At 38.9% G+C, this 132,320-nt stretch overlaps 2 pseudogenes; one reads left to right on the top strand and one right to left on the bottom strand.

Annotated features, from left to right (window-relative positions):
* Nucleotides 1-11,075: 11,075 nt before the first annotated feature.
* On the bottom strand, nt 11,076-25,830 carry LOC127637102 (F-box only protein 21-like; annotated as a pseudogene).
* A 4,990-nt stretch (nt 25,831-30,820) lies between these two features.
* Nucleotides 30,821-68,817, top strand: LOC127637092 (merlin-like; annotated as a pseudogene).
* Nucleotides 68,818-132,320: the final 63,503 nt, after the last annotated feature.

Raw genomic sequence — 132,320 nt, 5'->3', positions numbered from 1 at the left:
ACTCCAATCAAGTTTTTTTTTTTGTCAAAGCAAAATTACATTTTGTCAATTATCTTTTGGATAGCGCTAGCATGGAGTCATCTTTTGGCTGCCTTTGGAACCATTAAATAGGACAGATGGATTGGTGCTCCTTTGGGCCTCTAAAACTAATTTCTTTTACTGGCCACTAATGCCAATCCTGTTAGGGGAATAAAGCTGTCATATCTCTGACAAATTTGTCTTGCATAGGCAGAATTTCGACATAAAATCTGGTCCACTTTGCTGCTTATTCTGGCCAAGAACCATCCAATTAGACAGGAAGAGACAATTTGACTTACATTTTAAGTGATCAAACAAAGTTTTTTTTTATGTGCTGTTTAAGGGTGGGTTTATCTGAAATAGATGATATCACAATCCTTGACTGGCGTGGAAAACTCTAATTCAAGAAAAATTATAATGAAAACTTCTATCTGTCCATAAGTAATAACAACCAATGGTATTCAATAATTTAATTTGTTTTTAGAGTTAGAGGGTTTGATTTGCATACTGGCTCCTCAGTGGTCTGCTTATACGCCCTACACCCTTGAATGGAATACAGTCTATTTCATTCAACTTAATCATGCAGGGGCTGTCAAGCTCATAAATGTATCAGAAAAATATTGTAAATGCACCATAAAAGTGGTTCATATGACTAATGCACCATATTCCAAGTATTCTGAAGCCATATGATAGCTTTGTGTGAGGAATAGACACGTTTTTATTAGCTGATAATCTTTCCTCAGGTGTAAATCTCTTTGGCACTTATGTACACAACCGTTCAAAAGTTTTAGAACACTAATGCATTTTGGTTTTTAAAAGAAATTGATACGTCCGTCCATCAAGGATGCATTAAAATGATCGAGAATTACTGTAAAGACATTTCTAATGTTTCCAATTACACATAAAAAAAAAAAAATCTTTCTGTTAATTCAAGAATCCCATTCTTGCAGTATTGGAAGTGTTTGGCATGTGCTGGTCATTGAAGCTGCCAGTTAAGGAATTGTGAGGGATCCATTTCTCAAACTAGAAACTCTTATGTACTTGTCTTCTTGTTACTGTGCGTCTGGGCCAATCCCATCCCTCTCTATCCTGGTTACATCCAGTTTGATTTCTTCTTTCAAGACAGTAGTGCATGGAATAGCCTTCATCTCTCAAAGAGCAATAGACCAAATGAATTGCAAGATATCATACCACACTTCATTAAGAAGCTCAAACATTCTCACAGCTTTGGAATCATGGGGAAAAAAGTGCAATTTTAAAATAAATAAAAATATTAAAATCTTATTTCAGACAGTAATTATAAGGCAGAGGCCATTTGCATAGCGTAAATAGCAACAAAAAGCATCTTATTTACACTAAGTGCAAATAGTGGCAAATACTATTTGCACCCCTAATTACGTAAATACTGACATGCAGTATAGGGGAATCACTACAGCATGTTTATTGTGTTTAAAGTGTCCCCCAGACACTCTACACCAACGCTACACCTAAGGTGAATTGCAATAGTTTGTGAAGTGTTTCAAACCTGGTAAGGATGCCCCTGGGCACCTGCCAAGGGAGGTGTTTCAGGCACGTCCAGCTGGGAGGAGGCCTCAGGGAAGACCTAGGACTAGGTGGAGAGATTACATCTCCACACTGGCCTGGGAACGCCTCAGGGTCCCCCAGTCAGAGCTGGTTAATGTGGCTCAGGATAGGGACGTTTGGGGCACCCTGCTTGAGCTTGTACAGAAATCTGTTCTTTTTTCGATCTGCTTGTCAAGTTGTTCTCATCCATTAAGGGCAAAGGGCAGACCAGCTGAAAGGTGCTTTGCGCCACCCATCGTACTGGAGTAAAATTGACTGTTGATTAACGCCACCTATTGTAAATGCTTGAATGTGTTAAACATTTACCTCATTTTCAAGGTGAACGTGCCATTCGTCAGCTATTTGTTTCGCATTATCACATCTCCTCTGGTGTGCAAAGACTTCACCGTAAGAAAATAAATAATTTGCTTTGTTGGTGTGCAGTTCGGCTTAAATCTTCGCAATAGGTGTGAATGGTTTGTTAGAAATCCATTGTTTCGATTCAAAATGTCAACCACTGTGAGAAATTGCACTGAAGATTCTGGGGGAATCGAACCGGGGGAATCGAACCCGGGTCATCCGTTTGAGAAAAGCACATCCACAACATTGTTACACATCACACCTCTGCAACAGCACTAATGGTGCAGTTTGTCTTTAATTTCTTTTTCCACCCGACTTTTGGAGTACAAATAGCTGTGCAGTGTCTCTCCGTAATAGTAAATTGCATCATTACTACCGTTTTTGACAGTATTTCTGATCAATGTTGCGCCAGGATTGACGTCAGTAAAGCCAAATGCCATTGGTTCTTGCATTTTCATTTCTCTGTGAACAAATCCTTTAATATAATTTATATATTTTGTATTGTACAGTATTTGATCTAAAGGTTAAAGGGATAGTTTACCCAAATATGAAAATTATATAATAATTTACTCACTCCCAAATGTGTATGGCTTTCTTTCTTCAGCAAAACAAAGATTTTTAGAAACATATCTCACCACAGTAGGGCCATACAATGCAAGTCAATAGTGATCAGACATCTGTAGCTCCAAAAATCACATAAAGGAAACATAAAATTAATCCATATGACTCCATTGTTTAAATCCATATCTTCAGAAACAATATAATATGGGTGGGTGAGAAACAGAACAATATTTAATTCCTTTTATAATCTAAATCTCCACTTTAACTTTCTTTTTCAGATGTGAAAGTGAAACTAAACAGGCACCACATGTGAATTTCAGATGTGAAAGTAGAGATTTAGAGCTAAAAATGTCTGATCACCATTCACTAGCATGTTATGGACGTACAGATTTTCTTCTTAAAATCTGTAAATGATAAGAGAATTTTCCTTTTTGGGTGAACTATCCCTTAAATTGCTGTACCACATAGGGTTTGACTGGGTAATCTATTTGCATTGTGAGTAATTGATTGATGCCAGATATGGTTTTCATACATCTGTAAGAGCAGAGCTGCCTAGATAACACAAAACTGTTGCTTGTACAGGCACACTGTTTGCCACATACACTTCAACAGCAGCACACTAGTGACTGCCAACATCCCAGAAGAACCCTTGCAGAGGTTTTATCCCAGACGATGACCTCACTGCAGGTAACCACGACTGTGTTATATTATGTTGCATTACCTTCAATATTTTATTCCCACCCATTTATACTGTACTATTATGTCCTTCAGATACAGAGGGCTGATCTGTCACTATGATTTCTCCATGGACTCATCTACACAAGTCTTCTTCCCATCTGCAGGTCCAACTACACAGAATCCTCCGGTTACAGCTATAACATTGGCTTGGCTATGCCTTATGACATTTTTACTGTGCCATGCTGATCTGGGATCAACTTCCATTGAAAAAAATATTATTGTAATTTGTGTATGAGAACCTGGATGGATAATTACAAACCATAAAATGTATAGTTCTCTCATCATTTACTCACCCTTATGCTGTCTTTTTATAAAAAATATATACAACAGTTAGTTCCAGTCCTCGAATCTGATTGGATGAAACATTCCATAAGTACTGATGTCTCAGAACATCATCACTCGGACAATTCATTGTTTGTATCACTCTGCTTCTGTTCCTGCCATTCTAAACTAAAGTGTAAGAGCAGTGCAGATGTGTAAAAAGTTAGATGTGTCTCTTTATATATATTTTGGTGACATTGCAGATTTTAGCCAGTAGGTGGAGACAAAAGACCATTTTTGTGTGTAAATGATTCAGCTGAGATGACGTGTGTTTAGTTAGCGCTGTCAGTATTTTCAATTATCGGCACGCCATGATTTCTCAGATTACTACTACACTATTAAAGCTGGGAAATAGCTTTAAACAGCTTTAAACTAACAACTTCAGCATTGAGGCTCATCACAGCTGAGAGACAACAGACTGGTTAATTACACAAACTCAAGGCGCTTACCTCTTACCAGAATTTCCACATTGGAGAGGACATACTGTTCAAAATGGTGGAGGAGATTGCGGTTTCTAAAGTGAATGACGCTTGCGCACCAGCTACCGCGAAATAGGAATACCCCAGCTTGGGTTTTTGCATTTGAGGATGCATTAGACAAATGATATACACCATTTCTCAAATAACTTGTTAGAAACAGCCCAAGTCATGATACTAGTTCTAAAGTGACTGTGAGGTTTTTCCACTAAGGAAGACACGGGAAACAGCGTCGGCTTCAAAGGTAAGATTCTTTTTAATATTAATTACTATGTACAAGTCAGTATACAGTGTGTATCTCTTTCTTTTGTGTTGGCGTCGGGTTCTCTCTCAGGCTCTGTTGCTGCTGCTTTTTATGCCGCTCCCCTCATGCTACTGCAATTAGACACAGGTGTTAGACATAATTTAGCTCAGGTGTGAGCGCCCTTACTGCTTTTCTCTCCCGGACGGGCGCTTGACCACGCCCCCGCTGCCACATACCCCCACCGCCCGACTCAGGCCGGGGCGTCATCTGGCCTGCCTACCACTCCCCCCCCCATTTCTGGAGAGAAAGTCAGCGGCAGCCATCTGCACCCCCAGTCTGTGGACCACCTTGAACTTAAAAGGCTGGAGTGCCAGATACCAACGGGTGATCCGGGCGTTAGTATCTTTCATGCGGTGGAGCCACTGCAGTGGGGCATGATCCGAGCAGAGGGTGAAGGCCCGCCCTAGCAGGTAGTATCGGAGGGTGAGGACCGCCCACTTGATGGCCAGACACTCCTTCTCTATGGTGCTGTACTTAGTCTCCCTCAAGGAGAGCTTCCGGCTAATGTACAGCACCACCTGCGAGAGTACGGCCCCCAGCCCTCTGTCTGAAGCGTCCGTCTGCAAAACAAAAGGGAGAGAGAAGTTAGGTGCATGTAAAAGCGGCCCCCCACAAAGTGCAGCTTTAATCTGTGTAAACGCCTGTTGGTACTGCTCCGACCATTGGACCGGATCTGGAGCCCCCTTTTTAGTGAGGTCAGTCAGCGGGCTGGTGACATCCGAATAATTAGGCACAAATCTTCTGTAATAGCCAGCCAGCCCCAGGAACTGCCTCACCCCCTTTTTGGTCTTGGGTCTAGGGCAATTCGCAATCGCCACGGTCTTGTCAATTTGGGGACGCATCTGGCCATGGCCCAAGTGGAACCCCAGATACCGTACCTCCACACGCCCAACCGCGCACTTCTTAGGATTTGCTGTGAGCCCCGCCCGCCGCAGCGATCTCAGGACGGCCCTCAGATGTTGCATGTGCCGCTGGCAGTCATTGCTATAAATGATTATATCATTTAAATAGGCAGCGGCATAAGCCGTATGCGGTCTGAGGATCCTATCCATGAGACACTGAAACGTGGCTGGTGCCCCGAACAAACCGAAAGGAAGTGTCACGAATTGGTGTAATCCGAATGGCGTGGTGAAGGCCGTTTTTTCACGGGATATTGGTGTCAAGGGGATCTGCCAATAACCCTTCGTTAGATCCAAGGTCGAATAAAATCGAGCCGTACCTAACCGATCGAGCAGTTCATCAACACCGGGCATTGGGTACGCGTCAAATTTAGACACCGCGTTGACTTTTCTATAATCCACACAGAAACTGTCACGGGCAATCAGAGGCAAAGCGCGCACACGCCCAGAGTATCCACAGTCACTTCCAGGACAGCGGTGACACGCGGCGCATGTGGCAGGGCATCCAGGCCATCACCAACTACAGGACAACATCAGTTGCCTGTGACAAAGATGCCTCCCTTCCAGATGCGCTGAACGACTTCTATGCTCGGTTTGAAGTGCAGAACGACGTGATGGCGAGGAAGTCCACCCCTCCTCCCAACGACCAGGTGCTCTGTCTTACCACGGCAGATGTGAGGAAAACTCTATGTAGAGTCAACCCACGGAAGGCTGCTGGACCAGACAACATTCCTGGCAGAGTGCTCAGAGGATGTGCAGACCAGCTAGCAGATGTTCTTACCGACATCTTCAACATCTCTCTGAGCAGCGCCGTTGTTCCAATGTGCTTCAAGGCCACCACCATCATCCCCATGCCAAAGAAGTCTTCAGTGTCCTGCCTCAACGACTACCGTCCCCTTGCACTTACACCCATCATCATGAAGTGCTTCGAGAGGCTCGTCATGAGGCAGATTAAGACCCAGCTGCCCCCTCACTAGACCCACTGCAGTTTGCGTGATCGCTCAAACCGCTCAACGGACGATGCCATCACCACAACCCTCCATCTGGCCCTCACCCACCTAGACAATAAGGACTCATACGTTCGAATGCTGTTAATAGATTTCAGCTCAGCATTCAACACAATCAATCCCCAGCACCTGATTGGAAAGCTGAACCTGCTGGGCCTGGACACCTCCCTCTGCAACTGGATCCTGGACTTCCTGACTGGGAGACCTCAGTCAGTCCGGATCGGGAACAGCATCTCCACCACCACCACACTGAGCACTGGGGCCCCCAGGGCTGTGTGCTCAGTCCACTGCTGTTCACTCTGCTGACTCACGACTGTGCAGCAATGCACAGCTCGAATCACATCATCAAGTTCACCGATGACACGACCGTGGTGGGTCTCATCAGCAAGAACAACGAGTCAGCATACAGAGAGGAGGTGCAGCGGCTGACTAACTGGTGTAGAGCCAACAACCTGTCCCTGAATGTCGACAAAACAAAAGAGATGGTTGTTGACTTTAGGAGAGCACAAGGTGAACACACTCCGCTGAACATCGACGGCTCCTCTGTGGAGATCGTCAAAGCACCAAATTCCTTGGTGTTCACTTGGCGGAGAACCTCACCTGGTCCCTCAACACCAGCTCTATCACCAAGAAAGCCCAGCAGCATCTCTACTTTCTTCGAAGGCTGAGGAAAGCACATCTCCCAACCCCCATCCTCACTACATTCTATAGAGGGACTATTGAGAGCATCCTGAGCAGCTGCATCACTGCCTGGTTTGGGACTTGCACCGTTTCGGACCGCAAAGCCCTGCAGAGGATAGTGAGGACAGCTGAGAAGATCATTGGGGTCTCTCTTCCCTCCATCAAAGACATTTACCAAAAACACTGTTTCCGCACTGTTCTGGAAAACCATTTCCCGGCGGCTCCGTGGAATCAATAATTGTGTCACTTCCTCCTTTGTTTGAGCGTCCTGCGTCACTCTGTACAACCGATCTTTAATAAGCGAATAATATGGATATGAAACGGCGACACCCGGCCGGAGTTGTTGACCATCGATTACTCTCACTTGGTCAAAAGCGTGCTTAAGGGTTTCATCCCGCGACTGCTCCAAGGGGAAGTCCCCCTCCGGGAATTCTCTGAGAGGAGGGGCGACAACCTCGCCCCTTCCCTCGTCATTCGGAGCAGCCGAGGACGGCCCCGGCTCCGCCTCCCCTGCCAAAGCATCGCACATCACACATCTCTTCACTTCCATGCAGGACCCATCCGCACAAACTCCCTCCAATAAATTTCTAAAATTCGGCCAATCAGTTCCCAAAATTAGCGGATGGGTGAGGCGGGAACTAACCGCTGCCTCCACACTATGTTTTTCACCCTGGAATTTGATCGCCAAAGTCACCATGGGATACTTGTGAACATCCCCATGCACACACCTCACCCTCACCCGTTTAGCTGTGCTCAAAACCCCGGGTTGAACCAAGCGTTGGTGGATGGTGGTCTGGTTACAGCCGGTATTCAACAATGCTTGGTATGTACCCCCCTGGATCCTTACTGGAATACGGTACGCTCCAGCCCGATCGGGGGCAGCCTGCGGGACATCGGAGACCCGCACCACCATCCCTATTTCCATCAGCGGACACTGATCCCGGAAGTGGTCCGGGTCTCCGCACCTCCAGCAGACCGGCCCAGGCGCCACGGCTGCACCCGTGCTGGCGGGCGCCCCCACCTGAGGAGGAGAGCGGCTGAAGGATGGGGAAGGGGTAGGCGGGTTCTCCCACAGCCGGGAAGTTGGTCTCATGAATCCTCCGCGCCTACGGGGGGCAGGAACGGACCCTGGGGAGAGAGCAGAGCGAGAGGGAAGAGGGGAGGGGAGAAAAACAGGGGAAGACACAGGGGAAGGGGGAGAGAGAGAGAGGGCTCATCCGCCCTTGGAATCGCCGCCATGTGGTCCTCCGCGTGTCGTACGGCTTCCTCCAGCGACGCCGGGCGGTGGCACTGGACCCACTCCGCCGTTCTCCGGGGCAAGCGCTGGACAAACTGCTCCAGTACCACCTGATCGACGAGCTCCTCGACGTCGCAGTCCCCCGCAAGCAGCCACCTCAGACAGACATCACGGAGCCGCTGGGCGAACGCAAACGGACGGTCGGACTTATCCAGTTTCAAGGCTCGGACGAGCTGGCGACTTTCATCCGGGCTCCGACCAACCCGTTGCAGGATGGCTCTCCTCAAGTCGGTATAAGCCAGGAGGCTTGTTGCCGGAAGTTGTTGTGCCGCGAGCTGTGCTTCCCCGGACAAGAGAGGGACGAGGCGGGCTGCCCACTGGTCACGCGGCCAACCCCAAATTTCTGCCGTGTGCTCAAAGAGGTCCAGGAACGCCTCCGGATCATCTGCCGGCCCCATCTTCTGTAGCGCGGGTGTGGGCAGTGTGGCGCGGGTGTCCGTGGTTGCGGCTGCGTCTGGAGCGGCCTCCTGGCTGAGGAGGCTCCGGATAACAAGCCGGTCCTCTGCTTGAGCCCGCATTATCTCAAAGAACCGACGATCCTGGTCCTGTCGGAGCTCAAGCAGAGACTGTTGGTGGCTCTGATGGAGAGTAGCGAGGGACTGGAGGACTTCCGCCAGCTGGGAGGACTCTATGGGGCGACTCTGTTCCATCATTTGCAGAAAATTTTCAGCTAATTCCCGGGTTTTCGGCACCAGTGTGAGGTTTTTCCACTAAGGAAGACACGGGAAACAGCGTCGGCTTCAAAGGTAAGATTCTTTTTAATTTTAATTACTATGTACAAGTCAGTATACAGTGTGTATCTCTTTCTTTTGTGTTGGCGTCGGGTTCTCTCTCAGGCTCTGTTGCTGCTGCTTTTTATGCCGCTCCCCTCATTCTACTGCAATTAGACACAGGTGTTAGACATAATTTAGCTCAGGTGTGAGCGCCCTTACCGCTTTTCTCTCCCGGACGGGCGCTTGACCACGACCACATTTGTGCATGGAACTACTTTCTTACGCCATCACGTAAGAAAGTAGCTCCATGCACAAATGTGTTTTTTGTGACCATACTCTTAAAATGCACTTGTTCATTGAACTGTTGTATATAAGCAATTTCACACATGAAATTGTGCTATATGGCCCTAAATCAGCAATGCTGTGATTACCTTCGACACTCGGATGTAGGGCCATTTTGCACTCTTGCTTGTTTGATATGTATAATATTATATATATATATATATATATATATATATATATATATATATATATGCATTCAGAAAGTATTCAGACCCCTTTTTTCACATCTTGTTGTTGCAGCCTTATGCTAAAATGCTTTATTTTTTTCACATCAAATCAACTCCATACACCATAATGACAAAACAAAAAAACTGATTTATGATAATGTTGCAAATTTATTAAAAAGAAAACGCTGAAATATCACACTGACATAAGTATTCAGACCCTCAACTCAGTCCTTAGTAATCAGCGATTACAGCCTCAAGTCTTTTTGGGTATGATGAAACAAGCTTTGCACAACTGGATTTGAGGATTTTCTACCATTCTTTTCTGCAAATCTTCACAAGCCCTGTCAGGTTGGATGGGTACCGTCAGTGGACAGTCATTTTCAGGTCTCTCCAGAGATGCTTGATTGGGTCCCTAAGCCACTCTTGTGTTGTCTTGGCTGTGTTCTTAGGGTTATTGTCCTCTTGGAATGTAAACCTTCAGCCCAGTTTGAGGTCCTGATAGCTCTGAACCATATTTTTATTAAGGATATATCTGTATTTTGCTGTGTTCAGCTTTCCTTCAACCTTGACCAGTCCCCCAGTCCTTGCCGCTGAAAATACCCCCACAGCATTATGCTACCACCATCATTCGTCACTGTTGGGAGGGTATTGCAGAGGCAATGAGGGGTGCCAGCTTTCCTCCAGACAAGTTAAGTTAAAGTTCTAAGTTAAAGATTGGATATCACAAAGTTTAAGGAAGACACATTTTGGTAGATATATCAGATTAATCACTTTTTAAATGTGCTTCATTTCTTCTGAGAGAAATTAGGTTAAAAGGTGCAGACTTATCCTTAAAGACATTACATACCTAATTAAACTTATAAACAGACAAGTAATGAACAAATAAATTGACAAAAACGTCAAGCTTCTCCTTTTATTGGGATCCATTCTCTTATCATCTTAATACTTTTGTATTTACAACCATGAGCCCAGGTTTCCTTGAGACCTTCTTTTTTTTTTGTAAAACTTGGAAATAAACATTACAAAATTATTTAAAGTGACAGTTTCAATATATTTTCTCGTCATGTCAAGTACGTTTTTGAACTATTAAAGGATGACATGAGTAAGTGCATTACTTTAAAGAGAAATGTAAGACTATAGAATGAATGATTTTTCTTTTTTGTGGCAAACAGACCTGAAGTTGATCGCCACTTACTGTATACAGATCCACTTTAATGTAAATTCTATTATATATTTTAATTTATACATATTATTATAAGTACATTTTGCAAATATCCACACAAATACTGTTATTTCATCACATTGTTACAGCTCTGGGTCAAAGTTGCTGTTGAATCTGATCTTGGACCAAGATGTTGTACAAATGAATATACTTTAAAGGAAAGGTTCATCCATAAATTAAAACTGTCATCATTCACTTGTCATCAGTTGTTATAAGGATAAAAATTGATCTAGCCTTTGCCTTTACTAGATCAGTTTTTCCAGCTGAATTATAACTATCAGAACTGGTCCCATATCAGTTGTCTTCAACAACTTCCTTTAACAGTTCATGAGCAAGTGCCTATGTAACTTGTGACTATAAGCATTTTTGATGGGAAGGGAGAGGGAAAGGGTCGTGGTGTTCTATTCTATGGATCTAATCAATCGTGATCCTGGAAATTGGCAGTGGGCTCCGGTGGTTGCCCTGGTTTGGGGTTGAGACTGTGGTAAAGCTCTTCTACAGTCTTACTGGTCTTCCACATGTCCTCCGGGTAACACGTTTGAAGCTCCTCATTAGCGACGTAATGCGTGTCAGAGAACTCGGTGAAGTAGCGGCCGACCTCAGGGTGAGCAATTTCCAGCGGGGTAGAGTGAGGTTCCAGATTCTCTGCAAATAGAAAGAGAATGAGTTTTGTGACCATTATAATAATGAAATAAAAAGAATTACTCAATTAACAACAGGTCCATTTGCACCTCCAAGAAAATATTTACTGATGCTGATGAAATTGAACACAGTCCTCATCTGTGCTCATCGTTGTCGAATGCGCCTGCCGTTGACTGACCTAAAAAGTATCATAAAGCAGTCGTAATGCACAAGTGACAATCGCGTTTATATTTGCTTGCAGCCAAAAGATTATACCTTAATGCCAGGGTAAACCAGATCGGATCGTGACCGGTGGACCGCATAGCCTTTCAAAGTATACTCTTTTGACCATAAGCTAATACGAACGTGTTCATGGCATGCGCACTACGACTGCTATGTGAAAGTCTTTTAGAACAGTCAACAGTAGGTGCATGCGCTAACAATGCACACATACGAGGACTGTCCACATCTTGAGAAAATGTACAGTCTGGTTAGTATGCATGATGTAAATTTTCTCAGCACAGTATGTGGACATTCCGATCAGCAATGTGGACATCTGAAGTACACTTTGGCATTTAAGGCCATATCCGTGCAACATTTACACCTCGCTTTCACACTAGAATGCAGTTTTCCTTCATTTGAAAACACTTTCCATAACCACATTGGAAAAGGATGACGTTAGCATAACAAAATGAATCAAGATTGCTTTCATTATTCCCTAAATACCACTAGGCACTGTATGGTTGCCAAGTTCACGGTTTCCTCGTGGAATCAGGCAACTTTTTAACGATTAATTTTTTGTTTCCGCAGTTTGACATATTGATAAATTTGATTTAAATCGATTTTTCTGACCAACCGACAGCCAATCATTTGCAAGTCAAAACAAGTAAGATGGACACTACTTTTTATGGAAAGACTGCAGTTATGATTGCAACACAGTGAATTTACATGTGAAATCGTATTTCAGCAGAAACAAAGGAACAACACACAATAGGCCTTGCAACATTGCAAGGTATGGATTTATATTATTCAAGCAACCCCGTAAGCATGTCCTGTAATGTATTGCATTTTGTTACTTTGTAAATCTTTTTTGTGAACTTGACATTTTATAACAGAGTGACTATTTGTACTAGTTGTAACTGCACCATTAGTGTTGCTAAAATAGTGTGTGGGAGTAACAACGGTATGGATGTGCTTTTATCATATGGATATCGCATCTTGTTTCCTGTCTCCACTTTTAATATTTCCTTTAATAATAAATACAAATTTACATAAAGGTTGATTTCCTCTCAGTGATTTGGTCACGGCTAAGGTCGGAAGTTGAGAGAAAGGTTTGATCCAGGTAAAATGAACCATGGTTTTACTATAGTAATACTGTAGTAACCATGTTTTTGGCAGAAGCCATAGTTTTAATGCAATTAACCATGGTGTTATTGCAGTAATATGGTGTTAATATAGTGACCATGTTTAATATCGTGGTTACTATGGTTTTTCTACATAATACCATGGTGACACTATGGTAATTGTAGTAAAACCATGGTTAATTGTACATTTTAAGGGAAGGTTAGGATTAGAGGTTGGTGTAGTGTGTCTGTGGTTCTCTAAATAAACATAATACAGTGATGCCCCTATACTGTATGCTAGTATTCAATTAGGAGTGCAAATAGTATACAACACTATTTGCACTAACTTTGACCTGCGATATTGGATGACGAAAAGACGTGTGACCAATAGAGGATCGAAACATCACAGTCACACACTGTCCTCTTAGCTCAATACAAAGAATACATATTTTGTTTTTACTGTTGCAGGATTACAATTATGTTTTTTTGTCTGATGTAGTCTCCAAAATAATTTTGCATGCTCAAAGGCTAGTGTGACAGCAGCCTAATGCTGCTACTTACACTACATACATACATAGGAGTGGTGGTGGCGTAGGGGGCTAAAGCACATAGCTGGTAATCAGAAGGTTGCTGGTTCGATCCCCACAGCCACCACCATTGTGTCCTTGAGCAAGGCACTTAACTCAAGGTTGTTCCGGGAGGATTGTCCCTGTAATAAGGGCTCTGTAAGTCGCTTTGGATAAAAGCGTCTGCCAAATGCATAAATGTAAATGTAAAATACATTGTAGTAGACCTACAAATGAAAACGCATAATATGGACTTGTTTTTGGGCTGGTTGTGGCCTAGATATGTCTTTATCGCACAGACCTATCAGCCCAGATCCACAGATCAGTTTGATCACTAAGAAATAAAAAGAAAAGGACTGAGAGAACTCACCCTGTGCAGCGTATCGACAGGTCCCATCCTGCACTAGGACGTTGTAGAAGGGCTGATCGTCCCCTTAGACAGCTGATGGACCCTCATAGTGTTAATCCACTTCTGACTCATCGTGCATTTTGGGTCCCATCCGTAGATAACACAGTTATAGCCTGACCTACGAGAAAAATAGACAGTTTGAGAATTCTTGCAACAAAATATACCTAATGTAAATGAGCAGTTCTCATACTTTATTACTCTAACCTGTACGTTTCTTCATCATCTATTTAGACATCTTACAGAGACAACAGACAGAACACATTCTTGCTTTAAATAAAGCTACAAGCGCATTGCAACAAATGGATCAGAATACAGGTGTCCCGAGACACCCAATATCTTTTAAACTGACATAGCATCTTATAAAGCTCAGACACTGAAAAAGCTGCAAGGTGTAGGGCAATGGTCAAAGACAACCGTGAAGATGGATGCAAAAGCATGTTCTGTGTGAACAGCCCCTTTGGGAGTTCTTCTTTGCTACTGTTGCCTTTTGCTTGCTCAATTGGTGGGTTGTATGGCAAAAGAAAACCATTTTGAGTTTTATGCAATAATGCAAAACAGGAAATCAATCAACATTAAATGATTATATCTTTGCAACGATTTGAAACAAAATCATTATATTATTAGATTGCTTGTGAAAAACTGAAAATGTCTTTCTGGGTCAAATGGACTCAAAATGATGGGAACAGAGGTATACAAATAAACTGAACCTTGGTAAAATGTTATTTAATTATTACCTATAAAATGCACCATACTTTTTTCTTTGCTTTTTATTTGCAGGACACAATCATATTAATCAAGTGAATAACAAACGGAGTAATTCTCAAAAGAGAAGTTTGTGTTCCCCTTGCTACTATCAAATTTCTCAGTAAACTGGCAATTCTTTGTTAATCTACTGTGACAAATGACTTGACATTTTATTAAACCATGTTCAATATGGTTCATGAGTTTCATATCACACACAAACAAACATGAATGCACCTTTTGTGTTTCATGACAAGGCCCAAGGAGTACTGCACGTCTCTGTGATCAGGAGCGTTGCATCTCTTCACCTCTGGTTCTACAGCATGCCTCTTATGCTGGATGTGTTCTAGTGTGTGCTGGACCAGATACCTCACAGCACTGTGCTGAGATGGGTCCAAAGCCTCAATATGCTGCAGAATATCCAAAACCTGATATTTATAAAGAGATATTTTCAGCCTTGATTATAACAGAACATACAGTTAGCATTTTGTGTTTTAACCGTATTTGAAAGGTCTTAGCATATGACTTGTATCAAGCACTGCAAATGTATTAGTTCAGCATTGTTAATTAGAGGTATTTTTAGAGGTATCAGTTTTACCAATTATTCTGTGCCAATAGTTGCATTTTGCAATTTTCAGTTTTCTTCAAAAATGTTTTACTCCTCCATGTTCCACAGTAATGGTTCTACAGAAACATTCTTTCATTTTTATCCTCACTTGAATGCTTATTTTGTTATTTGGATAAGATTAGCAAGTATTCTGAATTGAAGCGAGGGTATGCAAAAAAATTATAATTTGATTATACGAAAACGTGCCCCCCAGCACATACAGCGTATATATACAGTTGGAGTCAGAAGTTTACATACACCTTAGCCAAATACATTTAAACTCAGTTTTTCACAATTCCTGACATTTAATCGTAGAAAACATTCCCTGTCTTAGGTCAGTTAGGATCACTGCTTTATTTTAAGAATGTAAAATGTCAGTATAAAAGAAGAGAGAATTATTTATTTCAGCTTTTATATCTTTCATCACATTCCCAGTGGGTCAGAAGTTTATATACACTTTGTTAGTATTTGGTAGCATTGCCTTTAAATTGTTTAACTTGGGTCAAACATTTTTGGAAGCCTTTCACAAGTTTCTCACAATAAGTTGCTGGAATTTTGGCCAATTCCTCCAGACAGAACAGGTGTTACTGAGTCAGGTTTGTAGGCCTCCTTGCTTGCATATGCTTTTTCATTTCATCGGATTGCAATATCTTGACTTTTTTGTCCTTAAGCCATTTTGCCACAACTTTGGAGGTATGCTTGGGGTCACTGTCCATTTGGAAAACCCATTTGAGAACGAGCTTTAACTTCCTGGCTGATGTCTTGATATGTTGCTTCAATATATCCACATCATTTTCCTTCTTCATGATGCCATCTATTTTGTGAAGTGCACCAGTCCTGCAGCACCATGCTGGTGTTCTTCGGCTTGCAAGCCTCACCCTTTTTCCTCCAAACATAACGATGGTCATAATCTCCAAACAGTTACATTTTTGTTTCATCAGACCAAGTTCTTTGTCCCCAAAGAAAATCTTTGTGCACTTGCAAACTGTAGTCTGGCTTTTTTATGGCGGTGGCTTCTTCCTTGCTGAGCAGCCTTTCAGGTTATGTCGATATAGGACTTGTTTTACTGTGGATATAGATACTTGTCTACCTGTTTCCTCCAGCATCTTCACAAGGTCCTTTGCTGTTGTGTTCTGGGATTGATTTGTACTTTTCGCACCAAACTACGTTCATCCCTTGGAGATAGAATGAGTCTCCTTCCTGAGATGTATGATGGCTGCGTGGTCCTATGGTGTTTATACTTGCATAATATTGTTTGTACAAATGAACAAGGTACCTTTAGGCATTTGGGAATTGCTCCCAAAAATGAACCAGAATTGTGGAGGTCAGAACCAGAAAGAGTGAAAACCATTTACATGCGCGTGTTCCACGAGACTGCACGCCTTCGAACAAACATACATGTGCATTTCTTTTATCTGTTCTTAATATAATAAAGTGTGTTTCTTCAAGCAAGTGTCTGTGTGTCTACGGGCAAATTATTTGTAATATTAATTTGATGATAATAATAATAGCCTAATAATAATCTTGCGATCAAAATAATATTGCCGATCACTCTGACCATAGTCAATCCCTGAGATCATCGTCTGTCGGCACAACCCTAATGTGCATTTCTCTCTATATATTAACAAAATGTTCAGACAGTCTCCGGTTTTTCCGACAAATTCCGAATCATTAACGCTTTTGCCGGTGTCACTGTGGCTTGCTCCATTCGTGCGCTTGTAAAATGTATATTTTAAAGGCTCATTATTACGGTTTAGTATCTCTCTGTAATGTAGAACAGTGTTAGCAATGTTACTTATGACATTTTTCTCAGCCCTGGAACTCAAACCATTTTCTGATGCCACCCAATATATATATATATATATATATATAAGTAATTAAATTAATATCATTAACATGCGACTAGTCGATTAATGGCTTAAATTAACGCCTATTAGTCGACTAGGGAAATCTTTGGTCGGGGGCAGCCCTAGAAGGTTCATACAATGTAAATGAAAGGTGACCAAAACTTTGAAGCTCCAAAATACATAATAAGGCAGCATAAAAGTAATCAATACGACTCCAGTGGTTGAACGTCAAATCATGGTACTGCCAAGAGACTGCAACGGTGAGATGTTCAGTAATCAACATTTTGATCTGTTCTCACCCAAAAACAATTGGATCACTTCAGAAGACATGGATTTAACAAGTGGATTCGTATGGAATTCTTTTATACTGTCTTTATGTGCTTTTTGGAGTTTCAAAGTTTTGGCCACCATTCACTTGGATTGTAGAAAGAGATAGCATGAGGGTGAGTAAATGAGGAGATCATTTTCAGTTTTGGGTGAACTATTCCTTTAAGGGCACAATGGTGATGGCTCATGGATCACTCTTTGCAGGGCTCAAACCAAACTTGTCTTTTTAACAACTATGCCACATTACCTCAAATTATCACCTCAAACATCAAATTTGCACTTTCTTTATGGGCCTCTTTGGTTAAAAAAACATCAAGACATGCAAAACTGATGTTTGTGATGAGATGTATGTAAAAACACGCGCTAACCACTGTAAAATGGCTTGAAACGGTTTACGTGTTTTGAACTACCCTCAAGCAAACAAGATTTCTCAAGAGAACTATTACTAACATCTTTGAGACTGGACTTACTTTCTCTGGCCAGATTCCGAGGTGGAAGTAGAGACGAGCCTGCAGCAGAAGATACTGCACGTTATCAGGGTTAATCATGAGGTAGAGATCCAGAGAGTCCCGCAGGAGCTGATAAGATTTCTCATTCCCTTCCCTTGACAAAATACAAATGCAAACACATCGTGTATCAAACACAACATTGACAACTTCACAAGTTTAGCTGGCAGCTGAGAAAACCAATTTAATTTATGTAAAACACTATCTGCAATGACAGAATTCCCCAACGTGTTTACTAACGAGTATACATGCAGCATACAATAGCACTGAAGTTTTTAAAACCTATTATCAGCAAAACTGAGAGTGTGAAAATGTAAATGCACATAAAAGATAGTTTTGATTATAAATTACCCACACGTGTCTAAAATAAAAAAAAAAAAAATTAATCAGCAAAAGCAGACAACAATAAGAATATCAAAGCACTTTCATTGTATGGAAAATAGCAAATTGGATGATAATAATTAAAAGAAGAAATCCAAGCACAATTCTTACCCTCTCTTTCCGATGTTAAGCAGGTTCCCCACCATTCGCAGTAGCAGCTCGCTGGTGCTTATAGCGCTGTAGTAATCTGCTGTCACCTGGTGTCTGATCAGATACTCGCACTCTTTAGCAGCCAGCTGCTTGCCATTTCCAAATGCATCAATGTATATATAGTCGTAGATGTCACCACTTCGGTGAAACAAGCTCACATTAGTCATGATGGACCAATACTGTCATTATATTTGTAATACTTGAACAAGTAAATAAAACAGAGAACATATTCACATATTACAACAAATGATATCAGCTGACTCAAATCCAAGTTAAATATTATTAACGACAGAAATACTAAAAGTAATACATTTCTTCTGCCACTGAATTCTGTTTGCATTTACATTTATTGATTTATCAGACTCTTTATTCAAAAGCCACCTACAAATGAGGAATACATTGAGAAGTGCTTCAATACAAAGTTAAAATTTTGCTCTGTGAAGTTCAAGCATGCTATATAATTGCATAGTAACAGATAATAACTGGAATGTGGGAAACGCCCACCTCTTTTGGTTTTGGCACCAGCGGAGCAGGAAGTGGTTTGGGAAGTTGACAGGCTCCAGTGGGACTCTTAACTTCCTGGCTAGAGTCAGGTAGAGCACTGAGAGGCTGATGGGAATGCCTGTCCGACGGAGCAGCACCTAACCAGAAGGGGGTGCTATAGATCTCATTATGTTCTTTAAATGAATGCAATACAATAATTTAATGCACACATTGTACTTTTTTTTTTCTTTTTTATACCTCCAGCACAAATAGATTGCTGCTCTGTTCCAAAATGTAGTACATTTTAAGGGGCCGTTCACAGTGTTTTTGCGCCAGTCTGCTGCGTTTTTAACAGCTTTTTTTTTATGTAAACATACATTAGACAGATGTCTTTGATGATGTGTGCCAAGTTTAAAGATCTTCATATTTTAAAAACATGTCTTGAGACCAGGGACAGGAATTAAGGGGCAAAAATGCCACTGAAAGTGACAAAAATGCCCCTGAAATTCAAGGAGCAAAAAAATGCCCCATAATGAATTACTTTATTGTACATTATACATATACATTATTGTATACAGTTTGATGATGTTGTTTACATTTTATGGGTAAGAGTTTATAAATTCTCAATATAGTTATTCACATTTGTGTTAATCAATAACTGATTACATTTCAGTATTTGACATAAAAGGATAAAACCTTTTCATTTTTATTTGGTTAGGGAAAAATGCACAATAAAAGGTATAAAATGCCTCTGAAAATCAAATACAGGGGTAAAATATTGCCCCTTAATGAAAAGGTTAATCTCTGACCCTAATAAAGACCATCCTTTGTGCTACTATAAGCTTTTCTAAGCATAAAAACACATTCGATCTGAAAGGCCTCTAAAGCAGTAATGGATGAAATATATTTATTATTGGTCAAAGTCGATAATGGACTTTGCCAATATGAGAACTAATGCCTCCTACACACTACACAACTTTCAAAGACGTCGGATCATGGTACCGTTCATATTACACAACTGTCTGTCTTGTCATGGAAGTCGTAGGGTTTTCAAATTTCACGAGAAATCGGCGACAGGTGTGAACACATAACAAAACATTTCACTAGTGATGAATCCCACGACTCTGTCTGGACTCCAAATTACGTTTCCCAAAAGAGTACATGCGAGAAGTGATACGAGATAGGAAAACAAATGCATGATCATATGTTATGAATTTCAGAATATGATGTGTATGTTTTTAATCATATATTTTATTGGTTACAATATGAAAAAGTACCTCCTTCAGAAAAATCTACCTATTTGCTTACCTGACTGTCCAAGAGAATTGGCAATTTCTCTCCCACTCTTCTCTTTCTCCACCCGGTTGTGGCACAGTTCAGAGGAACCATCAAATAGGTGCTCGTGCTCCTGCCAATGTTCCACAAATTTTTCCACCATTTCATCCGTCCAATGAGACTTTCTTGATACCGCAGACATGCTATTTGATGTTCTGTTGCAGGTACATCAGGACTCCTCCCACTGAAACTTCCCGTGTCCCGATTCTTGCTTTCTCTTCGCTGTAGATCAACGCTGCTGTTGTATTCAGTCAAAACATATTTCACATTGCGCTATTTGGAATCGCAGATGTCCAGATATTTAACATTCTAGATATCTCACTGATATCGGCGATGTGTCACCGATTCTCTCAGATCACGTCTTTGATAATTCACACATTGTGTTCGTTTCTCACGGGAGCTAGCCTATGATTTCCGGCTTTTGTGATCTCCACAAAACTTCCGGCGAGTGAAAATCGGGCCTAAAATCGTGTAGTGTAAACTCGGTGTAAGGAGGTGGAAAAGGCAGATAACAGATTAATCAGCCGATAGTTTTTTAAATCAATATATAAAATGTCAAAAACGTAGTCTTTCCTTACTATGTAGTGCAAAGTAGAGTTCAAAATGAACAAAATTCCTATTTATTCACAAGATGAAAGATATTGTATATGTTTCACCAGAAGAGGTTTTTAATTATTATTCTCAAGATTTAGAAGAATTTTGAGACACAATGTATGTCCTGACAGGGCATGTTTCAATATTATCATATTTGTTTAATATAATTGCGTTCCCTCAATTGAATTTATAAAAAAAAATAAAACACCAACCACTGGCAACTATCGGCATAGATTTTTGCTGATAACCAATAGTTCCATAAACCATCTATCGGCATTGATTAATCAGGAAAACCGATATATCGGTCTACCTCTAATATTTAAAATAAATATTTAACTTAACTCCATCCGAGCTTGTTTCAGTGCATTCTGGCATTGCTTTATCAGTCAATAACACATGCAATGCCACCTTACAATCTGACACAAATTAGGTATTTTATAAAGCAGCGTCATTTGGAACAACCTTTGCGCTAGAAGCACACCTATGATGCCTTAAAACGCTACCTAGGTAGGCAACTAGGTTTTGGAAAAGATCTTGTGAATGTTTGAGATTATCCATGGGGAAATAGATGTCTAACTTGATTATTTCAGATATGAGACGGCAGTTATGTTCACATACCTGATGTATGTATGAGTTTAGTGGATTGTAGTAGTCTCACTCATTGCCCTTGTACTGAAGCTGGTCATACAGCACCACGTTGAGAGCACAAATGACTTGACTTTGAAACTCTAAGTCTTCCAGAACAAAGCAGTCACCTAGAAAAAATGGTGAAGACAGACTTAGGGTGGATGTTACAACTACAGAGCTTGACTGTTAGTGGAAAATGCAGATATGATAACTAAGGAAGTGGAAATGCCGATTACTAATTAATTGGCAGATTATTTTTTAAAACAGTTCCATAAAAATCATAGCCTTTCCTTACTATGATGGGAACTGACTTAGAAGCTACAGTACAAGAGTCCAAAATGAATAAAATCTCAGATGCTTTATTTTTTTTTTACCAAAAACCCAATAATAAAATGGGACTTTTAAATTGAAATAAGCCCAAAACTCACAATGGACACTTATTTTGAAATGATGGAGACTTTGCTCTGTTAAAATGCTCTATGTTTAAGTACGTTGCAGATTAGCTTTTTATAGCCTACTGTATATATTCAAGAAATGACGGGTTTTGTGTATATACAGTATCTATCTATCTATCTATACACAAACCGATCAGCCACAACATTTAAACCACCTGTCTAATATTGTGCCCCATCGTGCCACCAAAACAGCGCCAACCCGCATCTCAGAATAGCATTCTGAGATTATATTCTTCTCACCACGATTGTACAGAGCGGTTATTTGAGTTACTGTAGACATTGTCATTTCGAAACAGTCTGGCCCCTCTGTGTACCTCTCTCATCAACAAGTCTCACTGGATGTTTTTTGTTTTCGGCACTATTTGGAGTATATTCTAGAGACTGTTATGCGTGAAAATCTTCAAATACTCAAACCAGCCCATCTGGCACCAAAAACATGCAGATAAGGGTCAAGAGCTTCAGTTAATGTTCACATCAACCATCAGAATGGGGAAAATGTGATCTCAGTGATTTGGAGCGTGATGTTGGTGCCAGGTGGGCTGGTTTGAGTATTTCAAGTTATACATTTTTTTTCACCAGATGAGATTTAAGGTATAAGGTTTATTATTTGCCAGATATGAAGTTTTGATGAAGGGGCATGTTCCATAATAGTCACATGTTTCTTTGAATACCCTTGCTTCAATTTAGAACATGTGATTATCTAATAAAAATAACAAAATATGCACTGAAGTGAGGATAATAATAATGATGAATATTGTGATATATGATGAAAGATTTAGATACAGCAAATATAGAGCTGTATCTGTAGATTGTATAATAATTGTTGTATTTCACCACTAGTGGCCACTGTTACATTGTAGAACCAAGCCATCTGAAGTCTAGAATTGTTCAGCATCAGCCACAGAGGAACACAGAGAAACAAAAAAATAAAAAATAAAATAGGCCACTGTTGGCATAGATTTTTGCCGATAGCCTATAATTCCAAAAAGCATCTGCTGGCACCAATTAATCTGTAAAACCGACATACTGTAGCTACAACTTTAATGGGATACTTGACCCCAAAATTAAAATTCCATCAGGGTTTACTCACCCTCTCGTTGTTCCAAATCCATATCCTGGCTGTATTTCTTTTGTGAAACACAACAGGAGAAGCTAGTCTCTAGAAGGAGAGCCTCATTCACAATTCACATTCATTGCATCTCTTTTCCATACAATGAAAAGTGAAAGGTGACTGAGGCTGTCATGCTACTGATAATTTCCTTTTGTGTTCCACAGAAGAAAGAACGTCAGTCAGGTTTGGAACAACATGAGGTCGAGTAAATTCTCAAAAGGTAAAACAACAATTCAATTTTGGTTGCCCAATGCAGTCCAAAGTAGATTAAACATGTTGAAAATTAACTAAAGCGACCTCTTGAGACATTTATTTTATTGATATCAAGCTGAGAGCTTTTGTTAGACAACAGAGAATACTGTCAAAGTCTTTTTAGCAAGTCAGTACACTCGGCAGCCACCTTTAGAATCTCTCGGGCAGCAATTTGTCTAACAAGTGGCACACAAGTGCATCTCCCATCTACTTATCCTACCCTATCTACTACAATGTGGAAAGACCAAAATCTCCAAAACGGTTGGTAAAGATTACGATCAAAGACCATATTTCAAATCAGCATTAAAATCTGACAACACTGGTATCAGAAATTGGTCTTTACCTAAGATCACGCTAAAAACACAATTTTCTGGCTCATGCAGCTAATGCACAGCCGGTTCTCGAGTTGATTGCCAGGAATGTCTGTATCTAAAAGGTGATTGGCTCTTTTACCTGTAAGGCGGGACTTTCTTTTTTACATCCAGTTGGGCGTTCCAATTTCTCCCATTCATTTAGAAGTGACACATCTCTGCTAAATAGTCTCTGATACTGTACATATGAGGTCATAATCTGTCTAACGCACCTCAGCAAATTTAATTTCTGTATTTCTCTTTGTTGACTGACCTTGGCCGGCTCGTAGACTCGGGTGTGTGGCATTTTTACTCGCAGATATTTCTTAACCTTGTCTGTGATTTCTTCTATCTGGGCAGATATACTCTCAAGAGTGACATCAGTCAGAGGGTTGCAATACTGGTCCACCAAAACAGCCCCTGGAAACAAGGATAAATTAGGAAGGAATGTGTTTTTCCAATTAAATCTGTGATGTCTCCTAAAAGTTCAAGCTTAAGCGTGTAATTTCTGCACCGCTAGCATGACCAAACGGAATTGTAAAAATAATCACTGTTTCAAAACAGATTCCAGAAAAGAAAGAGTTGAGCCATTATTGCTGTTTTGGGCTGTACGGGGCCCGGGAAGTCACCTGTTGGGGAAAAAAAAACAATCCGTGGCGACGGTTTTGCAATCCATCCGCTCAGTTTATAAACTGTACTCACGAATTCTCAAACTGTTCCCTCGGTTTAACAAATCGTGCTCACGGATTAATAAACCGTACCCACGAGTTCCTAATCCGCGCTCTCAGATTTGTAAACCGTGCATTCAGTTTTTGCAATCTGTACCCACAAATTCATAAACCGTGCCCACGCTTTCGCAATCCGTTCCCACGGGTTTGTAAACTGTACTCTCGGATTTGTGGCTCCTCCCCAGTCTGTGCCGGCAGATTCAACCAGGCCATCTGTTACGGTGCGGGATATATAGTACGGTGTTTATAAACTATATTTTCTAAAAAGATTTCTCAAATCTCAATTAGCGCGTATGGGGTGGAATATACGATTTAATATGAATGACGTGTATCAAAATCTTTTGTTTATTTGTGATAATCTTAGCACTTTATTATTATTGTCTAACCTGTATTATGACTGATATGACGAATTGCTTTGTTCCTTTTTTGTAAGTTTTGGACAAAAGCGTCTTCTAAATAGCCTATGTAGCCTAAAATTTAATAATGATTATTATTATTAGAGTTTATAACTATAAATGAGCTCACTTAGTAATACAGTAATATGTTTGTCATAAAATAATTTATCAATGCTTTATTTTTATAGGCTATAACCTAACCTTTACGGGTTTGGATAAAATAGGCCTACATTTATTTTTGCTTAAAAATAAAGCATTCATAAATTATTTTATGATAAACATATTACTGTGTTAAGTGAACTCATTTATAGTTATAAACTAATAATAATAATAATTATTATTATTATTAGCCTACATTTTAGGCTACATATTTAGAAGACGCTTTTGTCCAAAACGTACAAAAAAGGAACAAAGCAATTCGTCAAATATCAGTCATAATACAGATGAGACAATAATAATAAAGTGCTAAGATTATCACAAATAAACAAAAGATTTTTATGCACGTCATTCATATTAAATCGTATATTCCACCCCATACCCGCTACAATTGAGAATCACTTGAAGCATGCAGACGCAGTTAAGACAATTTTATGTAGGCCTATTACACTTAATACACATATAAAACAATATACAATAAGATTCGTTAACAACGAACGTTAAAAGCTTGTTCTTCGAAAATGAGGGCGAGCCACAAATATGAGAGTACAGTTTACAAACCCGTGGGAACGGATTGCGAAAGCGTGGGCACGGTTTATGAATTTGTGGGTACAGATTGCAAAAACTGAAGGCACGGTTTACAAATCTGAGAGCGCGGATTAGGAACTCGTGGGTACGGTTTATTAATCCGTGAGCACGATTTGTTAAACCGAGGGAACAGTTTGAGAATTCGTGAGTACAGTTTATAAACTGAGCGGACGGATTGCAAAACCGTCGCCACGGATTGTTTTTTTTTCCCAACAGGTGACTTCCCGGGCTCCGTAGGGCTGGAAGGGCCACTCAAAAAAACAGAGGAATGTTTTAATAGCATCACAGAGTCACAGTGTTACAATGAGATGAAATCAACCCACAAATAGTTTAATTATGGTTGTCTCTGCATATTAAGCTAGGATATGAAAAAGAATTTGAACACTGAAAACATCACACGCGTCAGCTTTAAAGGAATAGTTCACCCAAAAAAAAATAATTCTCTCATCATTTACTCACCGTTTAGAACGGGAAAGCACAATATATGCTCTAACAATTCAGCGGGTAAATCGGTAAACTGCTTCGCGAAACTCTCAAAAATAACCGGATTCGTCCCTCGAATTAGATCCCCTGTGTATGGCGTCGCCATCTTTTCTGTTTACTCCAATGACCTCATCGCCAAAAGCCCGCCCAGTTGTGCACCTAAACCACGCCCCTTACTAGTGCAAATGGCTGAAATGTGAAAGCATTTTACATACAGTAGTCCTACTTTGCAAAAGTTTTAGGCACTTGTGAAAAATGTTGCAAGGTGAGGATTTCTTAAAAAATAGTGCCATAATTAGTTTTCATTTTTCAATGAACATCATCCAAAGTCTATTAAACATAAAAAATAAAGCTAAATCAATATTTGATGTGACCAACTTTGCCTTAAAAACAGCACCAATTCTCATAGGGACACCTGGACACAGTTTTTCTTGGTTGTTGACAGATATGATGGACCAAGCTTCTTGGAGAATTCCTCACAGTTCTTCTATTCTTCTGAAGTTCTTCCTCTTCAGTCTCAATTGCTTCTGTCTCTTAATGTAATCTCAGATTGACATGATGTTCAGTGGAGGTCTCTCTGGGGCCATGCCATCTGTTGCAGGGCTATGTTCTTCTATTCTATTGTATTATATTCTATTTGCAGAAGGAATATTTGGGAGTGTAAAATGTATATTAAATATTGGCACACTACAAATCTGTGTTGTTGTTGTTGTTTTTTATTTCCATTCATTCATTTATTTACCTTTTCTATATGGTATCGCTTATCATCGTATTTCATTAGATTACTCAAGGCCAGTATTCTAAATACTTTGGATTACTTCTTCATTACTGGTAGATTTTTTTCAATTGTTTTGACTATAAAAACTCTGCCAGTACAGTAAAAATACATTCTCTGTACAATCTTATGCAGTGTTGTTTCTAAAACAAGATCAATCAAACATTGTAGGGTGGTTGTGTACTCACACTGTCGACTCACATTTATGTACAAACACCATGTAAAAGTTAATTTAGCATAATAGTTCCCCTTTTAAATAAATGAGACATAGTTAAGATTCTAATCTGTAAGTCACTAATGCAATTAGTAATTTGGTGACACTGACCATGTTAACATGATGATGGGTCAGCTTTTCTTGTTTCCATTCAAGTACCATAGATGTTCTTTATAAACATTCTTAAATCATGTTAGCAAGATAACATGAATCATCTGGTTTCACATAAACGTTTGGCATCGATGCCAGCTCGAATGCATGCTGAAATGCATGTTCTTTTTTTCAATTCAACTTTTCAATTAAATATATTGTATGCTGAAAATATTATTTGTTATTAAAACAATATATTCAGAAAAATGCAAAATAGAAGCATTTTCACATGTGCACTCGAGTGGCTCTGAGTAAATGCATTGCATTTTTAGGGTGTAAGTGACACTTTGATTTGTGAAGTAATGACGTTTCAGCTATCGGCTGCCTCTGTAGGTATATTTTGGCAGTAAATTTATTGTAGCCTAGAGCACAACCTGTTCTGGCAGTGATCAATGCTTTACATCAGTATGTACAGTTAATGTATGTAACTTAACTTGTATGTAAGCTTAACTTGGAGAAAGTGGTTTAATGTCAGTGTTCCACTCTCGGCTCACTGTTGTTGTACCCTTGAGCAAGGCACTCGGCTTGACCTGTTTCTCCAGAGGAGCTTCATCAAGGCATCACTGTCTCCTCTAGCAGCTCTACAGAAGAATAGAGACAGTTTAGTAGGCTTAAGGCATTAGTTCACCTAAAATGATTTCTGCAGGCAGACAGATGACTCCTCTATGAAGCTACACTTCATTTGCACATAACATCCCCTGAGTGCCATGAAAGATGATGCCCTATTTATACACAGAAACCATCACTGGGTATGTATGTGAATTGAGGGGATACAGATAAGAGAACAGTGACTTAGACTCAGCACCATCAGTTAATATCCCTTAGGACAGGGTCATCCCTGTACACAAGACCCTCTCTACTGTCTGTCTGCTTCTCTATCACATCTAGTCCTCTCTCACTCGGTTTTGATCTTTCACACTCATTAACAGTAATTCCTTTGGTGCCAATGGGAATTTGAACATGTCGTTCAGGTCTGAGAGATCATGGTTCTGTGGTCATACAATACTTCAGGTGTCATTTGTTTTACAGAACGGCAGTGGAGAGGAGAGATAATCCAAATGTTTGGTTTCAGTTGTTCTGTTTGATTTTTTGACGACACTGTCATGTTGCATTGATTTTTTGTGACATTGATCTTTAATAAATATTGAAGGTTTGTTCCAGTTTCAAAATAAGTTAAGCTTTATTGACACATCTGTGGCACATTGTCAATACTTTAGTCTTATCCTTCTTTTATTGGTTTATTTATAAACAAAGATGTGTTTTAATTTAAAGTAATGCCCTTTCAATGAAAGTCTTTTATAAGCAGAAATGTGAAGTTTGTACTTTTTTTGTTGAAGTTTTTAATAATTCCGTACATAAATGTGTGATTTTATCTGTGAAGTTGTCTAAATCATCCTGGTGTTTCTTGTTACATTTATCCAGGTGCAATGCCTTGCTCCATTGACTTCAATTGTAAGTGCATTACTGTAAAGATTAAGTTGTAATTAACCCAGAACATTCCTTTAAAGGTCAGAAGAGTGTAAAAGCTGTCATAGTTTATCACAAACAATCATTCTGCACTGACATCTTAGCACCACATTTTTTATATATATTATTTTATATTATGCAGGAGAGTTTAGAAACCTTATGGGCTTATTTGAATACCTCAGTTTTTCAATAACAAAGATTTAACTCTGTAAAAAACAAAAACAAACAAACAAAAAAAAAATATATATATATACACACACACACACACACACACACACACACACACACACACACACACACACACACACACACACACACACACACACACACACAACAGTTAACCAGTTAGTTTTGGCCCTCAAATCTGATTGGACAAGAGACATTCCATGAGTACTGATGGTCTCACATAATCAGCACTTGGACGCTTCACTGTTTGTATCACTCTGCTGGTCTTCATAACATTCTAAACTAAAGTGTAAGAGTAGTGCAGATGTGTTAAGAGCTATCTGTATCTTTACATTTAATTTTGTGTCATTACATATTTTAGCCAGCAGGTGGAGGCAAAATACAATTTTGTTTAATATGAGCCAGTTGGTGACCTGAAGTGAGTCCGCATCACTCAGTGTTTACATTCAACACCACTTCATAATAGCTAGTAAATAGCTTTTGTGACAGGTTTGTGATTTCTGGGAAATGGAGGTGTCAGGAGGCAGCAAACTATCAACTTGAGTATTTTATTTACTCCTTCAGAGTCAAACAAAACTTTAACAAAAAAGTGCTCTTAGTGACCAAACACACACAAACAAGTCTTGAGGTTTCTCTCTAAAATATGATGCGCACATGCTGCTAATTCTTTCTGCTGTCTCTCTTTGCCTTTCTGATGCCTTCTTTTTCAGGTCTCCCTCCACCATCACTGTAACAAGAAACTGGTGTTAGAGATAATAAAAATCCAGGTGACAAGCCTCATCGCTCTCTCTGCCGCAGACAGATACACGACCATGCCCCCATCCCCACAGCTTTAAACGGCTTTAAACAAACAACTTCAGCATTACAGTTCATCACAGCTGAGATACAACACAACATACTGATTAATGACACAATCTTAAGGCTTTTACCTCTTACCGGAGTTTCCACATTGGAGAGGACGTACTGTTCAAAATGTCGGAGAAGATTGTGGTTTCTATAGTGAACGATACTTGCGCAACCGCAAAATAGGTAGGAATACCCAAGCTTGGATGGCTATTTTTCCACTGAGAAAATTTGATGAATTTCACCAAAATGACATTAACTTCAGAAAGCTGACTAACAGACTACAGCATAATCAACAGGTGATTGCACATGATCAATCTCTCTCTCTCTCTCTCTCTCTCTCTCTCTCTCTCTCTCTCTCACTCACTCACTCAATTTCAATTTCATTTGCTTTATTGGCATGACTGTATGTTACAATGATGTCAAAGCACAAGTTATAATAAACACACACACACACACATGTTGTGTTTCCATGTTTTATGGGGACTTTCCATAGACATAATGGTTTTTATACTGTACAAACTGTATATTATATCCCCTAAACCCAACCCTACCCCTAAACCTAACCCTCACAGAAAACTTTCTGCATTTTTACATTTTCAAAAAACATAATTTAGTATGATTTATAAGCTGCTTTCCTCATGGGGACCGACAAAATGTCCCCACAAGGTCAAAAATTTCGTGTTTTACTATCCTTATGGAGACATTTGGTCCCCACAAAGTGATAAATACACACACACGCACACACACACAACACACAGACACACACCCTTGTTTCTCCAATAACATGTTAGAAGCAGCCCAAGCCTTGTTTTTGTTTTTGAGAGGCTTGGACACATCATTTGTTTTGAACCATCAATGGCAGATTCTGATCTGTTTCATAAGAATGTATTTCTGTGCACAAATGCATTTTTTATGACAGTGCTCAGTTTTTCCAAATTTTTTTTAAATATACTTGTTCATTGAATGTTGTATGTAAGCATTATGACACTCGCAATCATGCAATATGGCCCTAAATCAGCACTGTCCTAAGGCTGATGAGTGTGATATTGCTTATATATATATATATATATATATATATATATATATATATATATATATATATATATATATATATATATATATATAGCCACAACATTAAAACCACCTGCCTAATATTGTGTAGGTCCCACTCATTTTTGCAATATGGAATTATATATTCCAAATGAATGAACCTCAAATTAAAGCAAATTAATTTGAGAAATCTGGACCATTGTTATCAATATTATAAGATATCAGTTGCACTTTATTTTACTGTTATGTTATGCCACTTCATCTTTCCTAAACACCACTTGGTGGCAGCATGGATTTAGAAAACAGATCCTTATATTCTCTCTCTCTCTCTCTCTCTCTCTCTCTCTCTCTCTCTCTCTCTCTCTCTCTCACACACAATCTTTTTTCTCTCTCTGCACACATGTCGAGATGATGTTGCTCTCCCCTGATAGCTGGTAATAGTCCAACGCTGAAGTCATCAAGCTTAACCACAATTCATATTTTTTCTAGTCTGTTTTAAAACCCTTGTGTATAGAGTGATGTCATTTAAAAATGACAGAAAATGGTCCCCAAACAGTTGCTTAACAAAACTAAGACCTAACTGAGTTCTGATTCTACAGGACGAAACATGAATACTGTTACATTTTAATATATCCATGACCATCCTCAAAATATCAGTTTGACATGATGTATATATATATAAAAAAAGAGGTCTAGGTATCAACTTCCCCATTAGTTTCTGATCCACAAGCTCTCAATTTGGTTAGATTTGATTTGATTGCAGTTAAATTAGGTATATTTTTGCGTTTTATTTGATATTTTATGTCAATTTTGCTTTTATATGAAAGACACAGATCTAATGTGTGTAAAAAGTAATTATTCAAGACAAGTAGAAAGTCAGTGATCAAGAAAGAACAAAGTAACATGTTACAAGCAATAGAACAAAGATACAAATAAAAACAAAACTGTTCTTTTAACTCGTTTAAAAGCAGCATCAAGTCATACAATCACACAAGTAAACATTCAGAAATTCCAGAAAGTAACAAAACTAACCTACTATAATGACTTCACAGTATGATTATTAATGCATTACTTTTTGTTTTCTTGTTGTTTGATTAAAACTGATGACATATTAGACAGAATGGTTTATTAGGCTGCATTTGAACATTAAGTTTGATATATTGATACGTTACTTTTATCAAATTATGAAGTGTGTTTTAGCATTAAGACACGTAGTTGCATTACCACAACTCCATGAGCACTCTCAGAGCACATGTGCACGTTTAAAGCACTCTCACAGAGAGTGAAAAGTGATCTTTAAGGTTTTTGTTATTTTAGTTTTTCCTTGTCTTTCTTTTTAGCCTGTTAACAAGATCAATCAGTGTTGCGATTGACTGGTCGTTCTTGTGATTTAAGAATCAATATCTGGATTGTTCAAATGAAGATTGCAATTAATCGGAACGTCTTTATTTGTAATTTTTTTCACCAGCTCTAAACACTAATAAGAGTGGCACAGCTCTCTTTTGTACTTGGAACAAAAATACAGATTCAAAGGACTGCATCTGTGTTTTTGTTTTTTTACTTTACTAACTTTAGGTTAATATCTAGTTTAAACCATATCTCTGTGAAAAGACTGTTAGGCGTAGTGCTGCATTGACTTTTAAAAATGACCACTTCTAATCTCACTCTATAACAAGAACGCCTTTGCTGTAGCTAAGTCAATACAATCTGATTTGGGGTAAAAGCATGCAGCACAATAGTGCTAAAGAGAGAGTTTGACTTTGAGGTAACCTTTTTACATTTATTTATCATGCTGACATGGCTCTTGAACTTTTCAGTATGGATTTTTCTTTTCATACCTAGAGTCACAGCTGCCAGCTGAATATTTAGAAAAGTTTTCACTTACTCTTCTACACATAAACACAGCCCAGTCACTCTGCAAGTGCTTGTACCAGGCTGACAGTCCTCCTTGAAGGCAGCCCATCAGCAGCCTGGAGGGGACGCATCAGCATATTTAATTTGTTGGACTCTGGATGGTGGCATATTGTCATATGTTCTCATACATAAACATTAGGAAATATTTAAATATTTAAATATTGCTTTCGACAGCATCTGTCCCTGTTATGCTTATAATGTTATGCAATATTGATGATGTTTGCAATACTCTGTGGAAGTTGTCAGTACTTATCACAGGTTCAAGTTTGTTCTACTTTTGAATAAACTTGAATAATGCAGGATGACATAAGGCAAATATATTGTTGATGAGACAACATCTAGCATGGCTGGGTCCAGATTGATGCCTATTATACTTGAGGAAACCCTATTAACGACAAGCCAAATGGCGCGCAGATGCTTACACAAGGGAGTCGTCCTCAATAGATGAGTTTTCTAATTGTTATTCCACTGATCTACTCCTGCAGATTGCATTCGGTTTTTGCGTTATGTTTTAAAAATGTGCCATTAAAAGGACAGCTCTTTTCAATATCTGAAATTAATTTGGCCATGTTTCCAGTTTATCGTTTGCCAATAAATGTTACAGTTGCAACAGCTTAATTTTTTATGTATAATACAGTTGATTATTACAAAAAAGTTATTTGACTTATTCTATGAGCAGCTCTGTCGTTTCAACGTGCTTCAAGGCCACCACCATCGTCCCCATGCCAAAGAAGTCTTCAGTGTCCTGCCTCAATGACTACCGTCCCGTCGCACTCATACCCATCATCATGAAGTGCTTCGAGAGGCTCGTCTGGAGGCACATTAAGACCCAGCTGCCCCCCTCACTAGACCCACTGCAGTTTGCGTATCGTCCCAACCGTTCAAAAGACGACGCCATCGCCACCACCCTCCATCTGGCCCTCTCCCACCTAGATAAAAGAGAGAAGGTGACATCATCAATGCACTTGCTGATGTAGCTGATCACTGATGCTGTGTATTCCTCCAAGTTGGTAGAGTCACCATACGTTACAGCCTCCCTGAACATGTGCCAGTCAGTACACTCGAAACAGTCCTGAAGAGCAGAGATGGCTCCTGCTGGCCAGGTTTTCACCTGCTTCTGGAGCGACTGATGAGCGGTCTGTATGCTGGAATAAGCATAACAGAGATGTGGTCTGAGTAGCCGAGGTGGGGGTGGGGCTCTGCCCGGTACGCGCCTGGGATGTTTGTGTTAACAAGATGAAGCATGTTCGCCCCTCTCATTGCAAAGTCCACATACTGATGAAATTTAGGGAGCACTGTCTTGAGATTCGCATGGTTGAAATCGCCGGTGACAATAAACAGTCTGTCAGGGTGAGCGTTCTGCAGTTCACTAATAGCCCCATACAGTTCCCGAGCGCTTCCTTAGCATTAGGGGGAATGTAAACTCAGTGTTGAATTCCCATGGTAAATAAAAAGTTCTGCATCTAACAGTCACAAGCTCCACCAGCAATGAGCAGTAACTAGAGACTAGCATAGAGTTATTGCACCATTCCGTGTTGATGTAAACACACAAGCCACCACTACCAGTCTTACCACACAGAGCTGCATTTACATTTACATTTATGCATTTGGCAGACGCTTTTATCCAAAGCGACTTACAGTGCAATTATTACAGGGACAATCCCCCCAGAGCAACCTGGAGTTAAGTGCCTTGCTCAAGGACACAATGGTGGTGGCCGTGGGGTTAGAACCAGCGACCATCTGATTAACAGCCCTGTGCTTTAGCCACTACGCCACCACCATTTCTGTCGGCACGAAACGAGCCTGTCTAGCTGAATGGCTGCTTCCGGAACTCTGTCACTTTTGAAAACAAAGACTTAGCCGTCTCTAAGCTCACGCTGCGTAGTCTGCTGGAGTAAGATGTAGTCCAGTTTATTGTCCAGGGAGCAAACATTTGAGAGTAGGACAGACGGGAGAGCCGGCCGGCTAGGGTTTGTTTTTAGCCTAGCATGGACCCCCGCTCTCTTGCCGTGCTTTCGCTTCCTCGCACACCACTTACGACGTCCCCTCCCCCGGTCACCGGCATCAGGCGACGCCGAGGACAAGAGGCCGGGTCTCCGCAGCAAGCAGAGTTCACGTAGCTTCTACTGCAGATCATCATGCAGCTTGGTTGTTGCATGAATCTTATATTTTAGCAGTGTCTGGAGATGGTAGACACGAACACCGCTTTCTCCGATGTCCATATGCTGTAAAAGTCGGGCTAAGTGACAAAAATAGCACCATTTTGGATCCGGAGTGGCTGCTGCGTGCTACCGAGCTACCATCTTGGATACATTTTTGTGATGCCATATCAATTTTTGTTGTATAAAAATTATGTAATGTCAGAAAATCCCTGACCATTTAAGCATGCATGTTTAAACTTTAAACTGCAGGAGTCTCTTTTGGTACTACAAGATACAGTGGGGTCCACTAGTGAACATTCTTCTATTTCATCTTCTATTCTTTGTATTACTAAGCTAATACAAAAAGTGTCAATACAAAATACATTATCAGCATCAAATAATGAAGGAAAAGTTAAATTCAGCAATTAATATTCTGATTTTCTAAGTATTTGGCTCAAATTAATTACATTTATTTCATGACTTGAACACTGCAGAATCCTTAAGGATAGTATTCCTCATATGGATAGTAAAACCTGAAATTTTTGACGTTGTGGGGACATTTTATCGGTCTCCATGAGGAAAACAGAGGAATTTATAAATCATACTAAATTATGATTTTTGATAATGTAAAAATGCAGAACGTTTTCTGTGAGCATTAGGTTTAGGGGTAGGGTTAGGGGATAGAATATAAAGTTAGTACAGTATAAAAACCTTTATGTCCATGGAAAGTCCCCATAAAACATGGAAACCCAATGTGTGTGTGTGTGTGTGTGTGTGTGTGTGTGTGTGTGTGTGTGTGTGTGTGTGTGTGGTACATTTTTGATGATTCCAAAACTTTTGGAATATTTTCTGGTTGAAATTTGATTTTGAATCCCAGATTTTCCATTAGATTTATGGAACCCACTGTACATTTTTCTTGTTCTGTTGCCGCATTATTCATTCTGTTCAAATGCACAGTATATATGCATTATGCACAAGACAGTTAAAGTAATTTTAATGAGAAATAAGCCACTGATATGCTTGCGTGCTCAGCCCTTCAGAAATTGAATATGCAAATTCATTTTATCCTTCTGTTGTGAGTTGGGCTGATAAAAGATGGAATGATATGTCCAAAATTGAGTGAATGTGCTTGCTGACATCGGTGACATTGTAATGATGCTTAGTCCTTTCTATCCCTTTTGTCCTCATAGTCTGGCCACATTCAGAGAACATTGTTGTTCATTATACTGGGGCTGTTAATTTTCATGGTCAAGGCCCAGGTATAGGCCTACTTCACTTTTTGCGTTCCATTCCATCTCGAGCACAGTTGTATCCGCACAGCTTTGAATGTATACCTCACAGTGATGAACGCGAATGGACGCGTTCGAAACATGCGCAGTAGAATTGGTTTGTTATATGCCACCAGACGTTCGAGAGCAGCACCGAGTCGTGTCATTTAAGGGACATCCATTCAGAAGGATAAAGAAGAAAAACTGAGGAAGCAAGAACAACTACAACCAAACGATGGAGAAGGATATGTTCCTCTAATACTCTTGTGGACTCTTCTAGCTTAACAGTCAACCTTGCGCATGCGCATTTGTCTGCGTACTGTCCGCTGGACTTAAAAATCTGGCTGCAAGCGGACACTGTACACGTACATTCGCGGACACTCCCGATGACGAAAATTACGTCACGAGGACTGTGCGCGGACTTTTGGCTTTAGAGAGTTATTTAGTTGCTTCCCTAAAATTGTTTGAAAGTTCACACATCCAGCCTGCAGCTTAACATGTACTTTTTAAACAATGTTACTAACCTTTTTGCTTTTTCATCTCATTTGGGCAGCTGAAGTGGAAAGGGAAGGATCTGTTTGAATTGGTTAGCAGGACACGGGCACTCAGAGAGACCTGGTTCTTTGGTCTACGTTATGACCTCAAAGACACAGTGGCATGGCTGAAAATGGATGAGGGTATTTTCACTTATCATAAACTTTATTGCTTTTGAAGATAGTCGGGGGCATTTAAAAACATTTGTAATTGCTTTAACCAAAATGTAATGATTATATATATTAAAACAAACCTCAGAGAAAATAATTGTGGTTGAATCATGGTACAGTTATAGTTTCAGGTGGTAATAATATGGTACTACTGAATGATTTCCCTAAATAGTATGTACCCTAATGTTCATTACATGTTACTCTAAGGTACTTCCAAGAATACCATTGTGTGTATGACCAATGTCCAAATACATGGTATTACCATTTTAAATGTCCTAAAAAAAACCTTGTTGTACCATGGTACCTTTTTAGTCCTGTTTTTTTAAAGTGTATAAAATAATATTAAAAAATAGCAATTTACATTAATTGAAATGTACTGCACAGCTGTTGCTGTTTAATAGGTTTTGGATCATGATATGCTCAAAGAAGAGCCTATTGTGTTTCATTTTCTGGCCAAGATTTACCTAGAGAATGCTGAGGAGGAGTTGGTACATAACGTCGTAACCTGTTCTTCCAACAGGTGAGTCCAGAGCTGGCGCTATCTAACGGCAGAGTTTGCAATGGCCACCGTATTTTGAGTGGAGGGGGCCTCTAAATCCCAAAAACGGCTGGTGGATGGCTGGAGGGGGGAATGCTTGCCTAGGGCCATGAAAATCATAACACCGGCCCTGGGTGAGTCACTGGCTTTGGTGGGTTTAGCTGGACTTAACTCAATGATTTGGCATTTGGCCACTTTTACTGAAAGGAGAGTAGAGAAGGGGTCAGGAAAGGATGGGGAGAAGAGGTCCAACTCAAGAGTCTAACATGTGCACTGTGCACAGACAGTCTTAACCATCTTGTCTTAATCAAGTACAACAAAGCAATCTTTATATGGCCAAAATTATGTAATTAAAAAGCAAACATTAGAGAGTTATAGTGAGCTGCCTCTAGGAGAAGCATTTTAAGGCTTCATAGGTGCACTCCTGTCCTGATGAGAAGGCTGCTCCAGAAGAATAGGTGCCTTGAATACGCTGCCTCCCCTATCTCAGAATGCACTGTGATGAGCTTGGTGAAAACAAAACCAAGATGGTGGACGAAGTGGGAAAATTGGTTATTAATATAATTTTATTTCAGTTAGGATGCTGCCATAGAAGGCAACTGCCTGTGTAGGCAGAGAGGCATTGTAACAGACCCATAGTGTATGCTGCAATAACTCCATTGTAAGAAATCAAACAGGATGTCCTGTCCCAAACTCACCCCATTGGCAGATCAGTTTTCTGATTTGCTAACATGCAGGGGCTGTGGTCAGATTCGTTTTTGCCGTTTACAGCGCAGAGGGCTGTTACAAATATACGTGGAATTTCTGAGGACACCCATTTCAGTGATATCAGGTTGAAGAGAGAATTTGTTTGTATGCCAAAAATAAAAATCACTTACAGCAGCTTCACTTATAGGGACTGTCTTTTTGAAAAACCCAATGTCTTACTCAAGAAGCCAATGATGATAGACTATCTCAGTAGCTCTGCCTATAATTGAACCTGTTACCTTTGTCTTATCAGTCTAAACGCCAAAGTATTTTGGTTTTCCGCATGTCTTGTGCACATGGGGCAAATTTCAACATCAGCATAGTATGTGTGGACTGTCCATGTGCAGCCCAGGTTTTCTAGACCTTGTCGGTGTATGCCTCTGCCATTGACTGTGCAAATAGAGTATCACAAAACAGTTTTTGTGGGCATGCGTCAAACGCATCCGTACTGGCTTTCAATATACATTGAAAGGCTGAGTATTCAACTGTGTGAGACATAATGGCACACATGAAAACAGAGTAGACCCTAACCTTAAAGGGAAAGTTCACCCAAAAACAACAATTTTCTTATTCCCTCACTCTCATGATATCCCAGATGTGTATGACTTTCTTTCTTCAGCAGAACATATTTGAAGAAAAATAGAAAAATACAGTATCTCTGCTCAGTAGGTCCTTAAAATGCAAGTGGATGGTGATCAGACTTTTGAAGCTCAAATTCACAGACAGTCAGCATAAACGTCATCCATACGACTCCAGCTGTAAAATGAATGTTTTCTAAAGCAATACAATCGCTTTTAGTGTGAAAAAGATAAATATTTAACTACTTTTTAACTATAAACCATGTCTTCAGGTAAGCTACATGAGAGCGCTGAGTTCACGCGGCTTCTGGTGTGACGAATTCTTATTGACATGTTTCGGACGTAATCTCACGTTCTCTTCTCGGTTGAGACATCCAGGATAAGCACACAAATGCACCATTGTGAATAAAGAAACCGATAAAAATACAGATCTATACCAAAACCAATAAAGCTTCTGTACTGCGTTCCTTCTATTCACTAGTAAACAACGCTGCTCTCCCGTGTGCTACACACATGCATCAGTTCTCATGAGTCTCACGTGCCTGTACCACTGCTGACCGGAAATGATCATTTAGAGTTTAAAAAGTACTTTAATATTTATATTTTTTGCCGTATTAGTCGTATGGATGACGTTTACGCTGACTATCTGTTCTTTTTGAAGCTTCAAACGTCAGATCACCATCCACTTGCATTTTAAGGACCTACTGAGCTAAGATATTTTCTATTTTTTTATTATGTTTTTTTTTAAGTTTTCTGGTAAAAAAGAAAAAAATTCATACACACCTGGTAAATGATGAGAGAATTTTTTTTTTTGGGGTGAACTAACCATTTATCTCTTTAAATACGGCTACCACCTTCCTTTTAAGGATACAATAACTCATTGATACATAGAAAATATTTTTGTTGGTCATTTCATTTCTAAAAAAATTTTTTGTTTAATGAATCTAGTTGGACTGTAAGTATTGTTCGTTCACAACAGCAGGCGACTATGTGTTGTTGACCCGAACTTAAAGCCGTTTCATTTTAATGGAGTTGGCAGCAGAATTGAGGCCCATGTACTCGGTTTCTCCGTGCCGTCTTTTATCAGACTGGGTCTGTGGGCTGTGCTGTCTGCAGGTTCAGCGCTCTCATCCATTGTTCAGTGTGATTGTGTTTAGCCATGTGGAATCAGTGTGCTCCATATCAAGTTCTATAAGCCCAGGGAAATACCTACCTCTGTTAAACAGCTTCCTGCCATGATGCATTCTTTCTCAGCAATAAGAACTTGTCAAGGTATAAACACCTTGATTATGAACACATTTTTTATCATTTAATCATTGAGCAGATAAGTGGCTTAGCATTTAGTGGTAAATAAGCACCCGTTTTAAACAAATTAAAGGTATGATTCCCTCAAATGCAAATTAATTAATTATTTTTTCACTCTCATATTGTTCAAAATCTTTATAGTGATATTGAGCAGAACAGTACCCACCACATTTTTTTTTTTAGCTCTCTTGGTTCCTAAAGTCTTTTTTCCCATTTGTTTTTTTCCCCATAGGGATTTCATTAGAGTTCTAAGACATTAACTAAACCAACCAGCTTTGAGGTGAATCACACTACTACAAACTTTGAGATGAAGCAAAACATTATTTTAAAACCCGGACAAAAAAGACTTTCATGAGGACCAAAACAACACTCCCATGAAACATAATAGTCATTAAAAAATATTTAAAACGGTGAAAACAAAATTAAAATATTGATTTAAATTGAATTATAAGCATATAAACAAGATGTTTTATGCCTTTAATGCAGTTCTGGATTTGCTCAACTTACCTTTAACTTTTTGGTTTGAAACTTCATGACATGATATGATGCTATAAAAATAGTAACAAAGAAAGTCATATAAAGACTTTTGCAAAAGCTGTACTTTGCTAGAGAACTTGAATTTTTAAATTGTAATGCAGTGTCAAAACATTATACAAATGCCTCCATAGCCTAGAACTGTTTGAATAAAATAGAAACCAATATCAGTATGATATATCGACCATGATGGGAACAAATGTGTTTGTGTGTGTGTGTGTGTGTGTTTGTGTGGGGCTGTACCGGACCCACACTCACCCAAAGCAAACACATGCAAATAAATCCACATTCATATGTAAATTGTCACAATATTATAGCTCAATATAAAAAACGTTCGGAGTCCATGGAAACAAATGGGGGAAATGGGAAAGTGTGTGTGTGTGTGTGTTAGGGGTGTGACAATTCAATCTGACAATGATTAGATTATGATTCTGACAATTGCAATGCATCGTGAAATCGGAAATCAGAAACCAGTAATTACAGATGAAATGTCATGTGCAGGCAGATGCGATCCAGGTTTTAATCGAGCAGGGTCATAGAATGAAAAACTGCGTATTAGTAACATGTAAAGGCGATGACAAGGGATGTGGTAAATGTGAGTTCCCTATTCATTTTAGGATAGGGAGAGTGGCGCAGGTGGCTAGTCAAGCCCGTACATGAGAAATACCTTGTTTTAGCCAAATTCCATGGTAACATCATATGTATCCTTCACCAGTAGGTTAATCCTTAGAGTAAACTCTCTTTATTTTAAAGTGCTCTTTCATTCTCTTTAATCTCATGTCCACTGCTCCGTGTCTGTTGCGAGAAATTTCGTGTAATATGAGACAGACACATTGGGAATTAATATATAATGATAATCTATTCTTAAATTTAGTAATCGATGCATCGAATTTTCTTTGATAGATCAATGAACCACAATGCATTTTCCCGCCCCTAGTGTGTGTGTGTGTGTGTGTGTGTGTGTGTGTGTGTGTGTGTGTGTGGTTCAAGGAAAACCTGACCCACACACTCCCACTCCCATAATCCATTTATCCATCCATCCATTTATCCATCCATCCATCCACCCACCCATCCATCCATTCATTCATCCATCAATTTTTGTGAGCAGTGGTGGCTCAGCGGTTAAGGCTCTGGGTTACTGACCAGAAGGTCAGGGGTTCAAGCCCCAACACCACCAAGACACCAGTGTTGGGCCCGTGAGCAAGGCCCTTGAACCTATCTGCTCCAGGGGCGCTGTATCATGGCTGACACTGCACTCTGACCCCAGCTTAGCTGGGATATGTGAAAAATAAATAATTTCACCATGTATATGCAGAAATGTATGTATAATGTGTGACAATTGATACATTTTTTTCACTAATCACTAAATTAGTGACATGTTGGTTATTGATGATAAAACAGTTGTTGTGGGGAAAATATGCATATTGTGACTGTTGATGTCCTGGTATGTGCAGCCACATACGTGATTCAGTATTTTTTTTATATATACATAATTGCAATTAATATTTAAGATATGTAGTTGCAATTTATGTTTGTGATGAATACAAGTTATTTTCGATCATCCGAGCATCTAGAAACTTCTGAATTAAATTCAATTTGCTGTGAAATTAAACTGACTTACATGAAACACCTTATTTCTATGGGGATAATTATATATTCATGAGTAAACCACTGTACTGATTTGGGACTGTGCTTCCATAGTAAAAAATTATAATTTTATGAAATTATGAACCATAACAGATATTGTTTTCCTTTTATCAGACACTTAATGATTTGGGAATCATTGTGATTCTTGGAAAATCTGAAGGCTAACCAGTCCAGTTTGTTTCATAATCTCAAACATCATTAGGACAGGAAATTGATCAAAATATTTCACATTACTTTTTTCATAATTTTATAAAGGTCCAGACTTTTATTCTACAATCAGTTGCCCTAATGTTTACCTTATGTTATCGTTTAACAGATGCATTTGTAATGCCATAATTACAGGTAAGAACATGGATGGCTCTTCATTACAGTGGTAGGTAGTTAGTCTTATGAAAAGTCTTTAGTTAGTCTTTTTGTTATGAAAAGATAATAGCCTAAAAACAGAGTAAAAACCACAGTTGAAATGAAACATTCTGTTACAGTTTACACAGTGATTATTAAGGGTGTTGATGTTTAGATGTGAAAAGTGAATTAAATTGCTCAATGGCATTTTAAAACAGAAAATTCTCATGTAGAGTTCAAATGGGTCTCATAAGGTTTGTTATGCGGGATGATATCGAAGGAAGCCCAGTTTAATCGCACATGTCATCCACTCCCCGGAAGTCTCATATCAAGGGAATCCCTGTTGATGCACCTGCAAAATCAATTGATTGGACATGATTTGGAAAGGCACACACCTGCCTAAGGTCAAAAACCAAGCCTTGAGGTAAAAGGAACTGCCTGCAGAGCTCAGAATCAGGATTGTGTCATATCACAGATCTGGGGAAGGCTACAAAAACATTTCAGCTGCATTGAAGGTTCCCAAGAACACAGTGGCCTCCATAATTTTTAAATTGAAGAAGTTTGGGACAACCAGGACTCTTCCTAGAGCTGGCCCCCCTGCAATTGGGGGGAGCACTCTTGTTGAGTTCCAGAGTTCATGTGTGAAGATGGGAGAAACTTGCAGAAGGACAACCATCACTGCAACGCTCCACCGATCTGAGCTTTATGGCAGAGTGGCCAGACGGAAGCCTCTCCTCAGTGTAAGACACATGAAAGCCTGCTTGGAATCTGCAAAAAAGCACCAAAAGGAGAAACAAGATTATCTGGTCTGATGAAACGAAGATTGAACTGTCTAGCCTCAATTCCAAGCATCATGTTTGAGTGGTGGTGGTGTAGTGGGCTGAAGCGCATAACTGTTAATCAGAAGGTCACTGGTTCGGTCCCCACAGCCACCACCATTGTGTCCTTGAGCAAGGCACATAACTCCAGGTTGCTCCGGGGGATTGTCCCTGTAATAAGTGCACTGTAAGTCGCTTTGGATAAAAGCGTCTGCCAAATGCATAAATGTAAATGTAAATCATGTCTGGAGGAAACAAGGCACTGCTCATCACCTGCACAATACCATCCCAACAGTGAAGCATGGTGGTGGTAGCATAATGCTGTGGTGGTGTTTTTCAGTGGCAGGAACTGGGGGACTGGTCAGGGTTAATATACAGAGAACATACAGACACATACAGAGATATACTTAATGAAAACCTGGTCCAGAGCGCTAAGGACCTCAGACTGGGCTGAAGGTTGACCTTCCAACAGGACAATTACCCTAAGCATACAGCCAAGACAATGCAAGAGTGGCTTAGGGATAACTGTGAATGTCCTTAAGTGGCCCAGCCTGGACTTGAACTTAATCAAACATCTCTGGAGAGACCTGGAAATGGCTCTCCACTGACGGTCCCCATCCAACCTGAGCTTGATAGGATCTGCTGAGAAGAATGGCAAAAAAACTAAACAAAAATTACAAATCTTGGTGTGCAAATATTGTTGCATCATACCCAAAAATATTTGAGGCTGTATTCACTGCCAAAGGTGCTTCAACTAAGTAATGCGTTAAGGGTCTGAATACTTATGTCACTGTGGTTGTGATGAGGAGGAGGGAGGGGCCGGGCTGTGACTAGGCACAGCCAGCCCCCAATCGGGCTAATCAGCTGAGGAGAGGGATAAAGGCAGCCAGTTGCGGCAGTTCAAGAGAGAGAGAGAGACAGATAGCCACATGCAGTTTCCGTGTATGTATTTGTGTCTTTTTGTTTAAACTAAATGTTACCTTGACTGTTCAGCCGGTTCCCGCCACCTCCTTGCCCATTTTAAACCCTGTTACAGTGGTATTTCAGTTTTTTCTTTTTGATAAATCTGGTTTTTGCTTTGTGATTATGGGGTATGGAATGTAGATTTATGTGAAATAATTTGAAGCATTTTAGCATAAGGCTGCAACATAACAAAATGTGAAAAAATTAAGAGGTCTGAATACTTTATGAGTGCATTGTACAAAGGTATAAATAGTTTGCATCAATGACGGTCTCTGCAGAGCTGTTTTGGTGTGCTCCGTTTCTTTGATGATTCTCATAGTTAATTGGCACACATTCCAATATTAAATGCAATTATTTGATACCACACCTCTCCAGGTGTTGAAATAACACAGACTGCTGGCTTCAACAGAAACATATACCTTCAATTAACAACCTCAGATCTTGTGGTTATTTTTCTTGAAAATCAACATTGTCATTGGAATTTTTTTTTCTCCTGGAACCAGGCTAGTGTTCTATTTCTTAAATGAAATATGAAAGGAGATTTTATAAGAATCGTAATCTTTTCCATAACACGATAGTTCATAGTGACTCTTTGTAAAGCCCCACAAAAAAACACCCATAACAACAACTCTTTTCAGCTCAGTTTCACTGACTGTTCCTATATGACTTAAGAATTGTGGCCACAATATGTTACTTAATGTTACATTGTGGCTATTTGCCCTTTTAATTTACAGTTCTTGTATTATCTGACGTCTTTAATGCATTGCAGAGGGCATGCAATGAAGATACAAATTCCCTGAGAAATGTAAGTAGCTTATCTTGCACGTAATGGGAGGTAGACCCACAAGCTGCTGCTTCAGAATGGCAATGCGCTCTGCAATAGAATGTAATGAACTCTCGAAAGATGCTAATGAAGTCTTGGGAGAGATTGGAGGGTTGTGAGTCTGTTCTCTCTTACCTCTGCCCTCCATTTATCTGTAGGTTGGGATAGAGCCATATGTTTGGGCGTGCAGATACTGTTAAAACTTCTCTCCTGGATGAGGTCTTATCAGGAACCGCCACCCTTCCCAAGCTGTGCTTTTAAAGTGCTGTGACATTTGTAAAGCAGACTGAAAAAGCTGGCTGTAATAGCCTGCACCTCTTTGACCAGTCACTGACACAATGCTTGTCAGATTTTTTTGTGTGAAGATTTTCAGGCTGATAATAAAATGTAAAGTAAAACTTCAAGGGATAGTTCACCCAAAACAAAAATATTCCTGGCATCATTTTCTCTCCGAACCATAACGGAGGTGAACTTTAGCCTTAGTCACCATTCATTTTATTTGTACGAAACAAAATGCAATGAAATTGAATGTTGACTGAGGAAACATCATCTTTTGTGCTCCATAGAAGAAAGTCATTCAGGTTTGGAACAGAGTCAATATGTTAACTTTAAAGAGGGACAATTGATTGTTTCTAATTGTTTTTTCATGCGTTCAACCTTGCGGTACTTGTGGCCTTGTCATTAAACGTTTTACTGTTTATTGTCGTTAAGTTTACTGGCATTCATTTTCTTAACTTGCATTAGCATACACATAGCTTTTAGCTACTACTCATTTGGCTAAGGTTCAATATTTCATCATCGTAATTTGACACAGGAACATGACTGGCAATTGAATACTTCACCTTTTAATGTTAATGCAAATATGCATTTATGAGTTGTATACACAAACAGCTTTTTGTGTTACCCAAAGAATAATTATTTTGTTCATCAAGTTCAGGGGTCTACTTTGAACTCAGGGTTTGATTTAATTTTATGGATTCATTCATTAGTGTATCAATTGCAGCATGTAGGCCTACTTACCAGACATTTTGGTGAATTGCTTGGATTGTATTTTTGTACCGTCATACTGGGTAGCCCCATTCACAGTGTATTCTCATTGATCCAAAATACTGCTCCACATTAGGGCTGCACTATTAATCAAATCAAATATTGATATTACAATTACAGCGGCCTCAACTAACAAATCATAAAAAGTGTCAATTATAGAATTCCATTTAGTTCTACTCCCATGGTGTTCATTGTAACCTATCAAATATACGCTCACTTTTTGTGACTAATTGATAAAAAGTTTTAATGGATTTGTTTTTCATTCTGCTAAAATGTTCAATGCAAATGCTACTCTTTACGCACTGTCGTGATTTTACTAACACATAAAACTATTTCAGTAACACATATGTTTTTGGATGTATAGCCGATATAAACATGACACACATTAAAAAGTATTTGAATATAAATACTATTAATCAAAATAAATTGCAATTATAATATCAAGGACAATAATCAATAATTATGTTTTTTGTTGTGCAGCCCTTCTCTGCATAGCTGTATGTTAGCCTTCACATTTGTGGTGTTGTGGTTCTGGGCATACACGTATGGAGCTAGGAGGGCAGCGAATAACCCCCACGTGGTAACAGGAGAATTGCAGTTTTGGTAAATGGTCTGCACTTAAATAGCACCTTTTTAACCTTAACAGTATTCAAAGCGCTTTACACTGTGACACATTCACCCATTCACTACACACATTCAGAGCTAGCCTGCCATTGGGAGCAACTTGGGGTTCAGTGTCTTGCCCAAGGACACTTTGGCATGTGGAGTCATGTGGGCTGGGATTCAAACCACCAATCCTGCGATTAGTGGCCAACCCACTCTACCAACTGAGCCACAGCTGCCCCGGCAACAATTGATCCTTGCGTAATATAGATTAAATAGATCCTAAATCAAGAACAAGCTGCAAACACATTGACAATAGACTTACAATTGTTTGACAGTCTGGAACTACAAAGAGCACTGAATAACAGGACAGATGAAGATAACTAAATGCAAAGCTGTTATACGTGATGTGGTGCTGGGGATAGAGGAGTGTGTTAAGTGCAGATTGCATCCATACAATAGAAAGGTAGCTGTGAGAGTAAATGAAGGGAGGGCCACTTTGATTGGAGCCTGAATTGGTAGACAACATGATCAGCTGATTGGAAGCTTGGCCAATGTGACCTGCCTGCACTAACGCTATGCTTGATTTTTAATTAGAGTGAAGTTTTTACAATTAATTCAGCTCAAACCACGTCAAGTGTAAACTCCATTTAAACTTTGTTTTGCAGATCATTTTAGCCTTACATTTCTATATAAACTACACTTTAAAATGTGAAAATCTTTCTTGGATTTGATAGCAATTCAAAACACACAGCGATGATGTCATTGACATTTTCATACTGAAGTGCAGTTGGTCTTGCATTTGTTTGCATGCTGAAATGTGATTGGTCTTTTTTTCCCCATCTATTTAAACCTCAATTGCTGCCTTTATATTGCCAAGCAGTTCTGGTGTGCTACATGCATGGTCATTTAACCAAAGCCTAAACCTTAAAAGAGTCATATTAAAATAAGAATAAAATTAAGATAAACTTGTTGCCTTACAGGCAGTAGAATTTACAGGAAATGCAAATCTAGTTTAATTTATTCATTCTTTCAGTCTAGATTATGGACACAAGAATTACATTGTTACAAACAGTTATGTAATGATTTCAGCCAGATTTAATAGTCTACGCTAGGATTCTGAGCAGAAGTTTTCAGGTCACCTGTTTTCCCCCACATCCCCATTTAGGATTCAACTCAACAACCCTCCGGCAACTAATGTGTTTCCTCAAACTCTGAGCCATCTGCTGTTTCATAAGTTCTTTAAAATGAAATGTTCTGCCTTTCATTTCTATCTTCAGTCACAAATGATGTCTGGGCTTTGCAGTCCATAGAGCTGGAAGGATACAAGCTCTGCAGGTTAACTAATGGCTAGTTGTGACCAAGATAGCTTTAATAAAAGCAATGCTCAGTCCATATATTCAAAATGTATCTGCCATAGTTAGTACTCTATGAAGTATTAAAGGTTGTAGGATTGAAAGTTAATTTGTTGCTGATCTGTTTTGCTATGTCAGAAAGAGGTCCTTATAGTGGGATTCTTAGACCATGTCCACACTAAAACGTTTTTGGTGAAAAATGTGTTGATTTTGCACTTTGATATTGCATTGAGGTTTACATCTCTCATTCACACTCAAACTGTGTTTTGCTCCATTAAAAAGAGACTTTTGAAAACACTCTGAAGTAATGAGTTTTCAACCAAATACGGATTAGTATGGACATGGCTTTAGTGATATTTTGAATCCCAGTTCACTAATATTACATCTTTCGCTGGTGGTGGAAACCTTCATTATTTTAATTATGTAGGAAGACAAGGGGGGCCTGGGTAGCTCAGTTACATTTTACATTTACATTTATGCATTTGGCAGACGCTTTTATCCAAAGTGACTTACAGTGCAGTTATTACAGGGACAATCCCCCCGGAGCAACCTGGAGTTAAGTGCCTTGCTCAAGGACAAGGTGGTGACTGTGGGGATCGAACCAGCAACCTTCTGATTACCAGTTTACCAGTTATGTGCATTAGACCACTACACCACCACCACCCCACAGTTAAAGATGCTGGAGTCGCGAGTTCAAATACAGGGCATGCTGAGTTACTCTAGCCAGGTTTCTTAAGCAACCAAATTGGCCCAGTTGCTATGGAGGGTAGAGTCACATGGGGGAACCTCCTCATGGTCCCTATAATTCAAGGTAGCCTGGAGAGGTGAGGTTACCAAGCCACATCAACTACTTACTAGGGTACCTCAGGGATCAGTGCTTGCGCCACTTCTCTTCTCTATATTCACTACATCACTGGGACCCATCATTCAGGCACATGGTTTCTCATACCACTTCTACGCCAATGACACACAACTCTACTTGTCTTTCCAGCCCAACGACACCACCGTGACTGCTTAAATTTTGCCTGCCTGGCAGACATCTCAGCCTGGATGAAGGAACACCACTTGCAAATCAATCCAGCCAAAACTAAACTCCTGGTCTTTCCAGTCAACCCTGCTGTTGAACACAACATCACCGTGCAGCTGGGTTCGACTAGAGTAAAGCCTTTAAAAACGGTCAGAAATCTAGGGGTAACCATTGATAACAAACTACATTTCATGGACCACATCTCAAAGACCGCAAGATCATGTAGATTTACACTCTACAACATCAGGAAGATAAGACCCTTCCTATCTGAACATGCCAAACAACTGCTTGTTCAGTCACTTGTCATAGCTGGACTGGACTACTGTAACACTCTCATTGCAGGCCTCTCTGCATGTACAATTAGCCCTCTGCAAATGATCCAGAATGCATCAGCACATCTGGTCTTTAATGAATCAAAGAGAGCACATGTTACACCACTCCTTGTCTCTCTTCACTGGCTGCCAGTTGATGCACGTATCAAATTCAAGGCTCTGATGCTGGCATACAGAACATTCACTGGGTCTGCTCCAACATGCCTAACATGCCCAACATAAAGTGGCACCAAAACACTTTCTCTTTCACTTTCAGCTTCATCATAATGTTGGTGGAATGACCATCCCAACTCCATCCGTGAAGCAGACTCACTCTCTGTCTTCAAAAAAACGACTTAAAACGTATCTTTTCCAAGAGCAATAACAAAAAATTATAATAATTTGCACTGGTATATGTCTTGAATACTATTCTGATCCTAGTGAAACTTTGTAATATGGCACTTTTGTACCACTGTCTCCTTAAGATGATTTGCTTAATGTTTTCCTCTTTTGAAAGTCGCTTTGGATAAAAGCGTCTTCCAAACGAATAAATGTAAATGTAAATAATGTGGTTTTAGCTCTCGGTGGGGCACGTGGTGAGATGTGCGTGGATGCTGTGGAGAATAGCATGAAGCCTCCACATGCACTATGTCTCTATTAACGCGCTCAACAAGCCACGTGATAAAATGCGTGGATGGACTGTCTCAGACGCGAGGCAACTGAGATTCTTCCACCGCCACCCGAATTGAGGTGAGTCACTACACTACCATGAGGACTTAGAGAGCATTGGGAATTCTAAATTGGGAGAAAAAGTATTATGTAGGAAGACAGTATGGGACATACAACCACATCATAAGATTGCTTATTGATTCCACAGAGCCCTTTGTCACATACTGTTTTCATTTCCATTTAAGTCTTCGCATCTGCGCAGGGTTTAACTGTTATGGAAAATAGCTGGATCGTGTCATGGATCGTGACTTTTCCAAGCCTTGAATCTTAAAAGTCATCTTAAAAGTCTAAAGTGATAATACTTTTTTTGTCATTATGCTGTGCTCTAAAATATTGACCAAATATTGCTCTTGTATAGAGCTTGTTTTTTGCAAGCCACATTGATGTTCGGTTTATGAACCGATTGCTCTTTTGCATAAATCGGTCAAATGTTTCTCAATTGTGATTCATTAGCAAATCGGTCTAAATCAAAATTATTTTACAAATTCTTACCTAGTATTCACAAATAATTGGAAAAGTCATTGTTTGTAAAAATTCGGTAACCTGCATCTGGCTATATTCATTACCTCAAAATTAGTGGTTGACCGATGTGGTATTTTCAATTGCCACTGCAGATGCTGATATCTAGAGAGCAGGATGGCTAATGGCCAATATAAATGGAGATAAACATTATTCAACTTAACAACAGCAAAATAGATGTTCACAAAATTTCTGAAGTGAAACAAATGAAGGAGGAGAGCTACTGTCCTCCTGAGGTTTCGGTGCTGTTAGCCTCGTAATCCGTCCATTCCAAGGTCAGCACACTATTTGACACACATGTTTTTTCTTTAAATCCGTTTCATTTTGATAGACACGCAGATGTCAGAGCATCACCTTAGTCTCCTGTGGATGTCCTTTCAAGGTCGGCATCTATCCCATTAAACTCTCAGCTCAGCCAGAGGTGCATTTTATTAAGGTGTCAGCTTGACTGACAGCTCAGGGGCAGCAAGAACATGCGATTTATCCAAAATCCTTGGCTAACCGCTCACACCTCAAATTGTGCGAATTTCAAATTGTGCAAATCCTTCTGTGTTTCTCTCTTGCTCTCTCTCTCATGTCAGACACAGAGGGAACACTAGATGGCTTTAAGTGCTTGACGGCAATCAGCTGAAGCTTTTGTTTGCTTTGTTAAAGCTATTTGTAAGCTTCACATGGTGAGACAGTTTGTTTAGCTGTTCGATGAGCGTTGTGCTGGTGTGCTTAAGGTCTGTGATTGTTTCTGAAGGCTTTTCCCTTAATTTGTACTTTGAAAATCCACAGCAAATAGTACACATCCAATGACCTTTGACATACTATTTTCAAAATACTATGATTATGTTTTTTGTCAGTTTGTTAAATATTGGCCGATGCCAATTCTGTAATCTAGAGAGCTGGGTTGTCAGTATGAAATTAATATTTAGATTATGTAATATCATTTAATTATAGCAAATTAGACTTGTACTGAAGTTAAATGAACATTTATTTTTTATACTGTTTGTTCAAAATTTCCCCCTAAAAACAGTTAATTATTTATAGTATTTTATAATATTTTTGAACTGTCATGAATTGCATTTCTGTTAATCGGCCAAGCAAATATGATTATTGCCTGATACAGTAATCTCAAAATGTCAAAATACCAGTCTATATTTGATTTGAGTCTGTCACTAATTATAAGCAAGAAGTCATAAGAGGCTGTGTTACACTGATTTTACCATAGTTAATGGAAGTTGTTAGCTACAATGCTAAGCGTTATCCTCTTAAAGAAATATTTTGGGTTCAATACAAGCTTAATTTACAGCATTTAAAATACACATCGTTTATAAATATAGCCACAAGACATACACATTATACACGTTAACATGATTTTAGCAAGATATAATTGCACAGTTTTTACCGGCGTTACACCAAAATGGAAATGAAGTTGTAATATTGAATATAACTTTACACTGATTTGATTAATAAGTAATTTCATCACATGAAAGTTATACGTCTTGTATATAATGTTTACGTCTTGTGGCTATACTTTTGAAACAGTGTGTATTTTAATGTTTATGGACTGGCTCCTGTTCACTTCCATTGCCTTACTGTAACTGCATTTTTTTTTAATAAGCGAAGGACAAGTCAAGTATTTTTTGTGGTAATAAACATTATTTTAAAAATGCTGTCGATTAAGCTGACAGAAACAGTAATATGAGAAATATATTTGTAATAAGTACAATAATTAATATGTACTTAATGGGGAATTCTTCCCCCAAGTAATATAGTTCATTAGCCAAACTTTTGGTAAAATTGTAGATATATAGAGCCAACACATTATTATACAATTCAATTGACTTGTGATCATAAGCGCGTCGATATTGGCTTTGAACGTAACCCATCCAGTTAGATCTTAGAACCAAAATGATCTGTTTAACAAATGTGTATAACTGTATAACTTGTATGATTTCTGTCCCCATATTAAACCACCAGTTGCAGGTTTGGTGTTATTCAAAGAGGCAGGAAGTTGAGGAAGGAAAGAGCAGAGAGAAAGAGGTGTAAAGAGACCGGGAGGAAGAATCAAAGGGCAGAAAAAAATGTCATAAGCAGAGACATACTTTTAAAAAGAAGGTTGATGAGATGGAAACTGAAAAAGATACCATATTATGACTGGCAAAGAGTTTTGATGGGCATGCACCACTGCAGAAAATGTGAAAATCTAGTCTTCGCAATGGTATCGCTTTCATCCAAAGCGACTTACAGTGCACATGTTACAGGGGCAATCCCCCCCGGAGAAACCTGGATTGAGTGTCTTGCTCAAGGACACAATGGTGGTGGCTGTGGGGGTCGAACCAGTGACCTTCTGATTACCAGTTATGTGCTTTAGCCCACTACGCCACCACAACTCCATAGTTGAGTACAATGTGTAAATGTGGATTTACAGATATCTCTCCAACATCCCTCTCTACTTATCCTATGCATTATGCCTCTTAAAAACACAGAGCTGTATATAATCTCCTTTTTATTTGAAAGCGTTTTAATGTGTTAGGCAACTATGTATTACCAAATTCAGTATAAGTGAAAGCCAATGGATATAATTGCTTCTTTTTACTCTGGACTCTGAGTCCATTATTCCCATTCTATGTTCCAAAATTGAATCGTAATTGGGCTCATTTTGTATTAATTTTGGTTCCACAGTATGGAGATTACAACCCTAATGTCCACAAGCTGGGCTTCCTGTCCCAGGAGGAGCTGCTACCAAAGAGAGTAAGTGTGATGTTGAGATGAGGGTCTCTCCCCACTAATTATATTCATAGACCTATAATGAGCCTGTACAGTTTCAATGGGCCTCCCGTAGGGCGTTAGATGTAGTGAAAGCTCTCTGCTGGAAGATTCCACTCACATGACCGTAAGTGCTGAGAAACAGTTTTTGTTTACACCACTGGCATTCAAAGTCATCTGGAGGATTTACATATTCTTACTTAACTAGATTAACTAGACTTAACTTCAGCTCAATTAATCATGTCTGTTTACTGTATTTTAGACAGTTTTAACACTTGGTCTGAATCTTACTTTGATTCAACTTGTATTATATGGCCCGAAACATGATTTATTTGGAAAGTTGTTTACCATCTCTAGACTGACTCATGAGTCACTTTTATGGTTTAATGCCAGCACCTAATATGAGAAAAAGGGTTATTATATTAGTCTGTCTGCTGTGGATGCATTGCAAAATAGCAATGCAACATGCTTCCCCAAGGGGTCGTTCAGACGGAACGTTTTCTTGCACTAAAAAAGCTACACACAACAAATATAACCGAATGCAGGTGTCTTATAAATGTCTATATAAAATCGAAGTTATTTTTTACTTAACACTGTGTCCAAAAGCACTTCTGCGTGAGAAGCATAAGCTAGTCCGGTTAGTCTTTGACATTGTTGACAACTGACCTTCACTCTCTGTGTGTGCGTCTTTCTATTTTTGTAGGTTATTAATCTGTACCGGATGACTGCATAGATGTGGGAGGAGAGAATAACGAAAGGAAGACTGCTGGACCAGACAACATTCCTGGCAGGGTGCTCAGAGGATGTGCAGACCAGCAGGCAGATTTTCTTACAGACATCTTCAACATCTCTTCAAGGCCACCACTGTCGTCCCCATGCCAAAGAAGTCTTCAGTGTCCTGCCTCAAGGACTACCATCCCGTCGCACTCACACCCATCATCATGAAGTGCTGGGAGACGCTCGTCATGAGGCACATTAAGACCCAGCTGCCCCCCTCAATATACCCACTGCAGTTTGCATATCGTCCCAACCATTCAACAGATGACGCCATCTGGCCCTCACCCACCTAGATAAAAAAGACTCACACGTTCGAATGCTGTTCATAGACTTCAGCTCAGCATTCAACACAATCATTCCTCAGCACCTGTTTGGAAACCTGCTGGTCCTGGACACCTCACTCTACAACTGGATCCTGGACATCCTGACTGGGAGACTCCAGCAGCATCTCCACCACCACCACCACACTGAGCACTGGGCCCCCCAGGGCTGTGTGCTCAGTCCACTGCTATTCACTCTGCTGACTCACGACTGTGCAGTAATGCACAGCTCGAACCACATCATTCAGTTCATCAGTGACACGAATGTGGTGGGTCTCATCAGCAAGAATGACGAGTCAGCATACAGAGAGGAAGTGCAGCGTCTAACGGACTGGTGTAGAGCCAACAAACTGTCTCAGAATGTGGACAAAACAAAAGATGGTTGTTGACTTTTGGAGAGAACAGAGTGACTGCTCTCCACTGAACTTCGACGGCTCCTCTGTGAAGATCGTCAAGAGCACCAAATTCCCTGGTGTTCACTTGGCGGAGAACCTCACCTGGACCCTCAACACCAGCTCTATTGCCAAGAAAGCCCAGCAACGTCTCTACTTTCTTTGAAGGCTGAGGAAAGCACATCTCCACCCCCCATCCTCACTACATTCTATAGAGGGACTATTGAGAGCATCCTGAGCAGCTGCATCACTGCCTGGTTTGGGACTTACACTGTTTTGCAAAGCCCTGCAGAGGATAGTGAGGACAGCTGAGAAGATCATCAAGGTCTCTCTTCCCTCCAACAAAGACATTTACAAAAAACAGCATCCGTAAAGCAACCAGCATTGTGGATGACCCCACACACCCCACACACCCCTCACACAAACTCTTCACCCTCCTGCCATCTGGCAAGAGGTACCAAAGCATTCGGGCCCTCACGGCCAGACTGTGTAACAGCTTCTTCCCCCAATCCATCAGACTCCTCAATACTCAGAGACTGGTCTGACACACACACATGTGTCCTGAGTTGCACTTTAATTATTGTCACTTTATACATGGCTGCTACCTTAATAACTGCTATGTCCATAGAACACATAGAAATCTCATAGTATGTTATGTTTACATTTGGCATTTTTAGAAACTGTCATCTTTTTGCACTACTGTGTACTGGTCGGTGCTGCACTGTCTCTCACTGTGCCTTTTGTCCTGTTAATCTTTAGTAATTATTTGTAGCTACCGTCCCATACTTTTTGCGCATGTTGCACGTGCACTTAATATAGGTATGTTATTTAGTCTGTGTAGTCTCATGTGGTTCTGTGTTTGTCCTATGGTCCTGGAGGAACGTTGTCTCATTTCACTGTGTACTGTACTAACTGTGTATGGTTGAACGACAATAAAAAACACTTGACTTGACTCTACATACATACATACAAATTTATTGAGGACTACAGTGAGCCCCTGCACCATCTGCTGGGAGAAAAGAGAATTGCAGCCCTGAACGGCACAAATAAATATGGCGCGGCCGTCGATTCATAGAATTAGAAGCAAAATACCTTTAAACTAGCTTTTCCTGGCTCGATTTTCAAAATGTAAGTGCACCGGCGATAAAACTCAAATATCTAGGAAAAGTCAAGTAAGTATGGCCCTGGAATTTGATCGAGTGCAAAAAATTTTTTTCTTTCTTAAAGCACAACGGTCAGATGACCACATGCTCGGCTCTTCTAGTGTTAAACTGCCGTTCAGCCCCATTGAAGAGACTGTAAATCTTTCCCTCACAGCCTCATTGTCAATCCCATTAAAAATCAAAGATGGCGCTAGCATGCATGCTAGCAAGGTCTATTGTAATATTGTTCCTCTTAGTATTGTAGTTCACACACCAAAATACATTACATTTTTCCACATTCATTTTATAGGAAAAAAAATAAAATAATTTTTCTTCTTGTGGGTGACTCTTCAGAAGTCACCCACAACTTGGAACAGTTGTTGACAGCATGGATGAGTCATTGACTTTTAAAAATGTGCTTTCCTATTTTAAATTTGGCAGAGTTTGGCAGCATTTTGGCTTGTTCAGGGTTTTTCCATCATTAAAAAAAAATTATTATATTAATCTTGTGGTCAGTGATTTACACGCAATATGGATCGCAAGCCATCACAGTCCCACTAGTGCTGCATGTGCCAAAATAACGTGTCAATAATGTTCCGTTAGAATGGTGTTAGATATTAGAAAATAAACTGTACTTGTTTGCTTCCAATATTCATAAAGATCCCTTAAATCATTAAGAACCTGATGAAAGAAAAACAAGGTTATGGAGTAAGAAACAAACAATTTAAGGTGCTAATTCAATTAAATAAGTTGTTAATTAAGCTTAGTTCGATTGTACATAGCACCTTAAAGTAAAACAAATTGTCGAATTCAAAAGGTTCCATATAGCTATTGCTAAAAATATCTTATATCCAATGTAAATACTTGTATGTTTAGTAGACTTACAAAAACACAGTTCACCTCTGCTTTTTGTTTAAACTATCCCTTTTAGTTGCAAGGACTGCAGGACTTAATATTTTATGTGTTCACTTTATTTGTTTAAAGGTCACAATCAAATGTAAAAAATACTTACTTGAGGGTCAGAATGGCTCAGATTCATAAATAAATGGTTATATTCAAATTATACGTTTATGCATTTGGTGATTGAATAACGGTTCTCTTTGAAGAAAATTGTGAAACATTGAGTAAAATATCGCAACACACCAAAAATAAATAATATCGATATTATATTGTTTCGCCAGTTAACTTGTGATTCCCACCCCTGTTATTTTTTCCCATGAATGACACTTAGAATGTTATTTTAGTTTAGCAAACGTTAATGTTATTTAGTTTTACTGGGCTTTTTTTTCCACCCTCTCCCTGACTTTTAGAATTAAATCGCCATAAGTATTTTTGTGATTTTGACTGCTCGAGTACTTATCAGATAAATCAGCCAATTACTTTGGATTGGAAGGGGGCGATAACATTCTGTTACACTATTTTTAATCGTTGGTCTATGTACATGGGCGTCAGATGGAAGTTTTTGGTCATTATGTAAAGTCCACATCTCGTTTTTAAGACGTTTGTTGCAATTTTAAGATTGTGTCATGTTTAAAATATTTAGTTGTATAAAAATGTCAAATATTACTGGTGCCCTTCCCTAGAATGAACAGGTTGTTTTCACTACTGGACCTTTATTATTTGTAAACTATATGCAACTTTCTAATACTCTGACTATATACAGTATTACTATTTATGTGTAAATTATGTCTCAAATTATGATTTGTTAAATTTTTGCATATGAAATGACAGTAACAGTTGCAGTAACTGTGTTTAATAAGGGTTTATGTAAATCTAGCCTTGTTGTGCTATTTCATTTAGTATTATCATTTTAATTGTGTGTGTATGAGTCATTGTGTTCAGTGCAAAAGTCACTTTAAGTCGTGACCTCTAATTCGTGCAAGTTAGACGGTCTCATTAAAGCTCTGCAGAGGAATAGATTTTATTTTTGTTTCTAATATACACTCTCTCTCCATTCTGCCTTTTTGTTTATTATTTTGTGTTCTGCAGAGATGAAGCAGAGATGGAGTATTTAAAAATAGCTCAGGATTTGGAGATGTATGGGGTCAATTACTTTTCCATTAGGGTAAGAAATGTCTCTGCTGCTGTATGACAGTAACGATCTGAGCCAGCACTCTGGGTTTGGACAGCTAAAGACATTACAGCCAAATGCTTGAATGAAACTTTTATTAATGGTGACCTAATCACCTCTCTCTAACATCATCACATAGTTAGAAATGATGGAGACTTTGTGTATAGCATTTCCTTTTGTGTCTACCCTACTTGAAACGTTGAATAATTATTTCTGCCTCTTTGTTTGATTTATCACTTCTGCCAACCATGTCACATCTGTTTGATTTTGAATAACCATAGCAGTGTTTTGACAGTATAATTAAATAGAGTGAACGTTTTTAATGTCTTTTTGTTTTTTTTAAGAATAAAAAAGGAACAAGTTTACTGCTGGGTGTTGATCCTTTAGGTCTCCACATTTATGACCCAAAGAACAAACTATTTCCCAAAATCTCTTTTCCCTGGAATGAGATCAGAAATATCTCCTACAGTGATAAAGAGGTACTCATTTTGGAAACAATTTCTGCTTATACTCTAACCCATTTTTTAATACTTGGAGAGTGGTTTAATGTTGTTTATGCACTAATTTCTCTTTCCCTTCTCTATGTCTTCAGTTTGCTATTAAGCCCTTGGATAAGAGGGCAGATGTCTTCAAGTTCAACTCTTCAAAGCTCTTAGTCAATAAACTGGCGAGCATTCCATGATGTAATGCCTGGATCAACATTAAATGTCTAACCAAAAACTGGTGGTGTGGCATAGTAGTTAAAGATTTGGGCCAGAAGTTTGAAGATTCAAACGAAAAATTGGTTTGGCACAACTGTTGGGTGAGTAAATAAATAATCGTCTTTTGGGGAACTATACCTTTAAAAATAAGGCATTTTTGTTTATTTGAAGATTCCTCAGCTATGCATCGGAAACCATGACATCTTCATACGAAGGCGCAGAGATGAAGTCACAAGCTAGAGAAGAGAAAATTGCCAAACAGGTCAGAGAAAAAGTGAATTAATGATTTACTGATTAAGAGCAACAGAGAGAGATTGTGTCTGTTCTTTTCTATATACAGTAGAGATTAAGCTTCCATATTTTTTCACAACCCTGATGGTGGGTTTCTTTGCAATTCAAGTAGGCCTAACGTATGTGTATAAGAATGATTGCAAGAAATGATTGCACTTTTTAAATACCATGATCTTGCTTTGGAGAGCTCAGGAATTGCAAGCCTAAGTCCTCAATCCTTCACTAGTAAATCTAAGACTTAATGGTCACCAAATGCATTGATTTTCCTGTCGCACCCTCAGGCTCCTCAAACCAGGTGCTGAAATTGTGATCTACTAAACCCATTTAGCTGTGTAGCAATCCTAGTGAAATATGGATGAGCTTTTTGCAACCTCTCTCTGTAGATTGAGTGTCAGAGTTTGGTGAGAGAAAAACAGTTGCGAGAGGAGGCAGAGAGAGCTCGTGATGAGCTGGAGAGGCGACTGCTTCAGTTTACAGGATAAAGCTCAATTGTCCAACGAAGCACTGAAAACATCACTCACACTCCGTAAACTTTCCATAATAGCTTCTACACTTGCAGGAGCACTTCATTCCAATATCTATGCATCTGAGATCTTGGTATTTGCAGCTTGTGAGCCTCATGCAGTCTTGTGGCTCAAGTCTCATTTTTAAAAGTTACATTTCTTTTAAATTGATCATCTTAAACATGGCAATGATGTCATGAAACGCAAAAAATTAGGGCTGTTAATAGATTAAAATTTTTATCAAATTAATTGCATTAATAAAAATTAGTAGAGAAAGGCCCAAAATAATAATTCTATATATGTATAATGATTCAATAGTTATAAATAATTATATTTGAATAATTATAAATACAATGCAAATTATACATATAATAATCCTGACAATTAAAATGCATTACATTACTGTGGCAGACGAGTAAAGCATTAATAAGACAATACAAAAAGTGGCTTAAGAATGCAACACATTGTTTATTTCCATATATCATTGAACATAAGCCTGTCATTGACCTGCAGTCTACAGCAATCCATTTTGCAGTTGAATTTGTCAATCTGTTTGTGTTATGTTTATGATAAGGAGTTTCTAAGGACACGTCAATGTGTATATACCTCAGATGGACACTTTTGATACATTTCACTTGGGTTGCATCGCATCATAAACACTGCATTTTAGGTTGCGTTGTCAAGTTGAAAGAAGTTTGAAACTTGTTATCCCTGCATTCAGATTTGCGCCCTGTCCAACTGTGTTTGAATGCAAGAACACGTCTCCGGCTGTGTTCGAAACAAGGAAAATGCTGCCTTTGTAGGCTGTATACGGAGGCAGGATGAAAATAAGAAGCTTTTCAAACTGTTCAGAGATCAGTTTCCTTAATGCCTCCTACACACTACATGAATTTCAAAGAGCGTCGGATTATGGAACCGTTCATATTACACAACTGTCTGTCTTGTCATGGAAGTCGTAGCGTATTCGAAAGGCGACAACAAAACATTTCACCATTGATGAATCCCTGACGACTCTGTCTGGACACCAAATTACGTTTCACAACGGAGTACACATGAGAAGTGATATGAGATACGAAAACAATTGTATGATCATATGTTATGCATTTCAGAATGTGATGTGTATGTTTTTAATTGCCTAAAGGCATCTTATATTTTACTGGTTACAATATGAAAAACTCTTCTCTTTCTCCACCCAGTTGTGGTACAGTTCAGAGGAAACATCAAATAGGCGCTGGTGCTCCTGCCAATGTTCCACACATTTTTCCACCATTTCTTTGGTCCAATGAGACTTTATGCTAGTTGATGTTCTGTTACAGGTACATCAGGACTCCTCCCACTGAAACTTCCCACCCTGTTTCTTGCTCTCTCGTTGGCTGTAGGTCAATGCTGTATTTGTATTCAGTCAAAACATATTTCGCTTTGAACGATTTGGAATCGCAGACATGTCCAGATATTTAACATCCTAGATATCTCGCTGATGTCGGCGACGCGTAGGCGCTTCTCTCAAATCGCGTCTTTGATAGTTCATACATTGCGTTTGTTGCTCACGGGAGCGAGTTCTGATTTGCTTACGATTTCGGGCTTTTGTCGGCAATCTCCACAAAACTGTCGGCTAGCGAAAATCGGGCTTAAAATTGTGTAGTGTAAACTCGCCATAAGAGTTCCATTAATTCAAATCAGCTGTCAGTTAAGCCATTAGCTGATTAGGCAGCAAGTCGCTATTGTCAAGCAAGCCTGAGTGTGGTTTTGTTGTCTGTACTACTGCACGTTGCCTACCCAGAGTTTTGCTTGGTGCCCCCTGCTGAAAACAGGTAGTACTTCAAACTTGAATGACTCCGATGGTAGGAATATGCTATTGTACGGCCCGGTGACATGATTAATTGCGTAATTTTTTTTACACTTTATTCTTTATTTAATTAACCACAGTTAATGTGTTAAATGGATAGCCCTACTTAATATAGCGAGACGCGGTGCTATGGTAAAAGACGTCCATCTAGTGCATGTGCATTTCCATTTAGAAACAAAAAGCAAACCGACACATAAAAAGGGTTCTATGTGAATGGGACAAAAGCCACCAAATAGCTATTTAGGTATTGTTTTAGGCTACTGTTGTAGAGGATGTAGCCTTTCTAAAAGAGTGTGTATAGTTTAAGCAAAAGGAAAGAAGCATTACAATTGGGATACACATGACCAGAGAATCTGGACAGACTGTTCTCACATCTAAATTATATTTTGTTCACGTACCTTTCAGAAAGTAGATAAGATTTGCAAGATATATTTGGGAAGAATGTACTGACCTAGTGACTATTTCTGTGGCACAAATGTGTTAGACTGAGCTTTATGTAACAGTTTCCTGTGAGATTGCACAATGTTGCAGACAGTGTGAAAATGTTTAAAACAGCAAAACTTGAATCCAAGGTTGAAAGTTACTTCTAGTATACAGAATAATTCAGCAAGAGTCAATTAATAATAATGCTGCATTGGTGTACTTGCTATATGTTCTCCATTTAATGGCATCAATCAGCAAACACATGAAATGAAGCATTTCAAAATGAACCAAGGGTTCAATCAGACACAGAACATGTGAACGTTTGCTTTAAAGGAAGTCATCTTATGTTTGTAGGCCAGGGTTATAATAGTTTTTATTTTTGAATGTGTTTCATTTTTTTGTATTTTATTTTAGGATTGTGTAAATTGCCTAAAATGCCTAAAACGTCATAAGTGTCAATGACAGATTAGGATGTTTAAAGGGAAAATAGCATAGTTCAAATATTTGATCAGTTTTGTACTCAACAGTATTTATAAAAACATTCAATTGAATTAGTAAAATGTAACACAATAGAGTTAACAAAGTGTTTTTTGCCAAGTAAACCTGTTCTTACCCCTAAAAATGTCATGTGGTGCGATTGAAATATTAATTAAAAATAATATTTTACCTTATTATTTTAACAGATTATAAGTAGTTTTGAAAATGAGTTAGTAATTTTCATATTTTTTCAGATTAGTCCCTAAGGTGTTTGTGATATGTACAGATCTTTTTTTTCTTCTTTAAAACCCATATAATTATTTGAAAAAGTAAAATAAACTGATGACAAGAGGTTAAAACTATCACAACTCAAACATTTTATAACAGTTCCATGGACATAATGTGCTTTAGTCTTCAGGGTTTTTCCTGCATAGAGAATTACTAGCCAGCCACCTCCATCAAATTTCGTGCTGCCTCCGGCTGTCTAGAAAACTCTGCTGGGAGTCTTCGTGGAAAACACTAACAAGCATTGCACTTGGTGGATTGTCATTTGTAACTGAAAATCTCAGCAATAATAATACAAAAATACCTTTGTCGAATAGTCGCTTGATGTCATTTATAAAACTATAACGATGACAAGCGAGACGAGGAGAGGAGCACTGCAGCTCAAGTGTCTGATAGAAACACAGATTACAGCTTGGAGATATATCATTCTCTGTGTGGTCAGAGGTCGAGGAAGAGACCCAATCTAAGAGGGAGTCGAGTCCGGGAGAGATTTAAAGTTCCGCCGGGTGATGTGCACTCTAACAAGGAGACACTCGTCTTTAGTGTGTAAAGTGGATTGTATGTTTAAAATGTATTTACCTTACAAAAAGTAAAATAAAAATTCATTTGTGGTCTTATTTGATTTTAGTTTGATTTTAAGTCATGTATTTTAATTTTGTTTCAGTTTTTCCAATTATACAATTTGTTTTTCTATTTTGAAAATTTTTCCTTTTTTGTTTGCTTAACAAATAATAACAACAGTTTATGCATTTTGTTCAAAGTGTGTGGTCTCTCTGCCCTCAGTTACGCTCAGAGGAGACTGCAGATCTTCTGGCGGAGACGGCACAGATCCCTGTGGAGGAGGCCAAGCTGTTGGCTCAGAAAGCAGCTGAGGCAGAACAGGAGATTCAGCGCATTAAAGTAAGTGGGCATTTACCTAGTGACTCACTAGCTTTACAAAGACTATTCTTCAAGAACTTTTGAGCACTGAACATGCACTGAATTATTATTAAAAATTGACAGTGATTCGTACAGAAGAAGAGAAGAGACTCATGGAGCTGATGATGTTAGAGGCTGAGATGCTTGCACTGAAGATGGCGGAAGAGTCCGAAAAGAGGTATCATACACAAACACAAGCGCTGGGTATTGGGAACTACCAATACTACTAAAGATACAATTCTGCACTTATTGTGATAAATATGTCATGATTCAGTACATTGCGATGCATCATAATATCACAATTGGATTACAATTGAAACTGCACAAGAGAGACTTCTGTAATAGAAGGAGTGAGCTTTAAGGTTTGGTATCCATGTCTCTGGTGCATCATTAACTGACTGAGAAAGGCCGATCTGCTTATTTAGATAATTTGCTGCTTAATTATTGAACTATTGGACATGATATGAATGCACAAATAAATCATAATATTGATACAAGAATCTGTACAATATGGTAAGGAAAATTTAGTAACTGTCCATGACTAAAATATACATATTCATTCTGGCTTAAGTTCGGGCATTCTTTTGTCTTATGGCTACTTGGCATGCTACTATTACAGTATAAGCAGTATTTATTGGTTGACCAATGGTCCAATGGTGCAATGGTGAAAGAGAATTAAACTGTATTTGAAAATCTCTATTATTAGCAAATGTCTTTTACCATCTGTTTGGCCTTTTTAACAGCCTAATAGGGGATGTTGCATTTAAAATATTCATGTGTATCATTCTTTTCTTTATAGGAATTATATAAAAATCACAAAGCCAAAACGTCGACTTTCTAAATTTTGACTTCTTCTTCAAAGAGGTTTATTTACGAATGACTGATCTCAAAGGGGTAGTTCACCCAACTTGACTTTCTTTTGAGGAAAACAAAAAGGGACATTTTTAAGCCTTTCCCTTCCAAAGAAAGCAGTGAACTAGAGCTGTAAAGCTCAAAATAGGACAAATAATAACCAAAAAAGAACCATAAAAGTGGTCCATACAATTTGTGTGCTATATTCCAAGTCTTAGTAAACCATACCATACACTCACTGAGATTTTTATTAGGAACACTATGGTCCTAATAAAGTAAAAAAAAACATGCTTTGTGTGAGGAATAAGGCTAAATTAAAAATGTTCCATGCTTGTGCATATTTGAGCCTTATTTGTGCAGTGTCATTATTTTCTTAACACTTAAGTCGATTAAAAAGTAAATGAAAAGTCATTTAGGATAAAAAAAAAAAAAGTATTGGTGAAAAGCAAGTAACTCTGACAACTTAAAACGTTATAATAGACAGTCCAAATCATCCTCTCACAATTGGACCTATGCTGTTGGCCCTTCTCAAACCCATCTTCTTTGGGCCCCTAGTTAGTGTGTGACGCTGATGATGTCACAGTTCATGTTTGAAAAGCTTTTTGATTTGTTGTGTGTGAAAGTAGCAATTTTCGAGTTGAGAATTCAATTTTTTCCATTTCTACCTGAAAATTGTACTGTGGAGATCCCAGTAGTGTGTCCACTTCAAAGGGTTCAAACCTTGAGTAAATTACTCATGGATCTGTTTTCTGCAGGGCAAAAGAGGCCGACCAGCTGAAACTGGACCTGCAGGAGGCGAGAGAATCTGAATGCAGAGCCAAGAACAAACTGCTAGAGATCACCAGCAAATTGCCCTACTCGGTATTCACCTATCCCTTACCATAACGCACACCAGCGGGGGACCGACTCTCACACCACAGGGCCCCAAACGTTTTAACATCTCCACCAATGACATTACATCAACGCTTGTCTTTCTTTATCGTCCGAGATTCCGAAGCCAGTCCAACTTTAGAGAAAGGGAGGGGACAATTTTCTGCCTGGAAACCTCATTTCAGTGCAATTGCAATGAGGTTCTTTATTATTATCCTAAGTACTTAGGAGATCTGTTCTTTCTTGCTTTAAAAGCTAACTGGATTCTCTTGACATGTACGGTGAGTTAAGAGGTGACCGGAGGTCAATGCATCATTTTAAACATTAGCTCTCTCTCTACGGGTGGTTAATGTTAAATCGGTATGACCACATAAAAATCCAGAAGGCATTTCAAAGTATCGCCACTGTCTGAGTGTATTGATGTCTTACTGAGAATTTTCAAAGTGCTTTTTTTACCCTGAAGCCTCACATGTTCTTTTGACAAATTCCTGTGGATGGCTAAGGAAAACCTGAGGTTGGATTTGTTTACATAAACGGTCCTGCCTGAGGAAAAAGAACACCATATATGAAGCTCATACTAGCTCCTTGATTTGGCCAATCAAATGCTGCAGAATTATCTTTCTTTTTTGGCTGATGAAAGCTAGTCCAATCCATTCCTGATGGATAAAGTCCCGCACAACATGTTTCACTCAGATATATGCCACATTACGGAATTAAAATGGGTTACAAACTACCATGTTTCTTGTTCACTTCATTTGTTTGTCCTTTCCTACAGATTTTGTAATGGAGGTTGTTGAATACATTGTATCTTTCTCTCTTTCGCTCCCTAGCCTGCAGCATTGTCTGCCAACGGTCTTCCTCCTTACGGGCCGAACTTGAACTTCAGCATGGACAACCTGAGTTTTGACTTCAAAGATGCGGACATGAAATGGCTGTCCATTGAGATCAAGAAAGAGAAGTGAGTGCAGCCCATTTCAGGCTTCAGTCCTTCCTCTTCACAGTCTCTCTGCTGACTTCACATCTGTCAGCTCTTTTTTAGTCCAGTTTGGACAATTGAAGTGGCATGACCATATTCAGTTGCATCAAATATAATTTTTGTATTATTATTTTAATTCTGTTCACACCAAGTCAGATACGATTGAATAAATCAAAAGCATAATAAATTGCATGGGATATTGAATAGTAACAGGTCTTTATCACAAAATAAGCCTTCACCACTGAAAGTGTTCAAGCGGCCATCTTGGTATGACCAAACTCTAATAGAGGTTCAATGACTGACAGGCAGAAACACCCTTGATGCATGGCCGGCGCTGAATCAGCTGATCAGCGGGAGAGCGAGATAAAGGGGAGCCAGAGGTGCCAGTTCGAGAGAGAGAGAGACGCACGCGGCTGCGTTGCATGTGTGTCTGTGTTTGTTTTATGTTGTTTTAAGTTTGAGTTTTACATTATACTTTATTTACTGTTCCTGCCTCCTCCTTGCACATCCTTGAACCATTACAGTGATGCTGAAAACCAGGAGGGAGGAGGGATGCGATGTCATGGAGTCTTCGCCACTGCCATCCGCCAGGGGAGCAGCTGCAGCCATCTGCCTGGGGATGGAGAAGTCATTTCTGGCCACCGAGACCCGAAGGAACCGCTACCATCTGCCGGGGGAGGAGCGAGCTGCCGTCCGCAAGATGGCAGAGGGGGGTTTGAGGACTGGGCAACAGCGCGTCCGAGAGCCGGCGAGCAAGTTCTACCATCTCTCTCTCTCTCTCTCTCTCTGTGTCTCCGCTCACCCTTTTCCTCTCCCCGTGCCTCCCCTAGCCTCTCCCCCAGGTTCACAGGAGGTGGGGAAATAAATTAGCCCTCCCTCAAATTTTTCTGTGCAGTTGTGATTAGGTAGTCACTCAAAATAGCCAAACCGGACAGTCGACACGAGTGATGTAAAGATTTGCGTCATCCATGTTTGTCACTGGATGAATATGTCCTATGAAAAGCTAGATAATTTTTGACGGATGGGTTGTGAAGCTAATGAACAGATGAAAACAAAGATATGAGGGTTGTATATATCCTTGATGCCGATTCGCGAAGGTTCGGAGTGGAAAACCGTGGACTTTGTTTGTTTGTGTTTGTGCTTTTACCCACATGTGCAGTTATAGTGTGTTACTGCTGTACTGTCGATAAAGAACTCTGCTTTTGGACCCGCTATCTGATCCACCCTCCTCTGCTTCAGTCACCATCACCGAGGGCCTGGAGGAACCGTTCAACTGAACATCCAGGGGGCTCGGACATGTCATTCAAGCCAAAATGAGACCCCAGTTTTGCTCACCGTAATTTAGACTCTGGAGCACATGTGCTCCCATTGCATTCACTTTTTTTCCACTGCTTTTTGTACAATTAACATTAGAAGCAGGTGTGCTCCAGACTGACAGTGATCGAAGCTGGGGAGAGCGAGGCTCCCTGGCTTGAAGCAGTGGCTAAAGACCCTGGGTGAACGGCAAAGCAAAAGCTCTGAAAAATGACTGTCAATTTGCATTTGTATGGGGAAAAAAACAGAAGCATCTTTATTGTAAGTAAAAGTTTATTTCCATTGCAACATTTCAAATTGCAATGTTCTTTTCACATTGTTTATAAAATGCAGAAATATATATGGAATGCATTATAATATATTCCCAAATAATAATAAAAAAATGATATCTTCATGTATATTTTGGTTTGTGTGGTATTTTTTACATTTAAATATTTGAACCACTTTGATCATTGGTTTACGGTTACATCAAGTGGTCTATTGGTGCCTCCAAGTGGCCTTTTTTGGAAGTATGCTTAAATAAATAATTATGGAACAAGGTTTTTGGTCATATCAACTTCAAAATTGTGTCAGACATTGATCAGACATGTGGCTTTGTATCCGATGTGTTTTTGGGGCACTGCACATAGTCTTGCATAGGCTATATATATATATATATATATATATATAAAGTATTTTATAAATAATATTTGTGGTCTCTATTCAAAATATTTGAATATCTCAAATTTCTTTATACTACAATGATACATTTTTACTCTTGAATAACAAATGTGTCTACTTCCAAATCAGCCCAAGTTTGTGTTTGTAGACCAAAGGTTTCAAGAACTGGAAGAGTTTTACTTTGAGTGTGTAATTTTCAAGCTCATGCACAAAAAGAGGCTGGATGTTAATAGGTTAAATAAATAATTACACGTGTAGGACGTTTGAATTGTAGGGATGTACATGTAGATGTCAGATATAAAATAGGTGATTGAATGACTAATATTTACTCTCTGAAATGAGATGATTTCCTATTAAGTCAATAGGGACATTGGAATGTTTAGGCATAGCAATATGGCGGTGCAGTGGCTTCACTGTTATGATGTCATGAGAAATTTTAAAAAGTCTCTGATGAACTTTACCAAATTGTTTTATGTATTCTTCGCTTCTGAACAACTCTATCTTACACTTACAAGTTGGAATTGCAGTGCAAATATGGTTTGCTCTTGTGTGATAAATTGCTTGTGATGTTCCTTATTTGTAAGTTTCATTGGATGATAGCATCAGCTTTGTGTATATATCAGTACAATATTTCCAACTCTATGTGAAGTTTGTAAAATCTTGTTTTAATGTTTACTTTCAATAGGCTTAAAAAACAGTTGGAGAATTTGAGACCAACTTTCACAATGTTTTCTCTTCTGTTTGTCAGGGTGGAGTATTTGGAGAAGAGCAAACACCTTCAGGAGCAGCTGAATGAACTAAAGACAGAGATTGAATCATTAAAGCTAAAAGACAGAGAAACGCCGCTAGACATCCTGCATAATAAGAACAGTGAGAAAGGCACCAGCAAGCAAAGCAACTTTAAAACGTTGGGTTAAATGCTTATTAAGTCTGGGCTTGTTGTTCAGACCTACATGACTAAAATCAACTCTCAAATCATCTTTCCCACAGCCTGACAAAGTGTGGTGCAAAGTTTTAGTGTAATAAATGTAATACTTATGTGATACTAATAAATATTCAGAAATAGGACTAGTCAAGTCAAGTTTATTTTTAAAGCACATTTAAAAACAACAGACGTTGAACCAAAGTGCTGTACAATAGTATGAAATCCAAGTATAATTATTAAGCATAAATATACTTTGGTGGCCAAAAGTTATGGCCAAAAGGAATAATGCACAGATTTTGTTCTTAATTAAAGAAATTGTTACTTTTATTCGCCAAAGTGGCATTCAATTGATCTCAATATATATGCAGGACATTCAAATGTCCTGAATAAACATTGTGAAAAATATATTCAAAATGTTCAGAACTTCTTAAACTACTTCAAAAGAGTTCTCATAAATAATTCCTCCACATGCAGCAGTGACTGCTTTGCAGATCCTTGGCATTTTAGCTGTCAGTTTGTCCAGATACTCAGGTGACATTTCACCCCACACTTCCTGTAGCACTTGCCATAGATGTGGTTGTCTTGTCTGGCACTTCTCACGCACCTTACAGTTTGCTGATCCCACAAAAGCTCAATGGGGTTAAGATCCACAATACTCTTTTCCAATGATATGTTGTCCAATGTTCTTTGCTCAATCTAATCCTTTTTTTCTGTTTCAAAAGTGGCTTTTTCTTTGCAATTCTTCCCATGAGGCCTGCACCCCTGAGTCTTCTCTTTACTGTTGTACATGAAACTGGTGTTGAGCGGGTAGAATTCAATGAAGCCGTCAGCCGAGGACATGTGAGACGTCTATTTCACACACTAGAGATGTTCTTATCCTCTTGTTTAGTTGTACATCTGGCCTTCCACATCTCTTTCTGTCCTTGTTAAAGCCAGTTGTCCTTTGTCTTTGAAGACTGTAGTGTACACCTTTGTATAACATCTTCAGTTTATTGGCAATTTCAAGCATTGTATAGCCTTCATTCCAAACTTTTTCTTTTTTGCAATTTTTTCCTAATATTGACTTTAAGACATGTCAGTTTATTGCATACTGTGGCAACTCAAAAACAAACACAAAGACAATGTTAAGCTTCATTTAACGAGCCAAATAGCTTTCAGCAGTGTTTGATATAATGGCAAGTGATTTTCTAGTATCAAATTAGCAATTTAGCATGATTACTCAAGGATAAGGTGTTTGAGTGATGGCTGCTGAAAATGGGGCCTATCTAGATTTGAACAAATGTTACTTTTTTCAAATAGTGATGGTGCTTTCAACTGTGATCAGTTGAATGCCACTTTGGTGAATTAAATGGGGCTTTTTCTACTGCACAGTACAACTCGACTCAACTCGACTCTGCTCGCCTTTTGGGGGTTTTCCACTGTGAATAGTACCTGGTACCTGAAACTTTTTTTAGTACCACATCGGTCGAGGTTCCAAGCAAACCGAGCCGATACTAAATGTGATGTCAAAATCCTGCAGATCACTGATTGGTCAGGGAGAATTGTCACTATCAGCGTCACTGGATTTCCGACATGTGACATCAACCTGCTAGTTTTAAAGTTAGCAACAGCGATAACAGTATCATTTGTTTACGCAACTTTTGAATTGTGAAAAGAAATGGCTGTGAGTAAAATCACGCCGTGTTCAATAAACGAGGTGCAGATGGTCCACTCGTTTAGCGATGAGCGAAACGAAAAAGTCTCTCAGGAAGTGTCTAAGCTATTGGCTGCACACAGCTACCACCGGACCTACCAACAGTGTAGGGAAAAGCTAAAAACACTTAAAAGTGACTACAGAACCATCAAGGAAAAGTGGAAGTGGTTCGACCAAATGGACGCCATCTAAACCGGCGAGCAATGGGATGGAGAGTGCCCTGGACTGGCGTTGATCCACGACGGAGGATGGTATGTTTTGTTATGTTAACTCTATACTCTGCTTGAAAGCTTCACTTTATTTAGTTGACCAGCTACTGGAAGCTTGCTTCTAAAACAACCAGGCCAATTTAACTGTTACACTTGTGTAAAATCACCATGCAACAACTGCTTTATACAGCACAATGAGCTAGTAGCTAACAGCTAGTGGTCGTGTTATTGTTTTGGTCAGTTTGTGTCGTGTTTAAGATGATGTCACGTCAGTAGAGGCAACACAGCTATGATGATCAGCCTATAATCCCACCCATGTTGAGATGGCACTAAACTGCAGTGGAAATGCAAGCTCCGAAAAGTAAAGCAAGCAGAGTAGAGGCGAGGTGAGTCGAACCATAACGTGCAGTGGAAAAGTGCCAAAAGTAACAATTTCCTTCCGAAATAGCAAAATCTGTACATTATTCCAAACTTTTAGTTGATTGTGTAGCTGTAGTTTTATGTACCTTCAGGACTTGGATACAATGACAATTTAAGGCAAAATTTGAAATGGTAGATGCCAATATTGCTGTCATGAAAAAAATGGGTATCATTCGACTCTGTATGCCGTAAGGAAAAAGAGAGACCATTAAAGAGACTGGCCCCATGATTTTAAGCAAAAATAGCTGTTTTTCATATCTACTGACCACCGGGTGGCACTGTGTTGAAACGCTGCAGGTCCTCTCAGGTCAAGCTTGTGATGACATATAGGCTGTGTCTCATTTGGAAGGATGTGTCCTCCAGAGGTCGCATTTGTCGGCCGCATACATCATCACGTTTAATTTTTACATTACAATTTTTTATTGGGAATGCAAAAAAGGTTAACAATTGCACAAATGTAAGGGCGTATACATAAAAGGCATTGACAATAGATAAAATGACGCACGCGGCCGATAAATGCGACCTCTGGAGGACGCATTCTTCCAAACGAGACAGAGCCCATAGTACGTTTTGTGTCAATATGCTAGAGTAGTAGTTCCCAACCCTGTGCCTGGAGGCCCCCCAACACTGCACAGTTTGTATTTCTCCCTTATCTGAAAAACCCAAATCAGTCTTTGAGTCTCTACTAATGAGCTGATGAGTTAAATCAGGAATAAGGAGATATTCAAAATGTGTAGTGTTGTGGGGTCTCAAGGAACAGAAAACACTGCGCTAGAGCATTGAGTAGTTATAGCCTCACGTCCATTTTGTCATGCTTGAAGTCAAATACGTTATAGCGTTATTCATGAATGGTGTGCTCTACCATAATATATCTCATAACTTTTTAAAGTTTAAATTTCAACGGAATAATAATAATATTAAGAACACTAACATATACAGTAGGGGCTTCCTAATAGTTATTACAACAATGATAATGGAAATCACACTAGAAAAGCAATTTATTATTTAAGAAAATTAACAAAAATAAAGACACAATAAGCTAAACAAAGAACACAAAAAGATCATAAACACAAAACCACTTTACACCTCAAACTACTTCGAAAGCTAGGGAGTCAAAATGCCTTTAAACTGGATTTAAATATGGCAAGAGAATGAGAAGACCTAACATGAAACGGAAGACTGTTCCACAGTTTAGGGGCAGCTACTGAAAATGCCTGATCACCCTTGGACTTAAAGTGAGAATGAGGAAAGTAGAGAATTGTTTTATTGCGAGACCTGATCGACCTAGGGGCAGAGTATGGATGAAGGAGATCACAGATATGTTGTGGGGGAGGACCATGCAAGGCCTTAATAACAAAAAGCAAACCTTAAAATGAACTCTCAAACTAACTGGTAAGCAGCGTAAAGATAACAGCACAGCAGAAATGTGGTCTCTTTTCTTAGTACCTGTTAAAAGTCTTGCAGCTTAATTTTGACTGATCTGCAGACTGTGCTGTTACTATCATATATTGTAACTATTCATATTATTACCTACAGCTCTATAATGAAGAAGCAGGTTGCCTTTTTAAACACAAACTCTGTTGTCAGAGCTGCTTCTGAGGTGCAAGAGAGAGTAAAACTCAACCCTCACTCACGCTGAGTTTCTCACACATTTTTGCCACAGTTTCAAATGAGATCCAATTATGATATTGTTATGCATATAGGGAAATATATTGATTGTAGGTGATTGGCGATACCCAGTCATTGACCCTTATTTTATTTTTTTAATTTTGTAATCTTTTGCCATTTGTAAATCTTGATCTTGAATCTGGAAGGGGAGCTGTTTAAACTGGAGATTTACAGATTTTGTTACAATGTGCAAGGTTCTTAATCCGAATTTCCTTTAGGGGAACTGTCTCTGTAGATCAGGGGTGTCAAATCATGCTCCTGGAGGGTCACCATCCAGGACATTTCAGCTCCAACCCTAAGGAAGCACACTTTACCCATCTAATAAAGGTGTTTAAGATTACTTCAAAATACAGGGAGGTTTGTTGGAGCATAGTTGGACCAAACTCTGCAGGACAGTGGCCCTCCAGGAGCAGGGTTTGACAATATAGTTACATTATTTTTTTTTGTGAAAGAATAAAGGTATGTTTCTGGTTTTAACAGAATTTGTACTTCAGACCTTTGTTTTGTTAGACTGGAAAAAATTGCTTTGTATCATAGTGTGACCCACGATTGTTTTTCGACTATTATAAATGTGTAAAAATAAAACGGTTTATGTAGGGGCCACATTGAGGGCCCCATATCTCCTGGTATATAATATAGGGCCTTAAATATGAAAATACCGAACGGAAAGTTGTTTATGAACCAGAATTGAAAAGGATATTAAGATATCTTAATTAATAGTTATTGGCTCTCCAACTTTGGAAAAACACCAAAAAGTGTTGGACTTGGGATATAATGCAATGAGGGGTGCTGAAGTCAACTGATTTTAGTAATAGACCTACCTATTTCTCTGTAAAAATGAAAAAATTAACCTTCCTAAGGTTTTTTTTTACCTGTAGTTTTGTTCCAAAATCATTGGCGAAAAATATCATTTGACCCCCTGTACAAAATAATGGATTACTCCGTAAATATCGATTCCTATATTTTTTTGGCTTTGATCATCAGTTATGCGTTTTTTTTTCACCGGTATGTATAAAAACATAAAATAATAATAATAATTTGAGAACAAAATTGAGCCGGGGACCTCTGGATGAATTGACACAAAATTTCATTTACCACAAAATAAGCCCTGACAGAGTGATCAGAAGAGTTTGACACCCCTGCAATAGATTTTGTGACAGTAGTTGCTTGAGGAGAAAAGCTCCTAAATAACAAGTACCATTACAGTCCCATAAAGTTCTCAAGAAGCAGCCTAGTCACTCATTTTGTATTATACTCTACTGAGAAAAAATCAAGCGGGTTTTGATTGCAGTCCACCACAGTTTATTATAGATAGTCAAAACCCACCCCAAACCAAAATCAAAACCCATTGCATCTAATGTTCTTTATTCCATATCCAAGCTGCAAAATGTTGGAAGTAACCTACCTGTCTTAGTCAAGTCACAAGTCAATGGTTTCATATTGCAAATAGAAGGACAGACTTCTTAAACTCTTAAACACATACAAATGTTGTGAAAGTATTTGCCCCTATCCTGATTTCTTCTGTCATACTAAATTGCTTCAAAAATTAATAAAAAATCTAACAAAAAAACAAAGGCAACCTGAGTAAACACATTTACATTTATGCATTTGGCAGACACTTTTATCCAAAGTGACTTACAGAGCCCTTATTACAGGGACAATCCCCCCAGAGCAACCTGGAGTTAAGTGCCTTGCTCAAGGACACAATGGTGGTGGCTATGGGGATCGAACCAGCGACCTTCTGATTAACAGTTATGTGCTTTAACCCACTACACCACCACCACTCCATATAACACAAAATGCAATACCAACTAGACCTGTGTGAATAAGTATTTGCCCACTTAGTTACTAAATCCCGAAATCTAAGAATTTAGTATTTAATGGGGTTTAGCTGGACTAGACACTAGACTAGTTCAATCAAATCAACACATACATAGAAATTTTTCAGCAGCATGAAGACGGCTAAAAGGTCTCACCCAGTAGCACACTATGCCAAGGTTGAAAGAAATTCCTGAAATGATGAGGTTGATTGAAATATATCAGTCTGGGAAGGGTTACAAAGCTATTTCAAAGGCTCTGGGACTCCAAAGTACCACAGTGAGAGCCATCATCTCCAAATGGAGAGAACTTGGCACAATAGTGAACCTTTCCAGAAGTGGCTGACCTTCTGAAATTCCTCAAAGAGCACAGTAACGATTCATCCAGTAAGATGATATCCAAGGAAATGCAGGCATTAATAAAGGTCAATGTTAATGAATCCAATATCAGAAAGACTCTGGCAAAAAAACGGTATCCATGGAAGAGTGACGAGGTGAAACACACTGCTCACTCAGAAGAACATTAAGCTTTGTCTGAATTGAGCTTAACTTGTATTGAACCTGGAATATTCCTTTAACAAGCACAAAAATGGCACTGTCACTTTAACAAGCAACGAGCATCTCACAGACAGGTGCCCTGGTTTATTAACGAGAGATAAATCTCTCTTTTAGCACATCCATGCAATTTGTGATTGAAATTAATATTTTTATAATTTTTTAATCTGGCTGTAAAGAACAGGAAGGATATTAAAATACGTTATTCAATGAATGTGAAGTGCGCCTAATCTTTGCTGGACACATTCACAGAATACATTTTCTGTTTTAATTTCAAGCACATTTCAACAAGGATTTTCCAGGTATTAAAGTACTTACATTTCTAAAAGCTAACTTTAAGCACTTCAGAGACTTGTGCAAACCCTGTAAACAGTGTAGAAAAAAGCAGAGAAGGGGTCAAATCAAGCGATAGAGAGATTATGATGTTTGTTGCAAATTTCGCAATACTGAGTTTTGCCTTGATATGGTTTGTCTTTTCTTTTTTTTTGGTATGCGATATATCAAAATGCGATATATTGTCCCATCCCTAGTAGCTAGCTAGCTAACCCAGCTAACATGGTAAGTTAAATGCGACTGCACCTTAGCTGACATGTAAAAGTTACCAATCCCAACATACCTCTGTCTGTGGGTTTTCAGATGCCTGACAAAATTGGACGTTGTTGATAAAGCATCTGTCAGTTTTGAATCACAGGTTCTACATGTTGCAATCCTTTTGTTGCCTTCTATATTGTATTCTTCCAAATGAAATTACCTTTGGTATCATTTTAGCTGTGTTGTCCTTAAATAAAAGATCTTCAAACTTGGTCCTACTCTCAAGGAAGTTGATTGGTTGGTTGTCTGGTTTGTTGAATGTGGAGCGTGAAAATGCAGATTTGAAAATCGAATGAATTGTTATTGGGTAAAATGAATCGTTAATTTGCTGCACATTTTTAAATGTACTACTAAGATATTTTGGTTTTAGAAGGTATCAAGTCTTTCCAAGTCAGAGGGCTCGAGTCCTAGTGAAGTCACAAGTCATTGTTGTCAAAGTCTATGTAGAGTCGCAAGTCTTTTATATGGTGTTGGATAACTTTTTTGCTTCAATAAAAATATTTATATATTTGACAACTGTATTTTGTGTTTACTTAGACTGCCTAAGTCTCATTTGAAGATCTTAAACTATTTAGTATGAAAAATAGAAGAACTCAGGAAGGGGCAAATACTTTTTCACAGCACTGTAACTTTAAACACTTCTGAAATGTCTGTGAATTGTAGCTCCATTTCTCAAAAGGACTTGATCCTTTTATTCCACTGTGCACCGATAAACCAAAATTAATTCATTTATCTTCTTTCTGCCAGGTTTTCATCAAACCTTGTGAAACAGTAGATTAAAAGCTGCAATTAGCTGTAGAATCCTTTCCTTCAGCCCGTGTGTGAAATTGTCTAATTAAGGCCACGCTAATTGATTCCCGTGTTGTGATTGGTTGTTTGGATGGATGGAGTGCCCTCTGTGTGTTCAGTCAGTCTGACTTGATGTGATTGTGTAATTGAAGTAGAGCTTAAGCAAACCACAGCAGACGCTTTGTTAATAGCTTTGCTAGCAGCACCAAGAAAATCCACTCTGTTTAGGATGTTTGACATCAAATGTTTTCCTAGCTGATTTTGAGCCCCCTTTGGGCATCTTGGAAGCCTGTATTGGGACACTGTCTGACTCATTGTAAATCACTATTGGTCAGGTAGGTTGAGCACTGGACCTTGGGAGTAAAGTGACAAGGGTCGATGGCTTTTCAGGTCGTATCGGAGCAATGATTAATGGCAGTAGCTGTGCTTTCTTCATACCATGGTGTGTCCTGCTGCTATCTATAACCTGAGGAAATGAGATGTAGTGGAAGTCTCTTAATACACTAACAGTCTCACCTGTTCCCTGAACATTTTAATGTGGTAATCTGTCAGAATCCACACCAAAGCAGTTGCAAATAGTGTCCTAAAGTGTCAAACTGTCCCTCTGTTAATTGATTGAATTGTAGGTAATTAAAAGTTAAGTCAATGAAACCTCAGAGACTAGATCTTTGATATTGATGTATTTTCCTCCTTGGAAGTATTTTTAGGAAGCCACTGGTTATGAAATCATGATGTTTATGCAAAGTTTTACCGGTTTACAAGGTTATACAATTTCACAACTCAAAGTCAAAATTTAAAGGCATTTGTAATGTGACATATTTCAGAGAGAAATTGTAGTTTAGCAAGACTTAATAAAACGGCGTGCGTGTGTGTGTGGTGTGGTGTGGTGGGGGGGTGTTGCAAGCTGGATTCGAACTCGCATCATTATCATCTCAGAAGTTAAGCTACATTAAGACTTAATATTTAGTTTTTATATTGGTTATGTGGTGTTGTTGGATGTATAGTGGTTATATGCTATTTATGGCTACTTTGCAGTAAAGTAACCCGATTTGAAGAAAATTGAGATTTTATGTTGAGTAATAAAGTCCACATGCTTTAACTTTAATAAAAGCTTTCCTAGTAAGCCAAAAGCTTGAAACTTCAATATGATCATCTCAAAGCATCTCTTACACTTTCTAAAGTTAGTCTACTGTATGTTGAGAAACATTAGGGATAAAAGGGATAGTTCACTTAAAAATGAAAATGATCTCATTATTTACTCACCCTCATAATATCCCAGGTGTGTATTGCTTTCTTCACCAAATTTGAAGACAAATAGAAAAATATCTTAGCTCAGTTGGTCCTTAAAATGCAAGTTAATGGAGATTTCTCTTTTGAAGCTCCAAAAATCACAGACAGTCAGAAGAAAGTCATACTTACCTGACATATCATGAGGGTGAGTAAATAATGAGAGCATTTTCATTTTTGGGTGAACTATCCAAAAATGTAATAGTTTATCTATTATCACTCACAAAAATGTATGCGTATGAAAAATTGTCTTCAAATTGAATTGAGTAGTCTTTGTGTAATCTACATTATTATAAATGTAGCATATATATGAAGTTGTTTAATTAAGTGCAAATAATGTGTACATTTTTGTTTAAGATTACTCAATTCCCTTTTTGATTTGAAATTTGTCATTCAATTGAAATGCGTAAATCTTAAAAATAGACTGAAATATTTTTCTGAGTTCACTTTTGTGGAAATAACAACTACTACAAAAATGTTGACCATCAAGGCCCACTGTTGCATTTTTGTAATTTTGACAAATTGTCCTCTGTTTAGGTAAGTGTGCATTTTTTGGGTGTTGCCATTTTGTTTTGTCACTAAAAAATTTTGAAATTTGGTATGAACCTTTAATGACAGTGCTTGCATCAGAACGCTTCAAGCGCTCGTCTGGACAGGAGCTGGTTGATGTCTGCAGTGCGACTCAGTGACGCTCGGACTTCCAAGTTCAACTGAATGACACACAAACATGCCGATCATAACATTTATGCAGTATATTCTAGTCTGCCATGATGAATTCTTTCTTAAAGTATCTTGAACCATCAACATCAGTTCACACAGATTTCTGACAGAAATAGAAGAACGTGTGTGTGTGTGTGTGTGTGTGTGTGTGTGTGTGTATATATATATATATTAGGGGTGTAACGGTTCACTCATCTCACGGTTCGGTTCAGTTTACGATTCTTTAAACTAATCCTGAATCAAGAAAAGTTAAGATTGAAAGTTTTTATTATTGCTATTAGTTTTATGTTTACAAGACATATGCAAAGCATTTAAATTTAGCACTGTTATTAAAATTGCTATATGATCCATCAGCTATGTACTGGTTTTAAAAATGAGCCTAGAACAGGGCAATGCTGACACCAAATGGAAATATTAGCTAATAAATATCTTTGCTGAAAATATAGAATCATTTTAGTTACATATGCTGCTTACACACTGTCACTGATTACATAAATTAAAACATGTATCGATTTTGTTTTTCATCTAGCTAATGATTAATTCACAGCAGCCATTTGCGCTTCGTTGGTTGCTTGGTAACAGATTTGAGAGTTGATTTTTAAACTCAATGGAGCAGTTTAGGATTTCTTCACTAGAGATAACACATGATTTTGTAAGTAAGATAAGAATCCTAAATCAAGTAAGCACATTTTAAAGCACCATTTGTGCATTGAAGTGATTTCCATGTTTATGCCCACGTTACATAGTCATAGGACATCGCACATATTTGATACATATGTCCAAATACAAACCAAAACTGTCCAATCTCCATGATGCGTATTTGAACTTCAGTGTATCGTGCTACCCCTAATATAAATATACGTATATATATAACACACACACACACACTGGTGGCCAAAAGTTTGGAATAATGTACAGACTTTGCGGTTTCAGAAGGCAATTACTTGAATCCACCAAAGTGGCATTCAACTGATCACAAAGTATAGTCAGGACATTACTGATATAAATAAACAGCACCATCACTATTTGAGAAAAGTCATTTTTGATAAAATCTAGACAGGCCCCGTTTCCAGCAGCCATCACTCCAACAACTTATCCTTGAGTTATCATGCTATATTGCTAATTTGATACTAGACAATCACTTGCCATTATACTAAAGAGAGTTGAAAGCTATTTGGTTCATTAAATGAAGCTAAACCTTGTCTTTGTGTTTGTTTTTGAGTTGCCACATATGCAATAGACTGGCATGTCTTAAGGACAATATTAAGTCAAAAATGGCAAAAAAAAAAAAGAAACGGCTTTCTCTCGAAAATTATCAGTCCATCATTGTTTTGAGGAATGAAGGCTATGCAATGCTTGAAATTGCCAAAAACTGTTTCATATAAAAGGAGTACACTGCAGTCTGCAAAGACAAAGGACAACTGGCTCTAACAAGGACAGAATGAAATGTAAAAGTCCCAGATGTACAACTAAACAAGAGGATAAGTACATCAGAGACTCTAGTTTGAGAAATAGACGTCTCACATATCCTCAGCTGACAGCTTCATTGAATTCTACCCGTTCAACACCAGTTTCATGTACAACAGTAAAGAGAAGACTCAGGAGGACTTATGGGAAGAATTGCAAAGGAAAAAGGCACTTTTGAAACAGAAAAACAAAAAGAACACAGACATTGCAAAACAGATAATTGAAAAGAGTGTTATGGATCTTAACCGCATTGAGCTTTTGTGGGATCAGCTGCTAGACTGTAATGTGCGTGAGAAGTGCCCGACAATACAGCCACATCTATGGCAAGTGCTACAGGAAGCGTGGGGTGAAATGTCACCTGAGTATCTGGACAAACTGACAGCCATTGCTGCACATGGAGGATTTGTTTTATGAGAACTCTTTGAAGTAGTTTGAGTAGTTGGCCACCAGTGTGTGTGTGTATATGTGTGTGTTTGAATGTATATGTGTGTGTATGTGTGTATGTATATATATATATATATATATATATATATATATATACTGTGTGTGTATATTTGCACATTTTTAAATACTTAAAGAGATTGTAAGATTAATCATGTTCACTACAAATTTTTGTTTATATTTCAATTGGTTATTTTAATCGATTGACAGCCCTAATTAAACCTTATTTCGTATTTGCAATTTCATATGAAATCAGTTTAAAAAGTTGTGGTTTCCATCTCTGAATCTTATTCATTCTATATCCACAGCTCACTTTACAGAGCACCAAATCCAGAGTGGCCTTCTTCCAGGAGCTATAGCCATCCACATGGACTGAACTATAATGTTTGTATATGTGAAAAATAACCATTCATAACAGGCTGTGATCCATTCCGTTTGACCCAGGAACATCCTGTTTCAGAAGAATGAATTTGTGATTTAAAGTTTACATTACAGAAAGAAGACCAGGCCCTTGGTCTGCATGACCTCACGCAAACACTTAACTACAGAGAATGATCTCTCTCAAACACTAACTCAAACTCGCTCATTCTGTGAGTCACACTACATGCTGGTTCCTAGTATCCCTTTGCCTGCATGAGGTAAACCCATTATGAAGACACTACGGTTAAGTGGGCATTAAGTAACGAATACAATCTACTTGCATGGCTCTCCACTGTGCATCTCAGGTTCATCTCCCTAGTTGCACTGCAGATCTCTGTCTCTCTCGATCAATATGTGTCAGAATAATTGGCCTAAAGTAGTCGTATTGCACCCTTGTGTGGTATTCGGTTTGGTGTTCATTTTTAAAAGCTAGTTTACTTTATGTGGAAGTATAGATTGAGTACAGGATGTTTTAGGGAAAGAAAAATTCTTGGGGAGTATATCATTTTGAAACACTTTCAGATGTGAAAGATTTTTTTATTTTAATTGTTGACTTTTCTTGAAATGTTGTAGTATGTTTAAGGATTTTAATATATTTTTGAAAATGTGTTTGTGCAAAGGAATAAATGAATCGAATTTCCCATTGTCACGATCCCCTGTTGTCTGCCCCGTGTTTTACTTGTCATAAACTACACTTCCCATAATTCCCTGCCCTCATCACTGCCTATGCACTTCGTTGTTTGTTCAGTCTTTGTCGGTTGTTGAATGTGAATGTTTAAAGGTAAATGTTAATGTCTGGTATACTCTGGTATGTGTTCCTGCCTGAGCCCGTCGTGGATGTTTTCCCTTGTTTATATCTTTTGTTTCCACTCGTGGATGTTTTGTTTGTTCCAGTCTTGTTTGTCTTATTATTTTCAATAATCCGCATTTAGATCCTCACCCCTCGTCTGCCTTTGTAACACCCATAAGATGAGCTTTTGGTCTCTATGTTTTTGCTTTTTGTATAAATGATTAGTGGTGCTTGCAAACATGTTACTATTACTCTTACATAGGGTTGGGGATTTATTCAGACCGGAAATTGTGCAGATTTTTGTGTTTTGTTGTTAAGTTTTCGCCTGGTGTACAATTACAATCACTAAACAAACTAAACTTTCCAGAACACCCTAGCAACCGCAAAGAAGTGCCCTTGGTGGCTACTTTTGCTTAGGCACCACTAATGTTACCAAAAAAGTAAAAAATGTAGTTGCTGGTACTATTAAACATGCTTTGACTCTATTCAGCTTTGGATGGATTTATTTCTTTCCCATTTATGTGGTTGTTTGAGTCTAAAAGGTGTATTGAGTGCAGAGTTTACACTATAATTAAATGAATCTCACTTAAATAGGCTAAGAGCGAGCATTACTGCTTTCTAATTATTACTATGAAGAATTTAGTAATTTGATTGTTACAAACATCAGTTTAATCTAAAAAAAAAAAACAATGCAATGAATACAGTTGGCCATAGACCAGAAACATAACAAGATGACTTTGCAGTCAGAAGTGTAAATATGCAATGAATAAAATTCATGGCAAAAAGTAACACATATGGTATTTAAGTAAAATCAATTCATTGCAGGCACCTGGGAAATTAAAATGGCTGGAGTAGCTCTGGAGCACGTCAGCAATTAAACAGGGCATCCATCCACTGTCAGCATGACGCACCATAACGGGCGCTTCAAGCTATTATCTTTTGACTCAATGTGACACTCTGGTCCAGTTTTGACTCGACTGTATATTTAGTAGACATTTTCTCAATTTCATATAAAAATTAGGCCTTTTTGTTTGAATTGCAGTACATTTAAATCTTGTGTGGGTCTTTCCTTATTGGTTCAACAGAATTTGATGTATTTATATTATATAAATCAAGACTCATTTTGAATTTAATTTCGAATCAGATGTCTATACTGCTACCTTTCAAGTATCATACTTGCCATAATTCTCATACGGTATTCCATCACAGCTTAAAACAAATACACCCACCATCACTCATCAGTTTCAGCCCTTCCTCAATACAATGTTTGCAAGTCTGGACGAGTGGCAGAATGATTGACAGCTGGTTTGAGACATATTGACAGGCTGTCAAAATGGAGTGAGGGGTGTCACTATCTGTCCCATCAGTCCTTGGAGCGGCAGAAGGGGGGCTTTGGAAGATCAAAATTCTTCTATAGGTGGAACCAAGTGATAAATAGATACTTTATTAAGTGTGAGAAAAGCTGTGTCAGTGATAATCAATGGCAGATTTTCACCTTAGGAATTTATTGTTTAGAGCTTTTTTTGTTAAAATGCTTTCACCTATCAAACTTTAGTGTGCAGAGATGACTATATGCAAGTTATTGGCAAGTTGTGTAAATTGGTGCACTTTCTAAACACTTCTGTTGAGTTGTACAATGGTTTGAGTTTGGGGCAGGACTAACTTTAACTTTTTTTCCAAACAAAGGAAGACATACAAAGCCCCTTAGAGGAAAGTGAGGGGAAATATTTTTGCGTTCTTTTTCAAAACTTTTGAGTTTTTTTTTCACAAAGTTTTGCATTCCTTCACAATAGTTTCTTTGATCCCTCACAATAGTTTCTGTTCTAAAACTAAAAGTTTTGAGTTACCTCGCAATAGTTTGTTTTCTCAGAGTAGTTTGCATTCCCTCACAATAAATTTTGAGTTACCTCGCAACAGTTTTGCGTTCTCTAACAAAGAGTTTGCATTCCCGTGCAATACGTTTTTGGTTCCTTTGCAATGGTTTTGTGTTCTCTTATAAAAGGTTTTGTATTCTCTCGCAATAGTTTTACGTTCTCTCACAAAAAGTTTTGCATTCCCTCACAATAGTTTTGCTTTGTCTTGCAATAGGTTTTGCGTTCTATTTAAAAAAATAATACAAAAAAAGTTTTGCGTTCTCTCACAATACGTTTTGCATTCTGTTTAAAAAACATTAAAAAAGTTTTGCATTCTCACAATAAGTTTTGCATTCCGTAAAAAAATAAAAACGTTTTGCGTTCTCTCCCAATATGTTTTGCTTTCCCTCGCAATAAGTTTTGCATTCTGTTTAAAAACAAAACGTTTTGCATTCTCACAATAAGTTTTGCATTCCCTCGCAATAGTTTTGCTTTCTCTTACAAAAAATGTTGCGTTCTCTCACAAAAATGTTGCATTCCCTTCCAATAGTTTGGCTTTCAGATTGACAAAACGCTTTGCGGTCCCTTGCAATAATGTTGCATTCTGTTTTATAAAACATTTCGCATTACCTCACACAACATTTTGCATTCTCTTGTAATAGATTGCGTTCTCTCACAAAAAATATTTGCGTTCACTCACAAAAAGTTTTGCCTTCCCTCGCAATAGTTTTATCCATCCCCTACGAAAATGAACCATGACATTACTACAGTTACCATATTTTAACCATGGCATTTGTACTAAAGCCATAGTAAAGCATAGGAAAACCAAAACTATGGTAATATAATCATCCTACCTAAAATAAATACTATAGTAAAACCATGGTTAATTTGTGGTAAATGTACTATGATTTTTAAAACCATGTTTATTTTTTATGCTGATAGTGGTACAGAAATGAATCACTTCACATTGAATCCTCACAAAATATGTATGTTTTCGAACTACCCACAATTCCTGATTGGATGCCAGCGCTTATTTTCACATAGTTGAGTGAGGTCTCCACCTTTCCTGAGATAATAATTGACATTGAGTTCAGTCAGTAATTTCTCTGCTTCGATTGTTTTAATAAGCTTCAGGTGACTTGCATATACCCCTTGACAGGAAAGAAGGCTGCTCTGGGAGAGTTTGCGCGTGCGTCCGTGTGTGTAAGAACGTCACACTCTAATTATGCTTTGCCCTCACGTCCAGACAACTCCTGCTATTTCTGTATTTGCGTCATTGGACATAACAGTAGGGAACAGTTATCTCAAAAGACTGGCTGAAGAAATCACTGTGAGCCTCTCAGATGAGGATCAATGGAGAGCATCAAGCTCGGGCGCGTACACTCACACACTCCATAAATGTATGCAAATCATACCCATGCAACAGAATATGTTTGAATGCGGCGAGTGTGTTGAAATGTCAGGGAGTGTATAATCAGTTCAGCTCTTTTGTTCTCTCTTTCTCGTTTCCTCGCTCTCCCTCTTCTTGTTTGTTTTACCATTATACCACAGCATGGTTAATTGCTTGATTCTGATTGGTTGACAGATGTTCCCGAGGTGTAGCCTAATTTCTGATAACTTCATGGCTCTGAAGTATTTCCATGTTTGTTGACTAAATAAATGATTAATTAATGCTGTACAAAATATATAGCCAATTGTTTGTTCATGATAACTAATGCATTAACTAATAATGCATTAACTAATATTATTAAAAGTTACTAAGTGTACCAATAGTAATAATATTAATAAATAATTTCATGATATTTTCAATTGACTGTATCTCAGAACTTTGTGAATCCAGTGGCTGCTGGAGAACACATAAGGAAGAAGTTTTAAAAACAAGTACTTTATGGTGGAAAATCTGATCCTGAGGTAATTTGAAGTATTTTTCTATTATTTTTATTTTAGTTATGAGGTCCATTACATGCCTGAAAAGTGAATCAAACAGGGAGCGTTTAGACCTCTAAGACAGCATCACATCAGTGAAGCAATGACATAAGCCAAGTCTCTTTGTTCCCCCTTTGTCTTCTCCATTCTCATGTCCTTCCCATCTAGATTAGTGTCTATATACTGATGGGTACAAGGGAAGAAATACCTGAGCAAAATCACACTGCACTCATTAGACTGTCCAATCAAAGCATGGTGGCCAATCACAGTCTATTTTTAGCCTGCAGCTTTGCATTATAGGCCATCAATCAAACATGGCCCATGCAGGCATTTTTACTGAAACTTGAGAAGTGACATGAATTGGAAGGAACAACAATGACAGTCATATCAACTTAAACTTTGTAAGATCTGCCAGTTTTTCAGCATGAAAATTAATAAATTTTGCGAATGAGAACTTAAAATATGCGGCACAAAATTTAACAGTAATGTTCCTGTACTTTTTTTTTTACCTATCCTTGAGTAATCAAGATAAATTGCTAATTTAGTACTAGAAAATAACTTGACATTTTATCAAACTTCTGCCAAAAAAATTTTGATTCGTTAAATTAAGCTTAACATTGTCTTTGTGTTTGTTTTGATTTGCCACAGTATGCAATAAACTGACATGTCTTAATATCAATATTAGGTCAAAAATGGCAAAAAAAAAGAAACGGCTTTCTCTAGAAACTCATCAGTCAATCATTGCTTTGAAGAATGAAGGCTATACAATGCTTGAAATTGCCAAAAAACTGAAGATTTCATACAAAGATTTACACTACAGTCTTCAAAGACAAAGGACAACTGGCTCTAACAATGACAGAAAGAGATGTGGAAGGCCAGATGTGAAACTAAACAAGAAGATAAGTACATCATAGTCTCTAGCTTGAGAAATAGACGCCTCGCATTTCCTCAGCTGACAGCTTCATTGAATTCTACCCGCTCAACACCAGTTTAATTTACAACAGTAAAGAGAAGACTCAGGGGGTGCAGGCATTATGGGAAGAATTGCAAAGAAAAAGACACTTTTGAAAAAGAAAAAAACAGACACTGGACAACAGATAATTGAAAAGAGTGTTATGGATCTTAACCCCATTGAGCTTTTGTGGGATCAGCTAGACTGTAAGGTGTGTGAGAAGTACCCGACAAGACAGCCACATCTATGGCAAGTGCTACAGGAAGCGTGGGGTGAAATGTCACATGAGGATCTGGACAAACTGACAGCTAGAATGCCAAGGATCTCCAAAGCTGTCATTGCTGCACGTGGAGTATTTTTTTATGAGTATTTTATTTTGAATGGTGCATTACCATTGTCCTGACTATACTTTGTGATCTTGTGAATTATCTCTGACAGATGTTTTGTGTTACAGTGAGAGCTGGAGGGAGATAAAGGAGCAGCCAGAGCCGCAGTGGAGAGGAGCTAGAGTCCAGAGACTATGGTGTCTGTGTTAAAGAGGAGAACTACTTTTATGTTTATTATTGAGCGTCGGAGTGATTTTGTGTTGGTGTGTATGCCTGAAAGTGACCTACAATAAACAATATTAAAGAATGTGAGTTTATCGAGCTGTCGATCAGGTGGCCGAGACCTGGGAATGGCCTAACAACCAGTGAGCAGTCTGCCTCTTGCTGCTGTTGACTGGGGAAGCCCAATTTGTGGCCCAACAGCTTCGGTGACAGACTTCCTGGACTACGAGAGCTTGAGATGAGCCATCCTGCAGGGGGTCGGTCGCAGTCCCGAACAGTACTGCCAGTGTTTCTGGTCTCTGATGCTTAGAGAGCTCGGCTGCCTGTTTGCCTTCGCTCAACAGCTTCGTGACTCCTGCCGGCTGTGATTGCTGGCAGCAGAATGCAACACCATGGCAGTAGTCGATCTGTTGGTGCTGGAGCAGTTTATCATTCGGCCAATGAAACGGATGTCAGAATGGGTCCAGTGCCACCACCATCCAGCTGGCTGTGGACCTCATAGCTGGAGCTGCTGGGAACCCGGGCACTTCCGGGACTGATTGCCCTTCCATAGACTGATAGGTGGGGACATTGGTCTTGATTCCCGATGCACCATAGGCCGCCCTCGATCGATCAGGAGCATATTGGATTCCTGTGAGTATTAAGGGGGGTACATACCAAACCTTGGTGGATTCAGGTTGTAATCAAACCTCCATTCACCAAAGCTTGGTTCAGTCTGAGGCTTTGGGTACAGGCCAATGTTTGAAGGTAAGGTTAGTACATGGGTATGTTAAAAATTACCCTTTAGTGACCTGTATAATTCAATTTCAGGGACAAAAGTATGTAATGTCCGTGGTTAGTCCCCGCCTCACCCATCCGCTAGAATTTCCAACTTTATTTAGGGGAATTTGTGTGGATGGGTCTTGTAATAAAGTGTATCGTGTGTGATGGGCGATTCGCTGGCTGGGTGGTGCCAGGCCCATCTATGTTGGCTCCACCTCAGGATGATTCAAGGGAGCCCTTAGAGGATTCCCTGCAAGGAATTTCCCTCTGGAGCAGACACAAGACGAAACCCTTAGGCATGCCTTTGACCATGTGAAAGTGATTTATGGTCAATGCCTCCAGCCAGACATTGCTGACATTGCATACCCATATTTTTGGATTATTAAGGATCGGTTGTATCGAGTGATGCCGGATGTTCAGACAAAAGAGGATACTAGGGGTGTGCAGCGGAGCCATTATCTGTGCTTGTATCAGTATCTGTTCTTATGACAAAATGATCTGTATCTGTCTCTGTACTCGGATAGAACCGGGTGTGGGCAGGGCTTAAACCGGAAGTGCGTCAAATCTATATGAAACAAGCAGTTACGAGCCATATCGAGCTCTAAATTACTCGCCAAGAGCAAGGGACCTTAGAGGTCATACGGTGAGTCTGGGAAATCGATTATGAGGTTAAACTTACAGATAGAAGAGGAGAGTGTCAGATTTACCACATCAATCTCCTAAAACCTTGGAGAGAGGCAGTCCCCATGACTTTGGCGATGGTGTTCCTGAGAGGGAGGAGCACGGACCGGAGGTGAACTTAAAAGCCACAGATCGAGTCACCCCGGTCACTTGCGGAGACCACCTCTCACCGTCACAAGTCACGGAGGTGGCCAGTTTGCAATGAGAATTCTCTGACATGTTCTCGCATCTTCCTGGTCATACGAATCTCATAGAGCACCATATCGAATCGGCTCCAGGTGTAGTGGTACGCAGTCGCCTCTTTCTATTACCCGAACACAAAACAAATGTGGTTCGGATAGAATTAAAGGCAATGCTAAATATGGGGGTGATAGAAGAATCCCACAGTGACTGGGCCAGCCCGGTGGTGCTGGTTTCAAAGAGTGATGACTCAGTCTGGTTCTGTGAGGATTATAGGAAAGTCAATGCGGTGTCTAAATGCTTGATGCATACCCGATGCCTCGGATTGACGAACCGCTCGATTTGTTAGGCTTGGCTCGCTTTTATTCAACACTGGATCTAATGAAGGGATATTAGCAGATCATATATGTATATTATATATATATATATATATATATATATATATATATATATATATATATATATATAGATATATATAGCAACATCCCCCAGTTATAATGGTTGTAGAGGTGCTGTAAGCGATTTTAGCCATTCTTGAACTCCTAAGACATGTACACACACAGACACACTATAGACTGTTGTGTTGGAGCGGGGGACAGGACAAAATTTGTGGTAATACTTTACAATAAGGTTGTAAGCAGCAGCATTAGTTAACACGAACTAACAATTAACAATACTTTTACAGCATTTATTAATCTTAGTTAATGTTAATTTACACATATCCTAATACATTTTTTAAAATTAAAAGTTTTATTTGTTAACATTAATGCACTTTGACTAACAATAACAAAGATCAATAAATGCTGTAAAAATATATATTGCTAATTGTTTGTTCATGATACCTAATGCAACTAATGTTAACAAATGGAACCTTATTGTAAAATGTTACACAGTTTTTTGTGGTATTCAACATTATGCCACACATTTGGTCGATTTGTTATTACTTCAATTTTATTGAACCTGAAACATTCCTTTAAGACCCAAATCATGATTTTTTCAGTAACAAGGCAAACTACATGTGGTTACGGATTACTGAAAAGGGCAACTAGTTTTTAATATCTGCAGAACGGCTCTGAAGGATTATTTTTAGAAGCTTGATAAAAAGCTGTCAGCCTTATGTAACATTTGTGATGGAATATTTGCCGGCTTGTGCAACATTCCGTGAAAATTTTAGAGGCAAAGAAAGAGATGACATAGTTTGGGTATTAGTGTTTCCCTGCATGGTTTCGGGCAGTGTCTCATTCTTTAATCTAATGTTTTTCCCGGGTTGTAAGTGCAAACAGATGCAATAACCTAAATCAGTGATTTTCAACCTGTTTTGCTTCAGGACACACTTTTTACATTCAAGTGGCGACTCAGTATCACAGTACCAACATTTCTATCATACAATTAAAATAGCTGTAGTCATAATTCACAGCAACACATTGTGGTTGGCACAAACTATGTTTATTCTCACTGCAAGAGAAGCCATTTTTAATGTAGTCTAGGGTAGTATTTTCTTTTACTGTGTGTAGTTTCATTCATGTTTTTCTAGCATAGCGGCATGTCATGTGATCTGTCCATGTTAACATGTGCATAATTTGTCTGTGGCAATGTGAAGCTGGAAGTGTTGTTGAATGTATTGGCACATGTAAGCCCTAGTTTCCAGGTGAAATGTACACAGAGTGGCGCCAAAAGCAAGTTGTACTTTCAGTAGTAACTAATGAAATACAGTCAACAGAAATGCATATTTTATTAACCACACCTTCTAACCTAAACCCCAACCTCTGGTTCTATGCCAAAACCATGGCTGCCTGATCAATAGATAAGCATGTAGAAAAAAAGGCGAATCAGAATAGCAAGCCATTGTTTCTCTTTCTCTCTCTTAACCACCCCAAAACATGGTTTTCTTACCACATATGCACTTGTCTCATCAATGCATGAAACAAGGCTCATGGTATCACTACTTGTCAGTATTTTCACCTCTCTATTTTTAGAGAAGCGAACAACAAGAAAAAAAAAAACCCCACTGAGAGTCTTTCCTGATTTATTTTCTTCAAAAGCTTCTCTCTCTCTCTCTTTTTGAGAGTTGCCGTAAGCTTCCTTATCTCTTTCAACCTCAGCTAACCTTCTTTTCTGTCACACTGTCTTTCTTTCGTCCCTTGTGCTCCCTCTCTATCTTTCTGCCTGTTCCCAACCTTCTTTTGTCTGTCTGTGTTCAGCATGACTCCTTTACTTCCTTCAAACCATGTTGTGGGCAGAGTGTCATTTTTTTCTGTATTTAGGTGATTCTTTAATTAGGGGAAACTTTAAATCTTGAAAAATAAAACAATGTTTTAACTGAACATTATTTAACATGACCTGCAATAAAGATCTGATCATAGCCTTGATCAACCTTCAGGTGGATTCCATTTGGTGATGCTAGCGGTACAGCAATAACACACTTGACCTTTAACATTTCAATAGTGTTTAAAATTAGGAATATGTCATTAAACAGACCAAGTTTAATGCTACACTGATGCTGAAAAGTTTTTGGGTTTTAGTGGTGATATTTTAGTTGCATTTTCACAATCAATTTTCTCGGAATCTGAGCATAGTTCAGCCAAACCTGTTTGTCAAAGAACAGATCGAAGTCTAAGAGACCAGATTTCGGTCATAACTCAGTTTTGTCAAAATGTGTCATTACTGCATTTTGCCTTTGGTCTTCAGTGTAATAATATTTATTTATATCAGGAAGACTTGCAGACTTGAGTGAGATTTAAGATTACATTTATTTGATGAATATAAAACAGAAAATAATGTCTCTCTTTGGCGGTCCGAAGAAGTTGTACTCAGAACTATCATATCCTGCCGGAGATAGGAGGCAGGGGCGAGGAGCCTACCCCCGTGCAGGACGGGACTCAACTGGTGGTGGTGGGGTGGTGGAGGTTGACGTGTTAGCACACTGAATCAGCAATGTGATAGATTGTGAGCAGACTTATAAAGCAATGGCTTACATGTGATTGGCTGGGAATTACCCAGCTAATGGTGCGATGATGTACAGCTGCTAGTCTTCCCTCTAGAACTACGCTGCGCTTCCATATCCTTTAAAACTAGTATGATTGTTGTTTAGTGAGTTTAAGTCTGTTAAGGATGGGCAGATTGATCCAAAACTATCATTACTTCCTATGCTGATGTTGTACTGGTAGGATCAATCCTCATATAAAATATAAATTCAATATCAATAACTGTATTAGGATTGGAAAGTACTTTATTAGCAATTAGTTATGTAGGATAGGAACGTTTTCTTAACACAGAAAGCTGAAAGACAGATATTGACAGAAAGACAGAAATATCGCCTACAGTTAATTCACACTATACTTGACAAAGCTAAATGTAACATTTATTAATGGGGTTGTGTGATGTTTATCTATAGTAATATAATTAGTTTATAATTGGCTACTATAACTTTAAAGAGTTTATTTACTGTAAATTCTATGTTAAAGCATTGATAATATTCTGTAATTGTTGTTAATAAATGTTAAACAAAAACAAAGGTCAAATATTTAGCAATTTAGGCCTCTACATGTTTAAATAAAATATAAAATTTAATGATTAAAATGTGGTAGTAAAACAATGAATGGCAAAAAAATAAATAATAATCATTTGGTTAAAATGAACAAATTGCCATTATTTATTAAATACATGATGATCAGTGTTCAAAACCTCTATTTATTTTGGTAAGCCTAAAAAAATAATTTGTATTTTGAGCTGTCGGGTCAGATTTGGCAAGCAATCGCTGGCTTATGTTGTTGCTCTTTGCGTCATGATGTCATGTCCGTAAACACAGGAAAGAAGTGCCAGCTGTCACATGTTCCGACTGAGGAACTATTCAGTTCAGTCAGTCACAATCACACAGTTCAGGATGGCATCGCTGCAGTCTGGAATATGGATGTTTATCTGTTATCTGTTTGGCAAAGTTGTTTACCTGCTATAATGCGTAGAATTGTATACAGTATGTTGTCTGGTAGAGTTGTCATGCTTTCATGTATCGAACATTAACCGTGTGTAATGCCTGGTGTGAAAGCAGGACAGGACGGACAAGAGGTGCAGATCCAAACGCGGTTTTTATTGAATACAAAACAAACAAACACTGGAGCAAATAAAAAGGCCACGAGGGGAAAAGTAAACAAACACAAACTAACACAAAGCTGAACACGAGTCGACAGAACATCCACGAAGGGCTGGGAAAACCTGGAGAAAGCACGAGAGATTACACCGTGGGGGGCTCAGGAGGCAGAGCCGTGGGAGGCTCAGGAGGCAGAGCCGTGGGAGGTTCAGGAGACGGAGCCGAGGAAGGTGGCGCCCTGGGAGGCTCTAGAGGCGAAGCTCTGGAAGGCTCTGGAGGCGGAGCCGATGGAGGTGGTGCCGTAGGAGGCCCTAGAGGCGGAGGCCTGGAAGGCTCTGGAGGTGGAGCCGAGGGAGGCTCAGGAGGTGGAGCCGAGGAAGGCTCAGGAGGTGGAGCCGAGGAAGGTGGTGCCGTAGGGGCCTTTAGGGGCGGAGCCGTAGGAGGCTCGGGAGGCGGAGCCGTAGGAGGCTCAGGAGTCTCTGGGAGCAGAGCTGTGGGAGGCTCGAGAGGTGGAGCCGTAGGTTGCTCGAGAGGCGGAGCCCTAGAAAGCTCTGGAGTCACTGGGAGCAGAGCCGTAGGAGGCTCGAGAGGTGGAGCAGTAGGATGTTCGAGAGGCAGAGCCCTAGAAAGCTCTGGAGTCTCTGGGTGCAGAGCCGTATGAGGCTCGGGGAGAAGGGCCATGGAAGGCTCGAGAGGCGGAGCCCTGGAAGGCTCGAGAGGCTTGAGGGGCGGGGCCCTAGAAGACTCGCAGTGACTTGAGGGGCGGAGCTCTGGGAGGCTCGAGAGGCCTGAGAGGCGGAGCCCTGGGAGGCTCGGGAGGAGGAGCCCTGGGAGGCTTGGGAGGAGGAGCCCTGGGAGGCTCGAGAGACTTGAGAGGTGGAGTCCAGGGATGCTCGGGGAGCTCAAGAGGCGGAGCCCTGGGAGGCTCGGGAGGCTTGAGGGGCGGAGCCCTGGGAGGCTCAGGAGGCAGAGCCCTAGAAGGCTCGAGGGGCGCTGGCTGCTGGACGGTCCTGGCTACTGGCGCTGGCCCTTGGACGGTCATGGCTACGGGCGTTGGCCCTTGGACGGTCATGGCTGCTGGCGCTGGCTCTTGGACGGTCATGGCTACTGGCGCTGGCCCTTGGACGGTCATGGCTACTGGCGTTGGCACTGGGACGGTCATGGCTACAGGCGCTGGCTCAGGGACGGTCGAGGCTACAGGCGCTGGCTCAGGGACGGTCGAGGCTACAGGCGCTGGCTCAGGGACGGTCGAGGCTACAGGCGCTGGCTCACTGACATTTGGGGCATCAGGCTCTAGCTGGTGGGCCGTGGCATGCGTGGGCTTGGGTTCCGCTGGACGCTGGGGGCCGAGCCACGGGGGGTTCTGGGGACGGAGTTGCGGTAGACGGAGGCTGGAGAGCAGAGACCCTTCCTTTTCTCCTCTTCCTCCGGGCGGATGAGGCTGACAACGCTGGAACGCTGTTCGTGGTTGGCGTGGCCTCAGGCTCGCTGGCCGTGGCTGGAGTGGGCACACGCTCGCTGACCGTGGCTGGAGTGGGCTCAGGCTCGCTGGCCGTGGCTGGAGTGGGCACAGGCTTGCTGACCGTGGCTGGAGTGGGCACAGGCTCGCTGACCGTGGCTGGCGTGGGCTCAGGCTCGCTCACCGTGACAGGCGTAGAGAGCCCAGAGGCGGGAGCCGGGATCGAGAGAGGAGGTTCCCCGGCAGCGAATTCCTCCACGACGAGACTCACGTATTCCTGCCAGGTGTAGTCTCCAATCTCCGGCAAAACACAACAGCGGTGTGTAGGTACCCCAATCCTGTAGACGGTCTTCAGGAGGTTGTCATCCCAACCGGTGTAGCCGGCCATGCAGGAGAAAAAATGGGAGAACTCACGGATGTTTAGCTCCATATGCGTCAGTCCCACGAAGAAAGCCGCTGGATCCATTGTGGTCAATCGTTCTGTAATGCCTGGTGTGAAAGCAGGACAGGACGGACAAGAGGTGCGGATCCAAACGCGGTTTTTATTGAATACAAAACATACAAACACTGGAGCAAATAAAAAGGCCACGAGGGGAAAAGTAAACAAACACAAACTAACACAAAGCTGAACACGAGTCGACAGAACATCCACGAAGGGCTGGGAAAACCTGGAGAAAGCACGAGAGATTACACATGAAACATGAAACGGTAACGATCGACAATGGAGAGAGGAAACGACGGGGTTTAAGTAGACAGACACAGTGATAACAAAATAAGCGACAGGTGCGGACAATAACGCTGTGACAGCGGTGATGAGGAGTGAGGAAGAAGGGAAGTGTAGTTTTAACAGAGACAGTGAAACACAGGCGGACAACAAGGAAGAAATGACAGGGAGCGTGTTAGGTGAAACAGAAAACACGGGACGGATAACAAGGAAGAGTGACATGGAACGTGACTGGCGAGGGTGAAACAGAAAACACGGGACGGACCACGTGGAAACGTGACATGAACGTGACTAGAGAAACAGAGGACACAGTGAGGACAACAGGGGATCGTGACACCGTGTGTTTAACAACTGTGATCCATTGTCAGGGGAAGTTACTGCTCATGTTTATGTGTATGACTTCTGAAATTGACTTCTTGTACATATTATTTCCATGTTTAATAAAGTATATTTTATCCTCATTATTGCTCGTTTAAGTTCTTAGTTTACAGTGTTATTAGGCCTACAGTTTCACTTGCTTTATCAACTGCCATGTTCATTTTTTAGCTTTTTATTTTAGTCAGTTTTAGTGTTTTTGACGAAAATGTCCTTTAAATATAGTCAATATTTCATCATGTCATGTTCATTAATCTTTGTCAGTTTTACTCTGACAAAACTGAAATTCAATTTTAGTCAATGAAAATAATAACTTTTACTTAGATGATTATTTGCAAAATGGACAAAAAAGTGTCAAACTGTAAAAGACCAAACTTTTAGCCTACTGTACTCCAAATTCTTCATGCTTAAGAAACTTACACAAGTAACGCAACGCAAATTACAATTACTCTTATTAGCGCGTCATTTCATTCAAATACACTGGTTCATTCGTTTAGTTGTGCAGATGTAAGTTGTTCCATAAAAGTTGTGGATATATTGATTAATCTCATGTATAAATAGGATGCGTTTGAATGAGGTATTTACCCCGTTTAAAGTGGTTCATTTTGCAGGTGTTTTCAAGTTCAATTCATGCAGCTCAAGCGGAGAAATGCCCAACACACTGCATTAATGGATTAGATGAATCCATATCTAATATCTTCTTCTATTTACAGATTATCAAGATGTTTCTTCTTCTGTTTATATCTTTCACTGTAAACAACTTGCAGTATAATTTTTAGTATCATATTTTCAACAGTGTGCTTTAATAAAAGAATTTAATAATCTTCATGATGCCCCTTTTTCATCTCGTCTTTGTTATCGTTGATGAAATAAAAAATAATCATATTAAAATATACTTATTCTGCAGATGGTGATTCAGGAGAGTTCCCTGTTCTCTAGGTAAAAGTGCTTTGAGTGCAGTGTCAGAAAAGTGTGCAATTTATTCATGCAAAATATGTAAATAAGAGTGTTGTTTATCTTCATCAAAGCAAGTAATATTTCATTTTTAAATGTTTAATCATATAACATAATATCAACATGAAAATAGCACGTTATAACTCCAGATCTGAATATCTTCCAGTCATGATCACACACAGGGGATGTCCAGGTGACCTCGAATCATGAGATTCATCCGCCAGAGCAGTGGTGTCGAAACACGACGGACGTAATGTATTCTTCCATAAATTGCTTGCAATTTTACATTTCAACCACATATGTCACTAGAGAGCACAAAGTTATGTAGTGCAGCTTTAAATACAATGTATTAAGTATACAATTTTCGGTTAATGCAACCCCTGGTTGCGCTCACGCCTTTTCACGGTTTGATGTCAAAAGCAGAGAATGACGCTATTATTAAATGCGGTTTTCTAACACTTCTTGGAATAAACAGATTTTTCGTAGTAACCTGTATATTGCTGTGCATGTAAACATGCTAACGTGAAACTATGTTATCTTAATGGCATTAATCGCACTGAAGGCCTAAACTTAAAATGCACAGGCCTCCACTGATTTTTACACTACTGATGGTTTAGGGTTGGTGTTTGGGGGTAGAGTTAATAAAATATGTATGCCTTTTCACTTCATTATATCCTTTACAGCTAAAATCAGCTTGCTTTTTGCACAACTGTATAAGTATTTTCACCCAGAAAATGGAACTCACACATGACCGTACATTCAAAAACTCTTCCCGCCTTGGCCACTGGGCACAGTGCTTTGAATTTCAGTAAGCAGACAGACTTTAGCTCAAAATATGTCAACCTACTGTTTCCAAAAAAAAAATTTTTTTTACTCACTAATTTTGTCAAATAAAATGCTCTCTAGAATGATAGAATGCCCTTCCCCCTATACCACTTACTTCTGACTATCAATTGCTCATAGGTGCAATGCAGACTAATGGCTATCAGCTATTTTTATTAAAAGTTACAAGCCCTTCAGTACAGGCTATCAACACATGGAAACTGCGCTCATCATACCATTTCATGGGGTCTTTAAAAATCATTCAAGGAGACTGAAAAGTTCCACTAATTGCCCATTTCTGTTTTTCATTGCTGAGTTTCATCATTTATTCCTTCCTTCCTTCCTTCCCTGTTTTCCTGCTTTCCTTCCCTCATTAACATAATTTCCTGTTATTTCCCTCTTAAATCTTTAGTTCCCGCTTGCTACTCATTTCGGTATTATTGTTGGTGATGTGTTCTGTGAGAGAGTGTGTCATACTGCTTACTCACTGGAAAAAAGTAGGGAAGTCTTAGTTTGCCCCAGTTTCCTGTGCCAGCAGGAGAACTCTATAGCTTTGACCTGGATTCTGCACAAGAGCGATCTGCTGGAGTTTCGCAATTCAGAGAATCATTAAAAGCTGGCTCACTCTCTCTTTTTCATTGTGTCTGCTTCTGTCTGGACTGGATTAGCTGTGCCGTTTCCATTGAGGAAAATGAAAAAAAAAAAAAAGAGCAAATAATCTCAGCAATTAATATTAAATAAACATGAAAGTCAAATCATTTCATAATTCACCTACATTCACTCTGTCCTCACAGTACACCCTCCACAGAGACTCCTGAGGATGGCAAGCCAATGCTGAGCATTTGCATAAGTGTGCTGTTATTAGTATCTCTCCTCATCATGTATTAAGGACTAATTTGATGATCACAAAGTCAAGGCACGCAACAACAAGGGATTATTACTCTTGCCCTGATTCTTTTTTTTTTTTTGGCAGTACGCTTGATAACAGACACAAAACGACAAGGAATTCATTTCAGAAGTTCTGCATGAAGCCACACAATCACAGCCAATCAGAATATACACTCACCAACATTTTAATTAGAAACGCATGTACACCTACTTATGCAGTTATCTAATTAGCCAATGGTGTGGCAGCAGTGCAATGCATAAAATCATGCAGATAGGATCATCGGGACCTTCAGTTAATGTTCACATCATCCATCAATGTAGGAAAAAAATTTGATCTCGGTGATTTCGACCGTGGTACAGGCTAACCAAAACTAGACAGTAGATGCTTGGGAAAAACATTGCCAGGTCTGATGAATCTCGATTTCTGCTGAGGTACACCAGATTGTAGGCCCACTGCAGCCTCATCTTTCTGTTCTTGGCTGACATAAGTGGAACCCAACATGGTCTTCTGCTGTTGTAGCCATCTGCCTCAATGTTCAACAGGGTGCGCATTATGAGATGCTATTCTGCTCACTACAATTGTACAGAGATGTTATCCTAGGTACCGTAGCCTTTCTGTCTGCTCGAACCAGTCTGGCCATTCTCTATTGACGTCTCTTATCAACAAGGTATTTCCAGTCGCAGAACTACCGCTCACTGGATGTTTTTTGTTTTTGGCACCATTCTGAGTAAACTATCCAACAATCACCCAATCATGCCAAAAACAAAATTCAGGGAGGGGCAGTTCTGTAGACGGAAATGCTTTGTTGATGAGAGAGGTCTACAGAGAATGGCCAGACTAGTTCAAATTGACAAAGTCTACGGTAACTCAGATAACCGCTCTGTACAATTGTGGTGAGAGGAATAGTTTCTCAGAATGCTGTTCTGAGATGCTGGTCAGAGCTGTTTTGGCGGCATGAGTGGGACATACACAATATTAGGCAGGTGGTTTAAATGTGGCTGATCGGTGTATGCTGCAGCTTGCTGAACGGGTCCTTCTCAGTCTCTATCGCACACACGCTGGGTCTCTCTTTCGCAGTTTTGCTTGTGACACTGATTCAGATGACAGCAGCTTGCCCGTATCTCTCGCATCCTTGGTTCACCGCTTATGGGTGAAGTTTTCATTCTCTGTACAGTAAATCTGCTCCTGAGATTATTATGCCTGGGACATGTGTCGCATGTAACAAATAAGTGTGCACTGCGCTACACAATCAGTTTCTGTGCTAAATCGAGCGTGTATCTCCTGAAAATTTATATATGCGAATTTTAGCCACATAAAGTGGGAAAAACAATAGTGAAGTTTTGCCCACTGTACAAAGGTGCCCGGTTTTGTTCCTGACAGGCAGCAGATGCCCTAAACCTAACTGAGTTGCCCGCCAGGAACAACTCGAGATACCTTTCTCCTATCTCATGAAGTTGAAGTAAAAAAAAGGATACTGCATTAATTGCTTAATAAAATGTTTACGCATTAAACAAAAAATATGAATCGCAGAAAGAAACACATTCAATTTCCCAGCCCTAATTAAAGTATTGGTAACACTACAATAATCTTGTATTTGTTAATATTGGTTAACTACATTAGTTAATATAAACTAACAATGAACAATGCTTTTACAGCACGTATTAATCTTGGTTAATGTAAATTTTAACACATACAAATACATTTTTTAAATTAACATTTGTATGCCTTAACAGTAGTGGATACATTATGAACTACCAATAAACAACAGCATTTTCATGAGTAAACATGAACAAAGATTTAAAAATGGCTGTATAAATACATTAATATTGTTAGTTCATAATATCTAATGCATTTAATAATGTTAGCGAATAACATCAAAATGATTATAAATTGTCAATTATTGTTTACATATTGTGCTATTTTTGTTTGTGTGCTAAGTTAAAAAGTGCTGTGAGCGCAACAATCACAAAAAGTATGTGATTAATACGGTACTGTAAAGAACAATATTGTATGAACAGGGTAATTCGAAAAATACACCTGTTAGTAAATGCGGTTGTCAACCCCGGACACTGACTGTGTGAGTCGATGAACCTTGGGATTGGAGGACAAAACTCAGCATGGCCATTCCAAAGCATTGGAGCCTTTAAGGAAAAGCCCCTCCACCTTTTATCAAAATGGTATAAACATTACAGCATCCATGGAATACAGTGCATTACACACTACATTACACATTCAATTGCTTTCACTGCTTTTTCAAAATAAGAAAAGTTCAGATTTTTTGTTAAACTTTGTGAAAGACGAGAGATGTGGGCTCTGGCAAAACACATTTCATGCAGTCTGGCTTCTTGCCTGCTAGGTAAAAATACAGTGCGGTTTGCAATTACGGCTATAATTCAATTGACACTTAATCAAACTCTGCAGAATGTTGCAATAGAGTTTGTGCTCTAAACCTGCAATCAAACTTCTGCAATTTTGAATTACGCTATATAAAGTACTGTCAGCTTGAGCTCCCCTCTCTTGAATCATTAGAAATGGTCCTGCAAGTACAGCAGAGGGATGATAGAGTGTGATAAGCCTGTTTTTGAATTTTAGCCTATGAATTAATCAAATACTGTAACTGAGAAATAGACAAAATGTGTTTGAGACACTTGCAGCTATCTTCTCTGTGTGTGTGTGTGTGTGTGTGTGTGTGTGTGTGTGTGTGTGTGTGTGTGTGTGTGTGTGTGTGTGTGTGTGTGTGTGTGTGTGTGTGTGTGTTTTTGTAGAGAGAGAGAGAGAGAGATTGTGGTTTCTAAAACAGAATGAAAAGATGTTCATGGCTTGCCGAATGGACTCAAATAATTTAAATGAATGTTTTAATATTTGGTATGTCCCCCTTTTTGCTTTAATGACAGCATGCGCCTGAGCTGGAATGAACTCAGCAAGTTTGTGCAAAACCTGATGATCCATGTTAATCCAGCATGATTTCGGAATGTTCCAAAGAGCATCTTGTGTGCTTCAATGGATGGAAGAACATTTTGTATGAAAATATTTCAGAATCTTTCTACTACTACTACTTCATTTTATGTCATAATTCTCTTTGATATGTTTTACATTTTCACAATCCAAAACCATTGTGTATTTCCAGGTTTAAAACAAAAAAACAACTAGATTTCAATGTGGTTTCAGACTTAAAATCAGTCTTCAGAAGTGATATGATCGGTGTGGGTGAGACTTTTACATTCTTCTTCTTTTGTTTATGGTGATTCACATTATTCATGCATATTGCCCCTTACTGGGCAGGGAGAAGCATTTCAAGCAAACAAAATGACTAAAATATTGATCTGTTTCTCTCACACACCTATCATATCACTTCTGAAAATATAGATTAAAAGAGTGGAGTCGTGTGGATTACTTTTATGATGACTTCATTTGCTTTTTGAAGTGTCAAAATGTGCTTTGTGGACCTACATATCTGAGATATACTTCTAAAATCATAATTTGTGTCCTGCAGAAGAAAGATAGTCATACACATCTGGGATGGTATGATGGTGAGTAAATGATGAGAGAATTTTCATTTTTGGGTGAACAATTCATTTAACTACACATTGACGTATCAACAACCATACAGTAAGTAGGACTTACTGTTCCCTTAAAAGAACCGGCTGATGAGAGTCATTCGTTCGTTACTAAGTACTGTGCAGTGTAGATTCAAAAGATCTGACTCAAATAGTAGTTCTAGCAGGAAGATTAGCAGCTGTACATCATCGCACCATTAGCTGGGTAATTCCTAGCCAATCACATGTAAGCCATTGCTTTATAAGTCTGCTCACAATCTATCACATTGCTGTTTCAGTGTGCTAACACGGCAACCTCCACCACCCCACCACCACCAGTTGAGCCCTGTCCCACACGGGGGTAGGCTCCACGCCCCTGCCTCCTATCTCCTACGCCAAAGAGAGACATTACTTTTCTGTTTTATATTCATAAAATAAATGGCATCTTAAACCTCACTCAAGCCTGCGTGTCTTCCCGATAGAACTAAAAGTCATGAAAATCATTCAACGTAATTCAAATATTTTATTAATTCATTCACTTATATAAAATGGCACTAATTACTACAACAACTCATAATGTGTATTTTTAATTACACATTTTCCATATCAACAACCATAAAGTAATTACTCAAGTCTGACTGGCTAATAAGAGTCATTCGTTCGGGACTGTTGATGTTGTAGTACATTGTTGTGCCTGCATCGTTGGAAAAATTCACTTTTCGAGAACCATTAACGGAAAAAAACAAAAACGGAATGATTTTCATGACTTTTAATGGTTCTGGACCTGAATAAGTACCGGTTCTCAGTTCCTAGCCCTGCTCACTTTACTATAAATGTGTTGTATCATTTCATGTGTCAATTACACATTAAAGGTTAATTAAAAGCACTTCTCTCTAATTTATGTTCTTATCAGCAGTTTTGGTTTCTTTTCTTTTCTTGTTTAAAAAGAATTATGAGCTCTCTCTCTGTCTCTTACCCACACACGCATACTCATATCCACACATGTAGGCACATTACCAAACGCCAATGTAGCCTAGTTGAATGTCCTCCTAATTGGAATATATTACCTCTAATGTTTCTTCAGAGCTTGTAGAGAAGTCCTCCCTGCCATTTTCACGGTCTGCAAACTGGACCCGAGGCTTTTTCTGTATCCATTTCACAAAACTCACTGCATTCTTTGATTCACTTTATTTTATTTTCATTTCTATAAAATTGGGAACATATCTAGGAGCAATGAGCAGATATTGCTTCCGTCTCTATTAAGTTAGAGATATTTGGAGACAGTTATTGTGCTTTTTTATCTGTTAATAATGAACAATACTGATGGCAAGAATAAACATTTATTCTAAAGTTTTTCTGAAATAAACAGACAAAAGCTCAGAGACTAATTAGCCTTGTGTAAGTCATTGACAAACATTACAGCAGCCTCAATGAGTACTTAAGCTAAACTTAAAACTCAATGAATATTATTCATGTATTATGGTATTTATATATTATTATAGTGAATATTATAGTGGTATCTGCAAATAAATCATGCTAATTACTTAGAGAGAACTTTTTTCAGAGCTACATTTGGAATTAAGTTTTTTAGACTTAACTATTCAGAAGTTGTTAGAGTTTTATTTATTATTTAAAATAAACTATCATTATATATTTTTTTAAACACTTTCCCGAAAAAATGTGTAGGCCTATATTGTGATAAATATAAAAATTAAAACAATATATATATATTGTGATATAAAGTTTTGTTTGACAACCAGAAAATGTACTTTCTGTATTGTGTGTTTTGTTTTATCTTTTAAAAGCCATAAATTTTTTCTTGTGAAATATTTTTCTTGAAAAGTCAGCTTGTGCTATCTTTAAAATAAATGCCCCCTGGTTTGATGTGTTGGATCTAATGCAATAAGATTCACACGTTAACGTGATTTAAGTGTCCAAATACTTTTTGGAGCCTGCATATAATGCATTGCTAATTCAGATGTGAATGTACATCAAAGCACATGAATCAAAGTTTTGTGATTTTGAATGTTTTTTATTGACTATTGTAAAACATAATTGTGCTTGTTAATGTTATTCAAGGAATAGTTCACCCAAAAAATGTAATATCTCTTATTATTTACTCACCCTTATTCTTCAGCAAACACAAACGAAGATTTTTAGAAAAATATCTCAGCACTGTAGGTCCATACAATGCAAGTGAATGAGTAGCCAAATTTTGAAGCTCCAAAAGCAAATAAAGGCAGCACAAAAGTAATCCAATTGTTAAATCCATGTCTTCAGAATCGATATGACAGGTGTACCAACATTTAAATACTATTTTACTATAAATATCCACATTCATTTTCACATTCGTCTTCTTGTATATTTGGCATTTCACATTCTTCTTAAACACTGTATTGCCACCTACTGGGCAATAAGGAGAATTTATAGTAAAAAGAACTTAAATATTGTTCTATTTCTCACCCACACCTATAATATGACTTCTGAAGACATGGATTTAACCACTGTAGTCTTATGGATTACTTTTATGCTGCATTTATGTGCTTTTTTATGCTTTGAAATTTTGGTACCCATTCTTTTGCATTGTATGGACCTACTGGGCTGAAATATCCTTCTACAATTTTCCATTTGTGTTCAGCAGAAGACAGAAAGTCATACACATTTGGGATGGCATGAGGGTTCAAAAATTATGAGAGAAGTTTAATTTTTGGGCGAACTGTTCCTTTAAGGAAAGTTCTTATAAAGTGCTACCAAAAATAAATAATTATAAAAAAAATAGCTTTCTATGAAAATGAAAATGGAAAGGTAAATTATATTTATGACTGCAGCCAAAGAAGTTATAGTTGGCTGTTTGGAACACAATATAACTCAGGTTACAAAATGGGCTTTAATGGTAGAGAGAGTACTTTATATTATGCAAGCCATATAACACACTTTACCAAACCCGTAGTAGTCCTGAAATTGCAACTAGGGGTTAATTGCCACCTTACAAAAGTGGAAGTGGTTATATTTTTAATGCAACGTGGGTGATTTGTATTTCCTGTATTCAAACAACACTGGAGCCGATCTCTACCTGTTTGCCTTTTAAACACCTGAACTGCATTAACCTCTCACTGATCCATCAACAACAGACCCAATGCATCCTACTCGCCGGGAATGTAAGTCCATGTGAGAAATACATCCGATCACTTTATTTATCATCCAACTCCACATCTCAAGCACTTCAAGCTGATGACCTTTTTTGTTACCCAAACACAGGTAATGAGTGTGTTTTGATTGAAGGAGAGGCCTGGAAGTGGTTTTGGTTCATGGTGTAGGCCTGTGTTAGGGTCGAGGAAGAGGTACGGATTAAGTCGAGTGTGACTGATGTGAAGGATGGAGCCTGTAAATGGATCTAAATCATGAGTGATGATGTCTTTTTTTCTTTAGGTTTAGAGGTAGGGTGAGATTAGCAGTTAAAATGTGTGTGTGTGTGTATACGTTGACATTGTGAAAAAGTCCCAGCAGAGGTTGTACTTTCTTTGTCAGTTGAGGAAGTTCAACCTGCCACAAGCGCTGCTGATACAGTTCTACTCAGCAGTCATTGAGTTTGTCCTCTGCACTTCAGTAACTGTCTGGTTTGGTTCAACTACAAAATTGAACATCAAAAGACTTCAAAGGAGAGTTTGGACTGCTGAGTGGATTATTGGTTGCCCCCTGCCCTCCCTTGAAGAACTGTACACTTCCAGAGTGAGGAAAAGGGCTGGAAAAATCACTCTGGACCCCATTCACCCAGCCCACTACCTCTTTGAACTGTTGCCTTCTGGCCAGCGCAACTGAGCACTGAGCACCAGAACCGGCAGGCACAAGAGCAGTTTTTTCTTTCAGGCTATCCATCTAATGAACAGTTAAAACTGCCCCATTGAGCAATAATTATGTGCAATACACAGCTTAGTCTTTTTATATTTATCCAACATATCCTACCTCTTCTGCCATAACATTCCCTTGCACTATCTGTATTTAACAGATTTTTATTTGTACATACGTATATACATTTTTTGTCTTATTGTGTATTTCTATATATACTTATATTTTCTATTTGCTTTTTATTTATTTATATTATCGATGTCTTGTTGTTGTATTGTTTGTTCACTGGAAGCTTCTGTCACCAAGACAAATACATTGCATGTGTAAGCATATTTGGCGATTCTGATATATATATTTCTATCTGGAAGACATGCAGGATTGAGTGAAGTTTAAGATGCCATTTATTTGATAAATGTAAAACAGAAATTAATGTCTCTCTCTTTGGCGTAGGCCCCGTCCGGCAGTCCGAGCTGGAGATAGGAGGCAGGGGCGTGGAGCCTACCCCCGTGTGGGACAGGGCTCAACTGGTGGTGGTGGGGTGGTGGAGGTTGACATATTAGCACACTGAAACAACAATGTGATGATTGTGAGCAGACTTATAAAGCAATGGCTTACATGCGATTGGCTTGGAATTACATAGCTAAGGATGTGATGTACAGCTGCTATTCTTCCCGCTAGAACTACACTGCGCTTACATATATATATATATGTTAATTTCTTATAAATGTATGGTTGATAAGTGATTAGGAGTACATATAAGGTTAAGGGATCAAAAATAAAGAATCTGTAAAATAAAATAAAAAACAAGAAATAAAATTAACTATAGAAATATATTTTTAATTTAAATGATTCGTTAATATTTTTACATTTCTAGAGCTGTAAAAATGTAAAAATGCATTTTAGATGCTGTCAATAAGTACACGTTAAATGTTGTGCACAAATAGCTACGAAAATGAGATCAGGCTGGGTTATTATATAATGCCATTATGCATGTTTGTAATGAAAGTTATTATTAAGCTGTTTATTGTTACCAAAAATGGAAATGAAACCTAATCTATCACAATGAGAATGTCAAGGCTGTGAACACCTGTGAATTGTGAGTTATGATGACAAACAAAATGTCATGCTGTCTGTTTGAGTAGGAGTAAACGAGCTGGAAGCAGGTGGAGGGGTTGTGATGGGTTTGACAGAGGATGTTATTGACTGAGATGTGGATACGAAAACATCATGAGGATTTTCCTGGCTTGGATACTGGTGTTGCCAGCATTTAGCTTCAAAGTGCATCAACCGCTGTTCAGGAATTGCAAGCTTTAATGTGATTTCTGTCTTTTACTCTCTCTCTCGCTCTCTCTCTCTCTCTCTCTCTCTCTCTCTCTCTCTCTCTCTCTCTCTCTGTATCATTCTTTTAAGATACCTTCTCATTGTGTAAACATAAATAAATAGAGGTGCACAATGCAGAAAACAGTGTCATCTCTATAAAGGTCAGCTGTGTAAAATCAAGTCGCTTTGTCCCAAAGAAACATAATAAGAAATAAAATAAACAGTTCTCTCTCTCTCTCTGTATGGAGATATATCTCTGTGGCAAATCCAACAAACAATAAAATAAGCTTATTTAATGACTTTTTGCTTATAAATTTGTCTAAATAATCTGTAGACTTTTCTTTTTTTTAGCTTTGTCTGCAATGATTTTTGGAGAACATCTGCAGAGTTTTGTGGAATGGATTTGTCAAATGTATTAAAGACCCCATAAAATTGATTGATGAGCCCAGTTGCCTTTCCTGTATTGATGTATTTCCTATTGAAACAGGACGATTGGGTGGGACATACCAAGGGACTAGAGGGCTATTAGTTACTAGTTGACGTCACATCCATCAACTATTATTTTCTACTCACTAGTCATTTTATGGTGGTAAAAGAGCATTTGATTTGACAAATCTTTTTTTATGCAAAGTTAATTTTGTCTAGTTTTAGGAGTACACTAGCATATAGATGGTCTCAAAGCTAGAAGCTACCTAAACCTTTATTTTTGCTAAATTATTTTAAAGTGGCTTATTCTACCTATATAACAGTTTCCAGGTGAAATGAACACTAGAGGGGCTATAGCAACTACGTTTATTCCATTTTACACAAATCACAAGAAAAACGGCAGATTATCAGTTAATAATGACCTATAATCCACTCTGTTTATAAGTTGTTTGAGAGTGTTCAAATTGCACAGTAGCTCAACTGATAGTGTGTTGCGCTTGTGATAAAAAGGACTAAGGTATGAGTCCTGAAGAGCACATGAGCTGAAAGTGATTAATTTTGTGAAAATGTCTTAGCTTTAAAGCATGATCAGATTATGAAGAACTTTGCAAATGATTTCATTTCCAATTCTCTGAAGCTTTCTTCAGAGTTTTGATCATGGACATTGTGTGGGCCTGCATAAGCTTGATTTAGCTTTGGAAGCACGTAGTTCGGTTGCCGAGTATCAAATATGGTGTTTTTTGATGCCTTGGTGCACTTCAGAATTACTCATTGATCCTATGGATAGTGCACATATACCCTTTAGAGCCACATATATCAGTGAATATTAGCCTTTTTCTTTCTTTCTTTCTTTCTTTCTTTCTTTTTTTTATTTTTTTTTTTTAGCAAATTTCACTTCAGTTCTGCTGACTATGTAGAATAAATAACCCCATTGGCACTTTATGGGTTCTAAAGAAGAAGCCCCTTAAAAACAGCATGAATCACATGCAATGCATTTAACTTCTGTAATAACACATTTTTTTTCAAGTAATACAATATTCAGTGGAAAACAATATAGGGCAGGAGGTTTTTAATGGATTGTGAAACATTAGGCTTTGATATTAAAGAGCGCAACAGTGTTCGCTGTCCTAGTTATGGAAGTATTATTCCCAAATCATATTTTCCATAGGGATTGTATAAAATCCTTCATAAAACAGTTTTAAGCCATGAACCAAACCATCCAGCTCCAATATGAATTAAACCATTACAAACTATATATTAATTCAAAAGTGTTTGAAAATTGGACAAAAAGACAAACGTCTTTAATGAGAGAATGAACTACAATCCCATGAATCATTGCAAATAATGTAATCAAATATAAAACTATTGATTTAAATTTGTTGATTGTGAGTACAGAAATAATACAGTTTAATTTGATTGCAAAATGTTCTGAAAAATACAAACATATAAGGGTATAGGTAGGTCATCTTGATTACGTAATTCGCAATGCTTCTTGAAAGTTGCTGGTCGTCGCGCTGCCCTATTGGCATATACTGTTTGCCACTTGTTTTTTTCTGATTGGTGGATCTTTCTCAACAGGATTATGAATAATGTAGTTATTCACCACAAATTCTGCTGTTAACCTTGTGCAACCTCGCATCCACATGTGTGGACATTGTATTTTGGCTTTGCTAAATGCAAAGCATCATTTAAATGAATATAAACCAACTGAATATTGTTCACAACACTCTACACCATCATTTAAGGGTTAAACTTCTGGCGCACCATGTCTCGTGACAGCACGAGGTCGATTTTCGTGAAGTACTTTTTCGGGCACAGCACCAACAAAAGTGCCTCTGGTAAGAAACCTCTAAGTTTTTTATTATTGAAACCTGTCTAGTAGTAAAGAGTAGAGTCTCTAGCTTTGTTTGAAATGTGCTTTGAAAAAATTCATTCATTCTTTGTGCATCAGTGCACTGATAAACATGATGTCCACATATGTGGAAAATTGTACTTTATCCCCTCAAATGTTGGAAAAGCATGTTAGAATAACTTTCAACATAAACACATCTGTGGGTCATTTCGCTTCATTTAAATATACATTTTATATTTTATTTGTTATCACTGTACAATACGGTTCTATTCATTAACATAAGTAAATGCATTCCTTTATATTGATTGTGCATTTTTGCTCTGAGAATCAATGGGTTTATCTAAAAGCTGATTTTTTTTTCTTTCAGAGGCTGTTTATGGAGTTAGGATGAAAATAATGTGCATTTAGAACTGTTCTGAGACCAGTGCAGGCAGACAGCACACTGAAGGTTAAGTCAGTCACTTGAAAGGGAGCATCCTTTAGCTTGCTAAAATCCAACCAAAAGTTCAGTTTCAGGCTGCAGATGATTAACAACATGGTAGGTCTCAAGGTAGGTCTGTCTTTAAAGTTTTCTAAGGTTTATATGTTATTTTTTTTGTTGTCAAATTTTAAAGTATATTTAAAATTTATGGAAATATTGGATATTTAAAAAAAAAAAAAAAAGATATATTTGTGTTCCATTGGGTGAAAGACAATCAAATGGGTTTTTGGGATGACATGAGGGTGATAAGCCAATGGTCATATACTAATGCATTTAGGTACAGCACATTTATAAGCCACTTATTAGTCCAAATGTGTAGCAATGCAGGGATTACAGCTCATTTTTAGATGTCAGATAAAGAGATAAAACAGTGTGTGTGTGTGTGTGTGTGTGTGTGTGTGTGCGTGTGCGTGTGTGCATGCGTGTGTGCATGCGTGTGTGCGTGCGTGTGTGTGTGTGTGTGTGTGATGGTGGTTTATTCTTGCCCCTGGCACAACGGTCAAGCAGCAGGCACTGTTTAATGTGCACTGCAGTTTGGGTTGTCTCCCTGAGGGAAGTCTTCAAAACACAGAAATAAAAAAATAAAAATATGAAATAAAAATAATATATATATATGTATGTATAGAGAGAGAGAGAGAGAGAGAGAGAGAGAGAGAGATAAGAGGGTCAGAGAGAAGGAGCAAGGGACAAAAGACCTGAGAAGATGGACTATGGACAAAGGCAGAGAAAAAGAGGGATAGCGAAATTCCGCAGTCACTGCAGTGCGTGAAAGCTGACTGTGGTGGAGAATGTTAATGCAACAGCGGCTCTGTCACAGGGATTTTCCACTGAAGCCCTGAGAGAGCTGACTTACAAGAGGGGGTAACGCACAAAAACAAACACGCCTGCAGAAAATCGTGCACAAATTACAACCAGGGGAGAAAACTGTAGACAGAAAGACAGAAATTCTCGCCCACGAGTTAATAGCTTTGATTAAATGGCCTAAAGTTGAATAAACATTGATTTTCGAGTCATTGATTGACAGAAATATGGTGTAGTACAAAACCCTGTAGGGAAAACGGACAATTTATTTGCGTATTAAATTACTTTTAGTCATTCAAAGCGTATTTAAGCTATGATATGACAGTTATTATTGCTAATGATGAAATATTGATTGTGTTCTAGGGGAAGTTTGTACACATGCATACTCCATGCGGAACTCTCTACTACAATGAGAGGAAATCGCTCATATTTTCAACCAAATTTCGCACTATGCGACAAAAATTTATATATTTGGCAACTGGCTGGTAAAGGTTCAGATTTCACTCACCAGTAATTGTGTAGTTTAGTGGTGCAGTATTCGGCAGCAAGATCCTTTCACTGCGTGTTGGGAGTAAAAGTTGTTCCATGTAATGTGTGTCCAAAGAAGAGATCCACGCAATACATTTGTCCATTTATTCATTTAGCATATTGGTTCAATTTGACATTGAATAAAGTCTTTTTAACACCCTTTCTGTTCTTTACAGTCAATTGTTGATCAGTCAGGTATCTAGTTAGAAGGTCCCCTATTTAATTAACAACATTAGCAGGGAGAGAATTTCTTTTGTAAGCAAAAGGAAAATTATATCTGAAATATTCCCATTTGAATCTAAATTGGAATCGAATTGAGAGCTTGTGAATTGGAATAAAATTGGATCAGGAAATTTGTATCAATACTCAGCCTTACTGTCAATCATTTAAAAAGAATTCAATAATGAATTACATGATGTGCCAATTAATTCATCGAATGAATTGCAAACCAATATATACTGAAAAAAGCCCCCAAATAAAGTCAATTTACAATAATTAAAAATATTTGTAACATATAGTCTGCGACCACCTCTGTCGTTTTAACCTTCCGTCGGGGGCGTCCCTCTTTGTCTTTTTGATCGCCCATCGGGCGTGCGGCAGCCGCCCAAAAGAGAACATTCAAAAGGTCCACCTTTCACCCCAGGCCCCAGAGTGACTGCCCACCCTGCTCTGCATGTAGTTATCACATTTAAACGTAGTTACAAATGAAATTTTGAAAAACCTGTCTCTGCATTGTCTTCCCTCTTGCCTGTACAGCTGGAGCACTGACTGCCTCCTACTGCCACATAAGGGTGATTCATCAAGCTTAAATTTCTCCGATGGTAGGAACATTCCTTATTATATTTTACATTTATGCATTTGGCAGACACTTTTATCCAAAGCGACTTACAGTGCACTTATTACAGGGACAATCCCCCCAGAGCAACCTGGAGTTAAGTGCCTTGCTCAAGGACACAATGGTGGTGGCCTTGGGGTTCAAACCAGCAACCTTCTGATTAACAGCCCTGTGCTTTAGCCACTCCATGAATTTACTTATAGAATTTACGTACATGTTGGGGCATGATTAATTGCATAATTTTTTCATATAATTAAATAAACTTCTCTAAATGAACTTGTTAAATCAAGAGCCATAGTCAAAATAATTTCAAGTGGAAGATGTAGAAGGTATCACTATGGATAAGGCTGCCATTTTTCCTGGCAATTAAACACCAGGTTAAAGATGAATCTGCAGTAGCTCTGCTAAAGGAACTCTCACAAAATCCTAATTAGAGATGAGCACAAAATCTGCTGGCTTGTCACGTAACCAGTGACCCTTGCTGATACTGATTTGTTAAACTACTTACATTCATAAATGTTATATGCTAATGAACACTACTGGTTTGGGATCTCATAGTTTCACACATTTAAATCTGGATGGGCTTTCTGAAAGATCCAAAGGGAACCTTCTAAAAGCATGCCAGAAATTTTGCATGGCAGATCATTGGAGGTGTGACAGATGCATGTCAGGTTTAAGGAGCAGTGATTGTTTCATGGCAGGGATGGACTGGGGCTACACAAGAGCCTGGATAATAAACCATATGCATATGATATAAACTTTAATCAGCAGAATAATAAAGTTCATATATATATATTCAACTGATCACAATGTGAAGTCAGGACATTAATAACGTGAATAATGACTATTACAATTTGAAAAAGGAAATGTTCAGAGCTTCTTAAACTATTTTAAAGAGTTTCAAACATCAAAAAGTCCTCCACGTGCAGCAATGACTGCTTTGCAGATCATTGACATTCTAGCTGTCAGTTTGTCCAGATACTCAGGTGACCTTTCACCCCACACTTCCTGTAGCACTTGCCATAGATGTGGCCGTATTGTCGGGCACTTCTCACACACCTTACAGTCTAGCTGATCCCACAAAAGCTCAATGCGGTTAAGATCCATAACACTCTTTTCCAATTATCTGTTGTTCAATCCCTGCGTTTCTTTGCAATTCTTCCCATAATGCCTACACCCCTGAGTCTTCTCTTTACTGTTGTACATGAAACTGGTGTTGAGCGGGTAGAATTCAATGTACAGGTCCTTCTCAAAAAATTAGCATATTGTGATAAAGTTCATTATTTTCCATAATGTCATGATAAAAATTAAACTTTCATATATTTTAGATTCATTGCACACCAACTGAAATATTTCAGGTCTTTTATTGTTTTAATACTGATGATTTTGGCATACAGCTCATGAAAACCCAAAATTCCTATCTCAAAAAATTAGCATATTTCATCCGACCAATAAAAGAAGTGTTTTTAATACCAAAAAAAGTCAACCTTCAAATAATTATGTTCAGTTATGCACTCAATACTTGGTCGGGAATCCTTTTGCAGAAATGACTGCTTCAATGCGGCGTGGCATGGAGGCAATCAGCCTGTGGCACTGCTGAGGTGTTATGGAGGCCCAGGATGCTTCGATAGCGGCCTTAAGCTCATCCAGAGTGTTGGGTCTTGCGTCTCTCAACTTTCTCTTCACAATATCCCACAGATTCTCTATGGGGTTCAGGTCAGGAGAGTTGGCAGGCCAATTGAGCACAGTAATACCATGGTCAGTAAACCATTTACCAGTGGTTTTGGCACTGTGAGCAGGTGCCAGGTCGTGCTGAAAAATGAAATCTTCATCTCCATAAAGCTTTTCAGCAGATGGAAGCATGAAGTGCTCCAAAATCTCCTGATAGCTAGCTGCATTGACCCTGCCCTTGATAAAACACAGTGGACCAACACCAGCAGCTGACATGGCACCCCAGACCATCACTGACTGTGGGTACTTGACACTGGACTTCAGGCATTTTGGCATTTCCTTCTCCCCAGTCTTCCTCCAGACTCTGGCACCTTGATTTCGAATGACATGCAAAATTTGCTTTCATCCGAAAAAGTACTTTGGACCACTGAGCAACAGTCCAGTGCTGCTTCTCTGTAGCCCAGGTCAGGCGCTTCTGCCGCTGTTTCTGGTTCAAAAGTGGCTTGACCTGGGGAATGCGGGGATGTTTCTACTCCAGACTCAGTCCACTGCTTCCGCAGGTCCCCAAGGTCTGGAATCGGTCCTTCTCCACAATCTTCCTCAGGGTCCGGTCACCTCTTCTCGTTGTGCAGCGTTTTTGCCACACTTTTTCCTTCCCACAGACTTCCCACTGAGGTGCCTTGATACAGCACTCTGGGAACAGCCTATTTGTTCAGAAATTTCTTTCTGTGTCTTACCCTCTTGCTTGAGGGTGTCAATGATGGCCTTCTGGACAGCAGTCAGGTCGGCAGTCTTACCCATGATTGCGGTTTTGAGTAATGAAACAGGCTGGGAGTTTTTAAAAGCCTCAGGAATCTTTTGCAGGTGTTTAGAGTTAATTAGTTGATTCAGATGATTAGGTTAATAGCTCGTTTAGAGACCCTTTTCATGATATGCTAATTTTTTGAGATAGGAATTTTGGGTTTTCATGAGCTGTATGCCAAAATCATCAGTATTAAAACAATAAAAGACCTGAAATATTTCAGTTGGTGTGCAATGAATCTAAAATATATGACAGTTTAATTTTTATCATTACATTATGGAAAATAGTGAACTTTATCACAATATGCTAATTTTTTGAGAAGGACCTGTATCTGTCAGCTGAGGACATGTGAGGCGTCTATTTCTCAAACTAGAGACTCTGATGTACTTATCCTCTTGTTTAGTTGTTCCTTCCTCAAAACAATGATTGACTGACAAGTTTTTAGAGAAAGCTGATTCTTTTTTGCAATTTTTGACCTAATATTGACCTTAAGACATGCCAGTCTATTGCATACTGTGGCAACTCAAAAACAAACACAAAGACAATGTTAAGCTTCATTTAACGAGCCAAATAGCTTTCTGCTGTGTTTGATATAATGGCAATTGATTTTCTAGTGCCAAATTAGCAATTTAGCATGATTACTCAATGAAAAGGTGTTGGAGTGATGGCTGCTGGAAATGGGGCCTGTCTAGATTTAATAAAAAATATTTTTTTTAAATAGTGATGGTGCTGTTTATTACATCAGTAATGTCCTGACTATACTTTGTGATCAGTTGAATGCCACTTTGGTAGAAAAATCTGTACATTATTCAAAATTGTGGCTGCCATTGTATATATATATATATATATATATATATATATATATATATATATATATATATATATATATATTATATATATATACCACTGCAAAATTATCAGTTTCTCTGGATTTACTATTTATAGGTATGTGTTTGAGTAAAATTATATATATATATATATATATATATATATATATATATATATATATATATATATATATATATATATATATATTAATTCTATAAAGTACTTACAATGTTTCTCCCAAATTTCAAATAAAAATATTGTCATTTAGACACTACTACTTAGTAGGTCCTCATGGTGACATGGTTACTCACCTCAGGAGCTTAAAGTCACCCAACAGCAATGTGAATGACTGGTTGAGAGGATGCCTACACGATTGAAATCTGTGATTGGAAATCAGGGTTATTCTGTCAAATATTGATTTCTGAACTCTCCCTAAGTTAAAACATTAGTATTTTGTTGTTTAAAAATGAATATGGATTTGTTTTCTTTGCATTATTCGAGGTCTGAAAACACTGCATTTGTTTTTTAGTTTTTTTGACCAGTTGTCATTTTCTGCAAATAAATGCTCTAAATGATAATATTTTTTATTTGGAATTTGGGAGATATGTTGACAGTACATTATAGAATAAAACTAAACTGTACATTTTATTCAAACACATACCTATAAATAGTAAATCCAGAGATATGAATAATTTTGCATATATATATATATATATATATATATATATATATATATATATATATATATATATATATATATATATATATATATATATTCTATTAGAATTTACTCACCCTCATGTTGTCTCAGTCACCATTGATATTTATTCCATTTTTTCTCAGATGATGAAAGTCAAGGCTGTCGTTCTGTGCCTCTAATAGTATTCTGCTAAAAATCCACTGAATGTACAGTATTGTTTTGAAATTGTCACTAATAAATAACTACATAAAAGGCTGGCAACAGATGGCATGAATATAAATTACCTCAGCCTTTTGTAAGTTTTACTTTTAGGGATGTTTAAAGTGAATGATGAATAAATGTTTACAGGTGGATAATGTCTGGCGAGAAATTATGAAAGTCATAAATATAATAAGGACCGATTTCCTCCCAGATTTTCATATTTTACAAGACATCCTCAAGGTTAATGGAGGTCTCGCTTATCCTTTTTTCATAAGCTGTCAGCATGCTCTTGAGAGATGCGATGGTTGCAGTTCTTGTTCCGACAGTACACTGGCCAGTAGGATCTATAACATTGCGATTCTTACCACTTCTTCAGAACCGCAAGGTTCCGACTGTCCCATATGGTGGGCTTAGACTCCTTGCACTACATTAAATGTTACAGTGGCTAAATTGTCTAAGTGGAACTGCGGTACAGACATACAAAGCATTTCGGTGAGAGCATTTTGCAGGCTTGACTTTAGAAATATTGCTATTGAAATCACATTTCCTGGAGTCCCCATTGGAAAGTGACTGTGGACTGTGCTTTGAACTGAATTGAAAACGAAAACTTTTGTAGTTGTGATTCCTTATGACATGTCTGGTGTGTTTAGAATCTTTCAGTATCATAAAGTGCACTGATGTTGCATACTGTATGAGACTTTCAAACTGTGGTTGTGTTCTGTGGATAAAGGGGAGCTGGGCATGCGTTGATGGTGCATGGTGTAACGGCATGATCATGGAGGTTAATTGCTATAGTGAAACATAGTGAATGGTCAGCTAATGACATTAGCTAATGCTAATGACGATGCCCAATTACTATAGTGACAAATTAAATTAAAACTCTTTTTATCCTCTATACTTTTTCCACTCTCCATACACTCCTCTATACTTTACCTCTGTCAATGTATATGCTATTTATTTCCATCTAGATTTGGGCCATGATACTCTTTTTTTAACCTTTTTATTGTATAGATCAGATCTCTTCGTACTTTCATTCAATTCCAGCCTTTGAAGGAAACACATTCTTCACTCTTGTAGCATTTACTTTTTTCCGTTGTATCACTTATAATGTTAATCTTTTAATGTTAGTAGGTGAGAGTGGGGCTAGTTGTAGCACACATGGTTTGAAAATATCCACACATTTACATGATGAAACCTCATTTGTTTACTTGTTGCCATATCAATATTGTGTAGCAGGGCCATTTCTGAGCAAATGGGGGCCCTAAGAGAAATCCTACTTGGAGGCCACCCCATAATAACGACCCTCGGGCCCCTCTTACCTGTCTAATTGCCATCATGTATCAGATGCCTTATCTTACCTTAACTTACTCATGAGCTTTTAGTATATATATATATATATATATATATATATATATATATATATATATATGTATGTATATACAGTTCTATCGGGAAGACACGCAGGCTTGAGTGAAGTTTGAGATGCCATTTATTTGATAGATGTAAAACGGGAGGTACTGTCTCTCACTTTGGCGTAGGCCCCGTCCGGCAGTCCGAGGGAGTTGTACCCGGAACCATCATGTCCTGCCGGAGATAGGAGGCAGGGGCGAGCAGCCTACCCCCCTGCGGGACAGGGCTCAACTGGTGGTGGTGGGGAGGTGGAGGTTGCAATGTTAGCACAACGAAACAGCAATGTGATAGATTGTGAGCGGACTAATAAAGCAATGGCTTACGTGCGATTGGCTAGGAGTTACCCAGCTAATGATGTGATGATGTACACCTGCTGGTCTTCCCGCTAGAACTACGCTCCACTTCCATTAATGTGCAAAAGTCACATAAGATGTTTCACAAAAGCATTTGTCTTAAGATTGTTATCTACATTGTTATCTACACTTTAGTGTGTCACTAGGAAATATAAATGTTGGACTACCAAACATTACTTTTGCAAATAGAAAAGATTAGAATAGAAGAACAAGAAGTCTTGCAACAGATGTCATGGCCACCACAAAGCCCCCCACTGAACATCATGTCAGTCTGAGATTGCATAAAGAGACAGAAGCAGTTTATACAGCATAGATTGTTAGAAGAACTGTTGCAAATTCTCCAAGAAGCTTGGAACATCCTATCTGCAAACAACTAAGGAAAACTGTGTCCAGGTGTACCATTGGTGCATTTTTAAAGGCAAAGGTGGTCACACCGAATATTGATTTAGCTTTTATATGTTTACTGGACTTTGTATGACATTAAGTGATAAATTAAAACTATTTATGCCATTATTTTTGAAGACATCCTCACTATGCAACATTGTTTACAAGAGCCTAAAACTTTTGCACAGTACTGTATTATACTGTATATATTAGGGCTGTCAATCAAAACATTTTGTTAATAAAATTAATTTCACAGTGTCCCGATTAATTAATAGTGATTAATTGCATATACAAATATTTGCTGAAAAAGCCCTTATATAACAATAATTCAATATATAATGATGAAATAATTATACATAGTTATATATAAATATTACAAAATTATATATATATATATATATATATATATATATATATATATATATATATATATATATATATATATGTAAAACATCAACTAATATGACATTAATATGTGTAACAATGACTCAATACCTCATTTTGTGTGTAGAATTCATACAAGACCAGTAAAAGACGATGATGATTTAAAGTGATATAGCCTATAAGCACTAAATAATGTGTAATTTGTCATGTTTACCTTTTAAATTCACTTTTAGTGCTAACACGATACACACGGCCATAAAATACACTCTGTATTGTAATTTATGATGACACTGATACAACTGCAAAAATGGGTGTATAAAAGAATGTTCATGGACAGAATACAGACCAAAGAATGTTGATAGGCATATCTTACTTTGAGCAGATGTGTGAATGGCTTTCGGCTGCAGACGCACATGAGTGAAGCAGCATTTCAAACAACAGTGAAATGCTGTTAAGTCTCCAGTTTTTGAATGGGCACTTAAGAGCCTTCGAGTAGATTTGATTTCTTTTGAAAACTTATTAAACAAAACAAAACAAAAATCGCCTGACATGTTCTTGGAAAATATCTCTACACGAACTATCGTACTGATAGGTAAATTTCCAGCTTGCTTATAAACGCACGCCGGTGTGTTCGTATTGACTGTTCTTAACTGACTGAACAGTACTTAACTGTCGGAGCTCCAGGTCATCAATCACAGTTAGAATGTGTTTAGCAGCTGATACAATGTTTTCCTTCAATGTTTTTTTCTTTTTACAGAATGACACATTGATAACACATTTTAATGCCACATTGGTAATGTTTAATGTGTAATCTGTTGATAGAACAATGTGTGTCTCATTTAATGCTCCTCTAAACGCCTCCACGGCGGCGTGGACAGTGTCTAAATGATTGCAAAACGTATACCATTGCCCAACTGTTTCAGCCTTCATTTAAGCTCTGTGTGAAGATCCAATAAGTCTTGTCTCTCATTGCTAGACTTTTGAGTATTGACATTAAGTCCATTCCAATTCTGCCTTTCTAGGTTTTGGAAAAATGTTTGATCGATCCAAATGTTATAAGTACAGATGATCTCACAGACATTGTTTCCTATTATATTTTTCTGTTAAAAGAAGACATGCCCTTAAAGGAATATTCTCTCATCATTTACTCACCCTTAGGCCATCCCATGTGTGTATGACTTTCTTTCATCTGCTGAACTCAAATTAATATTTTTAGAAGAATTTCTCAGCTCTTTTGTTCCATACAATGCAATTGAATGGGTGCCAACATTTGAAGCTCCAAAAGAAAATCACATAAATCAGAATAAAAGTAATCCATAAGACTCCAGAGGTTAAATCAATGTCTTCAGAAGATATATGATAGGTGTGGCTGAGAAAAAGATCACTTTCACATTCTTATTATTGTGTTTTTGGTGATTCATATTCTTCATGTATACCGTCCCTACTGGGCAGGGAGAAGAATTTCAAGCAAATAAGGACATAAATGTTGATATATTTCTCACTCACACCTATCAAATCAGTTCTGAAAATATGGATTACAACAATGGAGTCATGTGGATTACTTTTTATGATGCCTTTATGTGCTTTTTAGAATGTCAACATTTTGGCACCCATTTACTTGCATTGTATAGACCTACAGAGCTGAAATATTCTTCTAAAAATCATAATTTGTGTTCTATAGAAGAAAGAAAGCCATACACATCTGGGATGGAATGGAGGTAAGTAAATGATGGGTGAACTATTCCATGTCCATATATGCTTGAGCACAATGTGCTCAAGGATCACTATCATTAATGCAAATTGAACTTTTATTATGTCTATTCTGCTATTCTCTCCCTCTTCTCCCTAAACCCTCTTTCTCAAAGTCACCTGAACATCAGCAGCATATCGGGCATCATGAACACCTGTTAATGAGCACACACAGCACCTGTTGGGGGCGTCCCTGCATCACCCTGAAACCACTCTCATCAGTAGTGACACTTCTGTCAGCCTCATTAGCATTGGGTTAAAATGCAGTCTGTCATTCAGCCTGTCTCACCTGGCAATGACCGAACTATTGCCCTTGCTGGCACCGTGCCATTTAGATGCCTCTTTCTGCCACACTGTTCACCCATCTCCCCTTCATAGCATTTCTTATACTACCAGACTACAATCTCTGATTGGCTTAGCAGAGAATACAATTTCAGAATAATGAGTATACATTTCATGGCCACTCAGTTCCGGGCACAGACGTTTTTGAGCCAATCATCTGACCCATAAATGCAGTAAATTTACATATCCAGCTGCACCTTGAAAGGTAGAATTTAGTGACACCTCTGTACTACCCCTCGGCAGCCTGTTTGATAAGAGTACCTAGCCTCCTCATTTTTAACACATCAATTTGACAGGTTAAGTAGGCAGTTGTGACTGACTGAAGGATCCATTGCCATCTGAAACCTCTTTATATTCCAGCTGTGTTCCAAATAGGAACTCTTTTAATGAGGGATCGAGGCTGATACATTAGGATTTTTCACAGCTTAAAGACAAAAAAGACTGAGATGATTACTAGTCATGCTGAAGAGAGCGAGACAGAGAGAGAGCAGGCTATGAATTCACAGTCTATATTTGATATCATCTCATTATAGCACTACAGGATTATGAATTAGCATGGCAATATTGAGCTGCATTCTATAGATAGACTGTCAAAAGGAGGCTCCACAGGTGCAGTTTCCACATTAACTACTGTTGAGCTGGTCGGCGTGTCTGAAAGGTATTGATTTCAGATTGAAAGGAAGGTTATGAAAAGACATGACGCTCACTTTGGTGCAAAACTTTAATCTAGAGGAAACGAGACACTCCTTAGGTAATAAACCATAACTACAAAGACTATTGGCACCTCTTGGCCCTGTTTTTCACCTGGTATTTACATCAGTATCAGGTGATTGATCTTAAGTGGTCTCTTTGTTTTAAAAAGTGGTGTGGACAGTTTGGGGTGGGGGCGGGGTGTACATTAAAGCCAGTAGTTAAAGCCACACTACTAGACTCCAAAAATCTTGATTTTGGTCAAGGGTGTCACACATGCTGACTTTTATGTCAGTATCCTATATGCTTGTACACATGGGGCTATGTGCTGGAAGGGTAGTGCAGAGAAGGTAAGGTCCATGTGTTGGTGGGCAGGGTCCGGCGGCCGCATGTGTTCACATGTAGGTTCCAAGGTGTGCACATGCGGCCGCCGGACCCTGCCCACCAACACATGGACCTTACCTTCTCTTCTTCCCTGGGCCACGGTGCTTGAGGGGAATAGTGGCCCGGCATTCTGCCCGTTGGCTGAAACACGTACTCCAATCCACAGAGTTGTATCTAATTTGCACCGGTGTCCCGGAGTGCAGATCCGGCGATGCATCCAATTTGTGCTGGACCCGCCCTGTTCCGTTCCTGGTCTCACAAAGATGCCAGCAGGTAGAGACCGGTCTCTCGATGAGAGACACATTTGGGTTTTATAGGCAGCTGTGATGAGGCGCTTCATTAAGTTCATTTGAACACCATCACATGCCACCAAATGGGGAAAAGTCACTGAACCCTTCTCTCTCTCCTCTGCCCACTCCATTTGTGGGCCTGGCTGAAGAACAGCCCTCTGAAGAGGCTGGGCGATGATGATCCACGGACGGATGTGTCAAGTGTCGTCCTGGAAGCACCTCCTCCCAGGCTCCTCCACATTGGGGTACAGGTCTGGAGATGCTCCCTCTTCTGCCATCCACCTGGGAATTATACTTCCTAGGCCAGGCACTATGGTCGAAGTGGGCATGTTGGGGTGCCTCTCCATGACAGCTCTCCCTCTCACTCGCACCACGATAGGGACAGAGAAGCATGTATTAAAGATAATAACTTCAACCAATCACAGGGTAAACTTGAAAATACAGTATAGATGCAACACTGACCCTTAGGCGGTCGGTTGACCGTCCTCATGAATTCTCCGTCCCCATTTGGGTTTCTCAGAAGACCGGCGAGATCAAGAGCACATAACGTCATAAATGGTGCAAAACTGCGCCATCTCCTGCTCACATTAGGTGCCAGGCATTTTCCACCACTGTGGTAGGATGAGCAAGAGACAGACACAGTGGGTGTGTCTTCAGGCCACGGAGAGGCGTTTCTTTAAAATAATTACTACTGACAAATGGGAATAAACTGTCCAAAGTTGAAAGTGTCCAAAATAAAGGGTAATCTGGCATCCTTGTGGTGCATGGGGCTATATGAAGGAAGAATAGTGCAGAGAGGGTAAGGTCCAGGTGCAAGTTGGCAAGTTTGGGCAGCCGCACGCACTCCCCTCGTAGGTTCCAAGCCACGTGGGGTGGTGGCTCTTCTTGAGCGTCCTAGCTTTCCCAGGCCTCGGTTCTTGAGGGGAATAGCAATCCAGAATTCTTCTCAAGCACAGATGCCCAGGGAAGCCGGATTACTCAAGAAAAATCCACCACCCCATGCACCTCGGTGCCTATGAGGGGAGCGTGTGCAGATGCCGGACCCCTTACCCTCTCTGGCCTCTCCAGTTGTGGGCCTGGCTTAAGAACAGGCCTCTGAAGAGGCGGGGCAACAATGATCCACACAAGGGGCGTGTTGTTCCATCACAGGGATTTAATTGATTTACATTTGACATTTGATGAAGAAGGAATGTGGAAGTAAACTATAACAAGTGTAACACAGGAATGGTATGACATGGCTATTGTCATTTGGGTGTACTACTGAAATCATGTAAGTTGTGCATTTATTTATACTCAGAAAGTGCCTGAGAAAATATATCTGTGTAGTTAATGTGTTGATCACTATGTGTTTGACAGCTAGTTACATCTCATAAAATGTCGTAATGAATCCTGTTCTATACTTGTTGCATCATCTCTTTGATAAATGAAAAATATAACATCAATAAACATTCTACAAATTATCTTGCAAACATTTTGAAAATTTGACACCATCTGGGCATTTTGTAGATTCATATATGATAGATATATATGTGCTGTGAAAGACCAGAGTATAGTCAAAACACACATGCATTTAACGTTTAAACACACACAGGGAAGACACCTTTTGACACTATACAAACAGACCACCTTTAATCCATATTTATCTTTTGCTGTTTTATCTCTACTAGCTCACTGTTAAATTGATGTGTGTGCTGTCTTATGATTATTTCTTCCTCGGAAAGTAAGAATGAAGCGAATAAAATAATACAAAATAGCACACAAAAAGTTTAAGAAATATGCATCAGAAGTGCATCTACAGTATAATGCCCTTAAAATGCTGTCAGGGTAGACAACTCACTAGATTCTAGAACTGAGATAGTCTCAAAAATGAAAGGGGGAGCTGTGTTCTAAACTAATGGGGGTCTCCTATGAGTGTATCCAATAGTTTGTCAATTGCTGTAGCAAATCCATTAGAAACTGACATGAAAAGGTTACCTTGAGCTGGCTCACAATGTCTGTCATGGAAGCAATCAATTGGTGTTAAAGACAAAGAACTCAGCAAATCAATGTAGATGCAAACAAAGCCATTTCCCCCTATTCAAAGCATGTTTGAAGGAGAGATTTGTAGCGGGCTAAAGCACATAACTGGAAATCAGAAGGTCGGTAGTTCGATCCCCACGTCCACCACCATTGTGTCCTTGAGCAAGACACTTAACTCCAGGTTGCTCCAGGGGGGATTGTCCCTGTAATAAGTGCACTGTAAGTCACTTTGGATTTAATGTAAATGTTATTAAAACTGTTATATCTATGATGTTACTTAAACTAATGCAAATTGTCACATAAACATCTTCACCCAACCCCTCTGAGAGCCCAGAAAATGGTGTTCCCATTGGTTTCACAGTACGTTTGCTGTGGCGTTGCATGTATCCATTTGCCCTGTTCTTTCAGAGCACTACATAATGACAGAGTCAGTAAGTAATGACAGAATTTTCATTTTTGTGTGAACTATTCCGTAAAACTCTGACTAAACAAACTGAGCGGGTTCAACAAAATAACTCAACAAAGATAGGAGCTTTATTTGGTGGTTTTGAAGTTGAGGTTGTAATACTACAAAAATCAACGGAGAGAGTCAAGAAATGCTCATCTCATGCATTGGTCAGTCTTTGTTTAACGTTTTTACTAATTTATTCATTCATTAATTCTGAACTGACAATTGTTTATGAAATGGGCAATGAGAGAACCTGTTTATTATAGCTATGCCAATTGTAGTAGCTGGACAAAGCGCAGTTCTCAGTGGCTGAAAAGCTTTTAGTTGCATGCGGTTGAGGTGGTCTGAGTCTTTTGAAGTCACTGAGAGTTTGTGCAATCTCAATACAAGAGTCAATGTTAGGTGTGTTACATAAGCCCAGAGAAGAACAATAAAGTTGCTGAATTGTTGTTGGCTGAGTAGCTTTTCTGATAACCTTTGTGGAATCCACAGTCATGTCTCTGCTGCCATGTGATTTTTTTAGTCCAAGCAGATGACTTCTTTCAGCAGGACTTTCTTTGCTCTGAAGTCCAGAAGGAGAAATATGTTTTACATGTTGCTAAGTTCAATGAAATAAATGAAAAATATTTCCTAAAATATTATTTTAAGACTATGTTTTTTGTGAAACATCTAATGTGCCTAAGACATTTGCACAGTAAAGTACTGTATACTGTATGTACAATTAAAGTTGGAATTTTTAAAGTTCAGAATTCCCAAAGTACACATAAAATGGCAATTTAATATTTTTTGTTATCTAAGCCATAGCCTCACCATAATGAAAGTGTGCAAACTGTATTTGAAATCTGAAAATATATTGTAATACAGTAGCACTTTATTTTACAGTACTGTTCTACATTTACATACTATATAATTACAACAACTACAGTAATTACTCGGTACTAACCCTAAACCTAAACCCAACCCTAAAGTTAACCCACATTAAGTGCATGTAGTTACTTTCTTGGGTAAGTACACTTTAAGTATACTGAAAGTACACATACTGTAAATAAAAGAGCAACCTGTAATACTGTATGTGTTAATGCAAACTGCATAGTTATTGTCTGCCACCCTGCTGTTTCCATCTCTCATTTGCATAAAGTTCAGCATTTCTTAATTTTAGCTGCTTGCTCCACTCCACTGTCAAATACACAATCCCCCTGCGAGCCTGCCACTCAGTTTCCATAGAGAATGAATTGAAAACACCTTCTCATCTCAACTCGCCTGCATCAGTGGACATGCAGGGTGAGTCAAGCAGGATCAAAAGCTGGAAAAAGCACTCAAAAATGTTTGAACAATTGAAAAACAGAAACAAAAAAAAAATCACAATTGACCAGAATTTAAAACACTAAGCATTTTTTCTTATCAAAGCTGAAGTTTTTAATTAAAAATCATCAGAGATGATTAACTGAGCATTTGTGATGCCAGAACCATTGTAATTCTGAGCAGTAAATACTTACTTAAAAATCTGTTCGCTTTGGAACATCACCAAGAACAGTACAGAGCACACGACTTTGACTAGCATCAGCAGGGTGTCACTGTTCTTGAATGTATGGCTCTCAGACAGAGGGACTTTTTGTCATCAATATTTTACAATGATTGTGGTGTTTGGATTGCTAGGGTTCTTTTATTTGGAAGCCAAAAATTAGGTGTGATGACCTACAAAACATATCAATTACATAACACACATATTTATATATAACATTTGCATTATATGAACTTTTGAACATGTGTAAATTACCAGCAAAAAAAGCAAATAACACATATCATTAATGTAAGGAATAATTGACAACAGAACATTCAATTATTGAAAAAGAAATATGCTGCACATATACTGTATAATATAAATGTAGAACAGGTTACAACAAAAAAAGTGATGTAGAACATTAAAGCCGCATGCCTATATTAAGTATCTTGATTGCCATTATCACAATATTACAAACATTATTAATGTAAATTTAATTGGGAATAAGTTATTACTGTAGGATCCCAGTGGAATGTAGTAATATCATTATCCTACATAAACAGGCAGTATGCCAGCCATCTGACTGTTCATGTAATCTTTCACGCACCAATTATTTCCCAAATTACTAGATCCAAAACCTGTTAACACCTTCATCAGAGACCTGTTGAGAGAGGGGCCTGAAACTGTCCATCATTTAGTAACCTTGATTCTATCTGCTCAGCTGTCTTCCTCTTATCTGCTGGGCTGAAGCAAAGCAAACAAAGATAAGGCTCAGACTACAAGGACAACTTAACCCCGCACCCACATACGAGATTGAGCAACTCCAAATCTCTCCGCCGGACTGACAGGCCGTCTAGCCATCACAGAGATTAACAGAGCAGATAAATACAAGAGGGCATTGAAATCCACAATCTTTCTAGAGATTTAATGAAAGATTGGACATGAAACTCAGGAACATTTATATTCTGGTTCTGTTTGGTTTCTGATTAATTTACTATATACTGTAAAAACACATCTGGAACTGCACTGCATTTCAATAATTTGTTTTTGTCTTGTTATCCAGTAGAATATATATTCACATACTAAAAACTACATATATTTAATAGAGAAGTAAAATTTCAAGATATGAAGTCTTTGTGGTGATGTGGTCGTGGCCGAGCAACATCTGTGGAAAGCAAGGCCGGGAGAGGAAGAACATTAAGGATTGACAGCTGTGGGAAATGATCTCTAACAGCTATTCTGTGTTACAGTGAGAGCTGGAGAGTGATAAAAAGGGTGTCCAGACCGCTGGAGGAGAGACGTATGCAGCAGAGTGATTGTGTATACAAACATTCATGTTGTGCTGAAAAGCAAACTGATGCAAAGCTGGAAAGTGAGAAAATAAAAGCTTACATGGATTGTTATCTGGCTCCCGCTGCCTCCTTTACAAGAAAGTCAGAGACCCTGTCACAGTGGTATTGAAAACCAGGAGTTTGGAGTAAGTTTACGCCATCATGGATTCCTCGCCCTTTGCCGAGCTGATCAAAATCCTGGGCAAAGACTTTGGGCAGGAAAAAACACTAAACCATCTGATGGCCCATTTCTATTGGCTGGGCATTCACTGGGATGTTCGGAGTGGTGTGTGGCATGACGTGAATGTAAGATGGTGAATCCCACAGCCACGCCAAAAGCGCCATTGTTCCCCCTTCCATTGATCGAGGTCCCCTTCGAAAGAATTGGTATGGACTTTTTGGGCCATTTGAGCAGATGGCACGTGGGCATCACTTTGTTTTGGTTCTGGTGGACAATGCAACGCGATATCTGGAAGCAGTGCCTCTGCACAAATTCTCAGTTCAAAGTGTTGCAGAGTCACTCTTCAGAAAATCCTCCTGCACTGATCAGGGCACTATGTTTATGTTACGTACACTACACAAACTAAAATAATTATTGGGGATTAAATGTATTTGGACCAGCGTTTACCACCCCCCGAACCTGCCCAAGACCTATCAACAAAATAGAGGCAAGAGAGTTCCTGGGGCTGGCTATTATCGTAGGTTAGTGCCTAATTATTAGACCGTCACCAGCCCGCTGACTGATCTCACTAAAAAGGGGGCACCAGATCAGGTCCACTGGACAGAACCGTGCCAGCTGGCATTCACGCGGGTGAAAGCTGCACTTTGCAGCAGGCCGTTGTTGCACTCCTGACTTCACTCTCCCTTTTATCTTGCAGACAACACATCGGACAGGGGTTGGGAGCAGTACTGTCCAAGATTGTGGAGACGGTGGAGTGCCCCGTGCTGTACATTTGTCGCAAACTCTCTCTGAGGGAGACTAGGTACAGCACGAGAAAGAGTGTTTGGCCATCAAGTGGGCGGTCCTCCACCCTCCAGGACTATCTGTTGGGGTGTGCTTTCAGCCTCTGTTCAGACCCCCCCCCCCCCCTCCAATGGCTCCATCACATGAAGGATGCTAATGCGTGCCTCACCCCATGGTATCTGGTTCTCCATCCTTTTTAGTTCGAGGTGGTCCACAGGCCTGGGGCACAGATGGCTGTCACAAATTTCCTCTCAACAAATGGAAGGGGGAGTAATTCACAAGCTGGATGGTCCATGGCCTGAGTCGGGAGATGGGGGTATATGGTGATGTGGCTGTGGCCGAGCAACGTCTGTGGAGAGCGAGGACGGGAGAGGAAGAATGGTAAGGATTGACACCTGTGAGGAATTATATCTAACAGCTCTTCCATGTTACAGAGAGAGCATGAGAGGGATAAAAAGTGTGTCCAGACTGTCGGAGGAGAGAGAGAGATGCACGCAGCAGTGATTCTGTGTTCATACGTTTATGTTGTGCTGAAAAGAAAACTGTGGTGCAAAGCTGTATAGTGTGAAAATAAAAGCTTATGTGGATTTATATCCGGCACCCATTTCCTCCACAAGAGACCTTGTCACAGTCTTGTTTCAGAGAGATCTTACAGAATAGGTTAAATGTATATTTAAAGGAATATTCTGGGTTTAATGCAAGTTAAACTCAATCGACAGCATTTGTGACATAATGTTGATTGCCACACAAATACATTTTGTCCGGTCCCTACTAAGTATAAATCGAGGTGAAAGTGAGGTACTCACTATGGAAGTGAATGGGGCCAATTTTTGGAGGGTTTGCAGGCAGAAATGTGAAGATTATAATTTTACAACAACCACTTGCATTAATTCTTCTGTTAAAATGTGTATTAATTGAGCTGTAAAGTTTTGCAGAGTTTCAGGGTTTGCAGCATTACGCTGTCATGGCAACAAAGTTGTAAAATTGGATATAACTTTGCACAGAAAAGATTACTTAGTGATTGTATCACACTTAAATCATGTTAACATGCATATTGTTTATGTCTTGTGTCTGTACACTGAAACAGTGAGTATTTTAACATTTATGGATTGGCCCCGTTCACTTCAATTTTGAGTGCTTCACTGTGACCCAGATGTTTTTAAGAAAAGGAGAGACAGTCAAAATAAATTTTTGTCACTTTCAAAATTATTCTACAAATGCTGTTGTATTAATGGAGAGGAGGCGAGAACCGGCTTGACAATATACATAATATTTTTATGAGGAACTTAAACAAAAAGACAAACACACAAAGGTGTCGGACAGCTGCCTGTAAATCTCTCTCTGTGTCCCACTGCAGTCTCCAGTCGACCTTTATCCCTCTCAGAGGCTTGATTAGTCTGAGTAGGGGCCTTGTGTGTAGCATCACGACCCGGCCCCATCCCGCCCGGTCACAGCTGTCTATTGAGCTTAACTTGAACTGAACTCGAAATATTCCTTGAAATACAAACAGTTCGAGGTCAAATCAAGTTCAACAATGAGCTCCTGCAACTTCCAAAGCCGTTGAAATCAGCCGTACTACTTTTTTCATCAATTCTGTACACAAGACCTGAAAACAGTCTGTAACCCCCAATGGGAGCACTTGAGGCTCAAGAGGAAGCTACCTGCAATTTGCCCACCCAGACTGAAACATGGCCAGCTGTATTTCTTTAGACGCTTGACCTGAGCCTTGTATTGCGTCTAATCAAACCCAAAATCCTGGAGATGGGACATTGTGTTTTTGTGCTCTGTCATCCCCTAAGGATTAGAATGGATTCTGAGTCCTAAAACTTTCTAAAGGTCAAAACTGCTGGTAGGCAGGTCGATCAATAGATTAGCAGTGAGACCGAAACAGCGAGATCACAGTTTCTTATTAATCAATAGACTTATGAGATACCACCATCTGAGAAACAAGAACCTAGAGGGGGAAATCCTGGCAAGAACAAATGTTGCATCTCATCAGACCGTCTGGCACCATTTGCAGCAGAACCGCTTGATTACGCTAGTCTCATGACACCTGGGTTCCCTTCATACACAGTTACTCTGCAACTTCAAGACTCATCCACTAAAATGAATCGGTGTCTTTCTTTTAAGGCTGATGCTATTTGCACCCTGGTGCAAATAATGGTATATACTATTTAGACCCCAGTGCAAACAGAGGCAGATATTATTTTCATCCCAACCCTGGTGTAAATAACTGAAGATACTAATTGCACCGAGGTGCAAATCAGTGTAACTTTCCGGGTAGGAAGTTGTAAAATCGGACTTTCTGAGTTGAATGGAATGCAGCACTACTTCTCAAAACTTGATCCGACACTGAATGCTCAATCAGTCTAATTTACACTTAGAAATCTCCTGATGTTACTATAACAATAAATAAAGCACTTACCAATTAGCTTGAAGTGAAACTTAGTTCTCCTTTCCTGTTTAATATGTTAAGCAATCACACGGTCATGCAGAACATCTCGTGTTTTTAAATTCCTATGGCACAAATTCCTATTTTAAATTCACTGCTGCTCAATGGCAATAGCAGCAGTGATGACAGCCAACTGTTAGCCGATCTTGCCCGCTTCGCTTTCAAATTACGTCACTGTAAGCATGATTGAGTCACTCAAGGCCAGCTAGAAGGCCTCGACCGGGATATATCGTAAAGGTCACACCCACCAAGAACAAATAAATCAATATGATTGGCTGATGAATCTGACTTTAGTTGCCCATTTGCACTGTTGAGGGATTCTGTGTAAATTCTGAAGGCCTGAGGGGGTGGAGCTCAAACTCACGTGCTGATTTGGGCATGCTATTTGTGAAACAGTTGTCACACTTTGCTTGTAAACATCAAGGAATAAATTCTGACTGTATAAACTTTTTCTCTATTAGTAGAGTAATTTAGAGTGGAAAGCGATTAAAAATACATGCAAAAAGGTGATTGAGAATGAAAGGATGAAAATATATATTTTTTTGGTATGCCTTTAGAGAAGGATTTGCTGGCCCTGAGAATTCGCCACAGGTGCAAATAGTGTCAGATACTATTTGCACCCATATTTAAATACTAACATACAGTATGGGCATCACTGCAGTGTATTTATTGTGTTTATTTAAAGTTCCACAGACAAACTGCATTAACCCCTACCCCTAAACCTAACCTTAAACTTACATTAGGAAAAAAATAGCTTGGTTTTACTACAGTAACCATGGTTTCACCGTGGTATTTTTGGTAAATTACCGGTATCCACAAAATTAACCATGGTTACTATATTACCACCATTTTACACCATATTAGTAACACAATGGGAAAAAGAGTGGGACAAAAAGCAAATTCAAACCGAGGTGGCAAGGACAACACTACACGTCACGCCACAGCAATGACACCTACTGTCTAGATTGTCATATATTTTTGTGGTTTCACCAGACTGTTGGGGTGCAGATAGCTGCATTGTGTGTCAGATGTTATTTACAAGTAGACACTCTATTATTTGTATCTATTTACTTCAGTTTTGTCATATTCAGAAAAATTAAACTCTGTATTTCTTGACTGTGTAATTGACCTCTGAATTCTCTTGACGAGTGACAGTTTCTTTCCTGTGTTGCTGTATTCCTGAAACAGGAGGTTTGTGTGGGATATGTCAAAGGTTTCACCCACTTTATTTTCATCCCCTTTTCTCCCAATTTGGAATGCCCAATTGCCACTACTTACTAGGTCCTCATGGAGGCACGGTTACTCACCTCAATCCTGGTGGCGGAGGACAAGTTTCAGATGCCTCCTCTTCTGAGACTGTCAATCCTCACATCTTGAATATTGTTTTCTGGCAAGCTTTATAGCTTTACATTCTAATATAGCTTCTTATAAGCTAATCTGCACACTCAGCATTCATAATTACAACATAATTATAACCAATTAGCTTTCATCTTGATTTCTTAATTTGACACACCCGCAACTCGTAAAATTGCACTAGTTATTACGATGTTGTGGTGTTATTTATGTTTGATGCTCTTAAATGCAATTATCCTGATATGACTTGAATCCAGCATTAGTTTAGATATTCCTGGAGAATTATCGGAAATATAGTTGAGCCTTTCGAAATTGTTCATTCCTAGCCCATCGTCTCCTGCACCATCTCCCTCTTGTATCTTTATGAATAAACATTAATCATATCCTCATCATCTCTCCCCTCTATTGACTGCAGTTGTAGCTATAATTAATGTAAACATCGCTGTCCCATTGGCATAATTCAGCTCCTGATAGTTTAGCTCCATTCACAATCTTGTTTACTACACTGTCACTCCCCATCAACTGGGTGCATTGA

The sequence above is a fragment of the Xyrauchen texanus genome, chromosome 4, assembly GCF_025860055.1.
Source record: "Xyrauchen texanus isolate HMW12.3.18 chromosome 4, RBS_HiC_50CHRs, whole genome shotgun sequence".
Classification (NCBI taxonomy): domain Eukaryota; kingdom Metazoa; phylum Chordata; class Actinopteri; order Cypriniformes; family Catostomidae; genus Xyrauchen; species Xyrauchen texanus.
The sequence above is the reverse complement of the archived record's forward strand: the minus strand, read 5'-3'. Positions and strand labels throughout refer to the sequence as shown.